The 144,179-nt window shown below is 32.1% G+C and overlaps 3 protein-coding genes, 1 long non-coding RNA gene, 1 other non-coding gene and 5 pseudogenes across 9 annotated transcripts; 8 read left to right on the top strand and 2 right to left on the bottom strand.

The window, feature by feature from the left end:
* Positions 1–24,969: 24,969 nt before the first annotated feature.
* Positions 24,970–26,835, bottom strand: LOC148761684 (uncharacterized). The gene is made up of 3 exons (XR_016027599.1): positions 26,686–26,835; positions 25,955–26,034; positions 24,970–25,082 (listed from the first exon to the last, which is right to left on the bottom strand). It is a non-coding gene; the product is annotated as an uncharacterized LOC148761684 (long non-coding RNA).
* A 13,470-nt stretch (positions 26,836–40,305) lies between these two features.
* LOC148761683 (receptor-like protein 6) lies at positions 40,306–42,957 on the top strand. 2 transcript variants are annotated; one of them, XM_088808239.1, is made up of 2 exons: positions 40,306–41,863; positions 42,684–42,900. In XM_088808239.1, the coding sequence occupies exons 1-2, from the start codon at positions 40,397–40,399 to the stop codon at positions 42,753–42,755; spliced, it is 1,539 nt and encodes a 512-aa protein (XP_088664365.1). In that variant the 5' UTR covers positions 40,306–40,396; the 3' UTR covers positions 42,756–42,900. The 2 variants fall into 2 exon arrangements, with proteins under 2 accessions (XP_088664365.1, XP_088664366.1); XM_088808240.1 differs by having other exon boundaries at positions 40,307–41,863; positions 42,805–42,957.
* Positions 42,911–43,771, top strand: LOC148761682 (receptor-like protein 9DC3 pseudogene; annotated as a pseudogene).
* A 2,024-nt stretch (positions 43,772–45,795) lies between these two features.
* On the top strand, positions 45,796–49,033 carry LOC18594635 (kinesin-like protein KIN-14Q; annotated as a pseudogene). The gene is made up of 9 exons (XR_016027646.1): positions 45,796–46,435; positions 46,531–46,581; positions 46,668–46,905; positions 47,011–47,295; positions 47,711–47,871; positions 47,968–48,181; positions 48,281–48,311; positions 48,489–48,657; positions 48,746–49,033. The product of XR_016027646.1 is annotated as a kinesin-like protein KIN-14Q (transcript).
* A 29,865-nt stretch (positions 49,034–78,898) lies between these two features.
* LOC148761681 (receptor-like protein 6) lies at positions 78,899–82,801 on the top strand. The gene has a single exon (XM_088808237.1). It carries the CDS (start codon positions 78,995–78,997, stop codon positions 82,799–82,801), a length of 3,807 nt encoding a protein of 1,268 aa, XP_088664363.1. The 5' UTR covers positions 78,899–78,994.
* Positions 82,802–83,344: 543 nt separating this feature from the next.
* On the top strand, positions 83,345–87,788 carry LOC148761680 (kinesin-like protein KIN-14Q; annotated as a pseudogene). The gene is made up of 14 exons (XR_016027485.1): positions 83,345–83,492; positions 83,640–83,705; positions 83,793–84,371; positions 84,461–84,633; positions 84,721–84,950; positions 85,046–85,122; positions 85,210–85,309; positions 85,420–85,518; positions 85,577–85,753; positions 85,859–86,144; positions 86,601–86,762; positions 86,859–87,074; positions 87,170–87,207; positions 87,394–87,788. The product of XR_016027485.1 is annotated as a kinesin-like protein KIN-14Q (transcript).
* Positions 87,789–94,202: 6,414 nt separating this feature from the next.
* On the bottom strand, positions 94,203–94,308 carry LOC148761679 (small nucleolar RNA R71). Its single transcript, XR_016027661.1, has one exon. It is a non-coding gene; the product is annotated as a small nucleolar RNA R71 (small nucleolar RNA).
* A 21,888-nt stretch (positions 94,309–116,196) lies between these two features.
* On the top strand, positions 116,197–119,442 carry LOC108663954 (receptor-like protein 7). The gene has a single exon (XM_088808238.1). The coding sequence runs from the start codon at positions 116,197–116,199 to the stop codon at positions 119,440–119,442; it is 3,246 nt and encodes a 1,081-aa protein (XP_088664364.1).
* On the top strand, positions 119,327–126,484 carry LOC148761678 (kinesin-like protein KIN-14Q; annotated as a pseudogene). The gene is made up of 17 exons (XR_016027486.1): positions 119,327–119,463; positions 119,843–119,894; positions 120,742–120,819; positions 120,968–121,033; positions 121,120–121,715; positions 121,805–121,958; positions 122,214–122,281; positions 122,380–122,590; positions 122,686–122,762; positions 123,956–124,055; positions 124,166–124,264; positions 124,344–124,520; positions 124,626–124,872; positions 125,289–125,450; positions 125,547–125,762; positions 125,862–125,899; positions 126,077–126,484. The product of XR_016027486.1 is annotated as a kinesin-like protein KIN-14Q (transcript).
* Positions 126,485–136,240: 9,756 nt separating this feature from the next.
* Positions 136,241–137,800, top strand: LOC148761677 (putative carotenoid cleavage dioxygenase 4, chloroplastic pseudogene; annotated as a pseudogene).
* The last annotated feature ends 6,379 nt before the right edge of the window (positions 137,801–144,179 follow it).

The following is a 144,179-nucleotide window of genomic DNA, read 5'->3' as shown; positions in this document are numbered from 1 at the left end:
TTATTTTCTATAAAAATCAGCCCATATTTATCCCATTTTCTCTTCATGTGGCCGGCCATAGTAAGAACAAAGAGAGGAAAGGAAAAACACAAAACCTAGGTGGGAAAATTGAAGAAAAAGTGTGGGATTTCAAAGGATCAAGCAATCAAAGGTAAAATTTCTTGATTTTGACTTATGATCTACCTTTCTCATGCATTTCTCCTTGTTTTCCATGGTTAAATTTCATGTTTTCATGGTGAATTCATGGCTGACCAAATGGGTATGGAGAGAGAATGAAGTTAGATTGATTTGATTCTAAGTTATGTTAGTGTTTTTAGTTAGTTTATCATGTCTAGAAATAAAACAACAAGAAAAGAATTCATTTTTTCCACCACCCATCAATGGCCGAATTTTCTAGGGAGAATATTGTGGCTGAATTTGATGATATTTCATGATATTTTCGTGATATTTGATGTTTGGTGAGGCTAGAAAATTAAATGGGAAATTTTGGTGTGAAAATCTGAATTTTTGCTTAACATATAAACATGTGTGATTATTGACCCGGAACTGATAAATTGAACCTCATTCATAGTCACTGAGGTAATTTAGGTATAATTGGAGTGTAGAAAGTAAAAAGAATTGATTTGGAGTTAAATTGGAGATTTTAGCCGATTAGACCGAATATAGTGTGACTTAGGTCGAATATTACATTTAAGCGATTAATCGGACATTTTGCATTCCATATCTTGCATTAGTAGTCTAAATTAGTTTAATTTCAATTTAGTACCAATGTGGTGAATTTCTAGATTTTGTACTGTGTCAAGGTGGTGAGTCATCCGATAAAGGCAAGGAAATTGCATCCGAAGACCAGTAGACAGAGTACCTCAAAAGTCTACATTCTAGACATTGTGAGTAAACTTACTATCATTTTAATTATCTAGGGTGGTTTTTAGATGATTTCATGATTCTATGGAAAAATGTATTTAAAAAAAGTAAATTTTCATGTTTTATGAATAAATGTGTTTCAATGAAATTAATTTATAAATTGTTTTGAAATTAATAATGACTTTGAAAAATAGAGTACACGGAGATTGCTAATTGTGGCAATTTGATTGTTTAAATTGATGGCTTATGTTACATTGTTATTGTATTGGCATGACTGGCTGGGCTGTGTTTTATGAATTGTATGAATTGTTTTATTTTACCCTTGCAGGCTGGGTAGTATTACATTAGCCCTATCATGCTGTCAAAATTTTATTATATGGCAGATTATATATTAATTAATCACTGCAGTAGGGGGTTTCTGTGGACCAACCTTTTAGAGGGGCACGGTAAACCCTATTATATTCTTACCTCGAACGGAGAGGCGCGTAGGGTATCTCCTGGGGTAAAGTTTAGGGTTCACTTCACGCTAAACCACCACGTGAGGGAGAACTCAGCCAACGCCAAGGAACAGCTATAATTTCGAATGAAAAATGTGTTTTATGCGAAATGTGAATTTTTGACAACCTTGGCAGTCTCGGTAGGATGCCTAGGCTAAGGTGTCCCCGAAGATGGATTTTATGGCACAAGCTTAGTTTTTATGAGATTCATAAGCCTCTTTACGTATTTTGAATGAAATGTGTTCTAATGTTGTGACCCAGTTTACGATGATTTATTTTATTGTCTCCATGTACTCAACTCTAGATGTTTATGATGATGTCTGTTTACTCACTAGGATTTTATAATCTCACCACCCCCTTTCCATCCATTTCAGGCTCAGAATAGACTGTAGATAGCTGACCTCATCGAGGACTATCGTTGGGTTTGCATTCTTCAAATTGTAGGTTTATAGTCCTCTCTACTTTTGTTTATTTTGGGGCCCACTTATTATTGTAAATTAAATTAAATACTTTGACTTACTGTATTTGTCACGACCCGAAACTCCCCATCGAGCCTGTGACAACCGCCGCGAAGCCTCGACAAACATTCTTCACCCTGAATGTCGATCGAAACCTCGCAAGGCTCTAGTATCAGCTTTTGCACTTCCTCGGTGAGCAATAGTTATCAAATAATCAAAATACGAAGGATTACAAATCATTTCCAAATCATAACATAACATAACATTTTTTTGTCTCACAGGGGCATTTTCGTCATTTTTGTCGAAAACCTCGAAACTTGCTAAAAATATAGTAGGTAAGCCGAAAATATATATTTAATGATTTAAAAAAAATTAAGTGAAATACCCCATACTTTGATATGGTGATAAATAAAATTGATCGAATGCATATTGAGGTCAATTAAAATGTTTAGAAGTGATAAAAGACGAAAGGAGTAGTTTAGGATAAAATGTTTCGCAAGTGAGAAAATAATAATAATTTTATCAGAGGAGAATTTTTGAGATAAAAGGCGATTTGGAAGTCAAGTGAGGCATAATAAGGTATTTTGGGTACCAAGGAGAGAAGATAAAATTTTTAGAATAAAATAATATTTTATTAATAAAATATTATTAAAATATTAATATTTAGTCGGATGTCGAAGTCAATCAAGAAGAAAGATCATATGGTTGATCCAGGTGGGGGAGAAGATGACAAGCTCGACTCTATAAAAATATTTATCATGACATACATGTGATGGATAGCATGTTTGCATGCTAGGAGAGTTCCGAAAAATTTACAAAAGTCGGTATTGTACCTAGTGGTACAATAAAGTTGATTTAAGCCTCGACTAGATCAAATAGAGAATTTACGATGAAATTAAGAATTTTAAAGTCTCAGAATGGTTTAATATGGTGATTCGGAGTTCGAGGATCAATTTGGAGTCAAATCGGAATTTTCGCTATCTAGGGGCAAAATGGTCATTTGCCACTTGGGGACAAAATGGGAATTTTAGAAAAGATTTTTTTGGCCCCATTTGACTTATTGGAGTATAATTTGACTCATTGGAGAAAGATTTGAGGTTTAAAAGTGAAAAATTTTAATTACGGTATAATTTGGAGTAAAAGGGTAAAATGGTAATTTTTCCACCCTAGGGGCAAAATTGTAATTTTCCACCACCAGGACATTTTCCAGCACATGGTCTTCATTTATCCTCATTTTGACCATTGACTAATTGTGTGGTGGAGATAAAAAGGATTAAAATTTTAAAATTTTAAAAACGGGCCAATGACATGATGCCATGTGTCATACCTTTATTAATTTATTATTTTCCTTTTTAAAAGGCATAAAATCAGCCCATCTTCCACCCCATGGCCGGCCAAACCAGCAAGAAGAGAGAGAAAACAAAAACAAAACCCTAGAGAGAGAAAATCAAAGAAAAAGTGTGAATTTTCAAGGAAATTAAGTGAAAAAGGTGAGATTTTTTCTATTAAGCTTGAGTTTTCTTATTCCCAAGCATTTCTCTTTATTTTCCATGATTAAATTACATGTTTTCATGATGAATTCAATTCTGAAAAAATGGGTTAGGAGAGAGAAAGTTGTTGGATTTATTTGATTTTAATTTATGTTAGTGTTTTTAGTTAGTTTAGCATATTTAGAAACAAAACAACAAGAAAAGAATTTATTTTCTCCCCCAACCATTAATGGCTGAATTTACCATGTAGTGAGTGAGGATGAGTTTGATTTTATTCTAGGAGAATTGGTTAAGGAATAATGAATTATGAGCCTAGAAAAATAATGAGAATTTTCGGAGCAAAAATACGAATTTTTACCCACTAGGGGTATTTTCGTAATTTGCTGTTGGGACTGATAATTTGCATCACACTGAGGGACATTAAGTTAATTTGGGTGCAATTGAGGTATAGAAACTGAAAAGAATTAAATTGGAGTTTAAACGAACCCGTTAGGAATTTAATCGAGTGATAAGACGAATTAGGCTAATACCGGATTTAGATAGTTACCAGTGCATTTTTGCATTCCATATCATGCATTGGTAGTCCAAATTAGTTTAATTTTGATTTAGTACCAACTTAGTGGAATTCTCGATTTTGTACTGTGTCAAGGTGGTGAGTCCTCCAATAAAGGCAAGGAAATTGCATCCGAGGACCAGTAGACAAAGTGCTTCGAAAGTCTACATTCTAGACATTGTGAGTAAACTTATTATCGTCTTAATTATCTAGAGTAGTTTTATACAACTATGTGATTTTATGAAAAATGGGTTTAAATGGTAAATTGTTATGTTTTAAGGGAAATTGTGATTTTATAAAATGATTTTATAAATTTTCTAAAAAATTGAATATTGGTTTTGAAAATAGAGTAATTGGAGACTGCTAGTTTGTGTTGCAAATTTATGGTTTTGAATTGAATGGCTTATGACAATAAATGAGCATGAATGGCTAAACTGATTTTGGTGTTATAATTATTTATACTGTGTATTCAGCCTTGAGAGGCTAGGTTGTGATAAATTGCCATGACATGCTAGAATGAATTTTATTGATTGGTGGATTATATATTAATTATTTACTGCAGAGGGGGTTCCATGGACCAGCCTATTAGAGGGGCACGGTAAACTCCATTATATTATTACCTCGAACGGAGAGGCGTGTAAGGTATCTCCTGGGGTATAGCTTAGGGTTCACTTCACGCCAAACCACCACGTGAAGGGGAACTCAGCCAACGCCAAGGAACGACTGTATTTTTCTCAAACAAAAATATATTTTAAGTGTATACAAAATTTTAACAGCCTTGGCGGACTCGGTTAGATGCCCTGCGCAAGGTATCACCGAGTATGAGTTTTGGCACGAGCCAAAGTTTTAAGAAATTCATAAGCCAAGTTGATTACTTGATTTATATGGATTGATTTTATTTGGTTGAAATGAACTAAAAGGTAATGAAATTACAGTATGATGACTTGTTTTAATTGTCTCCATTTACTCGACTTTAGATACTTTAGATGGTATCTGTTTACTCACTGGGATTTTATAATCTCACCACCCTCATTTCCTCACATTTCAGGCTTAGGGAATTTCGTAGTTAGTTGACTTGAACAAGGACCTTCATTTGGACTCGAATCGGTAAAAGCTGTAGGTTTACAGCTTTCGATGCATTTTGGATAGATATGGGCCCACGTGTCACTGTAAAAGAAATTTTATGCTTTGGTTATTTGCTTTATAGTATATATGAATATAATTATCTTTTACGCTATAAGAATTATGTACCGATAGTTTTATGAAAATTATTTTACAAGAAAATAGTTTATTTTATTGAATATTTTTATCATATTCAAATGGTCAAAATTTCACTTCAAATGAACGTTTTAAATACTTAATTTTTTTTTAATCATTAATTATATATTTTCGGCTTACCTACTACATTTTTAGCAAGTTTTGAGGTTTTCGACGAAAAATTACGAAAATACCCCTGTGAGCCAAAAAATAATATTTTATTGTTCTTATTTGAAAATGACTTATGATTTTTTTGAAATGCGAGATTTAATAACTGTTGCTCACCGGGGAGATGAGGAAGTTGATGCTAAGCCTTGCGGGGTTTCAATCGGCATTCGAGGTGAAGAATGTCTGTCGAGGCCTCGCGGCGGTTGTCACGGACCCGATGGAGAGTTCTGGGTCGTGACATTAAGTATCTAAAACGTTCATTTGAAGTGAAAATTTAACCATTTGAATATAATAAAAGTATTCAATAAAATAAACTATTTTCTTGTAAAATAATTTTCATAAAACTATCGGTACATAATTCTTATAGCGTAAAAGTTAATTATATTCATATATATACTATAAAGCAAATAACCAAAGCATAAAATTTCTTTTACAGTGACACGTGGGCCCACCTTTAACCAAAATGCATCGGAAGCTGGAAACCTACAACTTTTACCGATTCGAGTCCAAATGAAAGTCCTTGTCAAAGTCAGCTAACTATGGAATTCCCTGAGCCTGAAGTGTGAGGAAATGAGGGTGGTGAGATTATAAAATCCCAGTGAGTAAACAAATACCATCTAAACTATCTAAAGTCGAGTAAATGGAGACAATTAAAATAAATCATCATACTGTAATTTCATTACCTTTCAACTCATTTCAACCAAATAAAATCAATCCATAAAATTCGAGTAATCAACTTGGCTTATGAATTTCTTAAAACTTTGGCTCGTGCCAAAACTCATACTCGGTGATACCTTGCGCAGGGCATCTAACCGAGTCCGCCAAGGCTGTTAAAATTTTGTATACACTTAAAATATATTTTAGTTTGAGAAAAATACAGCCGTTCCTTGGCGTTGGCTGAGTTCCCCTTCACGTGGTGGTTTATCGTGAAGTGAACCCTAAGCTTTACCCCAGGAGATACCCTACGCGCCTCTCCGTTGAAGGTAATAATATAATGGAGTTTACCGTGCTCCTCTAATAGGCTGGTCCACGGAACCCCCTCTGCAGTAAATAATTAATATATAATCCACCAATCAATAAAATTCATTCTAGCATGACATGGCAATTTATCGCAATCTAGCCTCTCAAGGCTGAATACACAGTATAAATAATTCTAACACCAAAATCAGTTTAGCCATTCATGCTCATTTATTGTCATAAGCCATTCAATTCAAAAGCATAAATTTGCAACACAAACTGGCAGTCTCCAATTACTCTATTTTCAAAACCAATATTCGATTTTTCAGAAAATTTATAAAATCATTTTATAAAATCACAATTTCTCTTAAAACATAGCAATTTACCATTTAAACCCATTTTCTATAAAATCACACAATTGTATAAAACTACTATAGATAATTAAGACGATAATAAGTTTACTCACAGTATTAGGAGTAGAAATACTCCTATCTTTCGCCCTCGGGTGCAGTCTCTTACCCGAAACAATTGACTCACCACCTATCCATAATCCATGACACAAAATTCAATAAATTGTGTCAATTTATCATAAATTATTTCAGGCTCTTATCCATGCGTATGCACTAGATAGGATTTGAAATGTCTAGACAATCGCTTAATTGCGGTGTCCGACCTAACTCGCCTATACACGGTGTAAATTCCTAAAATCCCCAATTCGACTCCAATTCCAACCATTTCAATTTCAATTATCCAATTATATCCACAATACCTCAATGACTGTGAATTTGGTCCAATTTATCAGTTCGGACTATAAATTACGCTTTTACCCCTAGTGGGTAAAAATTTCAATTTATTGCACCGAAAATTTCCATTTAATTTCCAACCTCATAACTCATCATTTTTCCACCCAATTCTCTTAAAATAAAGTCAACCTCATCCTCACATACCATTGGCCAAATTCGGCCTAGAGAAATTCATGGAGAAGATAAATATTTTTCTTGTTGTTTTGCTCATAAACATGCTAAACTAACACTAAACACTAACATAGCTCAAAATCAAATTTATCTAACAACTTTCTCTCTCTAAACCCATATGACCAGAATTGAAATCATCCTCAAATCACATGATTCAACCATGGAAAATGATGGGAAATGCATGGGAAAGGTAAAGCACAAGACAAATTTAAGAAATGTTACCTTTTTTTCACTTGATTTTTGAATTTTCACCTATTTTCCCTTTAAATTTCTTGGCTAGGGTTTTATTTTCTCCTTTCTCTCTCTTGTTTCTTGCTTGGCCGAATGTTGAAGAAGAAGAATGGGTGGGCTGATTTTTTTTATACTTTTTTAATTAGTTTAATGAAAAAATATTATTTTATTCATATTTTGAATATTTTATTAATTCATTTTTTTTCTAGCCATCCATTTGTCCTACTTTTTCCACCATGCATTCCCTTTGACTTATCCAAGTCTTAAGTGAAATTTCCAGAAATTTCCAAAGTTTTGGTGGAGTAATTTTTTCAAAATTACACTTTTGCCCCCGAACTTTTCAAAAATTACATTTTTGCCCCAAAAATTGAAAATTTGCCATAATGTATAATTTTCACTCCTCATACTCATTTTACACTCCAAATAATTAAATTTGATCAAAATTCTTTCAAAAATTAAATTTTTGATTTCGAGTGGTAAAATTACCATTTTACCCTTTTACTCCAAATTATACCGAAATTAAAATTTTTCACTTCTAAACCTCAAATCTTACTCCAATAAGTCAAATGGGGCCAAAAATCTTTTCTAAAAATTCTCATTTTGTCCTCAAGTGGCAAATGACCATTTTACCCCTAAATAGCGAAAATTTCGGTTTGACTCCAAATTGATCCTTGAACTCCGAATTACCATATTAAACCATTCTGGGACATTAAAATTCTTAATTTCATCGTAAATTCTCTATTTGATCTAGTTCGACGTTTAAATCAACTTTGTTGTACCTTTAGGTACAATACCGACTTTTGTAAATTTTTTTTTCAGGACTCTCTTAGCATGCAAACATGTTATTCATCACATGTATGTCATGACAAATATTTTTATAGAGTCGAGCTTGTCATCTTCTCCCCTACTTGGATCAACCATATGATCTTTCTTCATGACTGATTTCGACATCCGGCTAAATATTAATATTTTAAAATTTTTATCTTGTCTCCTTGGTACCTGAAATATCTTATTATGCCTCACTTGACTTCCGAATCGCGTTTTATCTCACCAATTCTCCTCTGATAAAATTATTATTATTTTATTGTTATTTTCTCACTTGCGAAATATTTTATCTTAAACTACTCATTTCGTCTCTTATCACTTTTAAACATTTTAATTGACCTCAATTTGCATTCGCTCAACTTTATTTATCACCATATCAAAGTATGGGGTATTTCAGTATTACAGTATGTATGAATTTATTTAACTTTTACGTTACAAAAAAATTATTTACGTATAACTCCAAAAATATTGTTTCATAAGAAAATAGAATATTTTACTTAATATTTCTTTTATTTTCTTATTATATCCAAATAAACGCAAATTCGTTTCAAATGAAGATTTTAGACTTTTAAACTCATTTTGATTATGAATTATGTGTTTTATACTCGTATATTACATTTTAGCCGGTTTCAAAATTTTTAGGAAAAAATGACTGAAATACTCCTGTGAGACGAAAATTATTATTTTATTTGTTTTGAGTTGGAAATAGCTTAAAATCTTCTAGAACATGATTTTCGGCAACGGTTACTCACAAGGGAAATGAGATACTGATATTAAGCCTTGCGGGGTCCCGGTTGACATTCCGAAAAATGAGTGTCTATCGGGATACCGCGTCGGTTGTCACGGGCTCGAGGGAAGTATCGGGTCGTGACATATTCTTCATTAGCCGAATTTTCTAGGGAGGATATTGTGGCTGAAATTGATGATATTTTGGTGATATTTGATGTTTGGTGAGGCTAAAAATTAAATGGGAAATTTTGGTGTGAAAATCCAAATTTTTGCTCAATGTATAGACATGTGTGATTATTGACTCGGGACTGATAAATTGAATCTCATTCATAGTCACTGAGGTAATTTAGGTATAATTTGAGTGTAGAAAGTGAGAAGAATTGATTTGGAGTTAAATTGGAGATTTTAGCCGATTAGACCGAGTATAGTGTGACTTAGGTCGAATATCACATTTAAGCAATTAATCGGACATTTCACATTCCATATCATGCATTAGTAGTCTAAATTAGTTTAAAATCAATTTAGTACCAATGAAGTAAATTTTTCGATTTTGTACTGTGTTAAGGTGGTGAGTCCTCCGATAAAGGCAAGGGAATTGCACCCGAGGACCAGTAATTTGAGTACTTTGAAAATCCCCACTCTAGACATTGTGAGTAACCTTATCATCATTTTAATTATCTAAAGTATGTTTTTATTTGGTTTTGGTGAAATTTTATGAAAATGAGTTAAATAGCTAATTTTAGGTTTTATAAACAAAAATGAGTTTAAATGAAAATATTTAATAAATTGTCTTAAAAGGAAATAACGATTTTGAAAATAGAGTAATTGGAGACCACTAATATGTTGTAAGTTTGAGATTGAATTGATGGCTTACGTTATTGTGTTGGCATGACTGGCTGGGCTGTGTTTTATGAATAGTATGAATTGTTTTATTTTACCCTTGCAGGTTGGGTAGTAATATATTAGCCCTGTCATGCTGTTAAAATTTTATTGTATGGTGGGTTTAACCTGCTACAGGGGGTGGGTTTTCTGTGGACCAGCCTATTAGAGGGGCACGGAATCCCGATATATTTTACCTCGGTTGGAGAGGCGAGTAGGGTAACTCCCGAGGTATAACTTTTAAAGTTCACTTCACTCCAAACCACCACGTGAGGGGGAACTCAGCCAACGCTAAGGAACCGCTATGTTTTTAAAATAAAAACATGATTTATGCATACATAACTTTTTAATAGCCTTGGCGGACTCAGTTGGGATAGCCCTCGGTCAAGGTATCCCTGATAACTGAGTATGATAATGATTTTGGCATCAGCCAAGTTTTAAGATACTCATAAGTCATGTTAATGTTTTTAAATGAAATGAATATTTATGTTATGAAAAACATATTTGGATGAAATGTTTTAATAGTCTATTTTTACTCGACTTTAGATATTTTGATTGATGTTTGTTTACTCACTGAGATTTTATAATCTCACCATCCTCTTTTCCATCCATCACAGGCTCAAAATAGATTATAGATAATTGATATCGTCGAGGACTACGGTTGGACGTGCCACATCCAAAAACTGTAGGTTCATTTCTTTTGATACTTTTAGTTATTCGTGGGCCCACGTGTCACTGTAAATTTGATTTTATACTTTGGGTTACCCGTACTACTGTATGTAGGAATTTATTTCGCGTTTACGCTGTAAAAAAAATTATTTACACAGTGTTCTAAAAATATTATTTTACAATAAAATAGAATATTTTGTTTAATATTTTTATTTTATTCTAACAGTTATAATTTCACTTTAACGAATATTTTAGATGTCTAAATTTATTTTTGATTATGAATTATGTGGTTTGTACTTACTTACTACATCTTTAGCTGATCTCGAAATTTTCAGTGAAAAATGATCCAAATACCCCTGTGAGATGAAAATTTTTATTTTAATTGTTTTAAGTTGAAAATAGCTTAAAATCTTTTAAAACATGATAATTGGCAACGGTTGCTCACAGGGGAGGTGCGAAAACTGATATTAAAGCCTTGAGAGGTTCCGGTTGGCTTTCCGAGCAATGAATGGAATGTCTATCGGGACGTCGCGGCGGTTGTCACGGGCTCGATGGAACTTTCGGGTCGTGACACCCTATATAACTTATAAGGACGTGTAAAAACCTTTTAATCTTATTCATAAAATTTAAAAATTTCATAAATAATTTGTATTATAATTCTCATATATCATATTATTATATTAAATGTACAATTAAAAATTATATTTAATTAACAATTTAAGTTTGGCTAATAGCTAAAGAACATTGTTTGAATCTTTCTTCTCATAATTGTACTTCTTTATTTTGAACCAAAAATAAATTGTTTTAAATTTCAATCCTGTCTACTCAGTTATTGAACTTGGAATGCCACATTTTGTAAATGGAGTCACGTTAAACAAAGACAGATTCATGGACCAAAATGAAAGATTAAGTCTTAGTCAAGATTCCTGTTATAATAGTGGGACAGTAATGTCACTTAAACTTGAATAGAGATCTTCTATAGCAATTTCCTATCCCCTTCTCTATCCCAACTTGTAAATAGCACCATCATGTTTCTTCTTATTAATAATGGTGTTAGGACTTATTTGGTTTCAACATAACAACCAAAAAGGAAATCTATTCTTTCTTATTCTATTAATTTCACTACTGAAACTTTTTTCTTAATTCAAGATTTTTGCCTTCTCTTCAACCATAAAAGGAAAAAAAAAGTCTTTTTCTTTTTAATGCTCTGGAAAAGATAAAAAGAAAAATGAGAAGTCCTCAATTGCTCTAGGATTAATGCTCTGCTCATTAAACCCCAAGGTTGTAGGAAAGATGGCAGAAAGTCTACTTTCATTTCTCTGAATAATTCTTGGTGGCTTTCCTCTTTCTCCTTTCAATTCTAATTTTTGAAAGAGACAGAATGTTATCATGCTCGTGACTCTCAACTAGTCTTCTATTCTTTGAGTAATTGATCTACCAAATTTTATTCTTAGACTAACTAGTATACTAAAAGTTCCTACATTATCAATTAATTATAGCACTACCAATAATAGGGGAAAGAGATATTGAAAGGACAGAGTAGTGACTATAATTCTAAGAATAATAGTTTTTATTTCTTCTATTTTTTTTAATTTGATAATTTTAGGGGTTTGGGTGGAAAATGTAAATCCATTGTTAGTTTTAATGCTTTTCTTTTTGAATAAATAATTTCAATGTCAAAAGTGTTGTATTAGTCCTCTCTGCATTTTTTTTATGAAGAAGGGAGACACATAATACATGGACTTCATCCAAGACCACAAAACATCAAAAAAGGAAAATCAAACTGCCCAGAACGGACTGCACTGTTCTTCACAGCCCCACAAATGGACTAAAATCAATACATAGAGATTTATAAATTAGCCTTTGAAAGACTTGATTGACTTATAGGAATACAAATTTCTATATATACCTTATCTGTTAAGTGTCTTGGTTTGTGCTAATGAATTGAGAGTTGGGACAGATTTCTGCTAATTAATTAAATGTTAATTCATTACCACGGCAGGTCCTTACGCTCTTTATATATTGCAAATGATGATTAAAGTTTCAACGCTAAACAAACACGCTACCATGACTTGACTGGAGCTGAGGGAGAAAAATCTCTGGATCCATGCTAACAAATCTCCATCAGCTTCAGAGTAAAACCTTCAAATTTATTAATCATCTCCAACCCCAATGTATGGAAAGTAAGTGATATATTAACACTGTAGCTGAGGGAGAAAACCCTGTGGACTATTTGGTTTAGGACTTCTTTGGTTTCAACATAAAACCCAAAAAGAGAATCTATTCTTTCTAATTCTATTTCACTACTGAAATATTTTTTTTAATTCAAGATTTTTCCAATTAATATATTTAAAATAAATTCAAAATGTTTCGGATAAAAAAATTAAAATTTTTATATTAGGAATGAAAATCAAACATCATGAAAGGTCAAAGATGCTAATGATGCAAATTACTCAAATTCTTATTTTTTAAAGAATTTCCAAGACTGAGGCCTCAAGTACTTCACAATAGGGAAACACAAAGTAGTAGCATCGAGCCATTAATTCATCAATTTCTTACCATTAGGGCCATAGTTTTCATTTAGAAAATTGGATTTTCAATTGTTTTCTAACATAACTTCACAATAGTTGAAAATTTTGAATAATTCATACTACTATAACAAAAGTGATCAAGTTGGGGTCGTGAATTAAGAGACATCAATTCAATCCGTAAAATTTCATAAAATATACGTAATGATGAAATATATATATATAAATAAATATGTTGTTTTTATTTTTTTTTTTACGAATGAAATTGTAAATTCTATATCTAATGTAAGTTATTTTTACCCTTTAAATTTTTTAAAATTCAAATGTATAGTTTAAAAAAATTTTGCTTCCATCCTAATAGTAGGTATGAGAAAGGCTAGATAATTAAGTATTCAATGTCGTGGAAAACAAGGTCATGAGTCAAGTCTCGGGTTTCATATTCTTATGTCTTAAACCTTGTTATATGTTAAACAAGCCACTAGCTTAAATTGGGTAGGCAATGGAGGCCCCAAAATAATTACAAAGAAGAAGGCACCATGCCCCCCTTGGAGACGTTAGAAGAAAAAAGAGCAACGTTTTCCCCAAGTCAACAAAGGAATTTCTACTTATATGAGACATGCAAGCAGAAATTTAATCATCATTTTCAGTTTAAGGCTTTCCAAATCTCTCATGGCTTTAGTCACCATCTTGACTCCGCCGGTGATGGTGGAGCTAAGAGATTGGTAGTAATAGTAAAGAAGAATGGAACTGCCATGGTGAGACGACCTGATTGCTAGGGATTTGGTGAGAAGATAAAATAATGATTAAGGACATTAAGTTAAAATTAGATATATTGAAAAATATTATAATATATTTGACATTTAAAATTCTAAAAAAATCAATGAAAATAATTACAAATTATTCAGATATTAAAATAATGGCAACAAATACATATTAATTATAATCATAACATAAATACACGTATTTCGAAGAAACAAATTATATACTTTTTGATAGATTACAATAAATAGTTATAAATAATAAAAAGAAAGAATATTTAATCATAAAAAAGAAACGGTTTTGAGCGTTTTTTGAATATGGCTTCTCTCCTATTTCCGTTATACATGTTTGAGTCCCTTTATTTTGATTTTAATGAATTTAATCATTATACCTGTATCAGATGTCAATTTAATAATTGTCACGACCCGGAACTCCCCATCGAGCCCATGACAACCGCTGCGAGGCTCGACAGACATTCTTCACCCCGAATGCCGATTGAAACCCCGCAAGGCTTAGCATCAACTTCCACATCTCCCCGGTGAGCAACAATTATTAAATCTCGCATTTAAAAAAATCATAAGTCATTTTCAAATAAGAACAATAAAATAATATTTTCTGGCTCATGGGGGCATTTTCGTAATTTTTCGTCAAAAATCTCAAAACTTGCTAAAAATGTAGTAGGTAAGCAGAAAATATATATTTAATGATTTAAAACAAAATAAGTATCTAAAATGTTCATTTGAAAGCAAATTGTTAACAACTAGTACTATTCAAAAATAATCAATAAAATATTCTATTTTCTCATAAAATAATTTTTTATAGAAATATTCGTAAATAATTTTTCGCACATGAAAGTAAAGTAAAGTTAAAATTGTATGAATAGAAATACAGATAACCAAAATATAAGTTTTGATCTGCAATGACACGTGGGCTCCAATTGACCAAGAGGATGTAAGACTGTGAACTCTTACTTTCTATAATGCAGTTCCGATCTTAGTTCTCGTCCTACTCGACTATCTACAAACTGTCATAAGCCTGAAAAATGTATAGGAAGAAGGGGTGAGATTTTATAATCTCAGTGAGTAAACAGATACCATCTAAAGCATCTAAAGCCGAGTAAATGTAGACAATTAAAATAAGTCATCATACTCTAATTTCATTACCTTTCAGTTCATTTCAACCAAATAAAATTAATCCATATAAATCGAGTAATCAACTTGGCTTATGAATTTCTTAAAACTTTGGCTCGTGCCAAAACTCATACTCGGTGATACCTTGCGCAGGGCATCCAACCGAGTCCGCCAAGGCTGTTAAAATTTTGTATACACTTAAAATATATTTTTAGTTTGAGAAAAATACAGTCGTTCCTTGGCGTTGGCTGAGTTCCCCTTCACGTGGTGGTTTGGCGTGAAGTGAACCCTAAGCTTTACCCTAGGAGATACCCTACGCGCCTCTCCGTTCGAGGTAATAATATAATGGAGTTTACCGTGCCCCTCTAATAGGTTGGTCCACGGAACTCCCTCTGCAGTAAATAATTAATATATACTCCACCAATTCAATAAAATTCATTCTAGCATGGCATGGCAATTTATCGCAATCTAGCCTTTCAAGGCTGAATACACAATACAAATAATTCTGACACCAAAATCAGTTTAGCCATTCATGCTCATATATTGTCATAAGCCATTCAATTTAAAAGCATAAATTTACAACACAAGCAGGCAGTCTCCAATTACTCTATTTTCAAAACCAATATTCGATTTTCCATAAAATTTATAAAATCATTTTATAAAATTACAATTTCTCCTAAAACATAGCAATTTACCATTTAAACCCATTTTTCATAAAATCACACAATTTTATAAAACTACTCTAGATAATTAAGACGATAATAAGTTCACTTACAGTATTAGGAGTAGAAATACTCCTATCTTCCGCCCTCGGGTGCAGTCTCTTACCCGAAACAATTGACTCACCACCTATCCATAATCTATGACACAAAATTCAATAAATTGTGTCAACTTATCATAAATTATTTCAGGCTCTTATCCATGCGTATGCACTAGATAGGATTTGAAATGTTTAAACAATCGCTTAATTGCGGTGTCCGACCTAACTCGCCTATACACGGTGTAAAATCCTAAAATCCCCAATTCGACTCCAATTCCATCCATTTCAATTTCAATTATCCAATGATATCCACAATACCTCAATGACTATGAATTTGGTCCAATTTATCAGTTCGGACTATAAATTACGCTTTTACCCCTAGTGGGTAAAAATTTCAATTTATTGCACCGAAAATTCCCATTTAATTTCCAACCTCATAATTCATCATTTTTCCACCCAATTCTCTTAAAATAAAGTCAACCTCATCCTCACATACCATTGGCTAGATTCGGCCTAGGGAAATTCATGGAGAAGATAAATATTTTTCTTGTTGTTTTACTCATAAACATGCTACACTAACACTAAACACTAACATAGCTCAAAATCAAATTTATCTAACAACTTTCTCTCTCTAAACCCATATGACCAGAATTGAAATCATCCTCAAATCACATGATTCAACCATGGAAAATGATGGGAAATGCATGGGAAAGGTAAAGCACAAGACAAATTTAAGAAATGTTACCTTTTTTCACTTGATTTTTGAATTTCCACCTATTTTCCCTTTAAATTTCTTGGCTAGGGTTTTATTTTCTCCTTTCTCTCTCTTGTTTCTTGCTTGGCCGAATGTTGAAGAAGAAGAATGGGTGGGCTGATTTTTTTTTATGCCTTTTTATTGTTTAATGAAATAATATTATTTTATTCATATTTTAAATATTTTATTAATTCATTTTTTTTCTAGCCATCCACTTGTCCTACTTTTTCCACCATGCATTCCCTTTGACTTATCCAAGTCTTAAGTGAAATTTCCAGATTTTTCCAAAGTTTTGATGGAGCAAATTTTTCAAAATTACACTTTTGCCCCCGAACTTTTCAAAAATTACATTTTTGCCCCAAAAATTGAAAATTTGCCATAATGCATAATTTGCACTCCTCATACTCATTTCACACTCCAAATAATTAAATTTGATCAAAATTCTTTCAAAAATTAAATTTTCGATTCCAGATGGTAAAATTACCATTTTACCCTTTTACTCCAAATTATACTGAAATTAAAATTTTTCACTTCTAAACTTCAAATCTTACTCCAATAAGTCAAATGGGGCCAAAAATCTTTTCTAAAAATTTTCATTGTGTCCCCAGATGGCAAATGACCATTTTGCCCCTGGATAGCGAAAATTCCGGTTTGACTCCAAATTGATCCTCAAACTCCGAATCACCATATTAAACCATTCTGGGACTTTAAAATTCTTAATTTCATCGTAAATTTTCTATTTGATCTAGTTCGAGGTTTAAATCAACTTTGTTGTACGTCTAGGTATAATACCGACTTTTGTAAATTTTTTTCGGGACTCTCTTAGCATGCAAACATGCTATCCATCACATGTATGTCATGACAATTATTTTTATAGAGTCGGGCTTGTCATCTTCTCCCCCACTTGAATCAGCCATATGATCTTTCTTCTTGACTGATTTCGACATCCGGCTAAATATTAATATTTTAAAAATTTTATCTTGTCTCCTTGGTACCTGAAACACCTTATTATGCCTCACTTAACTTCTGAATCGCCTTTTATCTCACAAATTCTCCTCTAATAAAATTATTATTTTCTCACTTGTGAAATATTTTTATCCTAAACTACTCCTTTCATCTTTTATCACTTTTAAACATTTTAATTGACCTTAATTTGCATTCGATCAACTTTATTTATCACTATATCAAAGTATGGGGTATTTCAATCTCCCCCACTTAAATAGAATTCGTCCTCGAATTCCCGTCGATGTTGCGTTATCAATCTCCTTCTATGATCCTACTCCTTGTTTTTTTTCTATAGGGACATTCAATTTATTCACCTCGTTCACCTTCAGTTCAATTAAATGCTTTATTTATGACACTTATCATCCTTTGGAACTGGATCAGTAATACTTTTCATAACCATGATCTCTTATATCGAGACACTAAGCATGCCTTTATCACCATTATTAAATTTGAACCATAACTTCACCTCAATTATACTGATTTCGATCACATATCATACTTACTTATGTATACTTAATCATCGTTTTATTAATTCGCTCTGTACCAAATTTCTCAACCTTGATTCATCCATCTTATACTGGTCCATACCCTTCCTTTATTAGAGTTCCATTAAGAACTTAAACAATCCAAGGTTTACCTTCAAAGTCATTCATAACTTTAATCGTTCATTACATGTTCGTTAACACTTTAGCTCACTGACCTCTCTGGACACTATTTCAAAATCTCTCAATTACTGATAACCATTCTTCACTTTAGTTAGTAAAATTATCAATTTCATATATACATAGATACATGCATTTTCAAATCTCAACATCTCTCTTTATATATAGGAATCCATGTGTTCACATGCCTTGGACTACATTCCCCCTTTATTCATCCATATCCTAATCCTAGTTTCAATATAATAATTCTTATAGTGCATGTCAACATTCTTATTATACTTGTATATAACTTCATATCATTCATATCATTTCCAACCACATGTTTGAGTTTCCTTATACTATATATCATTCATCACAATGTCATCTCCATTGAATTATGATCTATTATGCGTGTATGCTTTATAATCCTATTGATGCCTTAAAGATTTATCTCAACTTGATCATTGCATCTCATGCAATACCACAATTCCTAAGAGTCATCCTTTTGTCCTTAATCATCTTTCATGCCTCTATATTACCTTGTATCTTTCTTGCATTACGATATTGATTTGTCACTTAAGACTCGAACCCATTTGAATCATGTATGCCTTAAGCATTTTCGAATTCCAATTTCCATAATATATTAGGAAAGTTTCATTATCTGACTTCATTTTCAAGGTCAACTTCTATCATCCTTGTTCCACTCCTTCATATGAACATAACATCATTCTTCCTTAACCAATCTATAAATTGTACTTGAAATTGTAAAACTTAAAACTAGATTCTCCTCAAGTATTTTTCAATATTAATACTAATATCACTCTCAGCTTACAGCTTCTTTTTTTTTATAATTACATAACTTAGTGCTTGCTTTAACGAGATCCAGAGCAAAACTTCTCTTAAGTATTTCCTTGGGAATATCTATCTTAAACTTATGTCTCACAGCATGTGATTCCTTAACTTGTGATTTAGCCGTTAGGCTTCTCAGCAAGTTTTAAAAATTTTACGTTTCATACTTGCTGTGTATTATTACAATCTCTTCTCAAAGATGTTTATGTATTCCTAAAACACTTACTCTTAAAGATATATAAATACGTACTCATCCATTCAATCCCTAACTCATCTTCATAGGTTTCTAGGGTGTCACACAATTAGTCTCATGTTGTTCCTAACTCTTGTCATTTTACTGTATCAAAACAGATATTACAAATTCTCGTAATGATATTCTATATAAACTGATTTCCTATACCAGTCTCGTAATTCTTCCTTCACACTTTCATTATTTGGTATCTCATCTTAATATAGTCATCTCAAGAATCTTTCAATTTTTTTTTCTTTTAATTATATGCCTCTATACAAGGCAATAAAGAAGTTTTTCAATTCATTTGGGTAAACATTCTCCAGAATATTTAAGACTCCCAGATAACAAAACACAATGACCAACAACCAAAATTCAATTTGTAAGCTCATTATCGTGTCACTCCCATCTTACTCATGCATCATAAGCGTGAGGTATTCGGAGTAGTATAACGTTGAACAGTCAATGCTGAAGTACTGTAGCTATTAGAAATTTTCTCATCAAAGCTATTTGTCTGCATTCAAAGTCACCACATCAAGCATTCTCAACCAGTGGTTTCCCTTTTAGATATATATCATGAGTTCCATAAGTATAGATACCTTCTATTTACTTGTCATACACACTATGCCAGATTAATACTTTCATCTCATGTCATCTTTTGAATTTTATCAACGTTCATAAAATTCCACCTCATAACATCCTTTCCATACAATGTAATAAATTCATGATACATATACCACTCCACACATAAGTTGCTTACTATCTACAACTTTCCTCAAATTTATTATCATCCCTATCCAATTATCTTCTTTGTCGTATACTCCAATAATCTTATTGACTTTCGGTATAATTAACTACGAAAACAGCCCAGCTTCCTCCTCACTTTATTCTCGCAATCCTTATTAAATTAAAATTTTATATTCCCAATGTTCCATAATTTAACTTCATTGGGGTATATTTGTGCCCAATTATTACCTCATAGTATCATGGCATCACTGAGTAATCCCCTTCATGCTTAAATTACAATCATCAACTTAATCACGTTACCCATTTCGAATGTCATTTATAACTTTATTGCTTCCTTCTATAACCTTCCCCAATAATTATATTACCAATTTATCTCTATCATACTAAAGATTCCCATATACCTTCAGTTACTTAAACAACCATTTTATAATACATTCTAGTCTTATACTTTAAAAGCCAAACTATTTTTACTTCTTTGTATAGATAATTATTATCTCTTTTACACAACATCTACTTAGAGTTAAGGTAGTGTAAGATCCTACGAAAATATTACATGTCCTTGGGATCATCATCTTAATCTGATCTTATCAAAAGATTCTACTCCGAGTCCTCCTAAAGATCCTCTTCCGGGTTTTCCTCCTCCTGAGATTTTTTCCTTTGCTCCTCAATCCAGGCTTGTTGTATTCTCCTATATTCTTCATCACTCACAGTTGCAACATTTCTTCCACAACCGGGAGGAAAATGTCGTACACCTGACACTTTTCTAAGGGGTTTACTTGCCACTGTTACTTTCTCCTTATCTTTTTGTGGTTGTCCCCTTACATTTCTCCCACAGCCTGGTGGAAAGAGTCGGACTACTGTCACGCTCTTCCTAGAACGAATATATCCCCTTGCAATTTCTTCCCTCATCCATTCTCTAGGGCGCTCTTCGGATTATTTCAAAAGGAAATCTATTTCAGTTTTCAAAATATTAGAGCTACTCTCACTTTCAAAATTCTGGCTACTTTCAAAGCTTTCCTTATTATGAACCCATTCTGCTAAGTTCAGAGGAATTCTGTTATTAGGAATTCGGGATGGATCACCTTCCGAATCACCTATATCAGGGTGCCATTTGCTTATAGCCGTAGAATCTAGAGATCCCTCGCTATCACTATGAGAGGTATCGAGACTACCACCTCTTCTAGACATGGTGTGTATGTCACCAGTACCCCTCAAAACCTATATGCAATCAAATAGTAATTGTTTAATTATTTATGCATCTCAAAAGTAGGTAGATTTCTATATGTAGATGCATATATTCTATTCAATCTAACTTAACTTAACTTAACTTATTTTATCTTAATTGGACTTGGGGCCACGCAGTGTCAGTGTAGATTTCTTAAAACAACCTTAAAATCAAAAACTTTAAAATCCAAAGCTTTAAAATCAAAATATTTGATCTTTAAACCATGCTCTGATACCAATAAAATTGTCACGACCCGAAACTCCCCATCGAGCCCATGACAACCGCCGCGACGCTCAACAGACATTCTTCACCCCGAATGCCGATTGAAACCCCGCAAGGCTTAGCATCAACTTCCGCATCTCCCCGGTGAGCAACAATTATTAAATCTCGCATTTAAAAAAATCATAAGTCATTTTCAAATAAGAACAATAAAATAATATTTTCTGGCTCATGGGGGCATTTTCGTAATTTTTCGTCAAAAATCTCAAAACTTGCTAAAAATGTAGTAGGTAAGCAGAAAATATATATTTAATGATTTAAAAACAAAATAAGTATCTAAAATGTTCATTTGAAAGCAAATTGTTAACAACTAGTACTATTCAAAAATAATCAATAAAATATTCTATTTTCTCATAAAATAATTTTTTATAGAAATATTCGTAAATAATTTTTCGCACATGAAAGTAAAGTAAAAATTGTATGAATAGAAATACAGATAACCAAAATATAAGTTTTGATCTGCAATGACACGTGGGCTCCAATTGACCAAGAGGATGTAAGACTGTGAACTCTTACTTTCTATAATGCAGTTCCGATCTTAGTTCTCGTCCTACTCGACTATCTACAAACTGTCCTAAGCCTGAAAAATGTATAGGAAGAAAGGGTGAGATTTTATAATCTCAGTGAGTAAACAGATACCATCTAAAGCATCTAAAGCCGAGTAAATGTAGACAATTAAAATAAGTCATCATACTCTAATTTCATTACCTTTCAGTTCATTTCAACCAAATAAAATTAATCCATATAAATCGAGTAATCAACTTGGCTTATGAATTTCTTAAAACTTTGGCTCGTGCCAAAACTCATACTCGGTGATACCTTGCGTAGGGCATCCAACCGAGTCCGCCAAGGCTGTTAAAATTTTGTATACACTTAAAATATATTTTTAGTTTGAGAAAAATACAGCCGTTCCTTGGCGTTGGCTGAGTTCCCCTTCACGTGGTGGTTTGGCGTGAAGTGAACCCTAAGCTTTACCCCAAGAGATACCCTACGCGCCTCTCCGTTCGAGGTAATAATATAATGGAGTTTACCGTGCCCCTCTAATAGGTTGGTCCACGGAACTCCCTCTGCAGTAAATAATTAATATATACTCCACCAATTCAATAAAATTCATTCTAGCATGGCATGACAATTTATCGCAATCTAGCCTTTCAAGGCTGAATACACAACACAAATAATTCTGACACCAAAATCAGTTTAGCCATTCATGCTCATATATTGTCATAAGCCATTCAATTTAAAACCATAAATTTACAACACAAGCAGGCAGTCTCCAATTACTCTATTTTCAAAACCAATATTCTATTTTCCATAAAATTTATAAAATCATTTTATAAAATTACAATTTCTCCTAAAACATAGCAATTTACCATTTAAACCCATTTTTCATAAAATCACACAATTTTATAAAACTACTCTAGATAATTAAGACGATAATAAGTTCACTCATAGTATTAGGAGTAGAAATACTCCTATCTTCCGCCCTTGGGTGCAGTCTCTTACCCGAAACAATTGACTCACCACCTATCCATAATCTATGACACAAAATTCAATAAATTGTGTCAATTTATCATGAATTATTTCAGGCTCTTATCCATGCGTATGCACTAGACAGGATTTGAAATGTTTAAACAATCGCTTAATTGCGGTGTCCGACCTAACTCGCTTATACACGGTGTAAAATCCTAAAATCCCCAATTCGACTCCAATTCCATCCATTTCAATTTCAATTATCCAATTATATCCACAATACCTCAATGACTATGAATTTGGTCCAATTTATCAGTTTGGACTATAAATTATGCTTTTACCCCTAGTGGGTAAAAATTTCAATTTATTGCACCGAAAATTCCCATTTAATTTCCAACCTCATAATTCATCATTTTTCCACCCAATTCTCTTAAAATAAAGTCAACCTCATCCTCACATACCATTGGCTAGATTCGGCCTAGGGAAATTCATGGAGAAGATAAATATTTTTCTTGTTGTTTTACTCATAAACATGCTACACTAACACTAAACACTAACATAGCTCAAAATCAAATTTATCTAACAACTTTCTCTCTCTAAACCCATATGACCAGAATTGAAATCATCCTCAAATCACATGATTCAACCATGGAAAATGATGGGAAATGCATGGGAAAGGTAAAGCACAAGACAAATTTAAAAAATGTTACCTTTTTTCACTTGATTTTTGAATTTTCACCTATTTTCCCTTTAAATTTCTTGGCTAGGGTTTTATTTTCTCCTTTCTCTCTCTTGTTTCTTGCTTGGCCGAATGTTGAAGAAGAAGAATGGGTGGGCTGATTTTTTTTTTATGCCTTTTTATTGTTTAATGAAATAATATTATTTTATTCATATTTTAAATATTTTATTAATTCATTTTTTTTTCTAGCCATCCACTTGTCCTACTTTTTCCACCATGCATTCCCTTTGACTTATCCAAGTCTTAAGTGAAATTTCCAGATTTTTCCAAAGTTTTGGTGGAGTAAATTTTTCAAAATTACACTTTTGCCCCCGATCTTTTCAAAAATTATATTTTTGCCCCAAAAATTGAAAATTTGCCATAATGCATAATTTGCACTCCTCATACTCATTTCACACTCCAAATAATTAAATTTGATCAAAATCCTTTCAAAAATTAAATTTTCGATTCCAGATGGTAAAATTATCATTTTACCCTTTTACTCCAAATTATACTGAAATTAAAAATTTTCACTTCTAAACTTCAAATCTTACTCCAATAAGTCAAATGGGGCCAAAAATCTTTTCTAAAAATTTTCATTGTGTCCCTAGGTGGCAAATGACCATTTTGCCCTTGGATAGCGAAAATTCCAGTTTGACTCCAAATTGATCCTCAAACTCCGAATCACCATATTAAACCATTCTGGGACTTTAAAATTCTTAATTTCATCGTAAATTCTCTATTTTATCTAGTTCGAGGTTTAAATCAACTTTGTTGTACGTCTAGGTATAATACCGACTTTTGTAAATTTTTTTCGGGACTCTCTTAGCATGCACACATGCTATCCATCACATGTATGTCATGACAATTATTTTTATAGAGTCGGGCTTGTCATCTTCTCCCCCACTTGAATTGTAAAACCCGACCTTATAAATACATGTCATGACATACATGCATTGAGTAGCATGTTATTACGCTAGAAAAGCACCTATGTCACGACCCGGAACTCCCATCGAGCCCGTGACAACCGCCGCGACGTCCCGATAGGCACTGATTACCCCGAATGCCGATCGAAACCCCGCAAGGCTTAGCATCAGCTTCTGCATCTCCCCAGTGAGTTACAGTTATTAAATCTCACATTTCAAAAAAATCATAAGTCATTTCCAAATCAAAACAATAAAATATTACTTTCTGACTCACAGGGGCATTTTCATCATTTTTCTTCGAAAATACCGAAACTCGTCAAAAACATGGTGTAAAAGCTAAATATATTCATAAATACTTTAAATCAAATAACTGAAGAATAAAATTACTTTTACAGTGACACGTGGGCCCCCAACTGACTAAGAAGATGTAGGGCTACGAACCCTTACTTCCTATGATGCAACTCCGAGATTAATTCTCGTCTTAATCAACTATCAACAAACTGTCCTGAGCCTGAAAATGGATAGGAAGAGGGGTGAGATTATGATTACATAATCCCAGTGAGTAAACAATTACCATCAAAAGCATCTAAACCCGAGTAGATGGAGATAATATAAAAACGTTATATCTCAATAATGTTCATAACACAAATTTCGTTTCAATCTATACCAAACAATTTATTTTCATCAAAATTTCCCGGCTTATGAATTTCTTAAACTTGGCCCCTACCATAATCATTCTCGCGGGTACCTTCGTCAAGGTATCCCACTGAGACCGCCAAGGCTGTTCAATGACCCATACCCATAAACATGTTTCCACATTTGACACACAGCCGTTCCTTGGCGTTGGCTGAGTCTCACTCTCACGTGGTGGCCCGAAGGTGAGGTGCACTCAAATCATACCTCAGGAGATACTTCACCCAACATTTCCCCCCGGAGGTAATTATATAATTGAGTTACCGTGCCCCTCTCATAGGCAGTCCACGGAAACCCCCACCACTGCAGTGACTGTTTAATATACCACCAGACCCATAAAATTTCCAGTAGCTTAATATGGCGAATAAAATTTAATCCAGTCTACCGAGACCAATCCAACATTGTTCATATATTTCATGCCAACCCCAAAAATTTAGCCATCATGCTACCATAGTGTCATAAGCCACAATTTCAATAACATATAAAATCATAAATTTTAACACAGTCTCCATATACTCAATTTTCCCAAAACAATATTTGATTTCAAAACCAGTATAAATCTCATTTTTATTAAAAAAAAACATTTGAATTGGAAAATATAATATTTTATAATTTAAACTCACCATTCAATAAAAGCATCAAACAAGTATAATTACTCTAGATATTTAAGACGATAAATTATCCACTCACAGTTCTAGGAGTCGACGTACTCCTAATCCCAGTCTTCAAGCACAATTTCTGTACTTTTACCAGTGTAATTTGCTCACCACCTATCCACAATGTACAATACACAATTCACCACATCAATGCTTGACCATTATAAAATCAATTCAGGCTCGGTATATATGCATGATATGACATGCAACTTATCCGACTACCGCTTAAATGCGGTGCTAACCTAATTCGGCCTATTACCCGATTAAATTACTAACGCGTCCAATTTAATCTCAAATTAATTTTTTTCAGTTTCTATACCTCAATTGCATCCAAATTGACTTAATGTCCCTCAGTGTGGTGCAAATTATCAGTCTCGATAACAAATTACGAAAATACCCCTAATGGGTAAAAATTCGTATTTTTGCTCCGAAAATTTCCATTATTTTTCTAGACTCATAATTCATCATTATTCATCATAATTGCTCAAGTAAACATCAAGATCATCAGCCAATATTCCCCTAGAAAATTCAGCCAATAATGGTAATGGAGGAAAATAAATTCTTTTCTTGTTGTTTTGTTCCTAAATATGCTAAACTAACTTAAAACACTAACATAACTTAAAATCAAATTAATCTAACAAGTTTCTCTCTCCTAACCCATTTTTCCAGAATTGAATTCATCCTCAAATCACATGATTCAACCATGGAAAATGATGAGAAATGCATGAAAATGATAAATCTTAAGCTAAGCTTGAAAAATCATACCTTTAAACACTTGATTCCTTGAAAAATCACACTTTTTCTTTGAATTTTCTCACTCTAGGGTTTGTTCTTATTTCTCTCTCTCTCCTGCTGGTTTTGGCTGACCCTCCAAATGAAGAATTCTGGAATTTGCAAGCCTTTTAATAGGCTTAATAAAATATTATAATTTTATTTATTTTTTGAATATTTTATTATTTTATTTTTTTCTAGCCATCTTTTTGACTTTCTTTTTCCACCACTCAATCCTCTTCACTTATCCATGTCTTCCATGAAATTTCTAGACTTTTCCAAAGTTTTGGTGGAGCAAATTTTTAAAAATTACACTTTTACCCCCGTAAAGTGAAAAATTACATTTTTGCCCCAAAAATTGAAAAATTACCAAAATGCATAATTTTCACTCCTTATTCTCATATCATGCTCCATTTAATCAAATTTGATCTAAATTCTCTCGAAAAATTCAATTTCGTCCTCGGGTGGTAAAATTACGATTTTACCCCTAGATAGTGAAAATTCTGGTTTGACTCCGAATTGATCCTCGAACTCCGAATTACCATTTTGAGTCATCCCTGAACTGTGAAACTCTTAATTTCACCTTAAAATTCCTATTTGAACTAGTTCGAGGCTTAATCGACTCAATGATACCATTAGGGGCAATATCGTCTTTTAACGATTTCTCGAACTTCCTAAATATTCAAACATTCTATCAAGCATGTGAATGACATTATAATTATTTTACAAAGCAGGGTTTGACAACCTAAGAATAGACGAAACCTAATATTGTACCTAACGGTACACTTAAATTGATTTAACCTCGAACTAGTTCAAATAGGAATTGTAGGATGAAATTTAATATTTTATAGTCTAGGAATGACTAAAAATGATTGTTCGGAGTTCGAGGGTTCATTTGGGGTAAAATTAGAAATTTTGATATTTAAGGGCAAAATCGTCATTTTGCCACCTAAGATAATAAGTTGATCATGGAGTGAAATTTTTGACCAAGATTAACTATTTGGAGTATAATTTAATGATATGAAGTGAAAAAGTTTAATTCTGGTGATTTTTGGAGTGTAGAGGCAAAATCGTAATTTTGCCACCCACGGATAAAATTTGAGATTTTGAGAGAATTTAGATCAAATTTGACAAATTGGAGAATGGTATGAGTATAAGGGATGAAAAATATGTCTATGGGCAATTTTTCAATTTTTGGGGCAAAAATGTAATTTTTGACTTTTACGGAGGCAAAAGTGTAAATTTAAAAATTACTCCACCGAGACTTTGGATAAGTCTGAGAATTTTATCTAAGCTATGGATATGTGGGACAAGTGTATGGTGAAAATTTGGAAACAAATGGATGAAATTTTAAAAATGGGCCAATGGGAAAGTGACACGTGGCATTTTTTAATGAAATAATATTATTTTAATGAAAAGTCAGCCCATTTAAACCCAAATTTTGAGTGCTGGCCGGCCATAAGGAAGAACAAGAGAGGAAATAGAGAGGAAAGGAAGAAAAAAAGAAAAACCAAAGAGAAACAAGAAAATTCAAAGGGAAATTCACGGTTTTCGACCGTTTACGCGTCTAACGGTAAGATTTTTCGATTTTAGCTTGATTTCTACCTTTCCTATGCCTTTATTTCCATTTAGCATGCTTGAGGAGAGAGATCAAAAAGTGATATCAAGGTCTGGACGAAATTCTAGGGGAGAGAAATTGAAATTTTTAGGTTTTGATTTTTAGTTAAATTGATAGTTTTAGTTAGTTAAATGTGTTTAGAAATTAAATTGGGCAAGAAATCATTAAATTTTCACAATACCCACTCTTGGCTGGATGCTCAATGCTGTACAATGATGATGAATTGATTTTATTCTAAGGGAAATGAAGAGAAAATGATGAAAAACGATTAAACGTGATAGAAAAACAAAGTAAAAAATTAACCGAGTTAATGTCCCATTTTTGGCCGAATTTTTCAAGGAAGGGAGTGAGCTGATTTTGTTGTTTTTAGAAGTTTATTGGCTGATATTTAATGGTTAGAAATGTTGGAGAGAGAATGGGATGATTTAGAGCTAAAATGGAGCGCGTTAGCAATTTATCGGGCAAAGTGCCAAAAATAGGTTAATACCGCGTTTAAGCCGTTTTAGGCTATTGCATTTCATACCATGCATTAGTATAGGATTTAAGTTAATTATATAGTGATTTAGCATCAATGTGATGAATTGTGTAAATTTTTGTAATGTGTCTAGGAGGAGAGCCTTCCGGAAAAGGCAAAGAAGTCGTACCCGACGAGTAGTGATCGGGGCGCTTAGAAAGCTTTTAGTTTGTACAAACGGTGAGTAAACTTATTATTATTGTAAATTATCTAGAGTTTATTTTTAAATGCCCTTTATGTATTTTATGAAATGAGAACGAGATTAAAACGAGATTTTTGATGTTTTAGGAATAAATGTGACAAATAAAAATATATTGTATTGATTATGAAATTGAGTAATTGGAGGCTACAAATTGACTTGAAAAATATATATTTTCCTAGGAATGACTTATGAGAAATGAGTATATGTGGCTATATTTTGTGAATGCATTGGGAAATTTATGTAAGTTATTTTACTATGCAGGCTGGATAAATAAATAAAAGCCACGTTATACTGTCGAAATTTTATTAAAATTGGTGGGTTAGTCACTGCAGTGACGGGTTTCCGTGGACTGCCTATTAGAGGGGCACGGTAAACCCAGTTATATAGTTACTCCAGTTGTAGAGGCGAGGAGGGTAACTCCTGGGGTAGTATTAGAGCTCACTTCACGTCGAACCCCCACGTGAATGTGTAACTCGGCCAACGCCAAGGAACGGCTGGTTTTTAAAAATAAAAATGTGTTTCACGTGTGAATATTTTAACACCCTTGGCGGACTCAGTTAGATGCCTCGGCCAAGGTATCCCCGAGGATTAGTTTTGGCTTGAGCCTTGTTTTAATAAAAGACATAAGCCTTAACAATTGTTTTGGTAAATTACAAATATTTTATGGTTTAAGAAATAAATTGAAAACATTATGAAATGGGTTGAAATTTGTTGTTTAAACTTGCCTCCTTTTTACTCGCCTTTAGATATTTATGATAATGTCTGTTTACTCATTGGGATTGCAAAATCTCACCCAACTCCTTTCCACCCATTTCAGGTTCAGTATAGACTGTAGATAGCTGATCTCATCGAGGACTACCATTGGATCTGCATTTTCCAAATCGTAGGTTCACAGTCCTCTTTACTTTTGTTTATTCGGGGGCCCTCTTGTTATTGTAAATCAAATTAAATATTTTGGCTTACTGTATTTCAGTATGTATAGATTTATTTAGCTTTTACGCTATAAAAATTATTCACGTATAACTCTATAAATATTGTAAGAAAATAGAATATTTTCCTTAATATTTCTTTTATTTTCTTATTATATTCAAATAACCGTAATTTCGTTTTAAATGAAGATTTTAGACTTTTAAACTCATTTTGAATATGAATTATGTGTTTTGTACTTGTATATTACGTTTTAGCCAGTTTCAAAATTTTTGAGAAAAAAATGACCAAAATACCCTTGTGTGGCGAAAATTTTATTTTGATTGTTTTTGATCTAAAATAGTGTATATTCTCTAAAAACTAGATATTTAACAACGATTGCTCACAGGAAAGGAAAGAAACTGATATGTAAGCCTTGCGGGGTTCCGGTTGGCATTCCGGATAATGAGTGTCAATTAGGGACGTTGCGGCGATTGTCATGGGCCTGAGGGAGGTTCCGGGTCGTGACATGAATCAACCATATGATCTTTCTTCTTGACTGATTTCGACATCTGGCTAAATATTAATATTTTAAAAATTTTATCTTGTCTCCTTGGTACCTGAAATACCTTATTATGCCTCACTTAACTTCTGAATCGCCTTTTATCTCACAAATTCTCCTCTAATAAAATTATTATTTTCTCACTTGTGAAATATTTTTATCCTAAACTACTCCTTTCGTCTTTTATCACTTTTAAACATTTTAATTGACCTTAATTTGCATTCGATCAACTTTATTTATCACTATATCAAAGTATGGGGTATTTCAATAATAATGATTATCAGTGCTAAAATTTTGTCTTTAATTTATATGACCTAACATTTTGATGATAACACTACACGACGAGATGGATTAGGTTTTGATTAATATCACGTGTTAGTTTTTTTAAAAAATATATTTTATTTTTATTAATTAATAATTTAAATAATAAGAGGAAAAGCAGTATTGAAGAGCTTGGTAGTAAAAGTAGTGAAGAATGGAACTGTAACTGTGAGATAATATGTGTTTCGTAAAACATGACTAAAAATGTGGTGAGAAGATAAAAAAAAATGTACATTGAATTAAAACTAGATATATTGAAAAAAAATGATAATATATTTGATATTTGAAATTCTAAAAAATCAATGAAAATAATTACAAACTATTCAGATATTAAAATAATAGTAACAAATACATAATAATTATAATCATAATATAAGTACCACATATATTTATAAGTAACAAGTTTTGCTTCTTGATATATTACAATAGTTCTCTTTCTTTATAACTGACAAACCTGAATCTGATTAGAAAGACTTTACTTGACTTAAATATTATTTTAACTAAATTCTAAACTATCCCAAAGGCAATTAAAACCACTTGTCGACTTTTGAGAGTCTCGTTGGAACTTCCTAAAATATATAGTTATAGATTACAGAAAAGATGGCAGAACGTTTACTCTCATTTCACTAGACATTTCTTTCTAACTTTTCTTACAATCCACAACAACTAAAATCATAGTCAATTGAATGAAGAATCCCCTTTTAGCCACTTTATTTATTCTTTTTCTTTTTCTTTTATACAAAAATATAGTAGGAAAGATGGCGGAAGGTGTACTCTCATTTCTCTCAACAATCCTTTCAAGCTTTTCCACGTTCTTCTTTCAACTCAGATTTTTAAAAGAGGTAAAATGTGATCCTTTATTATTAATTAATTATAGCACTACCAATAATAGATGAAAGAGAGAGTACTGATTCTAAAAATATTAGTTTTTATTTTTTTAATTTGATAATTAGTTTTTATCAATAATCTATTCTTCATTATAAATAAATCATGATTTTCAAAAAAACAAAATTATTCGTTGATAGCAATAATATTGCTAACTTCAACATGCAATTCTCTAAATAAATTTCATATTAGTTTGTTATATTTTTACGATATTTCATTTTCATTTGCAGTAATTCTATTTTTTTCATTTATAATCTTTTAAAATTTTAAATAATTTATACTACTATAACAAGAGTGATCAAATTGATTATAATTACAAATTAGTCAGATATTAAAATAATGGTAACAAATACATATTAATTATAATTATAATATAAATACGCATATTTATAAATGATAAATTACACTTTTTGATGTATTACAATATGTCAACACTACAGGAATTTATGCTACTCATTCTATAAGCTTAAGAATACGCTTTCATGATGATAACATACTTCAAGGCTGGCTTTAAAGTTCATCATACAGAGTTGCCTGTTATTTCTTTCGTCTAATCTAATATTAAACTTATAAACCTATAAAAGAAGCACAAAGGGCAAGTATGTAGCAAAGCTTACAGATGATAACCTAAATTGTCTCTTATGCATTTCCAGCTATCCAGTTGCCAAAATGAAACTTATATTTCCAGCAAACTACATAAAGTTCTGCTTTGAAAAGGGTCCTCAGAAACGCAAAGAAATTATTATTGAAAGTCATAAAGAGTAAGAGAACTCCAAAGTTTGGACCGCCAATCTCTAGATTTCCATGTTCCAACCATCATTATTATTATCATAATAGAGATCTTCTATGGCAATTTCCTACCCCCTTCTCTATCCCAACTTCTAGAGAGCACAATGCTTCTTCTCATTAATTATGGTGTTAGGACTTATTTGGTTTCAACATAACACCCAAGAAGAGAGTCTATTCTTTCTTATTCTATTTCACTATTGAAACATTTTTTTCTTAATTCAAGATTTTTCTAATTGATATATTTCAAATAAAGTCAAAATGTTGCAGTTAAAAAACTTAAAATTTTTATATTAGAAATGAAAACCAAACATCATGAAAGGTCATAGATGCTAATGATACAAATTACTCCAATTCTTGTTTTTTTAAAAAATTTCCAAGACTAAGGCGTCAAGTACTTCACAATAGGGAAACGCACAGTAGTAGCATCGAGCCATTAATTCATCAATTTCTTACCATCAGGGCCATAGTTTCATCTGGAAAATTGGAGTTTCAATTGTTTTCTAACATAAATTCACAATAGTTGAAAATTTTGAATAATTTATACTACTATAAGGAGAGTGATCAAATTAGAGTCACAAATTTAAGAGACATCGATTCAATTAGTAAAATTTCATAAAATATACATAATGATCAAGTTGTTCTCAAATCTACATATATAGTGTGAAAGAGTGTGGATTTGGAAAATTTGGCTTTCCTTCATTCTAAAAACAATTAATCATTGCGACCATAGTTGTTGAATGAAGAGTCCCCTTTTATATTTATTCTCCTTTTAAAGGAAAAGATTGTATGAAAGATGGCGGAAGGCCTACCCTCATTCCACTGAACAATCGTTCCAACCTTGTCCTACAATCCACAACAACTAATCCTAGTCGTTGAATGAAGAATCCCCTTTTAGCCACTTCATTTATCCGTTTTCCTTTTGTTTTAATTTTAAGGAAAATAAAAATATATAATGATATAATTAATATACATACATATATATATATATATATATAAGTATGTTGTTTTTGCTTTTCTTACGAATTAGATTGCAAATTGTATATCCAAATTATTTTTATCCTTTAAATTTTTTTAAAATTCAAATGTACAGTTACAAAAACAAATTTACATCCAGGGACAGCTAAATAACCTCAAAAGCCAAAAATTAAATATTCAAACAAAAGCTTTTTTATTAAAATTAAGAAAATGAGTCTTTTCTATTGAAGTTAAAGAAGAAAGACCGACTGAGGAAAGAATCCATAAATGGATATTATAAATTGGAAAAAATAAATGATTTTATATATAGGAAAAAAAACTGTTGAAGATCATTAAATATATAGTATTGTTAGTTGATAAAGAATATAAGAAATAGTTGAGAATTAATAACATTGTAGACATGGAAAAGTGATAAAAAATTGTGATATATTAGACACATAATGAGGGAAGTGAAAGAATATGTCATCCTATTTATTATCTGTGAGAGAATGTTACACCTGGCAATTCTTCTCATACCAAACAAATATATTAACAAATATTAAATTTTTCTTGCAGGTAATTGTTTGGGAATTCTTCATTCAATGATTATGATTTTAATTGTTGTGGATTGTAAGAAAAGCTAGAAAGGAATGTCCAGTGAAATGAGAGTAGACAAGTGAAAGAAAAGAGCAGATGGTTCTCATCATTGAGGGACATGACCAGAAAATTGAAGGTATAAAATTGCAACGGAATGATGCATCTATAATTAATACAAAGCTAGAACTTTAATTTCAAAATTTTAAGAGGTTCCAATTTGCAGATAATGAAAATGGAACACATCAAGCTATCAGACCAAGGTAATGCCATTTCTTGTAGCTGTTTTGGGCTCACTGCAAAATTTTTCTAATGCTCCTTTCAGTGAATATTTTTAATAATTTACTTCTGTTGCTTGTTTCGTTTAGCTGATGTTTTCCAAGACACAGATCCATTGATATGGGATATCAGTCATTGATATGGGATATCAGATCCATTTTTAATAAAAAACTTTTACAATGGAGGGTACAAAAGAAGCCCGTGGAGTAAATTTTAGGACTCTCGGGGAATTGTTTCGCATAATTAATGAGCGGCAGAAGTTACATTGATATGGGATATCAGTCAGTGTCTTAGAAGTATACAATGAACAGATAAGAGATTTACTGGTTTTAGGCTCTCAGCAAGGCGCGGTGCCAAAAAGGTGGGGTAATTTTGTTTTAGCCTTTTTTCTTCGACATTTTTGTCTTTTCGAGAATGGTTATGCCAACTTTTGTTACATGAGTTTCATACATCATTTTGTTGCTTTTTTCCATCCTGATGAGGGATTAACTGTGCCAAATAGTATTAGTACTTTTTATTATCCTCATGCTAAAATGTTTCTAGAACAGAGTTTTCTTTTTGGATTTATTTCGGTTGTTAAAATGCTAAAATGCTAAAATTTTCCATTATCATAATAGAGATCTTCTGTGGCAATTTCCTACCCCGTTCTCTATCCCAACTTCTAAAGAGCACAATGTTTCTTCTTATTAGTAATGGTGTTAGGACTTGTTTGGTTTCAACATAACACCCAAAAGGAGAATCTATTCTTTCTTATTCTATTTCACTATTGAAACTTTTTTTTTTTAATTCAAGATTTTTCTCATTGATATATTTAAAATAAATTCAAAATGTTGCGGAAAAAAATTAAAATTTTTACTCCAATTCTCATTTTTTAAAGAATTTTCAAGACTAAGGCCTCAAGTATAGTACTTCACAATAGGGAAACACAAAGTACTAGCATCTAGCCATTAATTCATCAATTTCTTACCATCAGGACCATAGTTCTCATTTGAAAAATTGGATTTTCAATTGTTTTCTAACATAAATATTTAGTAGTGAAAAATTTTGAATAACTTATACTACTATAACAAGAGTGACTAAGTTGAGGTCACAAATTAAGAGACATTGATTCAATTGGTAAAATTTCATAAAATATATGCAATAATAAAATATATATAAATAAAAATAAATATGTTGTTTTTACTTTTTTTTAAGAATGAGATTGTAAATTCTACATCTAATATAGGTTATTTTTATCCTTTAAATTTTTTAAAATTCAAATGTATAGTTAAAAAAAATTGCTTCCATCCTAATAGTAGGTGTGAGAAAGGCTAGTTAATTAAGTATTCAATGTTGTGGAAAACAAGGGCGTGAGTCAAGTCTCGGTTTGACATTCTTATGTCTTAAAGCTTATATGTTAAAAGAGCCACTAACTTAAATTGGGCAGGCAATGGATGCCCCACAATAATTACAAAGAAGAAGGCACCATGCCCCCCTTGGACACGTTAGAAGCAAAAAGAGCAACGTTTTCCCCAAGTCAACAAAGGAATTTCTACCTAAATGAGAGAAATTTAATCATCATTTTCAGTTTAGCACTACCTGGATATAATTAAATTTACTTTATCATTATTATTGGACAAAACTATTTAGAGAAAGCTTTCATTCCTAAGACCACACAAAACTATTTAGAACATTAGATATTTAGGAGGAAGAGGGTATGACATTGATCCTCTGCCTGGTCTCACTTTCACCTTTGACTTTAAAATAATTGATCGTTATGAGTTTTATTAAGGTTAATCAAATAGCAAATAATATACGTATCAACTAAAAAAATCTAAATAAATTTTAAATTCAATAGCATATTGTGATGTGAAAAGGTATATATTGGAAACACCAAAATCTAATCACCACCATTACAATAATATATACTGAAAAATCCATAATTAAGAGATTGGTGTGAACGCCCCTAAAACAGTAGCTTAATTAGTAGCTTATTTGTTAATCTCTTAGTGTCTGTTTGGAGTTACAGTGCCGTTCAAGCAGTGACCTATATGTTTGTAATTAATTTAGTACAGATTTTTCAATCAACAAAATGACTTTACTGGTATATATTCAACATTCACCATTAAATACATATCACATTTTCGGCATATACATAAATTTTATTGACTTGCATATAAGGTCTAGTGATTAGACACGTGCTGAAAATCCACTTTTTCTCCAAAAAACAAGCTGTAAATTCATAAACATCTTTTTGTTCATCACATTTAAAAAAATTATAAAAAACAAAATCCTTTTGATATTCTGAAGAATTTTCAGTTACCTGTCATAACTCCTTTTTTTTCATGTATAAAATCGTAAATATTAAAATTAATTTCATACAAATTTATAATTTTAAAATTTGAGACATATAATTGAAAGAAACCATGCATACATGGACTATTGTTCTATACACAAGTGATGGGTTTTGTAAACTTTACAAGTGGAGTTAGACCATTGTCACATGTCTATTTAATTATTACATAACCTATATAACTTACAGGGACATGTAAAAACCATTTAATCTTATCCATAAAATTTAAAAATTTCATAAATAATTTATATGATAATTCTCATATATCACATTATTATATTAAATGTACAATTAAAAATTGTATTCAATTAACAATTTAAGCTTGCCTAATAGTTGAAGAACAAGGTTTGAATCTTTATTCTCTCAATTGTACTCCTTTATTTTGTACAAAAATAAATTATTTCAAATTTCAATCCTGTCTACTCAGCTATTGAACTTGGAATGCCACATTTTGTAAATGGAGAATGCCCCTTCTAATTGCATTGGAGTCACGTTAAACGAAGACTGATTCATGGACCAAAAACGAAAGATTAAGTCTTAGTCAAGATTCCTGCTATAGCAATTAAACCTGAATAGAGATCTTCTATAGCAATTTCCTACCCCCTTCTCTATCCCAACTTGTAAAGAGCACCATCATGTTTCTTCTTGTTAATAATGGTGCTAGGACTTATTCTCTCAATTGCACTTCTCAATGGTGTTAGGACTTATTTGGTTTCAACATAACCCAAAAAAGAAATCTATTCTTTCTTCTTCTATTAATTTCACTACTGAAACTTTTTTCTTAATTCAAGATTTGTTCCTTCTCTTCAACCGTAGAAGGAAAAAAAATAAAGTCTTTTTCTTTTTAATGCTCTAGCAAAGAAAAAAGAAAAATGAGAAGTCCTCAATTGCTCTAGGATTAATGCTCTGCTCATTAACCCCCAAGATTGTAGGAAAGATGGCAGAAGGTCTACTCCCATTTCTCTGAATAATTCTTTGTAGCTTTTCCCCTTTCTCCTTTCAATTCAAATTTTTGAAAGAGACAGAATGTTATCATTGCTATGACTTTTGAGGTCAACTAGTCTTGTATTCTTTGAGTAATTGATCTACCAAATTTTATTCTTAGACTGATTGGTAAACTAAAAGTTCCTACATTATCAATTAATCATAGCACTACCAATAATAGGGGAAAGAGATATCGCAAGGACAGAGTAGTGACTACAATTCGAAGAATACTAGTTTTTATTTCTTTCTTTTAATTTTTTTAATTTGATAACTTTAGGGGTTTGGGTGGAAAATGTAAATCCCTTGTTAGTTTTAATGCTTTCCTTTTTGAATAAATAATTTCAATTGCAAAAGTGTTGTATTGGTCACTCCCAAAAAAAAAATTTCTTGCAAAAGTGTTCTAATTAATATATTTAAAATAAATTCAAGACGTTCCGGATAAATAAATTAAAATTTTATATTAAGAATGAAAATCAAACATCATGAAAGGTCAAAGATGCTAATGATGCACATTACTCCAATTCTCATTTTTCAAAGAATTTCCAAGACTAAGGCCTCAAGTCCAGTACGTGACAATAGGGAAACACAAAGTAGTAGCATCGAGCCATTAATTCATCAATTTCTTACCATCACGGCCATATATAGTTTTCATTTGGAAAATTGGATTTTCAATTGTTTTCTAACATAAATTTACAGTAGTTGAAATTTTTAAATAATTTATACTGTTATAACAAGAGTGATCAAGTTGAGGCCACGTATTAAAAGGCATCAATTCAGTTAATAAATTTTCATAAAATATATGTAATGATAATATATATAAATAAAAATAAATATATATTTTTTTCTTTTCTTAAGAATGAGATTGTAAATTCTATGTCTAGTATAAGTTATTTTTAGCCTTTAAATTTTTAAAATTCAAATGTATAGTAAAAAAAAAAATTTGCTTCCATCCTAATAGTAGGTGTGAGAAAGGCTAGTTAATTAAGTATTCAATGTTGTGGAAAACAAGGGCATGAGTCAAGTCTCGGGTTCACATTCTTATGTCTTAAACCTTATTTGTTAAAAGAGCCACTAGCTTAAATTGGGTAGGCAATGGAGGCCCCAAAATAATTACAAAGAAGAAGGCACCATGCCCCCGTTGGACACGCTAGAAGCAAAAAGAGCAACGTTTTCCCCAAGTCAACAAAGGAATTTCTACTTATATGAGAGAAATTTAATCATCATTTTCAGTTTAAAGCTGAAAAAAGTTGTAGTTGGTTTGGTTCGCTTTCCAAGTCTCTCAACGGTTTTAGCTCAACCACTCCAATTAATTTCAGTCATTATAGGTAAAAATAATTTATTATAAAAGAAAACTAAAAAATTACCGATTAATAATAAAAATTCAAAAAAAAAAGAATATTTACTTTGATTTTAATGAATTTAATCATTATACTTGCATCAAATGTCAATTTAATGATCATGATTATCGGTGTTAAAATTTTATCTTTAACTTATATGACTTAATATTTTGGTGATGACATAACACAATGAGATGAATTAATTTTTATTTAAAAAATCATATTTAATTTTTATTAATTAATAATTTAAATAATAAGAGGAAAAGAAGTATTGAAGGGTTTGGTAGTAATACTAGTGAAGAATGGAACTGCAACGGTGAGACAATATGTGTTTGGTAAAACATGACAAAAGATGTGGTAAGAAGAAAAAAATAATGATTCAGGACATTAAAATAAAACTAGATATATTGAAAATAAATATAATATATGTGATATTTGAAATTCTAAAAAATCAATGACAATAATTACAAATTATTCAGACATTAAAATAATGGTAACAAATATATATTAATTATAATCAAAATATAAATACACATATTTATAATGAATTCATATTTTATTCCAAAAAAAAAATTATGCTTTTTGATATATTACAATAGTTCTCTTTTTCTATAATTGACGAACTTGAATCTGATTGGAAAGACTTTGCTTGACTTAAATATTATTTTAACCAAATTCTAAATCATACCAAGGGTAACTAAACCACTTGTCAACTTTTGAGAGTCTTATTGGGACTTCTTTAATATATAATTATAAATTAGAAAAGATGGTGGAAGGTCTATCCCCATTTCACTAGACATTCCTTTCTAACTTTTCTTACAATCCACAACAATTAAAATCATAATCGTTGAATGAAGAATCCCCTTTTAGCCACTTTATTTATTCTTTTTCCTTTTTTTTTTTTTAAGGAAAAGAGGGCGGAAGGTGCACTCTCATTTCTCTAGCTTTTCCAGTTTCATTTTTCAATTCAAAGGCAAAATGTGATCCTTGCTCAAGACTTTTGAGGTCAACAAGTCTTCTATTCTGTTGCATAACAAGTCTCTGAGTAATTGATGTTCAACCGCATATTTGAAATTAAAATAGAATGCTACAGTTTCAACTAAAATTTCCTTCATTATCAATTAATTATAGCACTACCAATAACGGAGAAAAGAGAGAGTAGTGATTCTAAGAATATTAATGTTTGTTTCTTCTATTTTTTTTAATTTGATAATTTTAGGGGTTTGGGTGGAAAATGTAACCCCCTTGTTAGTTTTAATGATTTTCTATTTGAATAAATAATTTCAATGCCAAATGTGTTGTATTAGTCCCCTCCTCTGCATTATTTTTCCCTGCCCCACATATATAGAATAAAAGCAATACACGAGATTCATAAAGTAACAATGACAACATATATATGTCCATACAGCTTTTCATCTTTGGCAATGGATGGACCCCTCTCTTTATGTCTTGCTCAACAACCGTTTTGGCATCCTTATTGCATTGCGAGACTCTGGTTTGACTTGGCAGCCTATAAGTATACTGCATGTTTCTCTTCTCATAACTATAATCACAAACATGGGCTGCTTACTAATCTTCTATCAGCTTCTCTGCCTTCTATTCTTTTGCTTGAGTTCTCAGCCTACTCTTTCATCCACTTCATTTGCCCCTTCAACAACACCCCTTTGCTCTCACAATGAGGCTTCAGCTTTGATGAAATTTAAAAGCTCCTTTTCCATCGACGAAACTGCTTCTGGGGAATGCGAAGATACTGGCACCCCATCTTATCCCAAGACTGATTCGTGGAAGGAAGGGACTGATTGCTGCTCATGGCATGGAGTCACTTGCGACAATATAACAGGCCATGTGATTGGCCTTGACTTGAGTTGCAGTTGGTTATATGGTGTCATTCCTTCCAACAGCAGTCTTTTCCGTCTTCCACACCTGCAGAACCTTAACCTCGCACATAACCATTTTAACGATTCCAAGATGTCATCTGAGTTTGCTCAGTTTACAAGTCTAATGCAACTCAACCTCACGGGGTCAGTCTTTGCAGGACAAATTCCACTGCAAATCTCCCACTTGTCAAAGTTGGTTTCACTTGATCTCTCTTGGAATGAGTATCGAACACTTGATGAACGTACTTTGGGAGGACTTGTTCAGAACCTAACGGAGGTGAGACAACTGTTTCTTGATGGAATCAACATGTCTTCTATTAATCCTAATGTCTTGATGAATATATCCTCTTCTTTAAGCTCTCTTAGTCTTAGAGATTGTGGTTTGCAAGGAAAATTCCCAAAAAGCATTTTTTGCCTGCCAAACCTCAAGTTGCTCAATTTAGGACACAACTGGGAACTCAATATCTATCTTCCAAAGTTCAACCAGAGCAACCATCTCGAGCTATTAGATCTAAGTCATGCAAATCTCTCTGGATCATTGCCTAATTTCATTGGCAATTTAGTTTCATTGAAACATTTGGATCTAAGTTTTATGAATCTCTCTGGAGCATTGCCTAATTCCATTGGCAATTTAGTTTCATTGGAAAATTTGGATCTAAGTTACACATCCCTCTCTGGAGCATTGCCTAATTCCATTGGCAATTTAGTTTCATTGGAAAATTTGGATCTAAGTTTTACGAATCTCTCTGGAGCATTGCGTAATCCCATCCGCAATCTACGATCTTTGAAGTATTTGTCTTTATCAGGGGCTCCTCTATGTCCTTGTTCACTTAACTTAATTCGTAACCTAGTTTCCTTGGAGGAATTGCATCTCGAAGCATGTAACATTTCAAGAATAATGCTGAGATCATTGGGGAATTATTTTAGTGGACAGATTCCATCCTCACTCACAAACCTATCTCAACTTAAATTGTTGGACATCTCTGACAATCAACTAGAAGGTTCCATTCCAAATGAGGTAACTGCTTTTCCTAATCTAATCCATCTAGACTTATCTTTTAATTTTCTCAACGGTGCACTTCCTTCATGGTTGTACACCGCTTCCTCATTAAAGTCCATAAATCTCCAACATAACCAGCTCAGTGGTCATATCAAGCAATTTCAACACAAATCACTAGAAGAGATACTTTTACGGAATAATAAACTCCAAGGTCTGATTCCATCTTCAATATCTCAACTTGTGAACCTTACTAGGCTTGATTTATCATCAAATAATCTTAGTGGAATTGTAGAATCTGACCTGTTTTCAAAACTCCAAAATCTCCAATACCTTGATCTTTCATATAACAATCTATACTTCAACTCTAACCATACCAGTACTGATTATACATTGCCTAATCTTTATCTTTTGTATCTGTCATCTTGCAATGTCAATCAATTCCCCCAATTTCTAAGAGGCTCAAAAGTTTTGGAAAGGTTAGACCTTTCCAATAATAGAATCTACAGCAAGATTCCCAAATGGATGTGGGATGTTGGGAAAGACTCTTTGTTTTACTTAAATCTATCTCACAACTCTATGACAGAATTAGAGCAACTTCCATGGAAAAATATTCAAATTCTTGATTTAAGTTCGAATTTGATTCAAGGAGATCCTCCAATTCCACCTTTGACAACATCTACTTTTTTGATCTCAAATAACAATTTGAATGGAGAGATGTCTGATCTCATATGCAATGTGAGTTATCTTGAAATTTTAGACATGTCCCACAACCATTTGAGTGGAATTATTCCGCAATGCTTTGGAAAATTAAGCAAAAGCCTTCGTATGTTGAATCTAGGGACGAACAAACTTCATGGAACCATTCCTGCAACATTTGCAAAGGGATGTCAATTGGAGAATCTTAATTTGAATGCTAATCAATTGGAAGGGCCTTTGACACGATCCATCCTTAATTGCAGAAGTCTACAAGTACTAGATCTTGGCAACAATAAGATCAATGCTACATTCCCTCATTGGCTAGGAAATCTTCAAGAGCTAAAAGTTCTTGAAATGAAATCAAATCAAATGCACGGTTCCATAAATGGCAAAAAGCGTACGCATTATTTTCGTAAGTTGCAAATTTTGGATCTCTCCAACAACAGTTTTACAGGACAGTTGCCAACTGGGTACATAGAAAATTTCAAGGCTATGATGAATGTCGAAGAAAATAGAAATGTCATGTCGTATATCGGGCGTTCTGATGATACAATGGGTAACTTTTACAGTTATTCTGTTCATTTGATTGAAAAAGGGCTAGTGGTTGAATTAATGAAAATATTTGCCACATTAACAATCATTGATCTATCAAATAACAAGTTTGAAGGAGAGATTCCAAGAGCTATTGGAAAGCTTAGTTCAATCATTGGGCTTAACCTTTCTCATAATTACCTTGTTGGTCATATTCCACCATCATTTGGAAAATTGATCAATCTTGAATGGTTAGATCTATCCTCAAACAAGCTGGATGGAAAGATTCCTGAGCAATTGCTGAATCTGACAATGCTTTCTTCCCTAAACCTTTCCAAGAATGAACTTGTTGGGCACATACCTGAAGGCAAACAATTCAACACGTTTGAGAACAGTTCCTATGAAGGGAATGATGGATTATGCGGTTTTCCACTCTCTAGAGATTGCAGCAGTAATGAAGCACAACAGCCACCACCTTCAAATTTACAAGAAGAAGATGGCTCAAAATCTGAAATTAGATTTGGGTGGAAAGTTGTGCTAATTGGATACATGTCCGGATTTATGTTTGGAGTGGGTATGGGATATGCTGTTTTTCGGACCGGTAAACCCAAATGGATTGTGAGCTTGGTTGAAGCCAAACATCATCGAAGGCCAAAAAAGTCAAACAGGAATGCTTGCACTAGTCGGACAAGGAGTTAGTAATCATCAATGAGACTGCAGGTATGTTAATTGTTGTTCATCAAATGCGCTTTTTATTTAGCTGTTGCTAGTTTCTTTTGGTTAAGGAAAAACAAAGGTTAGTAACAATATATGTGTTAACTTTGGCCTATATATATTATTTCAAGACAAATATATACGACAACTTCAAAGTTTTTACTAATTAATCTGGTCTTTGCATGTTCATTAATTAAATACTTAGTCTATGTTAATTATTATAATACTTAGTCCTATATTTTTTACTATGATTTGTATTATCCTTTTCATTGCAATTATTTTGCAACCTTTGTGGGGAATTGATGAATACGATCAAAATACAGGTTTTGTTGAAATTAATGAAGAAGAAGATGAAGAAATCACAAAAGCTGCTGGAATTATTGATAACCCCACAATATGTGTGCTTTTCTTTTCTTTTTTCTTTTTTTTTTTTTTACAAAGCATGGTGTGCAATTTTCAAGAATAAAAGATGTTTTTCTTTTCGTTTGGTCAAAAACAACAGATGTTTAGGGTGGCTGTAATCTTCTTCTTTCAGTCTTTAGATTAGTTAGCTGCAATATAAATCGCTTCTCAATAAATTAAATTTATTTTAAACCTAAGGATCTTGTACTTTATATTAAAAATCTTAATAAATTATTTCAAAAAATATTATATCAAAGGTTTCTAAGAAATAAAGTTAAGTGTGGACTAAGCCAAGTCAGTAAAATAATATTTTCTAATTTTAGGGTCAAGTATTGAAAACTCATTAAAACTTACATTTATTGAATTTAAATGAAATTAACGTGAATTAAGCCAACGTAAGTGTGTTTGTTTATCCATTTTCTATTGATTAATATTATTTGCTTTTAATAAATGAGGTTTTATCTTAATAAAAAAAGAAAGTCTTGAAATCTTTACGTCACAAGTTCAAGTCTTATTCTATGCTATTTATTTATTAATTTATTATATGAATGTAATATGTGATACATATGAAAATAATTTTAATTGAGATTAAATTTTTTACTTATAATTGTAATTATTTCATAAGAAAATCTTACTTAGCTTTCCTAAAGACAGTTTAAAGATGTTAAGTTATAAAATATTAAAGATGCTAAGTTGACATTGAGTATATTATAAAAAATTATAACATATTTGATAATAGAAATTCTAAGAAGTCAATGAAAATAATTATAAATTATTTAAATAATAAAATAATTGTAAGAAATATATTTTAATTAATGATACTGTAGTATAAGTAAGAAATAATATATTAAGAATGGAGGGAGGGTGTTGTGGGTTACTGGTTGCAGATACAAAAATTGATGAGAAAGAAGAAAGGAAGCCCCGGCACGTGAGAAAGGCATGAGGCCTAAGTCCGCTGCCCAAATTCGAATTTGAAAACATCCAACGGTAACGCAAACTTCAAACTCTTACCTTAAACCAGAAATCAAACGCCCGAATCCAATAAAGCTTTCATTTCTCTTTTCTCTTTCTCTAATTGATTCATTCAAAAAGCATTTCCCTTTTTCTCTTTATTCTCAAAACTCTTTGATTACTTGTCATTTCAAATCACAGAGTTCCTCTCTTTTGTTTGGCCATTACCAGAAAGTGCAGACTATCTACACAAGGAGCATGAACACCTTCCTGTTATAAGCATCAATGCAGGGTGCATAAATGGAGCAGTGGAATTAGATGGTGTCGTTTATTCGGAAGATGATTGTTATGTGGGTGGTGATGTTATAAGGACTGATACCATGGTTGGAGATGGAGTGGGAAATTCATTGTACAACACAGCACAATTTGGTGACTTCTCATACGAGTTTTCATCATTGGAGCCTGGTTTTTACAACATTGATCTGCATTTTGCAGAAATAGTTTTCACTAGCGGTCCACCTGGAATTAGAGTATTTGATGTATTTATACAACAAGAGAAGGTGAGAAAACCAGATTTTATGCTTCTGATCTACATTACACTAAATGATTAATATTGTTTTTTGATCAAGTTTGATTAAGTAGCTTGGATACTTATCTTTGTTCTCTCTGCTTATTGATATTGTCTAAAACTTAAAATGTAGGCATACTTATTTAAGGTTCTACGGGACAAACCTCATATTAAAAGCCAGAAGTGTTTGCAACATTCTTGATAGAAAATAGTTCCCTGCAAACCATTTATTTATTGTTTTTCAGAAAAAATAGTTGCCCTCGGCTTGAAGTCAAGAACTCAAACTTTTACTGAACAAATTTGTGCAACAGGTTTTAAAGAAGCTGAATCACAGGAAGTCATGGGAATAGCTGAATTGAGAGATCATGAGTCACTAAGAGTAATGGAACTCTCTATAACTTTTTCAAGGTTTGAAAGGAGAGCTGAAAATAGGAAGTAAAGAAAATTTGAGATCATTTAAAATTGATTGCTTGCAGGATATGAGTGATTGTGAGGTGGAAGTAAGGAATTAGCAGAAATTAGCAGAAATGAGGAATTATGAGCAAAGAGTATGAGTGATCAAAGAGATTATGAGCGCCAAAGTAAGGAATTAGCAGAAATGAGGAGAGCCTTTGAAGGGCTTAAGAGGGAGAACTAACTTAAGAGCAAAGAGTGTCAAGAAGCGTGCAAATCTTTACAGGAGCTTCAAAATGAGCTTATGCGCAAATCAATGCATGTTGGCTCATTAGGTATGAACCTTTTTTTTTTCTTTTTCCCTTTTGTTAACCTGTAACTGCCTACACTTGCTTGCATAGGGAACAAATGCTGTTATATCCATTTATAGCCTTTGCAATTGAGGGACAAGTGAAAGCGCAGATGGCTCTCATCATTGAGGGTATAAAATTGGAACTCAATGATGCATCATTGAGGGTACAAAGCTAGAACTTTAATTTCAAAATTTTAAGAAGTTCCAATTTGCAGATAATGAAAATGGAACACATCAAGCTATCAGAGGAGGTATCCATGTCTAATAATTGCTTCAAGGATATCAATGAAATTGGCTCTTCAATTCTGTCCAGAAGCAAGTTAGCACTTAGCCTGCACAGTTAATCATACTTTATAATAATTGCGAAAGATGTTGAACGCACTGTACTATCAAATGGTGCTCCCAGGGAAACCTTTAAGTTTGATGCTGTTTTTGGCCCTCAAGCAGACCAAGGTAAGGCCATTTCTAATAGCCGGTTTAGGCTCACTGCAAAATATTTCTAATACTCGTTTCAGTCAATATTTTTAATAATTTACTTCTGTTGCTTGTTTTGTTTAGCTGATGCTTTCCAAGACATAGCCCCATTTGCTACCTCAGTTCTAGATGCCTACAATGTCTGCATTTTGCTTATGGACAGACAGGGACAGGAAAAACTTTTACAATGGAGGGTACAAAAGAAGCCCGTGGAGTAAATTTTAGGACTCTTGAGGAATTGTTTCGCATAATTAATGTGCGGCAGAAGTTATATCAATATGAGATATCAGTCGGTGTCTTAGAAGTACACAATGAACAAATAAAAGATTAACTGGTTTCAGGCTCTCAGCAAGGCACAGTGCCCAAAAGGTTGGGTAATTTTGTTTTAGCCTTTTTTCTTTGACATTTTTTTACTTTTCCGGATTGGTTATGCCAACTTTTGTTAGATGAGTTTCATACATTGTTTTGTTGCTATTTCATCCTGATGAGGAATTAACTGTGTCAAATGGTATCAATACTTTTTATTATCCTCATGCTAAAATGTTTTTAGAACAGAATTTTCTTTTTGGTTTTATTTCAGGTGTTAGAGAAAGAATTTTCCTTGAACACTCAATCATAAACTAATAAAATTTTGTGCTTGTCCCTAGCAAAATTCATTGTGTAATATTGGTGATCTAAACTTTGCAACTTTTGCTGACTGAGACTTCAGCATTGATAAATGATTATTCATTCTTATGAAATTTCAAATAGCTAACTCTTTTCACATTGGTGTGGCTACTTGTAGGCTTGAAATAAGGCAAGTGGGTGAAGGAATGCATGATGTCCCAGGGCTCGTTGAAGCGCATGTAAGCAACATGAACGAGGTCTGGGAAGTCCTACAGACTGGCAGTAATGCAAGGGCTGTTGGCTCAACCAATGCCAATTAGCATAGCAGTAGATCCCACTGATCTGTCTGTCACAGTTGATTTTAAATTCAGTACTTGTCGCACAAAATGTGTTTAAACACAGCTAAATGCCAGCTTATGGGTCACTCTTTATGCAGCATACATTGTGTGATGGTTCAGGGAGAGAATTTGTTGAATGGGGAATGCACCAAGAGCAAGCTATGGTTGGTGGACCTAGCTGGAAGTGAACGAGTAGCAAAAACTGAAGTGCATGGAGAAAGACTCCAGGAAACTCAAAATATTAACAGATCCTTGACTGCACTTGATGTCATGTCTGCTCTTGCTACTAAAAGCCCTCATATTCCTTTCAGGTTATAAAAATACGGAGATGAGTACTTCTAAATTACTAAGAACATAGAAATCAGTAGTGTTTCATAGGTTTAAAACTTAACTGTACTTTAATCATGCAGGAATTCGAAGCTTACACTTGCTTCAAGACTCTAGGTGCATTTTTATCTTTATACCCCCTACAAGGAAATTACTCTGACATATATGATAAAAACAAGTCAAGTTTAAAATTTCCTTTATTTTTTACTTTCATGGCCAAACGTCTGTTATTTCTTTCATAGAATTTCTACAGAGATAGAAGTAAAAAGCCTGATAATTAGGTTTATGTCTGTTAGGAGGAGATTCAAAGACACTCATGTTTGTACAAATCAGTCCTCACGAGAATGACCTTGGTGAGGCCCTATGCTCTCTGAACTTTGGAAGTAGAGTGAGAGGGATAGACTTGGGTCCGGCAAAGAAGCAAATGGACTACTCAGAACTTCTAAGATGCAAACAGATGGTACAACCGGCAACTTATTGGCAACATTTCTTAAGCGTAATTTATCATTTTGACGTTACCAATGACAATTCTTTTCTGAACCTAAAAGGTTGAGAAATCAAAGCAAGAAATGAAGGTCAACGATTTGCAAATCAGGAAGATGGAGGAAACAATTCATGGTTTAGACTCGAAGATGAAGGATAAAGACCTAAAAAACAAGAACCTGCAAGACAAGGTTTGCACAGTGTAAACTTATCAAACAATCTTGAAAATATTCAATATCTTTTTGCTCGTGGAGCTGCAAGTTTGCAATTGATTTGTAATTCCAAATTCCCTCTCATGTGACATTATACAATTTATCTGATGACGATAATCTAGAATTAGTCTTCTCCTTCAATGATGAACAGAGTCCATAAACTTTGCTTGTTATCAAAACTCAAGATTTAGGCTCAAACTCAGATGAATCAATCGATTCAAGCTATTATGATGATGACTCAATAGATACATCCATGGATTGCATGACGATCCAGGAATATCTCACAGCACAACAGCTGATCTCTCCAGTAGCCCCTATTCGAATATACATCGATGATGAATCGCCTCCAATTCAAGTTACAACTTTCTTCGACACAAGCGTAGCACAGGCGATTGCTAACCCAATTGTCTTACCCTCATCACTGTGGAAAAACCAAAAGACTTATTTCAGAATAGTAGATGAAAGCACATTTGCAACGGACTTCATTAGCCAGCTAGTTACCATTGAGTTTTTCCCAAGAATCTCAATAACTCAGAGGATACTAGATTCCTCCCTACCGCACAAGGACTTAGTAGTTGGATTTGATATTGTCTCCGACGAGCTAGGTTTCAAGCTAAACGGTAACGCTCTTAAATGTAGACAATTCTTCCAGCCATGGAGACTCCTACCGAACCTATTCACCATGACCCTGCACCCGTCCCAATTTGAATGTCCAAATCCACTATGGAAAAACCCAAAGTTTTTCATCACTCTGGCATTCAAAAAGATGAATTGGCCAACCTAATAAAGGCCAGCCACTTAGGCATGAACCCAGACCATCTCAAGCTAGCAATTGAAAAATGTGCCCAACTCCAAACCTGAGGACTAATTGAGCCCACAACCTTTTTATGGTCATGCGAAGTGTTCTATGTTAACAAACGCTTAGAGCAAGTACGTGGCAAGTTACGATTGGTCATCAATTACAAGCCATTAAACTTGTTCCTAGCAGACGACAAGTTCCCACTACCAACAAGAAAACATTATTCACGAATTTGTCTAATGCCAAGGTTTTCTCCAAGTTCGACCTCAAAGCAGGATTTTGGCAACTTGAAATCAACCAGTCAAAGTGATACAAAACAATGTTTTGCATCCCACAACACCATTTTCAATGAACAATAATACCCTTCGGATTGAAGATAGCACTGTCTCTATTTCAGAAAGTAATGACAAAGATATTCATCCTAATATTAGAGAATGCGCTTATCTATGTTGGCAATATCTTACTGTTTTCTCCTGAAGAGACAAGTCACAGATACCTATTGGAAGGATTCCGAAACGTTTTCCACAGGGACGGCCCAATAAGCTTAAAGGCCTAAAACAAGTATCATATATTTTTTAAATGATTAATATAAATCAACAATCAAAATTTTTAATTCAAATAAATCAACTATCACATAAAATAAAGACAATATAATAATATAATATAAGCTCTAAATTAAAGTAAAAAATTTGTAAAAATTAGAACAATAGTACTTAATTGTTGAATACTTATTACTAACCGTAAATAAGGCTCACGACTTTATGAAGATAATAACATAGCAGACTTCTTGTTTATTCTTTGGAGGAAAATTAAAGTTAAAAGGAAGAAAGAAGAAAGAACAAATGAGAAAATAAGAATTCAAAACTAGATATTATACATTAAAAAAAATAATTGGTTTTATATATAGGAAAAAATAGCTGTTAAAAATTATTAAATATGTTGATTGAAAATAGAAGAAATAAGTGAGAAAAAAATAACTATTAGAGATGATTAAATACAAATGACAGTTAGTAGATTGGAAATAAGAGAAATGATGAGAATTAATAGCATTTTCGAAATTAAGAAGCGATAGAAAATTGAGATTTATTAAGCACATAATTAAGGAAATGAGAAAATAGATAATTTTATTAATTATTTTTATTTTTATATATTTTTAATATAATTAATTATATTATAAAATTATAGAGCCTTTCCAAATTTGAGGCCTCTCCAAATTGGGGGCCTAAAGCCCTTGCTTGGGTGGCTTCACCCAAGGGCCGACCTTGGTTGTCTAGTACTATGGGATAATGTTATTTGAGAAAAAGATGACATTAGGCGCTACGAAAATTGACTTCCTTAGTATGCACTCAAAAAATGGACAATATATTATGTAACCACACATTGGCTAAGAACTTCAATTCTTTCTAGATGAAAAACTCACAAAAAAGTAAGTTCAACAGTTCCTCGAAATTGTTAACTACATGAGTGAATTCATCCTTAATCTTTCAAAGATTACAAGTCCACTAAGATCACTATTAAAGAAAGACTCTCCCGAACAGTGGACAAGGAAGCAAATGAAAACCATACAGATCCTCAAATCTTTGGCTAAGTCACTTCCAGCACTGCAAATTCCCTCCCAAAGGAAAAGAATACTCCAAACTTATGCAAGCAATCACTATTGGTTCGCAATCCTACTCAAAGAATCCAATGGATAAAGAAAGGTATGCAGATATAAAAGTGAAAATTTCAAAGACTCAAAGATACACTACCACTCCAGTTTTAAAGAGATTCTTGTTGTCAAGTATGGCATACAGAAGTTCGAGTTCCATCTGATAGGACATCAATTTACTGTGGAATCAGACATGTCAACCTTTGAGAACATGCTGAGTTTCAAAAAGAAAGCTCTCCCTAACGCATAGTTATTGCAATGGGCATGGTGGTTTTCACAATACTCTTTCTCCTTCAAACATATGAAAGGCAAAGACAATGTCCTCCTGGATATGCTATCTTGACCAAGCCCCTTTATCCAAAATCCCTCTTTATCCAAAATACTCCCAATCATCGTAATGGTGAAACCCCTTTACCAACCATTTGGAGATGTTCCCTCCTCTTCAAACTCTCCCCAACCTAACATCCCATACCCCTTAATCCAAAAGATCTTCCAGTTATAGAAGAAAATCTTCCACTAGACAAGCTCCCATCAGAGCTCCTCACTCTCATTACAACACATTCCTTTCACACCCATGCCTACCCACTCCTGATGAAATATCTGAGTCAAATAATTAGACGTTTTGGTGATAGGTTAATCCAGCCCATAGGAATCCATCCCATATATCCCTTCATCCACCCACTACGTTTTCCTATGAGGCATTGGATAACTTTCCCCAAAGAAACCCTTCGTTTCCTTTGGTATTTCTGTCACTTATATTATGTTTCCATAGAATTTCCATTTGACCTCCTCATAGGTACTTTCAACAAATTTCATGACAACATATTTTGATCTAATAAACACATCTTTGACCTACACCATGATCACCTTAAATATTTTCTTAATTGGTTCAAGCCCATCTCAACCCGAAAGAAATGGCTTATGACGTATCAGAAGTTCCATAGGGATCATAAATATATTATCACCATATTCCATAGGCCTTGCAATTATACAAATGCTATCCAATACTTCTCTTATACGACCATCCTCTCTAGCCAGCCTTATTCCCTCCATAATGAGATCCATACCCATCTCTAGGAATATGTTAAGATACAAAGACAACTCTATGAAATGAACAGAGCAATTCCAGTGGAAATCTGGCCCCAACTTAATGACAAACCTTGCAAGTAATATCTTGAAAGCTACATCACTCAGCTACGAGTTGACAAACAAATCTACAAAGACAAACACAAAAATCCAACCATGAAACCATTAGACCTTGACTTTAAGTTTAATTTATCCAAGTTTAATCTAGTCCAATGGAACCCATATTGGCAAGTACTTGTGATTCAAGAAGCCAAGCCGAAAGCCCAAGTTGACTTTCGACAAACTTAAGACCCCTATGCCTATGACTTTAAGAATGATCCATATGACCTAGGTCATGACTTCAATCCAGAAGACTTCTCTGTCAATGAACTATGCCTAAAATCAAGAATAACTGAGGTGTCCACTAGCAAAGGTGAAGAAGTATCTCTTGAAGATGAAATGAAAACAACAAATAGATCCCTTGAACAAATATTTGACTACAACTTCTCCCCTAGAGCGGACAATAGCCATCTTAACTTTCCATTTGACAGCCCATAAAAAGCCCATGAAAACCCAAAAATTCACAGTCCAAAAAATCCAAATTTTAGTTCTTATTCGAGTGTGCCAAGTCATCAACAAATAATTGCATCAAGATAGAGAAAAAAGAATCCGATGCTTCCTCAAAAATAATGTTGCCTCAAAAGGAGTGAAAAAGAATCAATTCCCTTATTTTTGTCTCTATGTTTTATCTTAATACTTTTTAGAAAGGTGTGCACCAATAATGTAAGATATAATGTAACTTTAGTCTTATCAAGTCACTATCACAAATAATGGCTAGTTTGTTGTTGTGTAGTCTTGTAATGCTTATATAAGGCAAGTCCGTCACTGATAAGGATCAAGTGTTAGTTACCAAAGTTCTATATTGTAAAATATTGAGCGAAATAGAAAGTATGTTTTTCTAAAGTTTCTTTATTTGGCTGCTCTCTCCTCTCAGTTTGTTTTTGAGTTTGAATCCACTGCTCACACCTAGTAAGCAATGACATGAGTCATATGCTTTGCAATTGCCACTCAAGTGGATACTCTGCATCAGAAATCTCATGGATTTCTTTTATTGACCACTGCTTAGTGCCATTGCGTAGAATTAATGCCAAAAGTCGGTACTTTGTGGGTCGGTTACTATAACACTATTGTGTGATTTTCATGGCCCTGTTACCCTAACCACATCATAAGGTCCACATAGGTTCGAGGCCTTAATTGAGCCCGTGTTAAGCCAAAAGGGTGTGTGAAAGAGCATGAGTCAACTACGATCGCATCTGAGACAATGTTTAGTGGTCAGTATTACAACATTGAGATATATAAAGAAATTTCAATCTTGTCTATTCAGTTATTGAACTTGGAACACCACATTTTCTAAATGGAGAATGCCCGTTCCAATTGCATTCAAGCCACATTAAACTTTGAATGATTCATGGACCAAAATAAAAGATCAAGTCTTAGTCAAGATTCCTACTATAATAGTGGGACAGATAATGTCACTTAAACTTGAATAGAGATCTTCTATAGCAATTTCCTACCCTTTTCTCTATCTCAATTTCTAAAGAGCACCATCATGTTTCTTCTCATTAATAATGGTGTTAGGAAATATTTGGTTTCAGCATAACACTGAAAAAGAAAATCAATTCTTTTTTATTCTATTTCACTATTGAAACATTTTTTCTAATTCAAGATTTTTGCCTTCTCTTCAACTTTAAACGGTAAAAAATAAAGTCTTTTTCTTTTTATTGCATGGTCAAGGGAAATTTTATTAGTCTCTAACCATATATCACTAACAAACATAATTATTGATGATTATAAAATTAAATTACTGAGGAAATTCCATTGGTAATTTCAACAGAAATTCGCATATAATGATTAAATTATCAACAAAATTTTGTTGGTAATTTCCATTGGAAATCCATAGATAATGAATAAATCCCTGACAAAATTTCGTTAGGAATTTTTAATAGAAATATATAAGTAATGACTACAGTACTGACAGAATTCCGTAGGTTTTGATGAAATTACTAATTATTGATCATGACTAAATTAAATTACTGACAAAATTCTGAGGAAAAATACTAACGAAATTTCATTGGAACAAAACTATCGATGGAAAATTATGCATTGTAGCTATTTATTTCACTAAATTAGGTTGGTTCGAAAACTATGACTGTTGAATTTGATTCCAATTGGACAATTTCCTAGATGTGCAATGAGAAATTTAGACTATGGGACAATTGATACTTTTTTAATGAAATTGACAACTTAAGGAAAATTATCGGTGGCATTGTTTTTCTGCATAACTTTAGAGAAGCTAACGTTTTGGTGGACTCTTTTGTTAAATTTGGTGTTGATCGAGATGAAATGCTTTATGTCTGGTGGTAACTTTGTGTTGAGATGGTTTTTTGAGTGGTTTGTCATTATTTTGGACTTTGGTTTTTTTTTTTAATGTATTTTGTTTGTATTTCTATGATTAATTTCATTATGAAGATTTTAATAATGTTTTAGCTTTCACTATTAATAAATTTTAATTTTGACCAAGCGAAAAAATAAATCTTTGCACAGACGAGAAAAAAATAGGAAGAATCAAAGTCTTGGTTACAAAGTTGAATCAGATTCCAACTTTTACTTCTTTGTTTAATGCCTTTAATTAACCTTGTAAAACACTATAAAAATGTAATATAAAGGCACGGAAAGTGTGATTGGGAAAGGGTTTAGCCCTTATCACAGTTCAACACTACCTAGATATACTTAAAATTACTTTATTATTATTATTGGACAAAACTATTTAGAGAAAGCTTTCATTCATAAGGCCACACAAAACTATTTAGAACATTAGATATTTAGGAGGAAGAGGGTATGACATTGATCCTCTGCCTGGTCTCACTTTCACCTTTGACTTTAAAATAATTGATCGTTATGAGTTTTATTAAGGTTAAGCAAATAGCAAATAATATAAGTATCAACTAAAAAAATCTAAATAAATTTTAAATTCAATAGCATATTGTGATGTGAAAAGGTATATATTGGAAACACCAAAATCTAATCACCACCATTACAATCAAATATACTGAAAAATTCACAATTAAGTGATTGGTGTGAACGCCCCTAAAACAGTAGCTTAATTACTAGCTTATTTGTTAATCTCTTAGTATCCATTTGGAGTTACAGTGCTGTTCAAGCAGTGACCTATATGTTTGTAATTAATTTAGTACAGATTTTTCAATCAACAAAATGAATTTATTGGTATATATTCAATATTCACCATTAAATATACGTCACATTTTCGACATATACATAAATTTTATTGACATGCATATAAGGTCTAGTGATTAGACACGTGCTAAAAATCCACATTTTCTTCAAAAAAACAAGCTGTAAATTCAAAAATGTCTTTTTGTTCATCACATTTACTAAAAGGAAATTACAAAAACCAAAATCCCTTTGATATTTTAGGAATTTTCAGTTAACGTGTCATAACTCTTTTCTTTTTCATGTATAAAATTGTAAATATTAAAATTAATTTATGTCGTAACATGCTGGGTCCGGGAACCCGACCGCGAGACGTGGGCGAAAATAAAATATTTAGGAGTCACCACCAATCTTTTGTTTATTTAGGTGTGATTGGTCACCTATTAAATTAGTTCTATTCGATGAAATCTTAAATTGGTTTTAGGTCCATCGAAAGAACAATAAACTGGTCTACGTATTATATTTAGAGTTGGGTTCGGGAGTACGGTTACGCACAAGGAAGATTAGCACCTCTATGACGCCCGTTCCACGAACAGTACCATGTAATCATATATTATCTTAACCCCTTTAATCTTATTCTTGCATTTCCTTAATTATTATTTATTTATTATATTCCTTATTCTATTAATCAAGTCAAAATATTTTACAAGTTTGGCATACACGTGATGCAATTGTGAAATGCATGACACAAAATCGGGATGATGTCGAACAAAAATCTTTTTATTGAGCGTACTTTCCAAATTCGCCCATCATACTAGTGAGATCCGGGAGTATTCTCTCACCTAGAGAAATACCTTAGAAACTCGCCTTCGCAAGTTTACTAAGTAGATCCCATCATTGGGATAGTCATTTGCAAGTAAAAATGTTTTCATGAATGCATATCCTAATACGGGTAAAAGCCTTTTTATTAAAGATATTTCTCCGAACCCTCCCATCATACTGGTGGGATCCGGAGGTATCTTCTCACCTAGGGAGTTTACCGGAGAAATTCACCTTCACAAGCTTCCTCGGAAAGTCCCATCATCGGAGTTTATACCCATATATAGAATATATCTATATGCCATAACATTTAACAATGCAACCATGATACGCAACATACTCATAAATTCAATGTTCATTCCTTATTTAATACTTTTCTTTGAGCTTACTTATCATGAACAAAATATTTTACATTTATTTGTTGTTTTTGTATAACTATTTCCATTTCATCATATACTTTATTTATTTATATTTTAGATCACGTATTTTTTACTATACGTAGTTATTATAATTTGTATATGTATTTTATACATTTTTTTTATTATTATGATTAACAAATATATTGTTATCATTGGTTTCTCATTTCTTTATATATTTTTTTTGATTAATTGGTGATTGAGTATATATAATTTTTTATTTATTTAAAATTGAAAACGTTAGAATTCCGAATTAGGACCCTCCCATCATACTGGTAGAGTCTTAATCGAAATTCTCAACCTAAGGAAATTCTTTCAGAATTGTGACTTCTCGCGTTCCGTACGAATATTTCATCATCGGTATATTATACTTGTAGTTAATATCATGATATATTTTTAGAGTTAATTTTCTAAGATTAATTTTCTTGCCTATTTTATTATAATTACTTAATCTAATAATTTCTAATTTCTTAATTTAATCTATATATAAATCTTTAGCCTACCATTTATTTCATTTATTATTATTATTATTTATTTTTTTTACATTTGTTCTCTAAATCTATCACTATAAACTTATTTTATTTAGCAATCTACTTTGTTTTGCATATATGCTTCATTTACTTAATTTTAAATATTCTTTTCACTCTTAAACACTTTTATTACTATGTGTACATATATATTTTTTTATATTTTTCCATTGGTAATTTATTTTAATATTTATGAAGTTTAAAACATTAAGTTAAAACTACTAAATCCTAATCATACCCATAATCCTAAGAACCAGCATAATAAACCAGCCCAAATCACTCAACAAATTTGAGAAGAGTATAAAAGGGTTTACCTTTGCGGGTCAAATGGACCCAAATAGTCAGCCCGACCTACGGTCCGTTCCGAAGCACCATCTGGCCCCTTTGTCTAGCAGCCCTTAGCGTGCCAAAACGACGCCGTTTGAAGGAGCAAAAATGAACCCTTTGTGGGTCAAAAATGGCGTCGTTTCAAAGCTATCAAACCCTAGCTATAAAACTCTCTTTTTCTCCTTTCTTTTTCATTTCCCTCTTCTGTTTCTCTCTCTAACTGCTGGTTCTCTCTCTACCCCAAAAACCCCTTATCGATGACAACCTTTAGAAACTACAGGCCGCCTTTCGTCGGATCTGGTGCCGCAGCGATCGGCTCTTTCTCTCTCTCTCTCTCGCTATGCCCGTCGATTTCTATTCTCTCTCCCTTCGGTGGCCTTCGCCCCCTCTGTCGACCTCTCTCTTCCTTCTCCCCTCTTGTTCCGCCGACCATATCTCACTCTCTCACCCTTCGACGTCGCTCGAATCTAACAACCAAATCTGGGTTTGGCCGAATCGGGGCCTTTAACCCAAACCTCTCTTTTTTTTTTTTGGTTGATTTCTATTGTGGTTAGGGTAGCTGGCTGATAGAATTTAGGATTTTTCTTTGATTTGTGGTTGTTTCTTTTTGGTTGGAATCTGGTTGTTTTTTTTTTATTTTCAAAATCTTTTTTTTTTTTTAGCTCTAGAGTTTTTTTAGGGTTCTTATAGAACCTAGTTGTCCAAATTTTTGGACAATCAGAGAGGGCAATCATACTCTGTTCAGCATGATTTTTGGGTGGCCTTTAAGTTAAAAACAAATCTGCTAGAAGGATCTTCAAATCTCGACCGTCGAAGGAGCATTTAATGCTCCGTATTTGTTGACTGTGGAGGCCATGCGGATCTCTAGACTCTTCTTTATTTTTTTAAATTTTTTATTTTTTTAATTTTTTATTTTATTATAAAAAAGGGTGTCTACAATTTCATACATATTTATAATTTTAAAATTTGAGACATATATAATTTAAAGAAACCAATACATACATGGACTATTGTTCTATACACAAGTGATGGGCTTTGTCAACTTTACAAGTGGAGTTCAACCATTGTCATATGTCTATTTAATTATTACATACCCTATGTAAAGCCTGACCTTATAAAATACTTATTATGACATACATGTGATGATAGCATGATTGCATGCTAGAAGAGTCCCGAAAAATTTACAAAAATAAGTATTGTACCAAGAGGTACAACAAAGTTGATTTAAGCCTCGAACTAGATCAAATAGAGATTTTAGAGTGAAATTAAAAATTTTACAGTCTAGGAATGATTTAAATGGTGATTTGGAGTTCGAGGACCAATTTGGAGTCAAATTGGAATTTTCATGACTTAGGGGCAAAATGGTCATTTTGCCACCCGAGGTTAAGATGTGAGTGTTGGATGAAATTTTTGACTAAGATTGATCAAGATTGACTATTTAGAACATAATTTGAGGTTGAGAAGTGGAAAATTGTAATCTTGGTATTTTTAGGAGCATAAGGGTAAAATGGTAATTTTGCCACGCCAGTGGCAAAACAGTAATTTTCCAGCACCAGGACACTTGTCCAGCACATGGTCTTCCCTTAGTCTCATTTTGACCTTTGACTAATCATGTGGTGGAGAATGGAAGCATAATTATTAAAGCATAAAAAGAAAAATGGACTAATAAGCATGTGACATGTGTCAAGCAAGGATATTTTATTATTTTCTATAAAAATCAGCCCATATTTATCCCATTCTTTTTCTCCATATTCGATCAAGACAAAAGAAAAGAAAGGAAAAACTAGAACAAACCCTAGATAAGAGAATTTCAAGAAAAAATTGTGAAAATTTTAAGGAATCAAGCAAGATAAGGTATGATTTTTCAATTTTTGCTTGAGATCTAGCATACCCATGCTTTATTTTCTTATTTCCATTGCTGAAAATTTAGTTGGCATGATGAAACCCATGAAGGCCGAATTCTAGAGAGAGAGAGAGTTTGGTGATGGTTTGGTTGGATTTTAAGTTATATGGATGTTTTCAATGATTTATGGTGTTTAGTGTAAGAATCAAGCTTGAAAATCACCCATTCCTTATGTATTCTATGAAGCCTGACCTTATAAAATACTTGTCATGACATGCATGTGACGGATAACATGTTTGCATGCTAGGAAAGCCCCGAAAATAGTTAAAAGCCGGTAGTGTACTTAATAGTATAACTAAGTTGAACTAAGCCTCGAACTAGATCAAATAGAGAATTTAAGGTGAAATTGAGAATTTTAAAGCCCTAGAATGACTTAAAATGGTGATTCGGAGTTCGAGGATCAATTTGGAGTCAAACCGAAAATTTCACTATCTAGGGGTAAAATGGTAATTTTGCCACTCGAGGACAAAATGGAAATTTCTTTTTGAAAGATTTTGATCATATTTGACTTATTGGAGTATAATTTGAGGTTGAGAAGTGAAAAATTGTAATCTCGGTATTTTTCGGAGCATAGGGGTAAAATGGTAATTTTGCCAACCTAGGGGCAAAATCGTAATTTTCCACCACCAGGACACTTGTCCAGCACATGGTCTTCCCTTATCCTCATTTTGACCTTTGACTAATCATGTGTTGGAGAATGGAAGCATAATTATTAAGTATAAAAAGAAAAAAAAAGAAAAATGGACTAATAAGCATGTGACATGTGTCAAGTAAGGATATTTTATTATTTTCTATAAAAATAAGCCCATATTTATCCCATTTTCTCTTCATGTGGCCGGCCATAGTAAGAACAAAGAGAGGAAAGGAAAAACACAAAACCTAGGTGGGAAAATTGAAGAAAAAGTGTGGGATTTCAAAGGATCAAGCAATCAAAGGTAAAATTTCTTAATTTTGACTTGTGATCTACCTTTCTCATGCATTTCTCCTTATTTTCCATGGTTAAATTTCATGTTTTCATGGTGAATTCATGGCTGACCAAATGGGTATGGAGAAAGAATGAAGTTAGATTGATTTGATTCTAAGTTATGTTAGTGTTTTTAGTTAGTTTATCATATCTAGAAATAAAACAACAAGAAAAGAATTCGTTTTCCCCATCACCCATCAATGGCCGAATTTTCTAGGGAGAATATTGTGGCTGAATTTGATGATATTTCATGATATTTTGGTGATATTTGATGTTTGGTGAGGCTAGAAAATTAAATGGGAAATTTTGGTGTGAAAATATGAATTTTTGCTCAACGTATAAACATGTGTGATTATTGACCCGGGACTGATAAATTGAACCTCATTCACAGTCACTGAGGTAATTTAGGTATAATTGGAGTGTAGAAAGTAAAAAGAATTGATTTGGAGTTAAATTGGAAATTTTAGCCGATTAGACCCAGTATAGTGTGACTTAGGTCGAATATTACATTTAAGCGATTAATCGGACATTTTGCATTCCATATCTTGCATTAGTAGTCTAAATTAGTTTAATTTCAATTTAGTACCAATGTGGTGAATTTCTAGATTTTGTACTGTGTCAAGGTGGTGAGTCATCCGATAAAGGCAAGGAAATTGTATCCGAAGACCAGTAGATAGAGTACCTCAAAAGTCTACATTCTAGACATTGTGAGTAAACTTACTATCATTTTAATTATCTAGTGTGGTTTTTAGATGATTTCATAATTCTATGGAAAAATGGATTTAAAAAAAGTAAATTTTCATGTTTTATGAATAAATATGTTTCAATGAAATTAATTTATAAATTGTTTTGAAATTAATAATGACTTTGAAAAATAGAGTACACGGAGACTGCTAATTGTGGCAATTTGATTGTCTAAATTGATGGCTTATGTTACATTGTTATTGTATTGGCATGACTGGCTGGGCTGTGTTTTATGAATTGTATGAGTTGTTTTATTTTACCCTTGCAGGCTGGGTAGTATTACATTAACCCTGTCATGCTGTCAAAATTTTATTATATGGCAGATTATATATTAATTAATCACTGCAGTAGGGGGTTTCTGTGGACCAGCCTTTTAGAGGGGCACGGTAAACCCTATTATATTCTTACCTCGAACGGAGAGGCGCGTATGGTATCTCCTGAGGTAAAGTTTAGGGTTCACTTCACGTTAAACTACCACGTGAGGGAGAACTCAGGCAACGCCAAGGAACGACTGTAATTTCCAATGAAAAATGTGTTTTATGCGAAATGTGAATTTTTGACATCTTTGGCAGTCTCGGTAGGATGCCTCGGTCAAGGTGTCCCCGAAGATGGATTTATGGCACAAGCCTAGTTTTTATGAGATTCATAAGCCTCTTTACGTATTTTGAATGAAATGTGTTCTAATGTTGTGACCCAATTTATGATGATTTATTTTATTGTCTCTATGTACTCAACTCTAGATGTTTATGATGATGTCTGTTTACTCACTGAGATTTTATAATCTCACCACCCCTTTCCATCCATTTCAGGCTCAGAATAAACTGTAGATAGCTGACCTCATCGAGGACTACCGTTGGGTTTGCATTCTTCAAATTGTAGGTTTATAGTCCTCTCTACTTTTGTTTATTCGGGGGCCCACTTATTATTGTAAATTAAATTAAATACTTTGACTTACTATATTACAGTATGTATGAATTTATTTAACTTTTACGCTATAAAAAAATTATTTACGTATAACTCCAAAAATATTGTTTTATAAGAAAACATAATATTTTACTTAATATTTCTTTTATTTTCTTATTATATCCAAATAATCGCAAATTCGTTTTAAGTGAAGATTTTAGACTTTTAAACTCATTTTGATTATGAATTATGTGTTTTATACTCGTATATTACATTTTAGCCGATTTCGAAATTTTTAGGAAAAAATGGCTAAAATACTCCTGTGAGATGGAAATTATTATTTTATTTGTTTTGAGTTGGAAATAGCTTAAAATCTTCTAGAACATGATTTTCGGTAACGGTTACTCACAAGGGAAATGAGATACTGATATTAAGCCTTGCGGGGTCTCGGTTGGCATTCCGAAAAATGAGTGTCTATCGGGATACCGCGACGATTGTCACGGGCTCCAAGGGAGTACCGGGTCGTGACATATTCTTCATTGGCCGAATTTTCCAGGGAGGATATTGTGGCTGAAATTGATGATATTTCATGATATTTTGGTGATATTTGATGTTTGGTGAGGCTAGAAATTAAATGGGAAATTTTGGTGTGAAAATCCAAATTTTTGCTCAATGTATAGACATGTGTGATTATTGACCCGAGACTGATAAATTGAATCTCATTCATAGTCACTGAGGTAATTTAGGTATAATTGGAGTGTAAAAAGTGAGAAGAATTGATTTGGAGTTAAATTGGAGATTTTAGCCGATTAGATCGAGTATAGTGTGACTTAGGTCGAATATCACATTTAAGCGATTAATCGGACATTTCACATTCCATATCATGCATTTGTAGTCTAAATTTGTTTAAATTCAATTTAGTACCAATGAAGTAAATTTCTCGATTTTGTACTGTGTCAAGGTGGTGAGTCCTTCGATAAAGGCAAGGGAATTGCACCCGAGGACCAATAATTTGAGTACTTTGAAAATCCCTACTCTAGACATTGTGAGTAACCTTATCATCATTTTAATTATCTAAAGTATGTTTTGTTTGGTTTTGGTGAAATTTTATGAAATTGAGTTAAATAGCTAATTTTAGGTTTTATAAACAAAAATGAGTTTAAATGAAAATATTTAATAAATTGTCTGAAAAGGAAATAACGATTTTGAAAATAGAGTAATTAGAGACCACTGAGACGTTGTAAGTTTGAGATTGAATTGATGGCTTACGTTATTGTGTTAGCATGACTGGCTGGGCTGTGTTTTATGAATTGTATGAATTATTTTATTTTACCCTTGCAGGCTGGGTAGTAATATATTAGCCCCGTCATGCTGTCAAAATTTTATTATATGGTGGGTTTAACCTGCTACAGGGGGCAGGTTTTCTGTGGATCAGCCTATTAGAGGGGCACGAAATTCCGATATATTTTACCTCGGTTGGAGAGGCGAGTAGGGTAACTCCCGAGGTATAACTTTTAGAGTTCACTTCACGCCAAACCACCATGTGAGGGGGAACTCAGTCAACCCTAAGGAACCGCTATGTTTTTAAAATAAAAACATGATTTATACATACATAACTTTTTAATAGCCTTGGCGGACTCAGTTGGGATAGCCCTCGGTCAAGGTATCCCTGATAACTGAGTATGATAATGATTTTGGCATCAGCCAAGTTTTAAGATACTCATAAGTCATGTTAATGTTTTTAAATGAAATGAATATTTATGTTATGAAAAACATATTTGGATGAAATGTTTTAATAGTCTCCTTTTACTCGACTTTAGATATTTTGAGTGATGTTTGTTTATTCACTGAGATTTTATAATCTCACCATCCTCTTTTCCATCCATCACAGGCTCAGAATAGATTATAGATAATTGATATCGTCGAGGACTTCGGTTGGACGTGCCACATCCAAAAATTGTAGGTTCATTTATTTTGATACTTTTAGTTATTCGTGGGCCCACGTGTCACTGTAAATTTGATTTTATACTTTGGGTTACCCGTACTACTGTATGTAGGAATTTATTTCGCGTTTACGCTGTAAAAAAATTATTTACGCAGTGTTCTAAAAATATTGTTTTACAATAAAATAGAATATTTTGTTTAATATTTTTATTTTATTCTAACTGTTATAATTTCACTTTAACGAATATTTTAGATGTCTAAATTTATTTTTGATTATGAATTATGTGGTTTGTACTTACTTACTACATCTTTAGCTGATCTCAAAATTTTCAGTGAAAAATGACCCAAAGACCCCTGTGAGATGAAAATTTTTATTTTAATTGTTTTAAGTTGGAAATAGCTTAAAATCTTTTAGAACATGATAATTGGCAACGGTTGCTCACAGGGGAGGTGCGAAAACTGATATTAAAGCCTTGAGAGGTTCCGATTGGCTTTTCAGGCAATGAATGGAATGTCTATCGGGACGTCGCGGTGGTTGTCACAAGCTCGATGAAACTTTCGGGTCGTGACACCCTATATAACTTACAGGGATGTGTAAAAACCTTTTAATCTTATTCATAAAATTTAAAATTTTCATAAATAATTTGTATTATAATTCTCATATATCATATTATTATATTAAATGTACAATTAAAAATTATAGTTAATTAACAATTTAAGTTTGGCTAATAGCTAAAGAACAGTGTTTGAATCCTTCTTCTCATAATTGTACTTCTTTATTTTGAACCAAAAATAAATTGTTTTAAACTTGAATAGAGATCTTCTAGAGCAATTTCCTATCCCCTTCTCTATCCCAACTTGTATTTAGCACCATCATGTTTCTTCTTATTAATAATGGTGTTAGGACTTATTTGGTTTCAACATAACAACCAAAAAGGAAATCTATTCTTTCTTATTCTATTAATTTCACTACTGAAACTTTTTTCTTAATTCAAGATTTTTGCCTTCTCTTCAACCATAAAAGGAAAAAAAAACAAAGTCTTTTTCTTTTTAATGCTCTGGAAAAGATAAAAAGAAAAATGAGAAGTCCTCAATTGCTCTAGGATTAATGCTCTGCTCATTAAACCCCAAGGTTGTAGGAAAGATGGCAGAATGTCTACTTTCATTTCTATTCTTGGTGGCTTTCCTCTTTCTCCTTTCAATTCAAATTTTTGAAAGAGACAGAATGTTATCATGCTCGTGACTCTCAACTAGTCTTCTATTCTTTGAGTAATTGATCTACCAAATTTTATTCTTAGACTAACTAGTAAACTAAAAGTTCCTACATTATCAATTAATTGTAGCACTACCAATAATAGGGGAAAGAGATATTGAAAGGACAGAGTAGTGACTATAATTCTAAGAATAATAGTTTTTATTTCTTCTATTTTTTTTAATTTGATAATTTTAGGGGTTTGGGTGGAAAATGTAAATCCATTGTTAGTTTTAATGCTTTTCTTTTTGAATAAATTATTTCAATGTCAAAAGTGTTGTATTAGTCCTCTTTGCATTTTTTTTATGAAGAAGGGAGACACATAATACATGGACTTCATCCAAGACCACAAAACATCAAAAAAGGAAAATCAAACTGCCCAGAACGGACTGCACTGTTCTTCACAGCCCCACAAATGGACTAAAACCAATACATAGAGATTTATAAATTAGCCTTTGAAAGACTTGATTGACTTATAGGAATACAAATTTTTGGAGTTGGGACAATGACGACATATATATATATGTCCTACACCTTATCTGTTAAGTGTCTTGGTTTGTGCTAATGAATTGAGAGTTGGGACAGATTTCTGCTAATTAATTAAATGTCAATTAATTACCACGGCAGGTCCTTACGCTCTTTATATATTGCAAATGATGATTAAAGTTTCAACCCTAAACAAACACGCTACCATGACTTGACTGGAGCTGAGGGAGAAAAATCTCTGGATCCATCAGCTTCAGAGTAAAACCTTCAAATTTATTAATCATCTCCAACCCCAAAGTATGGAAAGTAAGTGATATATTAACACTGTAGCTGAGGGAGAAAACCTTGTGGACTATTTGGTTTAGGACTTATTTGGTTTCAACATAAAACCCGAAAAGAGAATCTATTCTTTCTAATTCTATTTCACTACTGAAATATTTTTTTTAATTCAAGATTTTTCCAATTAATATATTTAAAATAAATTCAAAATGTTTCGGATAAAAAAATTAAAATTTTTATATTAGGAATGAAAATCAAATATCATGAAAGGTCAAAGATGCTAATGATGCAAATTACTCCAATTCTCATTTTTTAAAGAATTTCCAAGACTGAGGCCTCAAGTACTTCACAATAGGGGAACACAAAGCAGTAGCATCGAGCCATTAATTCATTAATTTCTTACCATCAGGGCCATAGTTTTCATTTAGAAAATTGGATTTTCAATTGTTTTCTAACATAACTTCACAATAGTTGAAAATTTTGAATAATTTATACTACTATAACAAAAGTGATCAAGTTGGGGTCGTGAATTAAGAGACATCGATTCAATCCGTAAAATTTCATAAAATATACGTAATGATGAAATATATATATATATATAAATAAATATGTTGTTTTTATTTTTTTTTACGAATGAGATGGTAAATTCTATATCTAATATAAGTTATTTTTACCCTTTAAATTTTTTAAAATTCAAATGTATAGTTAAAAAAAAATTTGCTTCCATCTTAATAGTAGGTATGAGAAAGGCTAGATAATTAAGTATTCAATGTCGTGGAAAACAAGGTCATGAGTCAAGTCTCGGGTTTCATATTCTTATGTCTTAAACCTTATTATACGTTAAACAAGCCACTAGCTTAAATTGGGTAGGCAATGGAGGCCCCAAAATAATTACAAAGAAGAAGGCACCATGCCCCCCTTGGAGACGTTAGAAGAAAAATGAGCAACGTTTTCCCCAAGTCAACAAAGGAATTTCTACTTATATGAGACATGCAAGCAGAAATTTAATCATCATTTTCAGTTTAAGGCTTTCCAAATCTCTCATGGCTTTAGTCACCATCTTGACTCCGCCGGTGATGGTGGAGCTAAGAGATTGGTAGTAATAGTAAAGAAGAATGGAACTGCCATGGTGAGACGACCTGATTGCTAGGGATTTGGTGAGAAGATAAAATAATGATTAAGGACATTAAGTTAAAATTAGATATATTGAACAATATTATAATATATTTGACATTTAAAATTCTAAAAAAATCAATGAAAATAATTACAAATTATTCAGATATTAAAATAATGGCAACAAATACATATTAATTATAATCATAACATAAATACACGTATTTAGAAGAAACAAATTATATACTTTTTGATATATTACAATAAATAGTTATAAATAATAAAAAGAAAGAATATTTAATCATAAAAAAGAAACGGTTTTGAGCGTTTTTTGAATTTGGCTTCTCTCCTATTTCCGTTATACATGTTTGAGTCCCTTTATTTTGATTTTAATGAATTTAATCATTATACTTGTATCAGATGTCAATTTAATAATAATGATTATCAGTGCTAAAATTTTGTCTTTAATTTATATGACCTAACATTTTGATGATAACACTACACGACGAGATGGATTAGGTTTTGATTAATATCACATGTTAGTTTTTTTAAAAAATATATTTTATTTTTTTTAATTAATAATTTAAATAATAAGAGGAAAAGCAGTATTGAAGAGCTTGGTAGTAAAAGTAGTGAAGCATGGAACTGTAACTGTGAGATAATATGTGTTTCGTAAAACATGACCAAAGATGCAGTGAGAAGATAAAAAAAATGTTCATTGAATTAAAACTAGATATATTGAAAAAAAATTATAATATATTTGAAATTTGAAATTCTAAAAAATCAATGAAAATAATTACAAACTATTCAGATATTAAAATAATAGTAACAAATACATAATAATTATAATCATAATATAATTACTACATATATTTATAAGTAACAAGTTTTGCTTCTTGATATATTACAATAGTTCTCTTTCTCTATAACTGACAAACCTGAATCTGATTAGAAAGACTTTACTTGACTTAAATATTATTTTAACTAAATTCTAAACTATCCCAAAGGCAATTAAAACCACTTGTCGACTTTTGAGAGTCTCGTTGGAACTTCCTAAAATATATAGTTATAGATTACAGAAAAGATGGCAGAACGTTTACTCTCATTTCACTAGACATTTCTTTCTAACTTTTCTTACAATCCACAACAACTAAAATCATAGTCAATTGAATGAAGAATCCCCTTTTAGCCACTTTATTTATTCTTTTTCTTTTTCATTTATACAAAAATATAGTAGGAAAGATGGCGGAAGGTGTACTCTCATTTCTCTCAACAATCCTTTCAAGCTTTTCCACGTTCTTCTTTCAACTCAGATTTTTAAAAGAGGTAAAATGTGATCCTTTATTATTAATTAATTATAGCACTACCAATAATAGATGAAAGAGAGAGTACTGATTCTAAAAATATTAGTTTTTATTTCTTTTATTTTTTTAATTTGATAATTAGTTTTTATCAATAATCTATTCTTCATTATAAATAAATCATGATTTTCAAAAAAACAAAATTATTCGTTGATAGCAAAAATATTGCTAACTTCAACATGCAATTCTCTAAATAAATTTCATATTAGTTTGTTATATTTTTACGATATTCCATTTTCATTTGCAGTAATTCTATTTTTTTCATTTATAATCTTTTAAAATTTTAAATAATTTATACTACTATAACAAGAGTGATCAAATTGATGTCATGAATTAAGAGACATCGACTTAGTCTATAAAATTTCATAATATATATATAATGATAAAGTAAATAAATAAAAATATATATGTTGTTTTCACTTTTCTTACTAATGAGATCATAAGTTATATATCTGAATTAATTTAATCCTTTAAATTTTTAAAAAATTCAAATGCATAGTTACAAAAAATTTTTCTTCCATCCTAATAGTAGGTGTGAGAATACTCAATCTTGTGGATAACAAGGGCATGAGTCAAGTCTTGGTGGCATGATTGCGGGCATTAATTATTCTTATTTTTTAAACCTTATATGTTAGAAGGGCCACTAACTTAAATTGGGTAGGCGATGGAGGGTCCAAAATAATTACAAAGAGAAAGCACCATGCCCCCCTTGGACACGTTGGAAGCAAAAAGAGCAACGTGTTTCCCAAGTCAACAAAGGATTTTCTACTTATATGAGGTATGCAAGCAGAATATAATCACCATATTCAGTTTGAAGCTGAAAAAAGTTGTAGTTGGTGTGATTGGCATTCCAAGTCTCTCATGGCCTTAGCCACCACCTAAGACTCCGCCGGTGAGAAGCAGTAGTGATGGTGGAGCTAAGAGATTGGCAGTCATAGTTCAGAAGAATGGAACTGCAATGGTGAGACGATGTGTTTGGTAAAACACTGCTAAAGATGTGCTGAGACGATAAAATAGTGATTAAGGACATTAAATTAAAATTAGATATATTGAAAAATATTATAATATATTTGACATTTGAAATTCTAAAAAATCAATGAAAATAATTACAAATTAGTCAGATATTAAAATAATGGTAATAAATACATATTAATTATAATTATAATATAAATACGCATATTTATAAATGATAAATTACACTTTTAGATGTATTACAATATGTCAACACTACAGGAATTTATGCTACTCATTCTATAAGCTTAAGAATATGCTTTCATGATGATAACATACTTCAAGGCTGGCTTTAAAGTTCATCATACAGAGTTGCCTGTTATTTCTTTCGTCTAATCTAATATTAAACTTATAAACCTATGTAAGAAGCACAAAGGGCAAGTGTGTAGCAAAGCTTACAGATGATAACCTAAATTGTCTCTTATGCATTTCCAGCTATCCAGTTGCCAAAATGAAACTTATATTTCCAGCAAACTACATAAAGTTCTGCTTTGAAAAGGGTCCTCAGAAACGCAAAGAAATTATTATTGAAAGTCATAAAGAGTAAGAGAACTCCAAAGTTTGGACCCCCAATCTCTAGATTTCCATGTTCCAACCATCATTATTATTATCATAATAGAGATCTTCTATGGCAATTTCCTACCCCCTTCTCTATCCCAACTTCTAGAGAGCACAATGTTTCTTCTCATTAATAATGGCGTTAGGACTTATTTGGTTTCAACATAACACCCAAGAAGAGAGTCTATTCTTTCTTATTCTATTTCACTATTGAAACATTTTTTTCTTAATTCAAGATTTTTCTAATTGATATATTTCAAATAAATTCAAAATGTTGCAGTTAAAAAACTTAAAATTTTTATATTAGAAATGAAAACCAAACAGCAGGAAAGGTCATAGATGCTAATGATGCAAATTACTCCAATTCTTGTTTTTTTTTTTTAAATTTCCAGGACTAAGGCGTCAAGTACTTCACAATAGGGAAACGCACAGTAGTAGCATCGAGCCATTAATTCATCAATTTCTTACCATCAGGGCCATAGTTTTCATCTGGAAAATTGGAGTTTCAATTGTTTTCTAACATAAATTCACAATAGTTGAAAATTTTGAATAATTTATACTACTATAAGGAGAGTGATCAAATTAGAGTCACAAATTTAAGAGACATCGATTCAATTAGTAAAATTTCATAAAATATACATAATGATCAAGTTGTTCTCAAATCTACATATATAGTGTGAAAGAGTGTGGATTTGGAAAATTTGCCTTTCCTTCATTCTAAAAACAATTAATCATTGCAACCATAGTTGTTGAATGAAGAGTCCCCTTTTATATTTATTCTCCTTTTAAAGGAAAAGATTGTATGAAAGATGGCGGAAGGCCTACCCTCATTTCACTGAACAATCGTTCCAACCTTGTCCTACAATCCACAACAACTAATCCTAGTCGTTGAATGAAGAATCCCCTTCTAGCCACTTCATTTATTCGTTTTCCTTTTGTTTTAATTTTAAGGAAAATAAAAATATATAATGATATAATTAATATACATACATATATATATATACATAAGTATGTTGTTTTTGCTTTTCTTACGAATTAGATTGCAAATTGTATATCCAAATTATTTTTATCCTTTAAATTTTTTTAAAATTCAAATGTACAGTTACAAAAACAAATTTACATCCAGGGACAGCTAAATAACCTCAAAAGCCAAAAATTAAATATTCAAACAAAAGCTTTTTTATTAAAATTAAGAAAATGAGTCTTTTCTATTAAAGTTAAAGAAGAAAGACCAACTGAGGAAAGAATCCATAAATGGATATTATAAATTGGAAAAAATAAATGATTTTATATATAGAAAAAAAAAACTGTTGAAGATCATTAAATATATAGTATTGTTAGTTGATAAAGAATATAAGAAATAGTTGAGAATTAATAACATTATAGACATGGAAAAGTGATAAAAAATTGTGATATATTAGACACATAATGAGGGAAGTGAAAGAATATGTCATCCTATTTATTATCTGTGAGAGAATGTTACACCTGGCAATTCTTCTCATACCAAACAAATATATTAACAAATATTAAATTTTTCTTGCAGGTAATTGTTTGGGAATTCTTCATTCAATGATTATGATTTCAATTGTCGTGGATTGTAAGAAAAGCTAGAAAGGAATGTCCAGTGAAATGAGAGTAGACCTTCCACCTTATGCTGTTATATCCATTTATAGCCTTTGCAATTGAGGGACAAGTGAAAGAAAAGAGCAGATGGTTCTCATCATTGACGGACATGACCAGAAAATTGAAGGTATAAAATTGCAACGGAATGATGCATCTATAATTAATACAAAGCTAGAACTTTAATTTCAAAATTTTAAGAGGTTCCAATTTTCAGATAATGAAAATGGAACACATCAAGCTATCTGAGGAGGTATCCATGTATAAGAATTGCTTCAAGGATATCAATGAAATTGGCTCTTCAATTCTGTCCAGAAGTAAGTTAGCATCTAGCCTACACAGTTAATCATAATTTATAGTTTTTAATCACCTCATGAACCCATTTTCTTTAGTCTCTTTTAATATGGTTCTAGAATTGTAATCATAAAAGAAAGGAAAGAACTCTACAACAAGGTTCTAGAATTGAAAGGTTAGCCACATTCGATATTCCATATTAAAATCTGAAATAGGTTGAAAATTTTGAGACTCAAAATTTTCATTTGTTGCAGGAAACATAAGAGTCTTTTGCCGGTGTAGGCCTCTAAATTCTGAAGAAATAGCAGCAGGAGCTTCAATGGCTGTTGATTTCGAATCCGCGAAAGATGGTGAACTCACTGTACTATCAAATGGTGCTCCTAGGCAAACCTTTAAGTTTGATGCTGTTTTTGGCCCTCAAGCAGACCAAGGTAATGCCATTTCTTGTAGCTGTTTTGGGCTCACTGCAAAATTTTTCTAATGCTCCTTTCAGTGAATATTTTTAATAATTTACTTCTGTTGCTTGTTTCGTTTAGCTGATGTTTTCCAAGACACAGATCCATTTGCTACCTCAGTTCTAGATGGCTACAATGTCTGCATTTTGCTTATGGACAGACGGGGACAGGAAAAACTTTTACAATGGAGGGTACAAAAGAAGCCCGTGGAGTAAATTTTAGGACTCTCGGGGAATTGTTTCGCATAATTAATGAGCGGCAGAAGTTACATTGATATGGGATATCAGTCAGTGTCTTAGAAGTATACAATCAACAGATAAGAGATTTACTGGTTTTAGGCTCTCAGCAAGGCGCGGTGCCAAAAAGGTGGGGTAATTTTGTTTTAGCCTTTTTTCTTCGACATTTTTTATTTTTCGAGAATGGTTATGCCAACTTTTGTTACATGAGTTTCATACATCATTTTGTTGCTTTTTTCCATCCTGATGAGGGATTAACTGTGCTAAAATGTTTCCAGAACAGAGTTTTCTTTTTGGATTTATTTCGGTTGTTAAAATGCTAAAATGCTAAAATTTTCCACCAACACTCAATCATAAACTAACAAAATTTTGTGCTTGCCCCTAGCAAAATTCAGTGTGTAATATTGGTGATATAAACTTCGCAACTTTTGTGGACTGAGACTTCAGCATTGATAAATGATTATCCTTTCTTATGAAATTTCAAATAGCTTTTCACATCGATGTGGCTACTTGTAGGCTTGAAATAAGGCAAGTGGGTGAAGAAATTAAAATAGAATGCTACAGTTTCAACTAAATTTTATTCTTAGACTGATTGGTAAACTAAAATTTCCTGCATTATCTACCAATAATTGAGGAAAGAGAGAATTGAAAGGAGAGATATTTATTTCTATTATTTTCATATAATTAATATGTAACCTTAACATAAAAATTAAAAAAAACAATTATCTATTTTCATCCTATTTTTTAGTGGCGATTATTACAAGATTGAGATATATGAAGAAATTTCAATCCTTTCTACTCAGTTATTGAACTTAGAATCCCACATTTTCTAAATGGAGAATGCCCCTTCCAATTGCATTCGAGCTACGTTAAACGAAGACTGATTCATGGACCAAAATAAAAAGATTAAGTCTTAGTCAAGATTCCTGCATAATAGTGGGACAGATAATGTCACTTAAACCTGAATAGAATAATCTTCAGATTACTCTATAGCAATTTCCTACCCCCATCTCTATCCCAACTTCTAAAGATCATCATGTTCCTTCCCATTAATGATGGTGCTAGTACTTATTTGATTTCAACATAACACCCAAAAAGAAAATCTATTCTTTCTTATTCTATTAATTCCACTGTTGAAACTTTTTTTTTAATTCAAGATTTTTGCCTTCTCTTCAAGCGTAAAAGGAAAAAAAATATTAAGTTCTTTTCTTTTTAATGCTCTAGAAAAGAAAAAAGAAAAATGAGAAAGAATGTTATCCTTGCTCAAGACTTTTGAGGTCAACAAGTCTTCTATTCTAGGAGTAATTGATCTTCAACGCCACATTTGAAATTGAAATATAAAATGCTACATTTTCAACTAAATTTTAGTCTTAAATTAACTGGTAAACTAAAAGTTCCTGCATTATCAATTAATTATAACACTACCAATAATAAAGGAAAGAGATATTGAAAGGAGAGAGTAGTGACTATAATTCTAAGAATACTAGTTTTTATTTCTTTTATTTTTTTAATTTAATAATTTTAGGGGTTTGGGTGGAAAATGTAAATCCATTGTTAGTTTTAATGCTTTTCTTCTTGAATAAATAATTTCACTGCCAACAGTGTTGTATTAGTCTTCTCCTCTGCATTTTTCTTTTTATGAAGAATGGAGACATATAATACATGGACTCCATCCAGGACCACAAGACAACAGAAAATGAAAATCAAACTGCCCAGAACGTACTGCGTTATTTTTCAGAGCCCCACAAATGGACTAAAACATATATGTCCATAGACCTTATCTGTTAAATGTCAATGAATTGGGAGTTGGGACAGATCATGTCAATTGACCCAGTCCTTACGCTCTTTATATATGACAAATGATGATTCAAAGCTGAATAGTGGGTGAACAGACACCAATTATTAAGTTAGAAAAACTTTAGCTGACTTAAGAATCATTTAATCAAAATTCTAAACAAAATCCAGCCCAAGAATCAAGTTAAAGTTGCAATCTTGTCAATCGTATATTAAATAGAGCAACTGGTACAGGATATATAGCTTATTTGTTAATCTCTTAGTGTCTGTTTGGAGTTACAGTGCCGTTCAAGCAGTGACCTATATGTTTGTAATTAATTTAGTACAGATTTTTCAATCAACAAAATGACTTTACTGGTATATATTCAACATTCACCATTAAATACATATCACATTTTCGACATATACATAAATTTTATTGACTTGCATATAAGGTCTAGTGATTAGACACGTGCTGAAAATCCACTTTTTCTCTAAAAAACAAGCTGTAAATTCATAAACATCTTTTTGTTCATCACATTTAAAAAAATTATAAAAAACAAAATCCTTTTGATATTCTGAAGAATTTTCAGTTACGTGTCATAACTCCTTTTTTTTCATGTATAAAATCGTAAATATTAAAATTAATTTCATACAAATTTATAATTTTAAAATTTGAGACATATAATTGAAAGAAACCATGCATACATGGACTATTGTTTATACACAAGTGATGGGTTTTGTAAACTTTACAAGTGGAGTTAGACCATTGTCACATGTCTATTTAATTATTACATAACCTATATAACTTACAGGGACATGTAAAAACCATTTAATCTTATCCATAAAATTTAAAAATTTCATAAATAATTTATATGATAATTCTCATATATCACATTATTATATTAAATGTACAATTAAAAATTGTATTCAATTAACAATTTAAGCTTGCCTAATAGTTGAAGAACAAGGTTTGAATCTTTATTCTCTCAATTGTACTCCTTTATTTTGTACAAAAATAAATTATTTCAAATTTCAATCCTGTCTACTCAGCTATTGAACTTGGAATGCCACATTTTGTAAATGGAGAATGCCCCTTCTAATTGCATTGGAGTCACGTTAAACGAAGACTGATTCATGGACCAAAAACGAAAGATTAAGTCTTAGTCAAGATTCCTGCTATAGCAATTAAACCTGAATAGAGATCTTCTATAGCAATTTCCTACCCCCTTCTCTATCCCAACTTGTAAAGAGCACCATCATGTTTCTTCTCGTTAATAATGGTGCTAGGACTTATTCTCTCAATTGTACTTCTCAATGGTGTTAGGACTTATTTGGTTTCAACATAACCCAAAAAAGAAATCTATTCTTTCTTATTCTATTAATTTCACTACTGAAACTTTTTTCTTAATTCAAGATTTGTGCCTTCTCTTCAACCGTAGAAGGAAAAAAAATAAAGTCTTTTTCTTTTTAATGCTCTAGCAAAGAAAAAAGAAAAATGAGAAGTCCTCAATTGCTCTAGGATTAATGCTCTGCTCATTAACCCCCAAGATTGTAGGAAAGATGGCAGAAGGTCTACTCCCATTTCTCTGAATAATTCTTTGTAGCTTTTCCTCTTTCTCCTTTCAATTCAAATTTTTGAAAGAGACAGAATGTTATCATTGCTATGACTTTTGAGGTCAACTAGTCTTGTATTCTTTGAGTAATTGATCTACCAAATTTTATTCTTAGACTGATTGGTAAACTAAAAGTTCCTACATTATCAATTAATCATAGCACTACCAATAATAGGGGAAAGAGATATCGCAAGGACAGAGTAGTGACTACAATTCGAAGAATACTAGTTTTTATTTCTTTCTTTTAATTTTTTTAATTTGATAACTTTAGGGGTTTGGGTGGAAAATGTAAATCCCTTGTTAGTTTTAATGCTTTCCTTTTTGAATAAATAATTTCTATTGCAAAAGTGTTGTATTGGTCACTCCCAAAAAAAAAATTTCTTGCAAAAGTGTTCTAATTGATATATTTAAAATAAATTCAAGACGTTCCGGATAAATAAATTAAAATTTTATATTAAGAATGAAAATCAAACATCATGAAAGGTCAAAGATGCTAATGATACACATTACTCCAATTCTCATTTTTCAAAGAATTTCCAAGACTAAGGCCTCAAGTCCAGTACGTGACAATAGGGAAACACAAAGTAGTAGCATCGAGCCATTAATTCATCAATTTCTTACCATCACGGCCATATATAGTTTTCATTTGGAAAATTGGATTTTCAATTGTTTTCTAACATAAATTTACAGTAGTTGAAATTTTTAAATAATTTATACTGTTATAACAAGAGTGATCAAGTTGAGGCCACGTATTAAAAGGCATCAATTCAGTTAATAAATTTTCATAAAATATATGTAATGATAATATATATAAATAAAAATAAATATATATTTTTTTCTTTTCTTAAGAATGAGATTGTAAATTCTATGTCTAGTATAAGTTATTTTTAGCCTTTAAATTTTTAAAATTCAAATGTATAGTCAAAAAAAAAATTTGCTTCCATCCTAATAGTAGGTGTGAGAAAGGCTAGTTAATTAAGTATTCAATGCTGTGGAAAACAAGGGCATGAGTCAAGTCTCGGGTTCACATTCTTATGTCTTAAACCTTATTTGTTAAAAGAGCCACTAGCTTAAATTGGGTAGGCAATGGAGGCCCCAAAATAATTACAAAGAAGAAGGCACCATGCCCCCGTTGGACACGCTAGAAGCAAAAAGAGCAACGTTTTCCCCAAGTCAACAAAGGAATTTCTACTTATATGAGAGAAATTTAATCATCATTTTCAGTTTAAAGCTGAAAAAAGTTGTAGTTGGTTTGGTTCGCTTTCCAAGTCTCTCAACGGTTTTAGCTCAACCACTCCAATTAATTTCAGTCATTATAGGTAAAAATAATTTATTATAAAAGAAAACTAAAAAATTACCGATTAATAATAAAAATTCAAAAAAAAAAGAATATTTAGTTTGATTTTAATGAATTTAATCATTATACTTGCATCAAATGTCAATTTAATGATCATGATTATCGGTGTTAAAATTTTATCTTTAACTTATATGACCTAATATTTTGGTGATGACATAACACAATGAGATGAATTAATTTTTATTTAAAAAAATCATATTTAATTTTTATTAATTAATAATTTAAATAATAAGAGGAAAAGAAGTATTGAAGGGTTTGGTAGTAATACTAGTGAAGAATGGAACTGCAACGGTGAGACAATATGTGTTTGGTAAAACATGACAAAAGATGTGGTAAGAAGAAAAAAATAATGATTCAGGACATTAAAATAAAACTAGATATATTGAAAATAAATATAATATATGTGATATTTGAAATTCTAAAAAATCAACGAAAATAATTACAAATTATTCAGATATTAAAATAATGGTAACAAATATATATTAATTATAATCAAAATATAAATACACATATTTATAATGAATTCATATTTTATTCCAAAAAAAAAATTATGCTTTTTGATATATTACAATAGTTCTCTTTTTCTATAATTGACGAACTTGAATATGATTGGAAAGACTTTGCTTGACTTAAATATTATTTTAACCAAATTCTAAATCATATCAAGGGTAACTAAACCACTTGTCAACTTTTGAGAGTCTTATTGGGACTTCCTTTAATATATAATTATAAATTAGAAAAGATGGTGGAAGGTCTATCCGCATTTCACTAGACATTCCTCTATAACTTTTCTTACAATCCACAACAATTAAAATCATAATCGTTGAATGAAGAATCCCCTTTTAGCCACTTTATTTATTCTTTTTCCTTTTTTTTTTTTAAGGAAAAGAGGGCGGAAGGTGCACTCTCATTTCTCTAGCTTTTCCAGTTTCATTTTTCAATTAAAGGCAAAATGTGATCCTTGCTCAAGACTTTTGAGGTCAACAAGTCTTCTATTCTGTTGCATAACAAGTCTCTGAGTAATTGATGTTCAACCGCATATTTGAAATTAAAATAGAATGCTACAGTTTCAACTAAAATTTCCTTCATTATCAATTAATTATAGCACTACCAATAACGGAGAAAAGAGAGAGTAGTGATTCTAAGAATATTAATGTTTGTTTCTTCTATTTTTTTTAATTTGATAATTTTAGGGGTTTGGGTGGAAAATGTAACTCCCTTGTTAGTTTTAATGATTTTCTATTTGAATAAATAATTTCAATGCCAAATGTGTTGTATTAGTCCCCTCCTCTGCATTATTTTCACTGCCCCACATATATAGAATAAAAGCAATACACGAGATTCATAAAGTAACAATGACAACATATATATGTCCATACAGCTTTTTATCTTTGGCAATGGATGGACCCCTCTGTTTATGTCTTGCTCAACAAACACTTTGGCATCCTTATAGCTTTGCAAGACTCGGGTTTGACTCGGCAGCTTATAAGTATACTGCATGTTTCTCTTCTCATAACCATAATCACAAACATGGGCTGCTTACTAATCTTCTATCAGCTTCTCTGTCTTCTGTTGTTTTGCTTGAGTTCTCAGCCTACTCTTTCATCCTCTTCATTTGCCCCTTCAACAACACCCCTATGCTCTCACAACGAGGCTTCCGCTTTGATGAAATTTAAAAGCTCCTTTTCCATCAAACAAACTGCTTCTGGGGAATGCAAAGATACTAGCACCCCATCTTATCCCAAGACTGATTCGTGGAAGGAAGGGACTGATTGCTGCTCATGGGATGGAGTCACTTGTGACAATATAACAGGCCATGTGATTGGCCTTGACTTGAGTTGCAGTTGGTTATATGGTGTCATTCCTTCCAACAGCAGTCTTTTCCATCTTCCACACCTGCAGAACCTTAACCTCGCATATAATGATTTTAACGGTTCCAAGATGTCATCTGAGTTTGCTCAGTTTACAAGTCTAATGCAACTCAACCTCACGGGGTCAGTCTTTGCAGGACAAATTCCACTGCAAATCTCCCACTTGTCAAAGTTGGTTTCACTTGATCTCTCTTGGAATTATCCTCAAGCACTAGACGAACGTACTTTGGCAGGGCTTGTTCAGAACCTAACAGAGGTGAGACAACTGTTTCTTGATAGAATCAACATGTCTTCTATTAATCCTAATGTCTTGATGGATATATCTTCTTCTTTAAGCTCTCTTAGTCTTGAAGATTGTGATTTGCAAGGAAAATTCCCAGAAAACATTTTTCTCCTGCCAAACCTCAAGTTGCTCAATTTAGGATACAACCAGGAACTCAAAATCTATCTTCCAAACTTCAACCAGAGCAACCATTTTGAGCTATTAGATCTAAGTCTTACAAATCTCTCTGGAGCATTGCCTAATTCCATTGGCAATTTAGTTTCATTGAAAGATTTGGATCTAAGTGACACATCCCTCTCTGGAGCATTGCCTAATTCCTTTGGCAATTTAGTTTCATTGAAAGATTTGGATCTAAGTGGCACGTCCCTCTCTGGAGCATTGCCTAATTCCATTGGCAACTTCGTTTCATTGGAATATTTGGATCTACGTTACATGTCGCTCTCTGGAGCATTGCCTAATTCCATTGGCAATTTAGTTTCATTGAAAGATTTGGATCTAAGTGAAACGTCCCTCTCTGGAGCATTGCCTAATTCCATTGGCAACTTAGTTTCATTGGAATATTTGGATCTAAGTTACATGTCGCTCTCTGGAGCATTGCCTAATTCCATTGGCAACTTAGTTTCATTGGAATATTTGGATCTACGTTACATGTCGCTCTCTGGAGCATTGCCTAATTCCATTGGCAATTTAGTTTCATTGAAACATTTGGATCTAAGTGACACGTCCCTCTCTGGAGCATTGCCTAATTCCATTGGCAACTTAGTTTCATTGGAATATTTGGATCTACATCAGACGTCCCTCTCTGGAGCATTGCCTAATTCCATTGGCAATTTAGTTTCATTAGAACATTTGGATCTAAGGTTTACAAATCTCTCTGGAGCATTGCCTAATCCCATCTGCAATCTACGATCTTTGAAGTATTTGTCTTTATCAGGGGCTCCTCTATGTCCAGGTTCACTTAACTTAATTCGTAACCTAGTTTCCTTGGAGGAATTGCATCTCGAAGCATGTAACATTTCAAGAATAATGCTGAGATCATTGGGGAATTATGTTGGAGGACAGATTCCATCCTTACTCACAAACCTATCTCAACTTAAATTGTTGGACATCTCTCACAATCAACTAGAAGGTTCCATTCCAAATGAGGTAACTGCTTTTCCTAATCTAATCCATCTAGACTTATCTTTTAATTTTCTCAACGGTACACTTCCTTCATGGTTGTATACCACTTCCTCATTAAAGTCCATAAATCTCCAACATAACCAGCTCAGTGGTTATATCAAGCAATTTCAACACATATCACTAGAAGAGATATTTTTACAGAATAATAAACTCCAAGGTTTGGATCCATCTTCAATGTCTCAACTTGTGAACCTTACTTCGCTTGATTTATCATCAAATAATCTTAGTCGAATTGAAGAATCTGACCTGTTTTCGAAAGTCCAAAATCTCCAATACCTTGATCTTTCAAATAACAATCTATACTTCAACTCTAATCATGCCAGTGCTGATTATACATTGCCTAATCTTCAATCTTTGTATATGTCATCTTGCAATGTCAATCAATTCCCCCAATTTTTAAGAGGCTCAAAAGCTTTGGAGTGGTTAGACCTTTCCAATAATAGAATTTACGGCAAGATTCCTAGATGGATGTGGGATGTTGGGAAAGACTCTTTGTTGTACTTAAATCTATCTCACAACTCTATGACAGAAGTAGGCCAACTTCCATGGAAGAATATCATAATCCTTGATCTAAGTTCGAATTTGATTCAAGGAGATCTTCCAATTCCACCTTTGACAACATCTGCTTTTTTGATCTCAAATAACAATTTAAATGGAGAGATGTCTGATCTCATATGCAATGTGAGTTATCTTGAAATTTTAGACATGTCTCACAACAATTTGAGTGGAATTATTCCACAATGTTTTGGAAAATTAAGCAAAAGCCTTTGGATTTTGAATTTAGGGATGAACAAACTTCATGGAACCATTCCTTCAACATTTGCAAAGGGATGTCAATTGGGGAATCTTAATTTGAATGCTAATCAATTGGAAGGGCCTTTAACACGATCCATCATTAATTGTAGAAGTTTACAAGTACTAGATTTGGGTAACAACAAGTTCAATGATACATTCCCTCATTGGTTGGGAGCTCTCAAAGAGCTAAAAGTTCTTGTATTGCAATCAAATCAAATGCACGGTTCCATAAATGGCAAAAGGCATACCCATTATTTTCCTAAGTTGCAAATTTTTGACCTCTCCAGCAACAATTTTACTGGAGTGTTGCCAACCAGGTACATAGAAAATTTCAATGCTATGAGGAATGTCAAAGAAAATAAAGATGACATGCTGTATATTGGGGGTTCTGGTAAGAGAATGGGTGGCTTCTATAGTTATTCTGTTCATTTGATTGAAAAAGGGCAAGAGGTTGAGTTAATGAAAATTTTTACAACATTAACGATCATTGATCTATCAAATAACAAGTTTCAAGGAGAGATTCCAAGAGTTATTGGGAAGCTTAGTTCGGTCATTGGGCTTAACCTTTCTCATAATTACCTTATTGGTCATATTCCACCATCATTTGGAAATTTGATCAATCTTGAATGGTTAGACCTATCTTCAAACAAGCTGGATGGAAAGATTCCAGAGCAATTGCTGAATTTGACAATGCTTTCTTCTCTAAACCTTTCCAAGAATGAACTTATTGGACGCATACCTGAAGGCAAACAATTCAATACGTTTGAGAACAGTTCCTATGAAGGGAATGACGGATTATGCGGTTTTCCACTCTCTAGAGATTGCAACAGTAATGAAGCACAACAGCCACCATCTTTTAACTTAGACAAAGAAGATGGCTCACAATCTGAAATTAGATTTGGGTGGAAAGTTGTGTTAATCGGATACATGTCTGGATTTATGCTGGGAGTGGCTATCGGATATGCTGTTTTCCACACCGGTAAACCCCAATGGATTGTGAGCTTGGTTGAAGCCAGACATAATCGAAAGCCAAAAAAGTCAAACAAGAATGCTCGCACTAGTCGGACAAGGAGATAGTAATCATCAATGACACTGCAGGTACGTTAATTCTTGTTCATCAACTGCTCTTTTTATCTAGCTATTGATAGCTTCTTTTGATTAAATCAAGCTCAGCTGTTTGACTTCACAGTTAAAGAATATGTTAATTTTGGTTAGGAACAATATATATGTTAATTTTGGCTTATATATATTATTTAAAGACAAATATATATCACAGCTTCAAAATTTTTACAAATTAATCTGATCTTTGCATGGTCACTAATTAAATACTTAGTTCATGTTAATTATTATAATATTTAGTCCTGTATCTTTTACTATATATGATTAGTATTAGTCTTTTCATAGCAATTATTTAGCACCATTTGCAGTGAATGGCCACTCCTTGATTTGCTTATCTTTTGCTAAATTTCTCTATTTTTAGGTAATCCCGTAAGATGTGCATTTCTCTTTTCTCTTTTCCTAATTGATTCATTCAAAAAGCATTTCTCTTTTTCTCTTATTCTCAAAGCTCTTTGATTACTTGTCATTTGAAATCACAGAGTTCCTTTCTTTTCTTTGGCCATGGGAGATATCAATTTGCCGCTGTGGACTGACCCACTTCTCCTCACTCACGTTTCTTGCCAACGACCCATCAGTACTTTCCCCTCTTCATTTATTTCACTAAACCCGTCTATGCTGGATTCAGATTCTTCCCCTCAACCAAATTCTGGTAATTTCTTTTCTTTTTGAAGAATTTTGTTTTTCTTCTAATTCGATATTAGCTGCATGTATCTCTCAATTAAAACAAAATTGGGTTGGAATTTTCCTTCCTTATATGTATCTCTCAATTGAATTTGGTTCGTTTTTGTTGATTTAGATATAGATGATCCCTGGCAAACTCAAAGCTCAAAAGAAATTAGTACGCCAATTAGAGAAATTGATGGTAAACACCCTTTGCTTATTGATGATTTGTTTGTGCTTTTGCATCCAAGTGTTGTAAGGATGTAAATGAATTTATGTTCGGTTTCAGGCCGGTCCATGTTGGGATTTTCTCTATCATCGTCAGACCTTGATATATGCACTGGATCACCTGATATTCCAGTAAAAAACTATGGAGATTCCCCTGAATTCTTGAAGAAAAATAGGTGTTCAATTCAGCTTTCTTTAGAGAATGGCATTGATGGATCTGACACTAAAGTGAAGCACAAAACTCGCACTGTAAAGTTCTCCACCATGTGCCAAACCTTCAACAAAGAAATGTCCCTGGACTCCTCCTTTGAGCTGCTTCCCTTACCAGAAACTGCAGACTATCTACACAAGGAGCATGAACACCTTCCTGTTATAAGCATCAATGCAGGGTGCATAAATGGAGCAGTGGAATTAGATGGTGTCTTTTTATGTGGGTGGTGATGTTATAAGGACTGATACTATGGTTGGAGATGGAGTGGGAAATTCATTGTACAACACAGCACGATTTGGCGACTTCTCATACAAGTTTTCATCATTGGAGCCTGGTTTTTACAACATTGATCTGCATTTTGCAGAAATCGTTTTCACTACCAGTCCACCTGGAAGTAGAGTATTCTATGTATTTATACAATCAGAGAAGGTGAGAAAACCAGATTTTATGCTTCTGATTTACATTACACTAAATGATTAGTATTGTTATTTGATCAAGTTTGATTGAATGTATTGTAGGTTGTGTCCAGCCTAGACATATATGGCCAGGTAGGTGCAAACAAGCCTCTGGTTATATCTAACATTAAAACTTTTGTTGATAGCGGTGGGGGCTTACTCATTAGATTTGAAGGATTAATGAGGAGTCCAATTGTATGTGGCATTACTGTAAGGAAAGATTCTCCTGCAAGTAAGTTTATAGGTTGGATACTTATCTCTGTTCTGTTTTCTCTGCTTATTGATATTGTCTAAAACTTAAAATGTAGGCATACTTATTTAAGGTTCTATGGGAAAAACCTCATGTTAAAAGCCAGAAGTGTTTGCGACATTCTTAATAGGAAATAGTTCCCTGCAAACCATTTATTTATTGTTTTTCAGAAAAAATAGTTGCCCTTTGAAGGGCTTAAGAGGGAGAACCAACTTAAGAGTAAAAAGTGTCAAGAAGCGTGCAAATCTTTACAGGAGCTCCAAAATGAGCTTATGCGCAAATCAATGCATGTTGGCTCATTACGTATGAACTTTTTTTTTTCTTTTTCCCTTTTGTTAACCTGTAACTGCCTAACACTTGTTTGCATATGGAATAAATGCTGTTATATCCATTTATAGCCTTTGCAATTTAGGGACAAGTGAAAGAAAAGAGCAGATGGTTCTCATCATTGAGGGACATGACCAGAAAATTGAAGGTATAAAATTGGAACTGAATGATGCATCTACAATTAATACAAAGCTAGAACTTTAATTTCAAAATTTTAAGAAGTTCCAATTTGCAGATAATGAAAATGGAACACATCAAGCTGTCAGAGGAGTTATCCATGTATGATAATTGCTTCAATGATATCAGTGAAATTGGCTCTTCAATTCTGTCCAGAAGTAAGTTAGCATTTAGCCTGCACAGTTAATCATATTTTATAGTTTTTAATCACCTCATGAATCCATTTTCTTTATTCTATTTTATAATCCTATTATCATATTTCCAAAAGTAAACCAGCAAGCAGATTTGCATGAAGATCTCAAGATTAAATTTCTCAAAGGGGCCAAAGAAAGGAAAGAACTCTACAACAAGGTTCTAGAGATATTCCGTATTAAAATCTGAAATAGGTTGAAAATTTTGAGACTTAAAATTTTCATTTCTTGCAGGAAACATAAGAGTCTTTTGCTGGTGTAGGCCCTTAAATTCTGAAGAAGTAGCAGCAGGAGCTTCAGAGGCTGTTGATTTTGAATATGCAAAAGATGCTGAACTCACTGTACTATCAAATGGTGCTCCTAGGAAAACCTTTAAGTTTGATGCTGTTTTGGGCCCTCAAGCAGACCAAGGTAATGCCATTTCTAGTAGCTGTTTTGGTCTCACTGCAAAATATTTCTAACGCTCCTTTCAGTGAATATTTTTAATAATTTACTTCTGTTGCTTGTTTTGTTTAGCTGATGTTTTCCAAGACAGGGCTCCATTTGCTACCTCATTTCTAGATGGCTACAATGTCTGCATTTTTGCTTATGGACAGACAGGGACAGGAAAAACTTTTACTATGGAGGGTACAAAAGAAGCCCGTGGAGTAAATTTTAGGACTCTTGAGGAATTGTTTTGCATAATTAATGAGCCGCAGAAGTTATATCGATATGAGATATCAGTCAGTGTCCTAGAAGTATACAATGAACAGATAAGAGATTTACTGGTTTCAGGTTCTCAGCAAGGCTCGGTGCCAAAAGGGTGGGGTAATTTTGTTTTGGCCTTTTTTCTTTGACATTTTTTTCTTTTCCAGAATGGTTATGCCAACTTTTGTTAGATGAGTTTCATTCGTCATTTTGTTGCTAATTCATCCTGATAAGAGATTAACTGTGTCCAAATAGTATCAATCCATTTTAGTTATCCTCATGCTAAAGTGTTTTGAGTGCAGAATTTTCTTTTTGGATTTATTTCAGGTGTTAGAGGAAGAATTTTCGATGAACACTCAATCATAAACTAATAAAATTATGTGCTTGTCCCTAGCTAAATTCAGTGGCTTTGCAACTTTTGCTGACTGAGACTTCAGCATTGATAAATGATTGTCCCAACATTTTTCCTTTTACTCTCTGATGACTATGATATAATGACTGCTACCAAGGACAGCTGTTCTTATAAATTTTCAAATAGCTAAATCTTTCACATTGATGTGGCTACTTGTAGGCTTGAAATAAGGCAAGTGGGTGAAGGAATGCATCATGTCCCAGGGCTCGCTGAAGCACATGTAAACAACATGAATGAGGTCTCGGAAGTCCTACAGACTGGCAGCAATGCAAGGGCTGTTGGCTCAACCAATGCCAATGAGCATAGCAGTAGATCCCACTGGTCTGTCTGTCACAGTTGATTTTAAATTCAGTACTCATCACTCAAAATGTGTTTAAACACTGCTAAATGCCAGCTTATGGATCACTCTTGATGCAGCATACATTGTGTGATGGTTAAGGGAGAGAATTTGTTGAATGGGGAATGCACAAAGAGCAAGCTATGGTTGGTGGACCTACCTGGAAGTGAACGAGTAGCAAAAACAGAAGTGCATGGGGAAAGACTCAAGGAAACTCAAAATATTAACAGATCCTTGTCTGCACTCGGTGATGTCATATCTGCTCTTGCAACTAAAAGCCCTCATATTCCTTTCAGGTTATAAAAATACAGAGAAGTAATCAGTAGTTTAAGGATGTAGAAATTAGTAGTGTTTCATATGTTTTCAACTCAACTGTACTTTAATCATGCAGGAATTCAAAGCTCACACACCTGCTTCAAGACTCTTTAGGTACATTTTTATCTTTATACCCCCTTATAGGGAAATTACTGACATTAAAAGATATAAAAACAAGTCAGTTTAAAATTTCCTTTATTTTATTGTTTACTTTTGTGGTCAAACTTCTGTTATTTCTTTCATAGGATTTCTACAGAGATAGAAGTAAAAAAGCCTGATAATTAGGTTTATGTTTGTTAGGAGGAGATTCAAAGACACTCATGTTTGTAGAAATCAGTCCTCAGGAGAATGACCTTGGTGAGACCCTATGCTCTCTGAATTTTGCAAGTGGAGTGACAGGGATAGAGTTGGGTCCGGTAAAGAAGCAAATGGACTGCTCAAAACTTCTGAGATGCAAACAGATGGTACAACCAGCAACTTATTGGCAACATTTCTTAAGCCTAATTTATCAATTTGATGTCACCAATGACAATTCTCTTCTGGTCCTAAAAGGTGGAGAAATCAAAGTCCTAGTTGAATCAGACTCCAACTTTTACTTCTTTGTTTAACGCCTTTAATTAACCTTGTAAAACACTATAAAAAGGTAATACAAAGGCAGGGAAAGTGTGATTGAGAAAGGGTTTAGCCCTTATCACAGTTCAGCACCACCTGGATATAATTAAAACGACTTTATCATTGTTAAGACCATGCAAAACTATTTAGAGATTTGGAAGGAACATATATTTAGACGTTAACCTCTGCCTTGGTCTCCCTTTCACCCTTGACTTTAAATTCATTGTTCCTTATAAGTTTTATTAAGTTAAGCAAATAGTAAATAATAAAAGTATCAACCGAACGAAATCCAAATAAATTCTAAATTCAAGCTCGGTCTTTCCATCCAAGTAAGGGCTTTCAGTCTCAAATTTTAAAAGGTTCCATAATTTTATAATAATTATAATATAATTAATTATATTAAAAATATATAAAAATTAAGATAATTAATAAAACATTTATCAATTCTCTCATAGCTAAAAAATACTTATTTTCTCTCACTTCCACATTCTTATTAATTTCTCATTAAAAATATGTAAAAGTAAAAAATAATTAATAAAATGACACATTCTTTCACTCCTCTAATTATATGCTTAATAAATCTCAATTTTTTATCACTTCTCAATTCGTAAATGTTATTAATTCTCAACTATTTCTCCTATTTAAAAGTTTTTTTTTTTTTGAAAAATATAAAGAAGATGGATTTACATCCGCTATGATTTCTTCTAAAGAAATTATATTTAAAATGAACATAGAACCTAAATTTCGTAATACACGTATCATTTGTAAAAAAAAGCAATTTGATGACAATGTTGATAATGAAATAGCAAGATGTCTTAAAGAATCATTTAGAATTGATTACTTCTTATATATATTAGATCAAGTAATTTTTTCACTTTAAAGTAAATTTGATCAATTTAAGCTATATGAAGGTATTTTGGATTTTCTATTTAATGGTAAAAGGTTGAAGTCATTAGACGATAATAGTTTGAAAGAATATTGTCTTAATCTTGAATTAATCTTAAAGGTTCTTTAAAATATAACAATTATTCTGATACTGATAGTTTAAATTTATTTTTAGAAATTTTAAAAGAAATTATACTAATGGAACAATCCAATCGACATACATATAAGAAGACTTAATTTTTTTCCAAATGCATATATTACTTTTAGGATAATGTTAACAATTCCAGTAACTGTTGCTCCAAGAGAAATTTTTTTTAAATTAAAATTAATAAAAGTTTATTTAAGATCACCAATGTATTAAATGGATTGACTATATTATCAATTGAAAAAGATTTGTTAGAAGAACTTGATTATAAAAATATAATTAGAAATTTTGTATCTAGAAAAACCAGAAGAATAAAATTTTTTTCTTAATTTCAATAAAAAAGCCTTCATTTAAATATTTCACTTTACACCTTAAGGTTATTGAGCCACCTTGCTTAAATGCAAAAGTATATTATGATGTGAAAAGCTATGAAAATCAGAATTTCTAATTAAAACAAAGCTAAATTGGCAGCAACCTAAATGTTTGGTACTCAACTTTTCCACATTGTTAAATATGTCACATAATTGAAGTATATTATTAAGTATATCACATAACTTTTCCACGTTAATAAAGTACTCAACTTTTTCACGTAATTAATTTAGTATAGATTTCTCAATCAACAAAATGACTTTAATGGCATTTGATATATATTTAACATTCATCATTTAATACACGTCACATTTTTTGTATATATATAAACTTTCATGGCAAGTAAGGTTCAGAGGCTAACTGTTTGATATATATTCAACATTCACCATTAAATACACATCACATTTTTGACATATACATAGACTTTATCAGCAGTTCAGAGACTAACTGTTTGATATATATTCAACATTCACCATTAAATACACGTCAAATTTTTAGCATATACATATACTTTATTGGTGTGTAAGGTCTAGAGGCTAACTACTTGATATATATTCAACATTCACCCTTCAATACACATCACATTTTCGGCATATACATAGACTTTATTGTCATGTAAGGTCCAGAGGCTAAGTGTTTGATATATATTCAACATTCACCGTTCAATACACGTCATATTTTCGACATATACATAGACTTTATTGTCATGTAAGGTCCAGAAACTAACTGTGTGATATATATTCAACATTCACCATTTTAATACACGTCACATTTTCGGCATATACATATACTTTCTTGGCATGTAAGGTCCAAAGTCTAACTATTTGATATATATTCAACATTCACTATTAAATACAAGTCACGTTTTCTGCATATACATAGACTTTATTGGCATGTAATGTCCAGAGCCTAACCGTTTGATATATATTCAACATTCACCATTAAATACACGTCTCATTTTCGGCATATACATAGACTTTATTGGCATGTAAAGTCCTAAGGCTAACTATTTTATATTTATTCAACATTCACCATTAAATACACATCACATATTCGGCATGGACATAGACTTTATTGGCATATATAGCACCTAGATATTCCCAAACTCTGGATTAAGTGCATAGGTGGGGTTATTTTGTTGTTATTTTCATTTTATTGTAATTACAAAATCTAAAGTTAATTTACTTTGATAATGAGCAATAAAATTGCATAATTTTCAGAAAAAAAATATTAATCTAAGATCTATTATAACTGGAATTTAAAATTAAAAAATGTACTTGATATTTAATATATGATTTGATAGCAGAAACAATATTAATCAGATTAATTATTGAGATTCAATCTACTAGGATCTCTCTCTTCCTTGATAAATTAAAATGGGTGAAAAACCTTAACTCTATACAAGTATAGATTGATTGTCTAGATTTGTGAATCATACAAAAAAAAATTGCAAAGAACAAAAGACTTTTGATATTCTTAGGAATTTTCGGTGAACGTGTTATAACTCTTTTTTTTTTTTTCATGTATAAAATCATAAATATTAAAATTAATTTCATAGTTAATGACAAATTTATAATTTTAAAATTTGAGATATAAAATTTAAAGAGATCAATACATACATGGACTATTGTTCTATGCACAAGTGATGGGCTTTGTAAACATTACAAGTTGAAGAACAAGGTTTGAATCCTTATTCTCGCAATTGTAATTCTTTATTTTGTACCAAAAATAAATTGTTTCAAATGTTTTCCTTTTTTGTTTTTCCCTCTGCTTATTATCTTTCCCTCCCTTTCTAACAAAAAATAAAGTCTTTTTGCTTTTGTTGGATGTTCAAGGGAAATTTTATTGGTCTCTAACCATATATCACTAACAGACATAATTATTGATCAACTTGTGGCTCAGAAAATCTTGGCATTCATAATGGAAATTCTTAACATTAATTTAAGTCCCAAAAGCAAGCTAAATTTGTTGCTGTAAGGTATAAGGCAGAGGTAAGTGGTTCAAGTGCTGCGTTATAGGATGCCTGATGAACACTCAAGTGCTGCGTTAAAGTTTGCAAAGAAAAAGGAAAAATTTAAAGTCCTCAATTGCTGATAAACACTCAAGGAATGCTCTGCTCATTCAACCCCAAGATTGTAGGAAAGATGGCGGAAGTTCTACTCTCATTTCTCTAACTTTTCCTCTTTCTTCCTTCAATTCAGATTTCTGAAAGCAACAAAATGTGATCCTTGCTCAAGACTTTTGAGTCCAACAAGTGTCTTATTCTATACCGTAACAAGTCTTTGAGTAATTGAATCTTCAACGCCCACTACAACATTTTTTATCTTTTAGTGCAAAATTTTAACTGCAATTATTTTAATACAACTAATTCCTCACATAACATTTATATATTTTCATTTGGCTGCACTATTTAATATGTAATCACTTGAACTAAATTAAAATATATTTGTCTTAAAAGCAAATTAAAACAGATTTGTGAGAAAAAAAAAAAAAACAAGAAGAAGCCCACGAAATAAAGAAAGACCATTTTGTCAAGATAACCTAAGCCCTTTGTCAAAAATTAAAATAGATTTATTAAAAGTGCCTGAAAAATAGTTTACAGTTCTGCTCTCTCTTTTTCACTCTTGTAACTCTTTGCTCTTACTTCAACTTTTTTCTCCTACTTAACTTCTCACCAATTTTTTTTCGACTTTTTTACTCAAATTTTTTCTTAGACAAGTAAATCTCTTTTTATTTTTTTTTTGTTTTTTCTCAATTCTTCGATTCTCTTCTTCTCTCTTTGTTCATTTTTTGAGACAAGTAAGTTTTTACGAATTTGAATTTTGAGAGTTTTAAACAAATATTCAATAGAGTTTTTATTGTGTAAGCTTCAGCGGTTCATATAATCCTGATTTAGGTATTTGCTCTTTGTCCTCTCAATTTCTTTTTATTTTGAGCATGATTTATTTAGTTCAAGTTTAGATTAGGGCTTCTTATAATACTAATTAGGGATTTTATAAAGTTGTGGTTTATATTTTTCTCTTCAATTGTTTAACTTTCGTTTTTGTTCTCTTAAATGCATTCTTAGTAGTTCACTGTTAGGTTTAAAGAGAAAAACAAGCAGAAACTTTGAACTTTTTTGGCTTATATCTTTTTACTAGTTAATGCTTATGGACTTTGAGTTTTTCCGTGCTTGAAAAATCTTTATAAATTAATAACGAAAAGTGATCATAAATCTATGGCTGTCATTTGCTTGAAATTTTGTCTCAGCGTGTTTTGTAGACTGCTCATTTTAGTATGGCTGTCATAAATCTTAGACCATTGGAAAGATTAAAGAAAAAGCTATACTTTTATGTTTACCACTTTACCCAATTCAGCTTGTAAGGTAGTCAAAAATTTTGTTGAAGTTGACGCACTGTAGCAGTCTTAGAGCAATTATGATTTTTGTTAATTAATTAGGCAAGGCTGTGACTTACATAATTTGATGAGGAAATCTCAGCTGAAATTGACTTCTTTCTTTACCCAACTTGGCGTAACTTCAAAGCCCATAAAAACAATTTTTCGAAGGACTTAAAGCAGAACGAACGAAACACCAGATTGACATCTGAGAGTCAAGCTACTAAGTGATTGAATCTAAGAAGAATTTGCAAGATTCAAGGAGATTTGGAGATCAAGAACACAATTTTTGAGTTTTTCTATATTTTCTTTTATTCTCTTGTTTTCTTGATTTTGTTTTTAATGTTTAGATTTTATTTGATGATAATATGTGACTTGATGGGGAACTAAACATTTTATCTATGATTATGATTAAACTCGATATATAATCTGAATTATTTATTTCTCTTTTATGTGTGTTTGAAAGATTTTGTTTATTTTATTCTGTTCTTAATGCTTCTAATTTCCTGATCACCAATTAGATTAAATTGTAAACCTAAGTTAAACTTTGACGAAAGAGATTTAGATAGACCTTGAATAGAATAGCGTATGATCGAATGCACTTAGTTGATTAGATGATTTGATTTGCATATAGGGTAGACATACACCTATAAGCCATACGTAGCCAAAATTAGAGCACAAACTTAATGAATCTTTCTTCAATATAATTTCCATAGAGATATAATAAATTAATTGGGAAAGGTATTTTTATGAGAAACTCGACAGAGACTTATAAATAATTTAGGACTCTAGGTTAGTAACTTAATCCATTAAACTAAGTTAAGAAAGAGAGGCAATAATCAGATAAAGTAATGAGTGATATCATAATCTTAGGTCTATTAATCACTAAAAGTAAAATTTGTTGATATATTAGTTTTAGTTTTTAGTGTATTAATTTAAATTTTCCTTTTTAATTTTAATTGTTTAGATAAAATTAAGGTGTATTAATTTTAGTAGTTAACAATAAGGATTAATTCAATTCTCTATGAGATCGACACTCTACTCATCTCTATATTATCTTTGCGATACGTACATTTGCATGAATAGAAAATTGAACAACAAGTTTTTTGGCGCCGTTGCCGGGGAATTGATTTTTAATTCTTATTGTTAATATTAACACTAAGCATTCTTAATTTTAATTTAGACTTTTCTTTTCTTTAATTTTTCATGTACTTTTGGTTGTTGCATGCGAAGAGTCTGAAATTTGAAAATTATTCCTTTTGATAAAGAACTCAAAAAAACTTTTCAAATACTTCAGAGGAAAAATAAAAAAGTTTCTACTCCAAGTAAAACCATGGCTGAGCAACAAAAGGAAGAGACCAAGCCTTTGAGGGATTATGCAGTCCCACAACTACAATCTCCACACTAATATCTGAAGACCTCCTATTCAAGCCAACAATTTTGAAATGAAACCATCAATCATTTAGATGATTCAGACTGCTATTCAGTTTGGGGGTTTGCCTAATGATGATCCGAATGCTCATATTGTAAATTTCTTGAAAATCTACGATTCATTCAAGACCAATGGTGTTACTGATGACGCCATAAGATTAAGACTTTTCCCTTTTTCATTGAGAGATAAAGCAAAGAGTTGGTTAATTTTGCTTCTACTGGTTTCATTAATACTTGGGATGATTTGGCTAAAAATTCTTACCAAAATTCTTCCCACTTGTAAAGTCAGCAAAGATGCAAAATGATATTACTTCTTTCATGCAACTTGATTCTGAATCATAATATGAGGTTTGGGAGAGGAATAAAGAGTTGATGAGAAGATGTCCTCACCATGGATTACCTAAGTGGTTGAAAGTTCAAACTTTTTATAATGGTTTGTTGGGACCTTTTAGAACTACCATTGATGTTGCTGCTGGAGGTGCACTTATGAGTAGATCCATTGATGAGGCTTATGATTTGCTTGAAGATATAGCTTCTAATAATTATTAATGGCCATCTAAAAGATTGGGTACAAGAAAAATTGTTGGAATTCATGAATTCGATGTGATAAATACTATTTCTACACAATTGGCCTCTTTCGTAAATAAAATAGATAAATTGAGTGTTAATGTTGTTTATAACTCCTTTATGACATGTGAATTTTGTGGGGAAGGACATTCCAATGATAATTGTCCTACATATTTTAAGTCTCGTCAATTTATTGAAAATAGGCAACAGAACAATCCCTATTCCAACACTTATAATCCTGGTTGGAGGAATCATCCTAATTTTTCACGAAATAACAACCAAAAGTCTTCATCAATGGCCAAGTCAAACTTTCCCCCTGGATTTCCATCTAAAGCCCCTATGCTAGAGAAAAAGCCTTCAATGGAGGATATGTTCATGCAATTCATGACAAAGACTGATGCATTCATGACAAAGACTAATGCATTCATAACAAAGACTGATGCATTTATGATAATGACTAATGCCTCCATTCAAAATCAAGCAGCTTCAATTAGAAATCTTGAGATACAAGTAGGCCAACTTGCTAGTGCTTTAAATACTAGACCTCATGGTGCCTTACCAAGTGATATTGAACCCAACCCAAGAAGAGAAGGTAAGGAACATTGTATGGCAATCACTCTCCGCAATGGAAAAAAGGTACGTAAAGAAGTAAGTAATCAAGCATTAAATCCTAAGATTTCAATTCAATCTGATGAGAAAAGAAATTGAAAAAGATGCTGAAAAAGATATTATGATTGAAAAATCTACTGAAAATTCAAAAGAAAAATTACAATCTACTCCCACACCTCCACCACCTTTTCCTCATCATTTTCAAAAGCAAAAACTTGACAACAATTCTAGAGATTTCTTAAAGTATTTAAAAAATTGCACATTAATATTCCTTTTGCTAAAACTTTAGAACAAATGCCAAGTTATCTTAAATTCTTGAAAGACATCCTGACCAAAAAAAGGAAATTGGAAGAGTTTGAGACAGTTGCACTTACTGAAGAGTGCAGTGCTATAATCTAAAATAAGCTTCCACCAAAGCTTAAAGATCCAGGGAGTTTTTCTATTCCTTGTACTATTAGTAGTTTTAAAATTTTCTAAAACTTTGTGTGATTTAGGTGCTAGTGTTTCAATAATGCCTTTGTTTATTGCTAGAAAACTTGGATTTCAAGAGATACAACCTACTACAGTTACCTTGTAATTAGCAAATAGAACAATTAGGCACCCAATTGGGATTATAGAGGATCTTTTACTTAAAGTTGGGCATTTACACATTCCGATAGACTTCATTGTGCTCGAGATTGAAGATGATGTTGAAATTCCTCTTATTTTGGGAAGACCATTCTTAGCTACAATTAGAGCAATTATTGATGTGAATAATGACAAAATAACTTTTAGAGTTAGAGATGAGGAAGCGGTATTTAATTTGTTCAATGTAACTCAGTGTGCAACTTAGTATCCCAATATAGATAATTGTTATAAAGTGAATTTAGTCAATAAGGGTAAAGGTAAGCCTATTCCACCACCTTCAACGGAGCAGGCGCCAATTCTTGAGACAAAACCACCACCACTTTCTAGTAATCTTGATTTTGTGGTTGAACAACGAGAAGTACTTTCTGATTCATAACTCCATCTTTTGCCATGGAATCTTAGACCATATTAGGGGAACAAGTTTAAGGTGGTAAAGATTCATCCTTATGATGTTATCGAGATTTATAATGGACTTACCGGAGCAGTCAAGGTCAACAAAGAAAATCTCGAGCCATATAAAGTAGTGCAAAGGAGGTACCATAGTCGAGCTAGTGACTATAAAAAAACGCTTCTTAGGGGGCAACCCAAGCACTCTAACTTATTTTCTTTTATTTTCTTCATTTTTAATTTTTATTTATTTAATTATTAAATTATTAGCACTCTCTTTTATTTGGGCAAGTTCATGTAAAAAAATTCAAAAAAATTGTTTTAAAAAAAATTCAAAAAAATTTTCAAGAAAAGAATATATTTCAAAAAAGTTTTTCAAAAAAAAATTTTCATGTCAAAAATATATTTCAAAAAATTTTCAAAAAAATGAAAAAATGAAATTAAAAAAAAGGTGGTAAGCTGTGGCTTTACGAGCTTCAAACAACGTGAGCCGTGGCTCACCAAGCTTGAAGCCGCTACTCCTTTAAAAAAAAAAAAAAAAAGGGTCATTTGGATGTGGGCTGCAGCTCCTACATGGTATAGGCCACAGTCCCCCCCTCTGAAATGGGCTGCCAATTACCCACCACCCTCCATTGGGCTGCCAACACTGGGCAGCCCAGTAACCGAACCCAATTCCTTTTTCTTATTTGTACTAGCCCACCTACCCATCTACCCATTACCCATTTACCAACTACCTCATCATCCCCCTCAAATTGTTGCCAACCCATTACCCAAAAAAAAAAAAACCCTTTTTTATTTATTTTATTTTTAGTTATTTTTATTTATTTATTTCTACATTAATCTTTATTTATTTTCTTTTTGTAGTAAAAAAATTCCTCCTAAAAAGTGAGAATGAAGATGATAACAATAAGGAGGAGGATTAAAGCTTCTCAAAAATTCATCCAATCATCAAATGAGTATTCTCTACCTTTCTTTTATTTTTTCTAACATTGAGGACAATGTTTAGTTTAAGTTTGGGGGGGTGAATTTATTTTTCTGGAGGTCAATATTCTGTGAAAGTTTGAGATCTAATTTTATTTGCATGCGTATTTATAAATAATTTAGGATTAGTTGGTAAAGGAATTTATTTTTTGTTTAAATTTTAGGAATCTAGAGTAAAGTTGTGCCAATTTTTTTTCAATGATTTTTTTTATCCAATGATGATAACTAGTTGTCTTGAATTTTTAGCCTTTGGTAAATAAGGTTTTTGTTTGGATTCATGCTAAATTTTGTTATTAAGTATCATTGTTAGGATGTAATTTTCACAATTTTGAGCACTATATCTTTTACTTTGAATTATTGTGAATATCTAGAAAAGGTTTATGTTGATGTAGATTTTAGATTATATCATGAATTCTAGAATTGGCTTAATTTTCTCTCAAGGTGAAATCTTAAGGCAGTGCTTAGTTAGGGAGATGATTTAGGCCATCTTTAGACCGTTTGAGCCTGAAAAGCCAACCTTGTTAAATTTTTATCCCTAGTATACCCCATTTGAGCCTAATTTCCCTTTTCTTTGTTTAACTACATAATATTGAGCCTAGCTTTAAAATTAATTTTTCAATTTTGCAATCCTCACCCCTAAGCATGTTTATTGTTTTAGTAAATATAGATCGAGCTAAATGTTTAAAAAGGTGGAAAAGTGATATTGATGTGAAAAAAAAAAGAAAAAGAAAAAGAGTTCAAAATATGAAATATAACCCCACTACCTACAATACAAAGAAAATAAGTTTGGGGGTGTGAAATTGTGAAAAAAAAAATTGTGTTGAATGAAAGAAAAGTTCAAATGTGGAAGAAAAGGTGTACTTGGAGAAAGAAAATAGAGCTCTATATATAGGTCCTAGAACAATTATGTGCGTAGGGTGATTTGAGCCACATTAATATCCTTTATCATATCTTGACCCTAACCGTATATTACAAACTTTATAAAGTCCTATTGATCCCTAGCTTTGTATTGGTCAACATTAGTGGAGAGAGAGATGAAAAGTAAACATATGGAGTTCTAATACTAATTTGAAATTTATGTTGGCATAAACTCTTTCGGATATCATGATATTCTTGGTACAAGATTATACACACCACACAGAAATCCATTCGAGAATGTGCTTGCATTATAATTGAAACATGAATTTGAATGAGGCCTATATTTTTCCTCATAATAATGATTAATAGACATACTTTTGAGGAAATTAAGGAGAATCATTGAAATACCCCATACTTTGATATAGTGATAAATAAAGTTGATCAAATGCAAATTGAGGTCAATTAAAATGTTTAAAAGTGATAAAAGACGAAAAGAGTAGTTTAGGATAAAATATTTCGTAAGTGAGAAAATAACAATAAAATAATAATAATTTTATCAAAGGAGAATTTGTGAGATAAAAGCTAATTCAGAAGTCAAGTGAGGCATAATAAGGTATTTCAGGTACCAAGGAGACAAGATAAAATTTTTAAAATATTAATATTTAGCCGGATGTCGAAATCAGTCAAGAAGAAGGATCATATGGTTGATCCAAGTGGGGGAGAAGATGACAAGCTCGACTCTATAAAAATAATTGTCATGACATACATGTGATGGATAGCATGTTTGCATGCTAAGAGAGTCCCAAAAACAAAAAAAATTTACAAAAGTCGGTATTATACCTAGACGTACAACAAAGTTGATTTAAGCCTCGAACTAGATCAAATAGAGAATTCACGATGAAATTAAGAATTTTAAAGTCCCAAAATGGTTTAATATGGTAATTCGGAGTTCGAGGATTAATTTGGAGCCAAATCGAAATTTTCGCTATCTAGGGGTAAAATGGTCATTTGCCACCTGAGGACAAAATGGGAATTTTTAGAAAAGATTTTTGGCTCCATTTGACTTATTGGAGTAAGATTTGAGGTTTAGAAGTGAAAATTTTTAATTTCGGTATAATTTGGAGTAAAAGGGTAAAATGGTAATTTTGCCACCCAAAATCAAAAATTTAATATTTGAAAGGATTTTGATCAAATTTAATTATTTGGAGTGTGAAATGAGTATGAGGAGTGAAAATTATGCATTATGGCAAATTTTCAATTTTTGAGGTAAAAATGTAATTTTTGAAAAGTTCGGGGGCAAAAGTGTAATTTTGAAAAATTTACTCCACCAAAACTTTGGAAAATTCTGGAAATTTCACTTAAGACTTGGATAAGTCAAAGGGAATGCATGGTGGAAAAAGTAGGACAAGTGGATGGCTAGAAAAAAAAATGAATTAATAAAATATTTAAAATATGAATAAAATAATATTATTTCATTAAACAATAAAAAGGCATAAAAAAAATCAGCCCACCCATTCTTCTTCTTCAACATTCGGCCAAGCAAGAAACAAGAGAGAGAAAGGAGAAAATAAAACCCTAGCTAAGAAATTTAAAGGAAAAATAGGTGGAAATTCAAAAATCAAGTGAAAAAAAGGTAACATTTCTTAAATTTGTCTTGTGCTTTACCTTTCCCATGCATTTCCCATCATTTTTCATGGTTGAATCATGTGATTTGAGGATGATTTCAATTCTGGTCATATGGGTTTAGAGAGAGAAAGTTGTTAGATAAATTTGATTTTGAGCTATGTTAGTGTTTAGTGTTAGTTTAGCATGTTTATGAGTAAAACAACAAGAAAAATATTTATCTTCTCCATGAATTTCTCTAGGCCGAATCTAGCCAATGGTATGTGAGGATGAGGTTTACTTTATTTTAAGAGAATTGGGTGGAAAAATAATGAATTATGAGGTTGGAAATTAAATGGGAATTTTCGGTGCAATAAATTGAAATTTTTACCCACTAGGGGTAAATGCGTAATTTATAGTCTGGACTGATAAATTGGACTAAATTCACAGTCATTAAGGTATTGTGGATATAATTGGATAATTGAAATTGAAATGGATGGAATTGGAGTCGAATTGGGGATTTTAGGAATTTACACCGTGTATAGGCGAGTTAGGTCGGACATCGCAATTAAGCGATTGTCTAGACATTTCAAATCCTATCTAGTGCATACGCATGGATAAGAGCCTAAAATAATTTATGATAAATTGACACAATTTATTGAATTTTGTATCATGGATTATGGATAGGTGGTGAGTCAATTGTTTCGGGTAAGAGACTGCACCCGAGGGTGGAAGATAGGAGTATTTCTACTCCTAATACTGTGAGTGAACTTATTATCGTCTTAGTTATCTAGAGTAGTTTTATACAACTGTGTAATTTTATGAAAAATGGGTTTAAATGGTAAATTGTTATGTTTTAAGAGAAATTGTGATTTTATAAAATGATTTTATAAATTTTTTGAAAACTTGAATATTGGTTTTGAAAATAGAGTAATTGGAGATTGCCAGTTTGTGTTGCAAATTTATGGTTTTGAATTGAATGGCTTATGAAAATAAATGAGCATGAATGGCTAAACTGATTTTGGTGTTAGAATTATTTATATTGTGTATTCAGCCTTGAGAGGCTACATTACGATAAATTGCCATGTCATGCTAGAATGAATTTTATTGATTGGTGGATTATATATTAATTATTTACTGCAGAGGGGGTTCCGTGGACCAGCCTATTAGAGGGGCAGGTAAACTCCATTATATTATTACCTCGAACGGAGAGGCGCGTAGGGTATCTCCTGGGGTAAAGCTTAGGGTTCACTTCACGGTAAACCACCACGTGAAGAGGAACTCAGCCAACGTCAAGGAACGGCTGTATTTTTCTCAAACTAAAATATATTTTAAGTGTATACAAAATTTTAACAGCCTTGGCGGACTCGGTTAGATGCCCTGCGCAAGGTATCACCGAGTATGAGTTTTGGCACGAGCCAAAGTTTTAAGAAATTCATAAGCCAAGTTGATTACTCGATTTATATGGATTGATTTTATTTGGTTGAAATGAACTGAAAAGTAATGAAATTACAGTATGATGACTTATTTTAATTGTCTCCATTTACTCGGCTTTAGATCCTTTAGATGGTATCTGTTTACTCACTGGGATTATAAAATCTCACCCCTTCTTCCTATACAATTTTCAGGCTCAGGACAATTTGTAGATAGTCGAGTAAGACGAAAATTAAGCTCGAAACTGCATTATAGAAAGTAAGAGTTCACAGTCTTACATCCTCTTGGTCAATTGGAGCCCACGTGTCATTGCAGATCAAAACTTATATTTTGGTTATCTGTATTTCTATTCATACAATTTTTACTTTACTTTCATGTGCGAAAAATTATTTACGAATATTTCTATAAAAATTTATTTTATGAGAAAATTGAATATTTTATTTATTATTTTTGAATAGTACTAGTTGTCAACAATTTGCTTTCAAATGAACGTTTTAGATACTTAATTGTTTTTAAATCATTAAATATATATTTTATGCTTACCTACTACATTTTTAATAAGTTTTGAGATTTTTGACGATAAATTATGAAAATACCCCTGTGAGCCAGAAAATAATATTTTATTGTTCTTATTTAAAAATGACTTATGATTTTTTTGAAATGCGAGATTTAATAACTGTTGCTCACCGGGGAGATGCGGAAGTTGATGCTAAGCCTTGCGGGGTTTCAATCGACATTCGGGGTGAAGAATGTCTGTCGAGGCCTCGCGGCGGTTGTCACGGGTCCGATGGGGAGTTCCGGGTCATGACAATCATTGAGTTGGTGTACTTTATCTTTAGTAGTAATAGTAATAGTAGTAGTAGTGACTATTTATTTTAGTTTTCATTAATTGAATTTGATTTTCGAAAGTTAGGTTCATTAATATGTTTTGCTCGAAGACTAACAAAATCTTAAGTTTAGGGGTGTGATAACTTTATGATATAGAGTTATTTGGGCTTAATTTTGATAATAATTTGTTTTAGTTTTCATAGTAATGCATAGAAATTAGTAAGTTTTATTTAATTATTTTAAATTAATTATTTTAGGTGAGTCAATCTAATTTTGATTAATTTTATAATTAATTTGATATTAATGTGGTTAAGATTAGGTTGTTATTGATTTATTTGTGCTTTTATAGGTGTTTGAAAGAAGAATTTTAGTAAAAGAAGGAGAGCAATTTCAAGGTGCAGACTTTTAATGCAGATGTTTTGGTATTTTGGCTATAACTTTCTCTATAGGGCTTTAAATGAATCGATTCTTAGACCATTGGAAAGATAAGAGAAAAGGTTACAACTTTGATGTTTACCATTTTGCCCAGTTCGGCCTGTAAGGTATTCAAAAGTCTTATCAAAATTGACATACTATAGTAGTCTTAGAGCAATTATGATTTTTGTTAATTAATTAGGCAAGACTGCAACTTACATAGTCTGATGAGGAAATCCCAGCTGAAATTGACTTCTTTCTTCACCCAACTTGACCTAACTTCAAAGCCTATAAAAATAACCTTTCGGAGGACTTAAAGCAGACACCAGATTAACATCTAAGAGTCAAGCTACTGAGTCATTGAAGTTAAGAAGAATTTGTAGGATTCAAGGAGATTTAGAGATCAAGAACACAATTCTTGAGTTTTTCTATATTTTCTTTTATTATCTTATTTTTCTGGTTTTGTTTTTAATGTTTAGATTTTATGTGATGATAATATGTGACTTGATGGGGAAGTAAACATTTTATCGAAGATTATGATTAAACTCAATATATAGTTTAAATTATTTATCTTTCTTTTACGTATGTTTGATAGATTTAAGTTATTTATTTTATTCTATTTTTAATGCTTTTAATTGCCTGATCACCAATTAGATTGAATTGGAAACCTAAGTTAAATCTTGACGAAGGAGATTTAGGTAGACCTTGAATACAATAGTGTATGATCAAATGCACTTAGTTGATTAGGTGATTTGATTTGCATATAGGGTAGACATACACTTATAAGCTATACGTAGCCAAAATTAGAGCACAAACTTAATGAATTTTTTTTCAATATAATTTCCATAGAGATATAATAAATTAATTGGGAAAAGTATTTTTATGAGAAACTTGACAGAGACTTGTAAATAATTTAGGACTCTAGGTTAGCAATTTAATCCATTAAGCTAAGTTAAGAGAGAGAGGCAATAATCAGATAAAGTATTGAGTGATATCATAATCTTAGGTCTGTTAATCACTAGAAGTAAAATTTGCTGATATATTAGTTTTAGTTTTTAGTGTATTAATTTAAATTTTCCTTTTTAATTTTAATTGTTTAGATAAAATTAGGTGTATTAATTTTAATAGTTAACAATAAGGATTAATTCAATTCTCTGTGCGATCGACACTCTACTCATCTCTATATTATTTTTGCGATATGTACACTTGCGTGATTAGAAAATTGAACAACACCATACGAAGCTATTTAGAGAAGCTTTTATTGCTAAGACTATACAAAACTATTTAGAGATTTGGAAGGAACACTAGATATTTAGGAGGAAGCAGGTATGACATTAACCTCTGCCTTAGTCTCACTTTCACCCATGACTTTAAAATGATTGTTCATTATGTGTTTTATCAAGGTTAAGCAAGTAGCAGATAAAAAAAGTATTAATCAAGCTATATTTAAATAAATTCTAAATCCAAAAGTATATTATGATGTGAAAGATATATATCCGAGACACCAAAGTTTAATCACCACCATTACAAACATATATATATTGAAAAGTCCATAATTAAGTCATCGGTGTGAATATCTATAAAACAATGTAGCTTAATTACTAGCTAATTTGTTAATCTCTTAGTGTACGTTTGGAGTTACAGTGCCGTTCGAGAAGTGCAGTGTTTGGTACTTAAGTTTCCACATTAATAAGGATGTCACATAATTGAAATGTAGCAGGTCCTCCTTGTAATTAATTTACTACAAATTTCTCAATCAACAAAATGACTTTAGTGGCATCTATGATGAGGTCTGGAGACTAACTGTCTGATATATATTTCATTCACCATTTGGCATATACATAGACTTTATTGGCATATAAGCAGGGGCAAAGCTAATCAACTTTTGTTGAGGGGGCTAAAAATAAAAAAATCAAGGTTAAAAATTTAAAAAACTAATATGTTGAATTTAACCAACAATCAAAAGATTGATAATAAAAATTAATTTTATATAATATGTAAATCAAGAAAAAAAACGTACAATAGTCTGAAAGTTGTGATCGACCATATTTCTTAGATTCAAATTCATCAATTATTAATTATGTATTGAAAAATATCCATTCCTTTAAGATTGAGTCTTTGATGTTTTGATTCATAATGCTCTTGTTCATGAGTTGAAGCATTGAGGTTTTGTGGCTCAAGTGTAAGAGAATCATTTGGACAATTTGTATCCTTTCCTTTAAAGAATTTGTTAATTGTTTTCAACTTACTCAATACTTTAATCAAAGTTGGAAAAAAAATTAATGTAGTCAACTTCCAATATTCTTATTTAATTTTATAATACTAAATATAAAACTATAATACATAAAATATAATAGTTAAATATAATATACAAGATTGATAATTTCCTCTTATATGATCAAGATTATTTAAAAGCTATATATTCAAGATAATTTCCTTTCAACTAAATATAAAATGTAAAACATATAAAAAAGATATATTCAAGATAATTTCCTTTTATATAATCAGGATTAATAAAAAAATAATACATTGATGAAATTTTAAGTAACAGTGCAACATTACAACTTATATTTAAAAATTACATAATAATTTATTAATTTTTAAAAATTAAAATCATAAAAAATAAAATCCATAAAACAAAAAACAAAACATGGCAAGTAGAAGATAGAATCCACATATAACATAACAAAAGAGAAAAAAATACGGTTGATGGTTCGTAAAAATTTAAAGAAGAAAATTTATAGAAATTTAAAACATGAGTAAATATAATAGAAATGAAAAAAAATATATAAATTGAGAAAAAAACTTTAAAATTGAGGCATGTGAAATCAATTTGTTATTCTTTATTTGTATTAATTATTAAATAAAAAATTATTTTAAAGGGGCCGTTAAAGAAATATATAAAAAAATTTTAAAATTTCCAAAAGTAAAGGAGGCTTCGCCCCTGCATGTAAGATCTAGTGACGTCTAACAAAAACCCAGCTGTAAATTTACAATCATCTTTTTGTTTATGACATTACAATTATAATCCAATATTAAAAACCAATGAATAAAACTAACTAGCTTAACATGTCATAAATTGATTGTCTCGATTTGTAAATCATACAAAAATAAAACTTTTAATTTTGTTAGGAATTTTCAGTTAACATGTCATAACTTTTTTTTTCTTCAGGTATAAGATCATAATATTAAATTTAATTTCATGTACAAGTGGAGGTAGACTATTGTCACATGTCTATTTAATTATCACACAACCTATATAACCTTGCTATAATACTTGGAATTCCACTTGTCACATGCTATACTCAGTTAATGTTTTAACCACATTAGAACATTAAGTTTTAGTCAATATTCTTACCATAATAATGGGACAGATAATGTCACTTAAACACCTATAGTGATCTTCTATAGCAATTTCCTACACCCTTCCTTATTCCGACTTCTAAAGAGCACCATCATGTTTCTTCTCATTAATAATGGTGATAGGACTTAATTGGGTTCAACATAAAATGGAAAAAGAAAATTTATTCCTTCTTATTCTATTAATTTCGCTACTGAAACATTTTTCTTAATCTAAGGTTTTTGCTTCTCTTCAACCGTAAAAGGAAAAAAAAAAATAAAGTCTTCCTTTAATTGCACGATCAAGGGAAATTTTTTAAAACCTTATTTTCTTTTATTTTTTAAAATTTGATAATTTTAGGGGTTTGGGTAGAAATTGTAAATCCCTTGCTAGTTTTAATGTGTCTTTTTTGAATAAATAATTTTTTTTTGAGTAGAAGGAACTTATTGATGAAAAATGGAGACACATAGTACATGGACTTCATCGAAGAAAACAAAACATCAGAAAAAGGAAATCAAACTGCCCAGAACGGACTGCATATTCTTCACAGCCCCACAAATGGAGTAAAACCAATACACACAGATTTATAAATTAACCTTTGAAAGACTTGATTGACTTATAGGAATACTAATTTTGGGAGTTGTGACAATGAGGACGTATATGTCCATAGAGCTGATCGTCTTTGGCAATGGATGGACCAAGATAAGCTCTGTTCAATGTCTTGGTCAAGATTTCTGCTAATGAATTGGGAGTTGGGACAGATCACGTCAATTGGCCCCGGTCCTTACGCACTTTATATATTACATATGCTGATTAAAGTTTCAACCCCAAACTAACACGCTAACATGACTTGACAGGAGTTGACGTGTTTACTTGGTCTTGAGGGAGAGAAATCTCTGGATCAATCGTAACAAATCTCCATCAGTTTCAGAGTAAAACCTTCAAAATTATTAATCAAGATTTCCAACCCCAAAGTATAGCAAGTAAGTGATATATCAACACTGTAGGAATATGCAACTCATTCTATAAGCTTAGGACTACGCTATAATTGTTACCACATGACTCCTAAACGCAACTTCTTTGCCCTGTCTGAAGTTTCCCTTCTGTGCCAGCATGTTTTCTGCCACCCAACAAGTCCGTTTTCTTAATCATCACAGCTACACTACGAATTAGAACAGGACGCTATAATCTCAACTAAATTATTTCTTAAAATTTTGAAAAATTTTTATATTAAAAAAAGGGTACGGACAAAATATGCCGATACAATCGTCCATAAATCTTTTGACATCCTTATTGCATTGCAAGACTTGAGTTTGACTTGACAGCCTATAAGTATACATGTTTCGAGTATCATAATTATATTTGCAGTTCCTTTGAATCAGAAAGATGGGATACTTACTAATGTTCCATCAGCTTCTCTGCCTTCTATTGTTTTTACTTGAATTCTGCTTTTTTTTTTTAAGCGCAGTCTTAAGTTAAGACAGCAGATTTTTCACCAATGATTATAATTTTTTCTACAACAATAAGTAAAAAATGTTGCAGTATAGCTTTTTTGTTAATATCTTAATGTCCCTTTGGAGTTACGGTGCCATTCAAGCAGCAACCTAAATGTTTGGTACTTAATTTTCCACGTTAATGAGCATGTCACATAATTGAAGTGTCGCAAGTCATCTTTGTAATTAATTTAGTATAGATTTCTCAATCAACAAAATGATTTTATTGGCATCTAAGATGAGGTCCAGAGACTAATTGTTTGATATATATTCAACATTCATCATTATATACATGTCACATTTTCAGCATATGCATAGACTTCATAGGCGTGTAATGAGCAGAGACTAATTATTTCATATATATTCAACATTCATCATTAAATACACGTTACATTTTCAGTATATACATATACTTCATAGGCATGTAAGGTGCAGAGACTAATTGTTTGATATATATTCAACATTCATCATTAAATACATGTCACATTTTTGGCATATGCATAGACTTTATTGACATGCATGTAAGGTCTAGCAACTAGACATGTACTGTAAATCCTCTCTTTCCTAAAAAACATAAACTATAAATTTACAACCATCCTTTTGTTGATGACATTTGCCAGTTAATATTACAATTATATCCAATATAAAAACCCAATGAACAAAATTAAATAGATTAACAAATTAATACCATGTTGAACTAGACTTACATAAGATGAGGCTCGTACCTAAATTTAAAAGTTTAAAAAGTTATTTGTTAAATTTATGTAGAATTAATTGAACTAATTTAGTATCAACCATAACAAAAATTTAAAACTAAAAATGTAATTGATTCTTGATACATGATTTGACAACAGAAACAATATTAATCAAATTAATTGTTGGGATTCAATCTACTAGGATCTTCCTCTTTGCTGATCAATTAACTTTTCAACGGGTGAAAAACCTCAACTCTATACATTCACAGATTGATCGTCTGATATTCTTAGGAATTTTCACTTAACATGTCATAACTCTTTTTTTCTTTATCTTCATGTATAAGATCATAATATTAAAATAAATTTCTTAGTTAATGACAAATTTAGAATTTTAGAACTTGGGACATAAAATTTAAAGGGACCAATCCATACATGGACTATTGTTTTATATACTATTGATGGACTTGATTTGTAAACTTTACAAGTGGAGTTAGACTATCGTCACATGTCTATTTAATTATTATCTAACTTATATAACTTATAGGGACATGTAAAAACCTTTTAATTTTATTCATAAAATTTGAAATTTTCAAAGATAGTTTATGTGATAATTCTTGTATATTATATTATAATACTGAGTGTATAATTAAAAATTATATTTAATATTACTATGGGGGATCATGTAATAACATTGGAGCAAAGGGAAATGTTTCATACGCATTCAACAGTTACTATCAGCTGCAAATGCAGAATGAACAAAGTTGTAATTTTGATGGACTTCGGTTGGTGATTGTAGGTTTCTTGTTGGTGTCACTGATACCAGTTCAAGTTTTAGACCATATGAAAGGTGGGTAATCAGCTGGATTTTAATTTTATGGCGAATTTGGGCCTTCAGAATATGGAAAAGAAAAAGCAGTTTCTAGGCGGACTATTCAGGGTCCCCTCTTATGAAGCTGATAATGTCAACATAGGATATAGAGTGCTAGAGTCATTTATATATTCAAATGATCGCAGATTATTGTAGTATATCATTGTATGATGTAAGAAAAAGTAGTATAGAAATCTTCTATAGCAATTTCCTACCCCCTTCCTATCCCCACTTCTAAAGAGCACCATCATGTTTCTTCCCATTAATAAGGGTGTTAGGACTTATTTGATTTCCGCATAAAACAGAAAGAGAAAATCTATTCTTTCTTATTCTATTAATTTCTCTACTGAAACACTTTTCTTAATTCAAGATTTTTGCCTTCTCTTCAACCGTAAAAGGAATAAAAATTAAGTCTTTTTCTTTTTATTGCATGGTCATGGAAATTTTTTTTTAAAAAAAGGCTTCCGCCATTTAGTTTTGCTAAAAATTTCAATGCAATTGCGCGTTTTTGTTATGAGTTTTTATTTGCATTTGTAACGAGATCTATGATTTTGAATTTTTATTTAATTACTTTTAATAAAAAAACTTCACAAACTTGTCCTCTAGCCTCGTCATCAACTGCCATCGCTACACTCACATAGCAAATCAATGGTTCTTAGTCTCTAACCATAACAGACATAATTATTGATCAACTTGTAGCTCAGACATTCTTAGCATTCATAATGGAAATTCTTAACATTAATTCCAGTCCCTAAAGCAAGCTAAAATTGTTGCTGCAAGATATAAGACAGAGGTAAGAGTTTAACTATATCCACAGCCGTTGATCTCTCTGGAAACAACTTTGAAGGAGAGATTCCAAAAGTTATTGGAGAGCTTAGTTCACTCCGAGGACTTAACCTATCCCGTAACAATCTCGTTGATCATGTCCCACCGTCCCTTGGAAATTTGACTCAACTTTATGGTTAGATCTTTCTTCCAATAAGTTGGATGGGCAAATTCCAAGAGAGTTGATAGATTTGACATTACTTTCCTTCTTCAATGTTTCTAACAATCAACTTATTGGACCTATACCACAAGGCAACCAGCTCAACACTTCTGAAAATGTTTCGTATGAAGGAAATAATTAAGGAATTGTCTATAGCTTGCAGCTGTAATGAGCCACGACAACCACCACCATCGACGAACTCGCACAATGACGATGGCTCAAAGTTCGCATTTGGCTGGGAAGTGGTTTTGATTGGTTATGGATTGGGATTCTTAACTGGAGTGGCTATGGTATCCCCTGCCTAAAGAGTAGAGTTTGAATCCCCCTTCCTCCCTTCCCCAATTATTAAAAAAATAAAAAACAAAGTCCACAAACTTTGATAGATGGTCAACATTCACCATTAAATACACATCACATTTTCGACATATACATAGACTTTGTAGGCATGTAAGGTCCAGAGGCTAACTGTTTGATATATATTCAACATTAATCACCATTAAATATACGTCACATTTTCAGCATATACAAAGACTTCATAGGCATGTAAAGTCCAAAGACTAACTGTTTGATATATATTCAACCTTCACCATTAAATACATGTCACATTTTCGGCATATACATAGACTTTATTGGCATGTAAGGTCTAGAGACTAACTGATTGATATATATTCAACATTCACCATTAAATACATGGCACATTTTTGGCATATACATAGATTTTATTGGTATGTAAGGTCAAAGGACTAACTATTTGATATATATTCAACACTCACCATTAAATATACGTCACATTTTCGGCATATACATAGATTTTGTAGGCATGTAAGGTCCAGAGGCTAACTGTTTGATATATATTCAACATTAATCACCATTAAATACACGTCACATTTTCAGCATATACAAAGACTTCATAGGCATGTAAAGTCCAAAGACTAACTGTTTGATATATATTCAACCTTCACCATTAAATACATGTCACATTTTCGGCATATACATAGACTTTATTGGCATGTAAGGTCTAGAGACTAACTGATTGATATATATTCAACATTCACCATTAAATACATGGCACATTTTTGGCATATACATAGATTTTATTGGTATGTAAGGTCAAAGGACTAACTATTTGATATATATTCAACACTCACCATTAAATATACGTCACATTTTCGGCATATACATAGATTTTGTAGGCATGTAAGGTCCAGAGGCTAACTGTTTGATATATATTCAACATTAATCACCATTAAATACACGTCACATTTTCAGCATATACAAAGACTTCATAGGCATGTAAAGTCCAAAGACTAACTGTTTGATATATATTCAACCTTCACCATTAAATACATGTCACATTTTCGGCATATACATAGACTTTATTGGCATGTAAGGTCTAGAGACTAACTGATTGATATATATTCAACATTCACCATTAAATACATGGCACATTTTTGGCATATACATAGATTTTATTGGTATGTAAGGTCAAAGGACTAACTATTTGATATATATTCAACACTCACCATTAAATATACGTCACATTTTCGGCATATACATAGATTTTGTAGGCATGTAAGGTCCAGAGGCTAACTGTTTGATATATATTCAACATTAATCACCATTAAATACACGTCACATTTTCAGCATATACAAAGACTTCATAGGCATGTAAAGTCCAAAGACTAACTGTTTGATATATATTCAACCTTCACCATTAAATACATGTCACATTTTCGGCATATACATAGACTTTATTGGCATGTAAGGGCTAGAGACTAACTGATTGATATATATTCAACATTCACCATTAAATACATGGCACATTTTTGGCATATACATAGATTTTATTGGTATGTAAGGTCAAAGGACTAACTATTTGATATATATTCAACACTCACCATTAAATATACGTCACATTTTCGGCATATACATAGATTTTATTGGCATGTAAGGTCCAGAAACTAACTATTTGATATATATTCAACATTCACTTAAACACATGTCACATTTTCGGTATATAACATAGACTTTATCGGCATGCATGTAAGGCCTAGCGACTAGATACGAGCTGAAAATCCTCTTTTTCTTCACAAGACAAGCTGTAAATTCCAAATTATCGTTTTGTTCATCACATTTACAAAAAAAATTTACAATTATAATCTAATATAAAAAACCCTTGAACAAAACTAAATGCATTAACAAATTAATACCATGTTGAACTAGACCCATGTAAGATGAGACTCAAAACTAAATTTTAATGTTTGAAGAGTTATTTGTTAAATTTATGTAGAATTAATTTATACTAATTTAGGATCAACCATAACTGAAATTTAAAATTAAAGACGTAGTTTATATATATATACATATATATATATATATATATATATATATATATATATATATATATAATTGGGGAAAGGGGGATTGGAATTCTATCATTTAAGTAAGGGGATCATACACCAACCAATGAGTCAAATGCTCAGGTATAAAATTAAAAACGTAGTTGATTCTTAATACATGATTTGATAACGGAGACAATATTAACTAAATTAAATGTTGTTATCCAATGTATTACGATCTTCCTCTTCCTTGATCAATTAACTCTCTGACATGTGAAAAACCTTAACTCTATACAAGTCTAAATTGATTGTCTAGATTTGTGAATCATACAAGAAAAGAATTAAAAAAAATCCTTTTGATATTTTTAGGAATTTTCAGTTAATGTGTCATAACTCTTTTTTTCCTTCATGTATAAGATCATATTATTAAAATTAATTTCATAGTTAAAGACAAATCTAGAATTTTAAAATTTGAGATATAAAATTTAAAGGGGCAAATACATACATGGACTATTGTTCTATATACTATTAATGGACTTTGTAAACATTACAAGTAGAGACCATAGTCACATGTCTATTTAATTATTACATAACCTATAGGTTTCAACATATATCCCAACTTCTAAAGAGCACCATCATGTTTCTTCTCATTAATAATGATTCTAAGTCTCTAACCATATATCACTAACAGACATAATTATTGATCAGAAATTCTTAGCATTCATAATGTAAATTCTTAACATTAATTCCAGTCCCAAAAGCAAGATAAAATTGTTGCTGTAAGATATAAGACAGAGGTAAGTGATTAAAGTGCTGTGTATAATGTCTTTCTGACTTTCTAACAACGTAGGAATACTTGAGCATTTTCCAATTACAGGTTAGAAAAGAAAAAGGAAAAATGACTAGTCCCCAATTGCTGATAAACACTCTAGGAATGCTCTGCTCATTCACCCCCAAGGTTGTAGGAAAGATCGGGGAAGGTCTACTCTCATTTTTCTGAACAATCCTTTCTACCTTTTCCTCTTTCTTCTTTCAATTCAGATTTCTGAAAGAGACAAAATGTAATCCTTGCTTAAGACTTTTGAGGCCAACAAGTCTTGTATTCTATGGCATAACAAATCTTTAAGTAATTGATGTTCGACCCCAGATTTGAAATTAAAATAGAATGCTACAGTTTCAACTAAATTTTATTCTTAGACTGATTGGTAAACTAAAAGTTCCTGCATTATCAATTAATTATAGCACTCCCAATAATAGAGGAAAGACATATTGAAAGGAGAGAGTAGTGACTATAATTCTAAGAATACCTGTTTTTATTTCTTTTAATTTTTTTTAATTTGATAATTTTAGGGGTTGGGTGGAAAATGTAAATCCCTTGTTAGCTTTAATGCTTTTCCTTTTAAATAAATAAATTCAATGCCAAAAGTGTTGTATTAGTCCTCTGCATTTTTCTGTTTTTTTTTAATAGCAGGAATTTATTGATGAAGAATGGAGACACATAATACATGGACTCCATCCAGGACCACAAAACATTATTAAAAAGGAAATCAAACTGCCCAGAACGGACTGCATTATTCTTCACAGCCCCACAAATGGACTAAAACCAATACACAGATTTATACATTAACCTTTGAAAGACTTGATTGACTTATAGGAATACCAATTTTGATAGTTGTGACAATGGGGCATATATATATCCATAGACCTTATCTGTTAAATGTCGTGGTTCAGATTTCTGCTAATGAATTGGGAGTTGGGACAGATCATGTCAATTGACCCTACCAATGTCCTTACGCTCTTTATATATTACAAATGATGATTTAATGCTTCAACCCCAAACTAACCTGACTTGACAGGAGCTGACATGTTTACTTGGTAACAAATCTCCATCCGTTTCAGAGTAAAACCTTCAAAATTATTAATCATCATTTCCAACCCCAAAATATAGAAAGTAAGTGACATATCAACACTGTCGGAATACGCAACTCATTTATAAGCTTAAGAATACGCTATAATTGTTACCACATGACTCCAAAAGGCAACTTCTTTGCCCTGTCTAGTTGTCAACTTCCATTTGAATTCACTGCTAGAGATGTGGGGAGAAGATAAAATAATAATTAAGGACATTAAGTTAAAATCAGATATATTGAAAAACATTATAATACATTTGACATTTGAAATTTTAAAAAATCAATGAAAATAATTACAAATTATTCGGATATTCAAATAATGGTAACAAAATACATATTAATTATAATCATAATATAAATACACGTATTTATAAGTAACAAATTATACTTTTTGATGTATTACAATATATAGTTTTGTCTCTCTATAATTGACAAACTTTAATATTCTGATTAAAAAGAATTTTTTTAGACTTAAATATTATTTCAACCAAATTATAAACTATCCCGAAGGCAACTAAAAGTCAGGATGTATAGTTTTCATACTGGCATTCAATCGGTAAGAATCACTTAAGGTTATTCCAATTAAGGATCATAAATTTTGTTCTCAACTCTACATAGTTTGTTCTCAATTAAGAGTATGGATTTGGAAATTTGCCTTTCCTTCAATCTAAAAACAATTAATGATTGTAACCATAGTCGATGAATGAAGAGTCCCCTTCTATATTTATTCTCTTTTTTGAAAAAAAAGATTGTAGGAAAGAGGGCGGAAGGTCTACTCTCATTTCACTAGACAATCCTTTCTCCCTCTTTTATCATAAATGGGTGGAGATCTGGTGAATGAGAGTTCATGGTATGTGAAAATAGAGTTACAATTGAAATTGAAATGGTCTAAAAGGATAAGGATCATGTTGAGCCCCTTGAACAAATGTGGATTCGAAGAGATTGAACTCAAGGGTCCCATATATTTCTAATCATGCCACTCCCTCTTTTATTTTTGGTTATAATTTTAAAGAAAGCCTCTCTCTCTATCTTTTCATTACTTTCGTTTTTGTACAATTAGATAGAGTTAATTATAAAATTAAAATAATTATATTTTATATTAAATATAGAAAAAGAAGGAAAGAAATTGCTTATGCTTAAGTTTAAATCCAAATGAAAAGATGGAGCATAACGGTATATACCAAATCACAAACATTATCCAAATAGATCTGGACCATTACTTTTGCAAATGCTGCATGATCCAAGGTGCAGTAATATTTTGTTTGCGGGTCTTAATTCACGTATCGTTGCACAATAGATAAATGAAACATATGCACAAAGAACATTACTTCATCGGTGTTTTCTTTGAGTTGAAACGGTACTGTTGTTTTATAGTTACAAAAAAAAAAAAGAGGTGAATCGGATTCACCCAAATCTAAACCAGTTCAGCTTTAGGCTTACCCAATTTATTTGTTTATGTAATTTCTTTTTTTATGCATGAATTAAATTTATGAAATTACTTTAAAAAAGAGATAAGAATAAAAAATTGAAACTATTTTTTTGATAAGTAATAAAAATAAAATAATTAATTGAACAAAGTTAATAATGACTCACTAAAATTATTGGGGGATCCCAAAATTATTTTCACAAAGTAGATTAATTCTAAATAATTATGAAGACATAAGATGAAAAAGTAGTAATTAAAATTGAAGATAATTTACAAAATTTCATCATGAAAATTAAAATTATTGGGGGATCCCAAAATTATTTTCACAAAGTAGATTAATTCTAAATAATTATGAAGACATAAGATGAAAAAGTAGTAATTAAAATTGAAGATAATTTACAAAATTTCATCATGAAAATTACTAAAATTTTAATATGCGTAAGTAATATTCATTTTATTTCAACTTTCAAAAAAATATTTGTTTTATTTTAATAACTTTATTATATAAATTATGTAGCTTTTTTTTTATTTGGCTACCCATATAAATTATGTAGCTTATGAATAATGACTTTCAATATATTAAATTTTCTTAATTTTAATTTAATTTAACTATTAGAATCATGGTAATTTACAAAATATGATTATATTAATATTAACATATATTAAGGTATAAAAAATCAAATGTTTTTAAAAATTAAAAATTAAAAAGTATAGAATAAAAGCAATACACGAGATTCATAAAGTAACAATGACAACATATATATGTCCATACAGCTTTTCATCTTTGGCAATGGATGGACCCCTCTCTTTATGTCTTGCTCAACAACCATGTTGGCATCCTTATTGCATTGCGAGACTCTGGATTGACTTGGCAGCCTATAAGTATACTGCATGTTTCTCTTCTCATAACTATAATCACAAACATGGGCTGCTTACTAATCTTCTATCAGCTTCTCTGCCTTCTGTTCTTTTGCTTGAGTTCTCAGCCTACTCTTTCATCCACTTCATTTGCCCCTTCAACAACACCCCTTTGCTCTCACAACGAGGCTTCAGCTTTGATGAAATTTAAAAGCTCCTTTTCCATCAAGCAATTTGCTTCTGCGGAATGCAAATATACTAGCACCCCATCTTATCCTAAGACTGATTCGTGGAAGGAAGGGACTGATTGCTGCTCATGGGATGGAGTCACTTGCGACAATAAAACAGGCCAAGTGATTGGCCTTGACTTGAGTTGCAGTTGGTTATATGGTGTCATTCCTTCCAACAGCAGTCTATTCCATCTTCCACAACTACAGAAGCTTAACCTCGCACATAACCATTTTAACGGTTCCAAGATGTCATCTGAGTTTGCTCGGTTCACAAGTCTAACGCAACTCAACCTCACGGACTCAGTCTTCGCAGGACAAATTCCACTCCAAATCTCCCACTTGTCAAAGTTGGTTTCACTTGATCTCTCTTGGAATGATTATCAAACACTTGACGAACGTACGTTGGGAGGACTTGTTCAGAACCTAACAGAGGTGAGACAACTGTTTCTTGATAGAATCAACATGTCTTCTATTAATCCTAATGTCTTGATGAATATATCCTCTTCTTTAAGCTCTCTTAGTCTTGGAGATTGTGGTTTGCAAGGGAAATTCCCAGAAAACATTTTTCACCTGCCAAACCTCAAGTTGCTCAATTTAGGATACAACCAGGAACTCAATATCTATCTTCCAAAGTTCAACCAGAGCAACCATCTTGAGCTATTAGATCTAAGTAATGCAAATCTCTTTGGATCATTGCCTAATTTCATTGGCAATTTAGTTTCATTGAAACATTTGGATCTAAGTTTTATGAATCTCTCTGGAGCATTGCCTAATTCCATTGGCAATTTAGTTTCTTTGGAATATTTGGATCTAAGTTTTACGAATCTCTCTGGAGCATTGCTTAATTCCGTTAGCAATTTAGTTTCTTTGGAATATTTGGATCTAAGTTTTATGAATCTTTCTGGAGCATGGCATAATCCCATCAGCAATCTACGATCTTTGAAGTATTTGTCTTTATCAGGGGCTCCTATATGTCCAGGTTCACTTAACTTAATTGGTAACCTAGTTTCCTTGGAGGAGTTGCATCTCAGAGCATGTAACATTTCAAGAATAATGCTAAGATCATTGGGGAATTATTTTAGTGGACAGATTCCATCCTCACTCACAAACCTATCTCAACTTAAATTGTTGGACATCTCTCACAATCAACTAGAAGGTTCCATTCCAAATGAGGTAATTGCTTTTCCTAATCTAATCAATCTAGACTTATCTTTTAATTTTCTCAATGGTACACTTCCTTCATGTTTGTATACCACTTCCTCATTAAAGTCCATAAATCTCCAACATAACCAACTCAATGGTCATATTAAGCAATTTCAACACAAATCACTGGAAGAGATAAGTTTAAGTAATAATAAACTCCAAGGTCTGATTCCCTCTTCAATATCTCAACTAGTGAACCTTACTTCACTTGATTTATCATCAAATAATCTTAGTGGAATTGTAGAGTCTGACTTGTTCTCAAAACTCCAAAATCTCCAATACCTTGATCTTTCATATAACAATCTATACTTCAACTCTAATCATACCAGTGCTGATTATACATTGCCTAATCTTTATTATTTGCATTTGTCATCTTGCAATGTCAATCAATTCCCTCAATTTTTAAGAGGCTCAAAAGATTTGGATTATTTAGACCTTTCCAATAATAGAATTTCTGGCAAGATTCCCAAATGGATGTGGGATGTTGGGAAAGACTCCTTGATTTACTTAAATCTATCTCACAACTTTATGACAGAATTAGAGCAACTTCCATGGAGGAGTATCATAATCCTTGACCTAAGCTCCAATTTAGTTCAAGGAAATCTTCCAATTCCACCGTTGAGCACATCTATTTTTTTAATCTCAAATAACAATCTGAGTGGAGAGATATCTGATCTCATATGCAATGTGAGTTATCTTGAAGTTTTAGACATGTCTCACAACAATTTGAGTGGAATTCTTCCGCAATGTTTCGGAGAATTAAGCAAAAGCCTTTGGATTTTGAATCTAGGGATGAACAAACTTCACGAAACCATTCCTTCAATGTTTGCAAAAGGATGTCAATTGAAGAATTTGAATTTGAATGCTAATCAATTGGAAGGGCCATTAACACGATCCATCCTTAATTGTAGAAGTCTACAAGTACTAGATCTTGGTAACAACAAGATCAATGATACATTTCCTCATTGGCTGGGAACTCTTCAAGAGCTAAAAGTTCTTGTAATGAAATCAAATCAAATGCACGGTTCCATAAATGGCAAAAGGCATACCCATTATTTTCCAAAGTTGCAAATTTTTGACCTTTCCGACAACAGTTTTACAGGGCAGTTGCCAACTGGGTACATAGAAAATTTCAAGGCTATGATGAATGTCGAAGAAAAGAGAGATGTCATGCTGTATATTGGGGGTTCTGGTAATAGAACGAGTCGCTTCTATTGTTATTCTGTTCATTTGATTGAAAAAGGGCAAGAGGTTGAGTTAATGAAAATTTTTGCTGCATTAACGATCATTGATTTATCAAATAACAAGTTTCAAGGAGAGATTCCAAGAGTTATTGGGAAGCTTAGTTCAGTCATTGGGCTTAACCTTTCTCATAATTACCTTATTGGTCATATTCCACCATCATTTAGAAATTTGATGAATCTGGAATGGTTAGATCTATCCTCAAACAAGCTGGATGGAAAGATTCCAGAGCAATTGCTGAATCTGACAATGCTGTCTTCGCTAAACCTTTCCAAGAATGAACTTGTTGGGCACATACCTGAAGGCAAACAATTCAACACATTTGAGAACAGTTCCTATGAAGGGAATGATGGATTATGCGGTTTTCCACTCTCTAGAGATTGCAGCAGTAATGAAGCACAACAGCCACCACCTTCAAAGTTACAAGAAGAAGATGGCTCAAAATCTGAAATTAGATTTGTGTGGAAAGTTGTGCTAATCGGATACATGTCCGGATTTATGTATGGAGTGGGTATGGGATATGCTGTTTTTTGGACCGGTAAACCCAAATGGATTGTGAGCTTGGTTGAAGCCAAACATCATCAAAGGCCAAAAAAGTCAAACAGGAATGCTTGTACTAGTCGGACAAGGAGTTAGTAATCATCAATGAGACTGCAGGTATGTTAATTGTTGTTCATCAAATGCGCTTTTTATTTAGCTGTTGCTAGTTTCTTTTCATTAAATAAAGGTCAATGGTTTGAGTTCAGAGTTAAAGAAAAACAAAGGTTAGTAACAATATATGTGTTAACTTTGGCCTATATATATATATTATTTAAAGACAAATATATATATGGCAGCTTCAAAGTTTTTACAAATTAATCTAGTTTTTGCATGTTCATTTATTAAATACTTAGTCCATGTTAATCATTATAATACTTGGTCCTATATTTTTTACTTCGATTAGTATTATGCTTTTCATTGCATTTATTTTGCAACAGTTGTGGGTAATGGTTACTCATTGATTTGCTCATCTTCTGCTAAATTTCTCTATTTTTAGGTGATTGATGAAGAAGAAGATGAAGAAATCGCAAAAGCTGCTAGAATTATTGGTAACCCCACAATATGTGCGGCTTTGTATTTTACAAAGCATGATGTGCAATTTTCAAGAATAAAAGATGTTTTTCTTTTGGTCTGGTAAAGAATAAAAGATGTTTAGGGTGGCTATAATCTTCTTCTCTCATTGTTTAGATTAATTAGCTGCAATATAAATCACATCTCAATAAACTAAATTTATTTTAAACCTATGGATCTTGTACTTCAAGTTAAAAATCCTAATAAATTATTTCAAAAAAATATTATATTAAAGGTTTTTAAAAAATAAAGTTAAGTGTGGATTAAGCCAAAGTCAGTAAAATATTGTTTTCTGATTTTAGGGTCAAGTATAGAAAACTCCTTAAAAATTACATTTATTGAATTTAAATGAAATTAACGTGAATTAAGCTAATGTAAGTGTGTTTGTTTATCCATTTTCTATTAATTAATATTATTTGCTTTTAATAAATGTGGTTTTATCTCAATAAAAAAAGAAAGCCTTGAAATCTTTAAGTTTCAAGTTCAAGTCTAGTTGTATGCTGATTTATTTATTAATTTATTATATGAGTGTAATATGTGATATATATGAAAATAATTTTAATTGAAATTAAAACTTTTACTTATAATTGTAGTTATTTCATAAGAAAATCTTACCAAGCTTTACTAAAGGCCAGTTAAAGATGTAAAATTATAAAATATTAAAGATATTTGATAATAGAAATTCTAAGAAGTCAATGAAAATAACTAAAAGAGAAATTAAAGCCTCATTGCTGCCAACAACTGTAAGATTTCACTGAATCCAACGCATCAGTACTTTCCCCTCTTCATTTTATTTCATTCTTTCTTTCTTCTCCACCTTGCCAGATACTGATGCAGCCATGTCACGGCTCTCAAATAATCCGTCTATGCTGGATTCAGATTCTTCCCGTAAACCGAATTCTGGTAATTTCTTTTCTTTTTGAAGAATTTCGGTTTCTCGGTTTTTGAAATTCTGGTAATTTTGGTATCTCCCAATTAAAACAAAATCGGGTTGGAATTTTCCTTCCTCGTATTGATCTAAATTAAATTTGGTTTGTTTTTGTTGATGTAGATGTCGATGATCCTTTGCAAACTCAAAGCTCAAATGAAATTAGTGCGCCAATTAGAGAAATTGATGGTAAACACCCTTTGCTTTGAAATGATTTGTTTGTTCTTTGCATCCAAGTGTTGTAAGGATGTAAATGAATTTATGTTCGGTTTCAGGCGGGTCCATGTTGGGATTTTCTCTATCATCGCCAGACCTTGTTGTATACACTGGATCACCCCATATTCCAACAAAAAACTATGGAGATTCCCTTGAATTCTTGGAGAAAAATAGGTGTTCAATTGAGCTTTCTTTAGAGAATGGCATTGATGGATCTGATACTAAAGTAAAGCACAAAACTCCCATCGTAAAGTTCTCCACAGTCTGCCAAACTTTACACCAAGAAATGTCCCCGGACTTTTCCTTTGAGCTGCTTCCATTACCAGAGACTGCAGACTATCTACACAAGGAGCATGAACACCTTCCTGTTATACGCATCAATGCAGGGTGCATAAATGGAGCAGTGGAATTAGATAGTGTCATTTATTCGGACGATGGTTGTTATGTGGGTGGTGATGCTATAAGGACTCATACTATGGTTGGAGATGGAGTGGGAAATTCATTGTACAACACAGCACGATTTGGTGACTTCTCATACAAGTTTTCTTCATTGGAGTCTGGTTTTTACAACATTGATCTGCATTTTGCAGAAATAGTTTTCACTACTGGTTCACCTGGAATTAGAGTATTTGATGTATTTATACAAGAAGAGAAGGTGAGAAAACCAGATTTTATACTTCTGATCTACATTACACTAAATGATTAGTATTGTTATTTGATCAAGTTTGATTGAACGTATTGTAGGTTGTATCCAGCCTAGACATATATGGCCAGGTAGGTGCAAATAAGCCTCTGGTTATATCTAACATTAAAACCTTTGTTGATAGCTGTGGGGGCTTACTCACTAGATTTGAAGGATTAATGAGGAGTTCAATTGTATGCGGCATTACTGTAAGAAGTTTATAGTTTGGATACTTATCTCTGTTCTGTTCTCTCTACTTATTCATATTGTCTAAAACTTAAAATGTAGGCATACTTATTCAAGGCTCTATGGGACAAACCTCATGTTAAAAGCGAGAAATGTTTGCGGCATTCTTGATAGGAAATGGTTCCCTGCAAACCATTTATTTATTGTTTTTTCGGAAAAAATATTTGCCCTTGGCTTGAAGTCAAGAAGAACTCAAAACTTTTACTGGACAAATTTGTGCAACAGGTTTTAAAGAAGCTGAATCACAGGAAGTCATGAGAATGGCTGATTTGAGAGATCATGAGTCACTAAGAGTAATGGAACTCTCTATAACTTTTTCAAGGTTCGAAAGGAATAGCTGAAAATAGGACGTAAAGAAAATATGAGATCATTTAAAATTGATTGCTTGCAGGATATGAGTGACTGTGGGGTGGAAGTAAAATACAAAAAGCTGGAAAGAGATTATGAGCACCAAAGTAAGGAATTAGCAGGGATGAGGAGAGCCTTTGAAGGGCTTAAGAGGGAGAACCAACTTAAGAGTAAAGAGTGTCAAGAGGCCTGCAAATCTTTACAGGAGCTTCAAAATGAGCTTATGCGCAAATCAATGCATGTTGGCTCATTAGGTATGAACTTTTTTTTTTCTTTTTCCCTTTTGTTAACCTGTAACTGCCTAACACTTGCTTGCATATGGAACAAATGCTGTTATATCCATTTATAGCCTTTGCAATTGAGGGACAAGTGAAAGAAAAGAGCAGATGGTTCTCATCATTGAGGGACATGACCAGAAAATTGAAGGTATAAAATTGGAACTGAATGACGTATCTATAATTAATACAAAGCTAGATAAGAGAAAAAAGAAGAAGAAAAAAAAAAAACAAAAGATATGAAGATGAAAAAAAAAAAATTTTCTGCTCTGGTCTATGATTTTGAGAATTTGGATCCTTTGCTCCTGCTGCCATCTTTTTCGTGGGCTCTTGGATGTGCGCCTTGGTATTCATTTTTTCGTTTCTCTTGATTGTAGGTGACTTGTACCCCTTTCGTTCTGGATGGAGAGTGTGTTCATTGCTTTCTTTGTGATTAAGGGGTCTCTGGGTTTTGGAGTTGACTGACTGATGTGGTGGAGGAGTTTGGGGAATGGGCTGTTAGTTGATTGCAGTGACAGGTGTTTTTGGTCTTTGGATGCTTGCCATCTTTGTTCTTTTCCTTCGATTCCTGATTGGATCTGATACTAAGTCAAGATTTGGGAGGGGCTCTGTGTTGGCACGAATGATGGTCCTGGAGGTTGCTGTTGTGGTCGTTCGCTGCATTTTCTGTTTCTTTGATGTTGTTGCTGCTGAGGGCTTTCGGTGGAGGGAGTTATTCCTTGCTCCCCTGCGGCTGCTTCTGTCAGCTTGGTGATGTTCTTCAAGCAGTGCTGGTTCAAAGGTTGATCTGGGAGGCTTTTTGCTGCTGAAAATTCCTGCTTCACGTTAGGAGGATCCCATTTTGCTCCTTCACCATCCGAATTGCTTGTTTGCTAAGCAGATCTGTTGGCACATCCATTGATTGTTGGCTTTCGACTTCAATGATGGCTCCTTTGCAGGAAGCAATTTTTGCTTTAGGATCTCGATGGTTTCCCTTGGGATCTGGTGATTGGATATTGGTTGTTTTGTGTTACGACTGCCAAGCTTTCTTGTGTTTTGGGCTAGAGAGGCTTGCTTGATGTTCTAGGCAGGATTTTAGGAAAGGGTGAGAGCTTCATTTTGATTGTTCAGCTCAGGTTAGGGAAAGAATCTTCTTTTGTTTTGGGGGAAGCAGTCTCCTCATGTAATTTTTATTTTCTCCTCTCAGCACAAGCTTGAATCCTTATGCCAGCAGGAGTCTTCACAAGGTTAAAGACTTTATAGGGCATAGCAGCTTAGTGCCAATAAAATCACTTTTCAAAAAAAAAAGTAATAATTCAAAGCTAGAACTTTAATTTCAAAATTTTAAGAAGTTCCAGTTTGCAGATAATGAAAATGGAACACATCAAGCTATCAGAGGAGGTATCAATGTGCAAGAATTGCTTCAAGGATATCGATGAAATTGGCTCTTCAATTCTGTCCAGAAGTAAGTTAGCACTTAGCCTGCACAGTTAATCATACTTTATAGTTTTTAATCACCTCATGAATCCATTTTCTTTTGTCTCTTTTATAATCCTATTATCATATTTCCAAAAGGAAACCAGTAATCAGATTTGCATGAAGATCTCCAGATTAAATTTCTCGGAGGGGCCAAAGAAAGGAAAGAACTCTACAACAAGGTTCTAGAATTGATAGGTTAGCCACATTCGATATTCCATATTAAAATCTGAAATAGGTTGAAAATTTTGAGACTCAAAATTTCCATTTCTTGCAGGAAACATAAGAGTCTTTTGCCAGTGTAGGCCTCTAAATTCTGTAGAAATAGCAGCAGGAACTTCAATGGCTGTTGATTTTGAATCTGCGAAAGATGGTGAACTCACTGTACTATCAAATGGTGCTCCTAGGAAAACCTTTAAGTTTGATGCTGTTTTTGGCCCTCAAGCAGACCAAGGTAATGCCATTTCTTGTAGCTGTTTTGGGCTCACTGCAAAATATTTCTGACTCTCCTTTCAGTGAATATTTTTAATAATTTACTTCTGTTGCTTGTTTATTTTAGCTGATGTTTTCCAAGACACAGCTCCATTCGCTACCTCAGTTCTAGATGGCTACAATATCTGCATTTTTGCATATGGACAGACAGGCACAGGAAAAACTTTTAGGACTCTTGAGGAATTGTTTTGCATAATTAATGAGCGGCAGAAGTTACATTGATATGAGATATCAGTCAGTGTCTTAGAAGTATACAATGAACAAATAAGAGATTTACTGGTTTCTGGCTCTCAGCAAGGTTCGGAGCCAAAAAGGTGGGGTAATTTTGTTTTAGCCTTCTTGCTTTGACATTATTTTCTTTTCCAGAGTGGTTATGCCAACTTTTGTTAGATGAGTTTCATACATCATTTTGTTGCTAATTCATCCCTATGAGAGATTAACTGTGTCCAAATAGTATCAATACATTTTAGTTATCCTCATGCTAAAGTGTTTTGAGTGCAGAATTTTCTTTTTCGATTTCTTTCAGGTGTTAGAGGAAGAATTTTCCATGAACGCTCAATCATAAACTAATAAAATTATGTGCTTGTCCATAGCTAAATTCAGTGTGTAGTATTGGTGATCTAAACTTTGCAACTTTTGCTGACTGAGACTTCAGCTTTGATAAATGATTATCCATTTTTATGAAATTTCAAATAGCTAACTCTTTTCACATCAATGTGGCTACTTGTAGGCTTGAATTAGGGCAAGTGGGTGAAGGAATGCATCATATCCGAGGGCTTCTTGAAGCACATGTAAACAACATGAATGAGGTCTGGGAAGTCCTACAGACTGGCAGTAATGCAAGGGCTGTTGGCTGAACCAATGCCAATGAGCATAGCAGTAGATCCCACTGGTCTGTCTGTCACAGTTGATTTTAATTTCAGTACTTGTCACACAAAATGTGTTTAAACACAGCTAAATGCCAGCTTATGGGTCACTCTTGATGCAGCATGCATTGTGTGATGGTTATGGGAGAGAATTTGTTGAATGGGGAATGCACAAAGAGCAAGCTATGGTTGGTGGACGTAGCTGGAAGTGAACGAGTAGCAAAAACAGAAGTGCATGGAGAAGGACTCAAGGAAACTCAAAATATTAACAGATCCTTGCCTACACTCGGCGATGTCATATCTGCTCTACCTACTAAAAGCCCTCACATTCCTTTCAGGTTATAAAAATACAGAGACGAGTACTTATAAATTATTAAGAACATAGAAATCAGTAGTATTTCATAGGTTTTAAACTTAACTGTACTTTAATCATGCAGGAATTCAAAGCTTACACACTTGCTTCAAGACTCTCTACGTACATTTTTATCTTTATACCCCCTAACAAGGAAATTACTCTGACCTAAATGATAAAAACAAGTCAATTTTAAATTTCCTTTATTTTTAACTTTCATGGTCAAACTTTTGTTATTTCTGTCATCGATTTCCACAGAGAGAGAAGTAAAAGCCTGATAATTAGGTTTATGTTTGTTAGGAGGAGATTCAAAGACACTCATACTCATGTTTGCACAAATCAGTCCTCAGGAGAATGACCTTGGTGAGACCCTATGCTCTCTGAACTTTGCAAGTGGAGTGGGAGGGATAGAGTTGGGTCCGGCAAAGAAGCAAATGGACTGCCCAGAACTTTTGAGATGTAAACAGATGGTACAACCAGCAACTTATTGGCAACATTTCTTAAGCCTAATTTATCGTTTTGCTGTTACCAATGACAATTCTTTTCTGGACCTAAAAGGTGGAGAAATCGAAGTGTTAGTTGAATGCCTTTAATTAATCTTGTAAAACACCATAAAATTGTAATACAAAGGCAGGGAATGTGTGATTGAGAGAGGGTTTAGCCCTTATCACGGTACAGCACCACCTAGATATATTTAGACGTGCAAAACTATTTAGAGATTTGGAAGGAACATATATTTAAACGTGAACCTCTGCCTTGGTCTCACTTTCACCCTTAATTTTAAAATCATTTTTCCTTACAAGTTTTATTAAGCTTAGGCAAATAGTAAATAATAAAAGTATCAACAAAATGAAATCTAAATAAATTTTAAATTCAGGTCCGGTCTTTCTATCTAAGTAAAACTCAATGAAAAAAACCTTAATAAAGAAAAAGAGTATAGTACGCATTTTACTCCACTTGATGACTGCATTATTTATCACAGTTCAGCACCACTTGAATATAATTAAAACTACTTTATCATTATTATTAGATAAAAAATTTAGAGAAAGCTTTCATTCCTAAGACCAAACGAAACTATTTAGAGAAGCTTTTATTGCTAAGACTATACAAAATTATTTAAAGATTTGGAAGGAACACTAGATATTTAGAAGGAAGAGGGTATGACATTAACCTCTGCTTTGGTCCCACTTTCACCCATGACTTTAAAATGATTGTTCTTTATGTGTTTTATCAAGGTTAAGCAAATAGCAAATAATAAAAGTATTAATCAAACGATATTTAAATAAATTATAAATCCAAAATATATTATGATGTGAAAAGATATATATCCGAGACACCAAAGTTTAATCACCACCATTACAAACATATATATATTGAAAAGTTCATAATTAAGTTACCGGTGTGAATATCTATAAAGAAGTGTAGCTTAATTACTAGCTTATTGGTTAATCTCTTAGTGTAAGTTTGGAGTTATAGTGCCGTTGAAGAAGTGCATTGTTTGGTACTCTAAGTATCCACGTTCATAAAGATGTCACATAATTGAAGTGTAGCAAGTGCTCCTTGTGATTAATTTACTACAGATTTCTCAATCAACAAAATGACTTTAGTGGTATCTAAGATAAGTTCTAGAGATTAAGTGTATGATATATATTCCATTCACCATTCAGCATGTACCTAGACTTTATTGACATGTAAGCATGGGCAGAGCTAGTCAATTTTTGTTGACGGGGTCAAAAATAAAAATATAAGGGTAAAATCTTTAAAAACTAATATGTTGAACTTAATTAACAATCAAAAGATTGATAATAAAAAAATAATTTTATATAACATGTAAATTAAGAAAAAATAGGCTTACAATAGTCCAAAAGTTGCGATGGACCATATTTCTTAGATTCAAATTTATCAATTATTAATTACGTACTGAAACTGTCGTAACGTGCGGGTCCGGGAACCGGACCGCCAAACGTGAGGAAAACTCTAAAAAACTATTAGGAGTCGCCACCAATCTTTTTTACTAGGTGCGATTGGCCACCTATTGACTCGATTCTAATCGATGAAGCCTTAAATTAATTTTAAGCCCACCAAAAAGAACCTTAAACTGGTCTACATTTTTCGAGATCTAGGTTCGGGAGTACGGTTACGCCTGGAGAAAGATTAGCACCCCCGGAACGCCCGTTCCATGAATAGTACCATTTCTAGATTATCCTATTAGGCTTTATTTTTTAAGTGGTATTTTTTCTTAGTCATTATTCTCTTATTTTATCTTCTATTTAACCTAAAATGGAATGGAAATGTGAGGCAAAATGAAATGCATGGCGTGGGATAAAAATATATCGGACGAGTAATCTTTTATCGAGGATATTTTTCCGGATTCGCCCATCATACTGGTGGGATCTAAGGTATTCTCTCACCTAGAAAATTATTCGAGAAATTCACCTTCGTAAATTTAACAAATGATTCTCGTCATCGGGGTTATCATACGTTTTTCTTTAAAAATAATGTTTTTGTGCATAATGAACCTAATACGAGTCAAAGCCTTTTATTAAAGATATTTCTTGAGCCCTCCCATCATATTGGTTGGACCCGAGGACACCTTTTCACCTAAGAAACTTTTCGAGGAATACCCGCCTTCGCAAGATCCTCGGAAGATTCCATCATCGAGGCTTAAACTCGAAAACAGAAATATTTATATGCAATGATATGCATGATGCAACATATATATGCTAGGCTAATGCAATTATCTATTTTATTATTTTTTTTGTCATTTTTTATTTAATTATTATTTTTATTTTATTTTATTCTTTATTATCATATTTTCTATTTTATTTCTAATTATTATTTTTTATACTTTACATTTTTTTTATTCTAAGTTACTCCTATATATTCCTTGATATTTCTTATCTTATCATTTTTACATAATATTTATTAATTTATACCTTATACCATTAGATATTTAATACTTGATTTTAAATCATTTAGTGTTTTGGGTTTTCTTTATTAATAGTCTTTATTATTTGTCTATTTTATGTCATGGATATTATGTTTACACAAATTTATTATATACATATTTGAATTATCATTATCATTATTTTTATTTTATTTATTTATTTATTTTATTATTTATTTATTATTTTTTGAATGATGTTGTTAATTTTTCAAAAAAAAAATTTATTTATAAAAAATTTCAGGATCTCGAAATCGAGGCTCTCCCATAGTACTGGTGGAGCCTTAATTCGAATTCCGAACCTAGGAAAAGTGAGCCCGGGATCGAGACTTCTCGCGTCCCGACCGACCATCCCATCATCGGCACATTGTATTTGTAATTAATATCATGGTATTTTTTTAAGAGTTAAATTTTCTAAGATTGATTCTCATAACTATTTTATTGTAATTATTTTAATAATTAATCTAATATTTTCTAATTTTTTAATTTAATCTATATATATTTTTAGCCTATCATTTATTTGTTTCATTCATATTTATATTCATTATTTATCTCCATCTACATTTCTCTAGAAACACATCCCAATTTGCAATTCATTTTTTTATATATATATACTTCACTTACCTTAGCTAAAATTCTTTTAATAAATATTATCTTACATTTAAATTTCCTTGCTTATATTTTTTATTAATATTTATATATATTTATAATCCTCTATTTTTATCATCTTCTTAATCCTAAAAATAATATATAAAAATTTTAAAAAATATATTATACTAAAATAATATAATCCTAATCCTACATAATTATTAATCAACAATCGTAAGGATCAACAAGATGGACTATCCCAAATCACAACAGAAGAAAATAATAAGGAATATACCTTTATGGCCCAAATTGACCCAACTACCCAGCCTGCTCTAGTCCAATCTGCTATTCTAAAGCTGGCAGATCTTTTCCAAAATGCACCGTTTCGTTGATTGTTCTTGCCTCTGCCAGGTGCATGAAATCACACCTGGCAGTGTGCGCTCTTGCGTTCTACAATTTTTAGTCCTTTCGCTAGCTGTATTCTTTTCATTCCGTTTTCTTGTATTCTCTAGAAAGTTTTTCAATTTATTTTGCCTTAATATCATTTTATCCATTTTAATCATGTTTAATCCATTTTCTTCTAATCTTACCTTATGGATCTGTTTTTGGACCACAGACTCAAGTACTAAGCCCAACTTTAAAGCCGGTTGTCATGTTGCATGCAACTTCACATTGGGTCTAAGATTACCAACGGCCCTGAAACTTGATGAGCCCAGGAAAAGCCCCAAAGAAATTTTATTTGGACTTAGACTAATAATCAAAATGAAATAATAAAAATAAGAAGAGATAAATAAAATAAAAATGAGAAATGAAATAAAATAAGCAAAAAAAAAATTGACTTACTCCCAAAATGATGTCTACAATCATGATCACTTTTCCCTTAAAAAAATTTAATTCTGGCTAAATCTTTTACATTTTAATTTGCATGATTTTGGCTAATGTGGTTTTTATTGTACTCACATCCTATGAATAAAATTTTCTTTTTTTTTTAATTTTACGAACATTTTTTCATTTCAAATCACTTCATAGCATTTATTTAATAAAGTAGTATTATAGTTTAGAAATAATTGTATTATATATATAATTATTATTTAAAATAAAAAACACATATTCATGTATAATTTTTATATGCAGTTGTTGGGGAACAAAAACTTTGCTTTTGTCTGCTGATAAAAATGTAATGAATAGAAATCCAAAAGTATTTCCAAGCTTCAAATTTCTTAATTTCTTATGTCCAATTGTTGGACAGCGTTTTGATTGTTTAATTGTTTTTTATATTAGTTAGGGCTTTTCTTTTTTCTCCACCAAAGTGATTAAAAAAATCTCTCCAAGGCCCAAAACAACCGGTTTTAAATCATTTATTAATTTCATGATGGTCAAACTAACCCATAAGTCCTTGTATTATGAAATTTACCTTAACTTAGTCCCTTTATCTCAAAATTAGTCAATTCAGTACCTCTATTTTGAGATTTTGTACAATCGAGTTCCTTCCCCTAATGCCTTTCAATGTTATTGTTACTTTACTGACATCTCATACTTTGCTAATATGGTGATGACATGAGTCTAAAATGTTGACGTGGCATGTTCAAAAAAAAAATTTTAAAATTTTTTTGTGCCACATCATAGAGACGTAATTAAACAAAATTGTATAGTACATGAACTAAATTGAATAAAATTTAATAATATAGAAACTAAATTGAGCAAACACCTATCGTAAAAGAACTAACTGGGGTTTTTTTTTGTTTAGTATTACATTTGTATAAAAAATGTAATTTTACACATCATAGGTCATCTAAAAAGTTAAGGAAGAGGTTAGTCATCAACATATATGTTCATGAATCCTCCATTGTTGTAAGCTTTTGCTAGCCAGACTTAACTGTACATCTTTCTTAGAATTTGAAGTGCATTCGGCACAACAACTGAGCTTGTCATGCTCTTCCTACTTAGCAAATGGTTTCATTTACAGCCCTTGAGATGGGTTTAGAGTGAAGGTCATCCTCGAATCATGGGCACTGCATAATTACAATATAAAAATTAATCTATTATAAAAATTTGCACCAAGATATAGTACACACAAGTAGGCAACTACATATATACATTCCATTATGAAATATTCTCTTGTAAATTCCAAGGAAGGTTTTCAATAATTTGAGAATTTGGATTTCATTTGAAGATTCATTGCAAGATAAAAATAAAATCAAGAAACAACAATTTTGATTATTCCAACTTTGTAAGTCAGTTATGTCATTCTCTTTTTTCGTGCAAATTTATATTAGGGTGCTCTTATTCTCGTTATATTCCAAAGTTGTTCTACTAGTTTATAAGTTTTTATTTTTTTTCTCTTTGAAATCAAGTTTGTATAAGTAGCAAGTGGTAAGCTAAAGACCAAATTGCTAGGGGATTCTTGGGTTGAAAATTCTTCTTTACAAGACAATAATCACAGATTTAGGGGAAAATAATGCCATAAAAAGAGCCGAGAATAAAGAGGGACGAGAAAGAAATAGTATACAATTAAAGGCCAAGATCAAAGGTTCAAAAGAGAAAAAGGTTTTGAAATATGAAGGCAACCAATATCAAGTATTTGAGAATTAGAAATTTGAAGTGTATAAAAAAAATATAATACTAATAATGAAGATTGTTCTTTACCTATAACTCAAATAAAAGTCATTTATGTCTTTAATCTCTTTAAAAGAAGATAAAGATGAAGATATATTGTTCTTTGAAATGAATTAATCTAATTATGAGAGCAAAAAAGGAAAAAGAAAAATTGAACACATCAAAACAAGGGAAAAGAAACTCCAGGAAGAAAACAAAAAAATCAAAAGCAACCTTTAAAACTTTCTTCTTTTTTCCCTTTTTTTTTTATTTTTGCCAATAGAAAATTCGTAATTATGCAACATCTATATCTTGACAAAGCATGGTAAAAAATGCAAGGAAAGTACCGAGCGATTCTTATATGTCGTGTCAAGCATACTTTTGCAGAATGATTTTGTCGTCATTCAAGGCCATGAATTGCTTACGAAAGCAAAGCTCCAAGGAATAATCACATTAATGGAGGATTCATGAACATATATAATAAAGAAAATGAATCCTTACATATATGTTCAACCTCTTCACTAATCTTTTAGATGACTTTTGATGTGTGAAACTACATTTTTTAAACACATGTAATGCTAAATAAAAAAAAAATCCAATTTAGTTCTTGTATGATAAACATTTGTTCAATTTAATCCTTATGACGTGACAAAAAAAAAATTTTAAAATTTTTTTTGAGGTTTGCCATGTCAACTTTCAACACCATGCCATCATTGCCACATCAGCATTTCGAACCCACATCATTGCCACTTCAACAAAGTATGACATGTCCGTAAGGTGTCAACAAAGTAACAGTGAAACTAGATAGCATTAGGGGAAGAACTCAAATGAACAAAATCTCAGAGTAGAGGGATAAATTGACCAGTATTCGAGTAGAGGGACTAAATGGACAAAAATCTCATAATACAAGGACCTATGGACAATATTTTGACCATTTCATTATTTAAGTTTTCAAAGCTGTTTTGTAGGCGGTGAAAGTTAAACTTTTTAACCTCGAATCATTTTATTAATATCCATGTCTTTACGTTAAATGCATGCTTTTGATAATTATTTGCCGTATCTAATACTTAATTAATACCAATATAATTATATTTTCAATAAAACACCATCCTCTAATTGGACGGGCTAGTTGAATAAAAAATAAAGACCTTCACTTTAAAATATAATCCCTCACTTTAAAATCAAGAGTGCTTGTGCAAAAACATAATTCCTCTATCCCCGTGTCTTTGTCCATCTTCCATTTTAAAATAAGGATGATTTTTTTTTCAACCCTCAAAGATAAGTTGTTCTTGAAAATAACTTTTTTTTAATTCTAATTATTTTTTGTCGAGAGAAAAGATTTCTTTGACAAAATTGCCTTCAATGAACCTCTTCATATTCAAGTGTAGGTGTTGAAAAAAATGTTGTTATACGCCATGTTGAAAAAAAGTTTTGTTACACGCTATGGCTTTTTGTTATGATTACAGGAAATGTAACAAATAAAATAACTTAAAAACTAATTATCTAAATTTGAAGATTTTGGATAATATCTTTTTGTCTAAATCCATTTCATTCCAATCATTTCAATGTTGAATAATTTTTCACTACATCTTCCTTTCTACGTCAAATTCCTTTTTGATTTTAAACTTTATCTTTATCATGAAGGTGTTTAACTTTAAAAGGTTATATCCTAATGAAATATAAAGATAGATAGCAAGTTACATTTAAAAAATGTTATTATTACACGTCATATTAAAAAAATATTGTTATAATTAAAAAAAAGGTTGTTACACACTTTAACTTTAAAAGTTTATGTTGTAATAAAATATAAAGGAGCAAGTTACAAGCCATGTTTAAAAAATGTTGTTATTACACGTCATGTTCAAAAAAATTAAATAAATGTTACACACCAAAACTTTAGCACTAGATGCTACATGTCAAGGTCAAAACTTCAACACTAGATGTTACATGCCTAAGTCAAAGCTTCAGCACTAGATATCACATGCCAAAGCTTCCTTCTTGCTATTGATGTTACATGCCACAGCATGTTCTATCAACTTGAATCATTGAAAAACTCAACTCCAATAAACTCAATAACATGTTGTTACTTGTCATATCATACTTTTTTATCTGTAGATCAACGATGATGTGGCGATATAGCAAGAGATAGATAGAGAGAGATAGAAAAAAAAGGTTAATTAATTAATGCAATCAAAGTTAGATGATGACTGCACACGAGAGCAGCTCCAAATCCAAAGTTTAAGGCCTCGAAAACGTTCTTTGAGTGTAGAGAAGTTGAATTCTTGTACCACTTGGTTTGGCCTCCGCCAATAGAAATATGCTCCAGTTTTTCTAGTTGTTTTAGTATGCATTTTTGTGTCTAACACCGAAACATTTTAATTTAATTGTGATGATAAATAAGAAAGATGTGTACATGCATTTCCACGTTTCACACACATACATTAGCATTGCACTTGTTGAAAACCAATTGCCATCAGCTCAAGAGGCACAGAAAAGCAAGGCATTCCCAAAGGAGGCAAAATTTTGATCGAACAAGTTGAAACGCATACAATTGATGGGTATAAGCACAAGACATGTTAGGATAAAGTGTGAAGAATTGAAGCCCAATTCTTCTTAAGGTAAAATAAAAAGAATAGCAAGGCAAGTAATACCCATTCGCTTAGCTCTAATGTCCTAAAGATGTTAGAAGAAGTTTGAACCCCAAGCTTATCTAATTGCATGCAGTCAAACGGCATGAAAAAGCTAATCAATTGGATGATCTTAATTTATTGAAAATTTCATTGGTGGATTAGTCACTTAGTGAAAGCATGCAGTCAAACGGCATGAAAAAGCTAATCAATTGGATGATCTTAATTTATTGAAAATTTCATTGGTGGATTAGTCACTTAGTGAAAGCATGCTTTTTTCATTTTGAAAGACAAGATTATACGCAGATGAAAAAATTGAGTTTGAAAAAGAAGTGACGACATTGAATTTCTTTGGCTCCAACTTCAATCATAAAGTTTGGATATTTAAATTCTATAAAAATAAAAATCAAGTCAACTTTTTTAAAAAATTAAGCGTACAAAAAGAGACGTTTGATAAGTCAAAAATCTTGTGAACGATGACTTAAACAAAAATTAAAAGTACAAAAAAAAATGATATGACTTTATCATTCATATTTGAAGATATGTAAGTAATTTGATTTAATTGTCAAATTTAGACAAAGTATAACAAAAAATTTCAAACTAAATTTTGATTCATTTCTTCCAAAATCTCAAGTTTAGTAAAGTTGAAACTTGCATGATATCCTAAGCAGATTAGGAAAGAGTTTTTAGTAATAAAATCTTCTCAAGTTGGTGCAAACAAATTTTGGTGCCAAAATTGTCAACTTGCTACACTCAAAAAGTGTGAATATAAACTAGCACCTATAATTATAAATATAAACAGAAAAGAAAGAGTGTTGTTGGTTGATAATTAGATTTGAGATAGATTATTGCTCGGTTTAGAAGGCTTCTTTTGGGAATGTCATAGAGAAATGGGAAGAAAATAATAATAATAAAATATATATATATATATATATATATATATATATATATATATATATATAAAACTAAATTCAAGAAAAAAAATGGGGAAAGAAAGTGGGAGGTGAAGTGCGGGTCAAGCTTTGTGAGCTTTGGTAGCTATTGCTAACAACCAAGACGGCACGTCCTCTGTAAAAGAAGGTGCTTTGGATTAAGAGGTTTTTGCTTGCTTTCTCCCACCACATCTCAATCCCCCATATTTATCTTCTTCTTTTAAATATTATTTTCTTTGACATGACATAATAAGAGTTAATTATAAAAAATTTTTGTCCCTCCTTAAACAATTATTGCATCACCGTTCATTCAACATGTCTTAACGTGAAAATTACGATAATCCTTAACAAGTGGACAGCTGTAGTTGGGATGAATAGCTGCCACAAATATGACTTATGCAAAAACAAAAAAAAATGTGAAACATGTAAAAAGCTTGTTAAAGGTTTAGGTTTTTGTCTTCTCATAGGATGATTTCTTAGTCTCTTAGGCCTTCTCTGCCTTTAACTCTTCTGTTATCTTCTTTGGCTTGCTTATTTATTACTAAACATCTTCAGCTGCCTAACTCATCCCTTATCTACTTTGCCTAGCTTCTTTATTGCCAAACATCTTCAGTAGTCTAGGCTTTTCTTATTTCTCCTCCAAATTCATTAGCGACCAACAAAATTAGCCAAACGCCGAAATGAAATCATCAGCAACATGTTCACAAATTTCCAGTTTCCCTTTCGAGGTTGTCATTCAACGACAACCACCAAAACCCAAAGCAATGGTGCGGATATCTTTTTCTTCAAAAAACAAATTGATCCATGGCAAATGAACAAATCCAATTGCAAAACCATTTTTAAAATCATGAAAAATTCCATATTCCACTCCTTTTCCAGCATCATTGATCCGCTTCTTTACCCATCAATCAATCCAATGCATGTCTTCAAGGGAAACTTTGCTCCGGTGGAGGAAATGGAACCTACGAATTGCCAAGTAATTGAGGGTGAGCTCCCACTCTCTTTAAATGGTGTTTACAGCCGAAACGGTCCAAACCCGCAACTTCAAGCTCGTCGTGCTCTACATTTGCTTGAAGGGGATGGCATGCTTCACTCATTGAGACCATCGAATGGCCTTGCAACATACTGTAACCGCTATGTCAAGACTCACAAATATATGCTTGAGCGAGATGCTGGTTTTCCTATCATTCCAAATATGTTATCTGGCTTTTACGGCCTATGCGATATTCTTCGTTTTCTTTTGGTAATAAAGAGAATCATAACAGGTCATCTAGATATCATGAAAGGGATTGGTGTAGCCAACACTAGCCTTGCCTTTGTTTCAGGCAAACTTTTGGCTCTATGCGAATCTGACTTACCGTATATAGTTAATTTAACTCAACAGGGAGACATTGAAACATTAGGACGTTGGGATTTCGATAAAAAGTTACTCTCCAACATGACTGCACATCCCAAAGTTGACATGGAAACGAAGGAGACTTTTGCTTTTTCTTGGAGCTTCACAGTCCCTCACCTTACCTTCTTCCGGATCGATGAAAAGGGCGTTAAACACAATGAAGTACCCATTTTTTCCATGCATAAACCAAGTTTAATTCATGATTTCGCTATAACCAAGAGGTTTGCAATTTTTCACGAGACACAATTAATCTTTTCACTAGCAAAAGTGTTGACAGGGAGAGGTGCCCCTTTGGTTTATGATCTAAACAAAAGACCAAAAATTGGGGTCATACCACGGTATGCTAAATGTGAGTCAGAGATGAAGTGGTTAGAGGTTCCAGGATTTAATGCAGCTCATATCATAAATGCTTGGGAAAATGGTATGGAAGAGATTGTGTTCGTGGCATCAAATGTGAAGTCTGTAAACGATTTTTTATATAATAGGAAATTGGATGTTGTTTTGGAGAAGGTAAAAATTAATATCGAGATAGGAAATGTTTGTAGAAATATTCTTTCCACAAGAAATTTGGAACTCGGGTCCATAAATACTGCTTATATAGGAAAAAAGACTCGTTACGCTTATCTAGGAGTGCTTGAAGAGACCCCTAAAACATCAGGTTTAGTGAAGATTGACTTGGAAACGGGGAATGAAGTTGGAAGAAGGTTTTATGGACTTGGTTGTTTTGGAGGAGAGCCATATTTTGTGAGAAGAAACAGTGATGAAGATGTCGAATGCGAAGAAGATGATGGATTTGTGATGACGTATGTTCACAATGAGCATACCGATGAAACTATATTCCTTTTGATGGATGCCCAATCACCCGAGTTTACTACCATTGCAGCAGTTAAGTTGCCTAGACGAGTACCATATGGCTTCCATGGTCTATTTTTGACCAATTGAGAAATCCATATCTAATTTAAGCCTAATAATTAATTTATCGGAGAGGTCACAGCTTGATTCCCTTACTCGCATTGTAAAGTGTAATTCTTTGTACTTTGATACTGTAAGAGTAAGCACTTATAAATTTATTTAAATATTATTTTAACGGTACAAATATCTTTGTAGACAGGACTCATATAAAGTCTTGTATAAACCTTATTATTTACTAATTAAAGGGGATACCTTTGAGTTATATTTGGCATCAGAGCCAACACAACTTCTTTTATTAATTTCTTTGTGATAGGCTTGTTATGTTTATATGCAATGTCTAAACCTTATGATTGATTCATTTAAGGAGGGCTATTAAAGAGATGGTGCCCTTTTGTTTATTTCCATGGGTTTTGGATGCACATTTTAGTGCTACTGCCATGATCTATAACTCTAATGATGCCAGTTTTGGCTTGAGCTTTCCATTTGAGGAGCATGTTTGATTTCTTAAGGCTGTATTTCATGGCAAAGGAAGGTTTCCTTGTTGGGGGTTATTGAATTTCGGGTTATATGTGGTGCCAGCCTAATTTATTGAGTTTTATGGTGTTTAGATTTGATTTTTTGGTTGCCAAACTACTTCTGCTAATCAATTTTTGAAAGAGCACATTCTTAATCAGCATGCTCCACCCAAGGGGCTCAAAATCTGATCTTGCAGCATGAAAATGGTCCCTTGGCAATGGATCTACCATATTCTTTTGGCTTGATGTTTGGCTTTACAGTGATTTCTTTGACCAATGATAAAGAAGCAAATATCGATGTGTGGAATCAAGGAATTCGGCTAATAGCACTTCGACAACCTTTATACTCATTGAAGAATGACGAGTATGAACAACTTTATTTTTAAAGGCATACCTGATATATTGATTGATGAACATTTGGACTTCCAAGGGTGGCACAAGATGAAGCCACCAAGCAACAAAAATCTACCCAATACTGGCAACATGTGCACTATACAAAAAGCACACCTTTTTGCATTCCCCGCCAACAACCAGACACAAGAACAGAGGATGCATTCCCCAATGTCAATAGATTTTGAAAAAGTAACCAAAGGATTCCTATCGTGATCTTCCAAGTCCTACTTCACTTGGGCATCTGGAGGCAATCCCATCCACATTGAATTTGAGCCATCTTTTCTAAGGCTGAATCCAATCCACTACTTTACTGCTCTTATTCCCCTCTCTTGGCAAGCAAGAATTGAGGGTTGTTCTGAAAATGCTAGTGATAGCACCATTTTCCTCAAGGCAATTGGTCTTAGTACACAGGGCAATCTTAGGCTTTATAAGATCATAATGTTGGTTATGATCCCATGAATATCCCTTAAAGACCATTTCGTTATGAAAAAGCCATAGAGACCAATCAATAACGAAAAAAGACATAATCCAAACCTGCTTCTCACCTACCCCAAGCTTGGCTACTTTCCATGAGAGATGTTGAACTGTTTCCAGATTTGTTTTACATATCAAGCATGTGGTTGATTAATTTCTTAGTAACCCTCTTCTTGTAAGTTCACATTTTACAATGATTTTTTCAAGTAAAAGCTGCTAGCAGAATAGTTCCACTTTATATGGAGCTAAGCCAACCGAAACTAGTTTCCAAAGTCCATTGCGCTCCTCCATATCTTCCATGTTGATTTTGCAGATTGATTTGGCAATGTAAGTGTCACTAGGTGTACCTTTCCAGACAAGGTCATTATGTAAGTTTTCGCCAAGTGTGTGATCTTTAAGGAGGCACCATAGTTGTTCTGTTGAGTTTTAGGTTGACTAGAATTGTAGATCTTATTTGATTAGGATTCTTGTTTGTGTACAACATTGAGTAGTTGTATGATTTTAAACTTCTTATTCCACATCGAATCCTAATCACATTTTACTTTGGACTTTTATACTATAAAAGTGGATCTCTAGACTTTAGAATTATAAGTAGTGCTTTGAGAGCTCTAGAGAGAGAACACCTTGTAACTTTGTCTTTTACTTTAGGTGAAGCTAGAGTGGTTTGGGTGAGTGTTCTTAGGAGGTTGTTGAGAAAGAGTGTGTAAGGGATCTTGTGTTGGTTTGGGGAACTATAAAGGTCAATTTATTATATTTTAAATTCTCAATAATAGAATAACAGTTTTACTCCCGTGGATGTAGGCAAGAGGCGGAATCACGTAAATTCTTGTGTTTTTCTGTTTGCTTGATTTCTCTAAGTTTTATCTTTGTTGATTTTTGGGCAATTTCCACAACATGTTCCCATTGGTCAACTTCCAAGCCAAGGCTAGCTTATCGACTCTTTTTTTAACATTGCCTCAGTTCCAAATAGAGAAGACAAGCTTGCTTGGAAACATGACCCAAAACGTATTCAAAACTTGTTATTGAACTTGATTCTATAGCTTCCATTATTTGGGTGAGAAATGTTCAAGAGAGGCCTAGAAACTTATGGCACACTTCAATGAGATTGACTATCTCATGCATTCTCTTGCAAACTCTACGAGAAGTCAATTCTTTTGCTGATTCATTTGCCAAGTACGACGTTGGTAAAGAATCTATGTTTTATCATGGTGGAAGCTTACCTTTGTTTCCTCTTTATTCACTTGATTTTGTCTTGTTCAATCATTATGCTTATATGTATCCTAGCTTTGTCATGTGATGTGGGTTCGGTTTACACTGACCAATCCTGAGCAATAATGTTGCTCTCTATTTGCTGGTGACATTGTGATTCTAGGCGTTTGTACCTTTTAGGAATAGCTATTTGGCCAATTCCTTCCTGCTCTAAGTAGTATATTATGTAATCTACATTATTGGTTAAGTCAAAAACAAAAAAGTTTAAAGTATCTTAGTTCTATAAACATAACAAGTATTACTTCATCCATTTTCAATTAGTTTTACATTGAATGTTGAAGAGTATGTTTATTGTAAACAATGATGTGCATTCTCAAAACTCCTATAAGAAAAAAAAAAAGGAAAAAACAGCTAGTTGACTGTCAACATGTCACAATGATGTCCATTCTCGGAACTCCCATTAAAAAAAAAAAAAGTTAGTAAGCTGAGTGTCATCAAGGCTCATGGGGAATGGCACCTCTAAAAGGGCATCTACCATATACATCATGAAATCTTAATTGCTAAAAAGACAAGAAGGACGACATGGGCAAAGTACTATATTGTGATCATCATTCTACGATATTCCACTCCTCATGCATGCACCTAACTAATAATTCAAGTTGTCTAAATTAGCCTGATCCATCACTTAAATTTGTTGGTTCAATAATAAAGGGTTTACCCTTTATTGCTTACATTTTACAAAGTAACTTTTGACTTTATTGGTAACATTGTCATTTTAGCTTTGATCCTTTCTGATTTTGCAGTGAGTGATTTATTGGAATCAATCTAATTAAAAATTATTTGCAAAAAAGACTTTTGGGATTCATTTTGTTTCTAAATGACAACCTTTTAAACTAACTAATTCGTTCATAATAAAATCTCATTAAAATTTAGAAAAGCAAAACGTTCTATTACCAATATATATGCCAATTGAACAAAATCTCTCTTTGCAAAATGTATGGAGATTTCTTACCAGACTTGTTCATTCAAGAACTTATAAATCTGTGCCAAAACATGCTTATGAGCATACGCAGCACTGAAGCAAAGCATACACATGTGAAGATAGCAAAAGAAGAAATCATGACGAAGTCAATTGCCTTCCCCATGCTTAATTTGCCTTGTTCTTTTGGTTTACTCTATAAGAGAAAACACATTGAATAAAATTTGTTTCTCATGCCCTTAATGGTTAAAATTTAGTTTTCAAATTTTTAAAGTGTAATTTGTGTGCACCAGGATCAGATAGAGAGAGTAAAATACATATTCCATAATAAGACAAATTAATTAAGATTTTGTTTGATTTGTACCAGTGAGCTAGAAAGGAAAAACTTTATTGAAGAATGAAGAGAGTCTTAGAAAAGGAAGCCAAGTGAAAACTGAATTCTCATTCTGGTTAAGAAACAATTACACGTATTTATACAAGGCTTCAGCCAACTGTCTAAAAGGAAAAAAGAAAAATAAACGAAAGCTTATTACAATTGAATAAATACCTGCCTATTTACAAACTAAACACATGTAAATTGATACACGTGTAACTATCATATTCAACACTCCCCCTCAAGATGAGAATTATGAGCATGAATGTTCAAAATACTCATCTTGCTAAGTAAGAATTGAAATTGTCCTAGTAAGAGTGGTTTAGTAAACAAGTCTGCTAATTGATGGGAAGTTTGTATATAGCTTGGTTTGATAAGTCCTAAAAGCACCTTTTCTCTTAAAAAATGGCAATCAACTTCCATAGGCTTTGTTCTCTCATGAAAAATAGGATTTCTACATATACTCAAAGCAGACTGATTGTCACAGTATAACTTTACTGCTTCTAAATGAGCAACTCCAAAATCTGTCAATAAGAACAACAGCCAAATAATTTCACTACACGTTATAGACATTGATTTATACTCTGCTTCAGTAGAGCTTTTAGCTTCAACACACTGTTTCTTTGACTTCCAACTAATCAAAGAGTCACCAATGAAGATAACATAACTAGTCACTGATTTTCTTGTAAGTAAACAACCAGCCCAATCACTATCACAATAGGCCCTCAATTTTAGCTGTGAATAAGCAGACATCAGAATTCCCTGACCAGGAGAACTTTTCAATTATCTAAGAATTCTGAAAGTAGCCTGTAAGTGTACATTCCCTAGTTTATCCATAAACTGTGCTAGAACTTGTACCCCATATACAATATCTGGCCTAGTAAAGGTCATATAGATTAATTTCCTAATAAGTTGCCTATACACAGTACCATCAGCCAACAAATCATCTTCATTAGTAGCAGCTATCTTATGATTATATTCCATTGGGGTTGAAGTTGGTTTAAAACCTAACAAACCATGCTCATTAATAAGATCCAATGTATATTTTCTCTAACAAAACAAAATTCCTTTAGGAGATCTAGTTATCTCAATACCTAAGAAATACTTAGGTGAACCAAGAACCTTCAACTTGAATTTTGACTTCAAATATTGTTTCACTTCAGATTCAACTTGTGTTACAGAACTAGCTTCTAAAATATCATCTACATATACAAGTAAAGCTACAAATTCACCAGTATCATACTTCTTTGTAAACAAAGAATAATCAGTTTTCTATTGCACAAATTCATACTGAATTAGAGTCTCTGTAAATTTGGCATTCCACTGTCTTGATGCTTGTTTAAGACCATATAATGATTTTTGGAGTTACAAACAAATTTGGTCCTTGGTGGACACTTTCCCTGAATGACAAATCCCTGAGGCAGCTCCACATACACATCCTTAACAAGGTCGCCATTAAGAAAAGTGTTATTGATATCTAATTGGCATAAAGACCAATTATGAATAGCAGCTACTGCAAGAAAGACCCTTACAGTTGTTTGCTTAGCAACAGGGCTAAAAGTGTCTTGATAATCAAAACCTTCTCGCTGGTTGTAGCCTTTGGCTACCAACCTAGCCTTCAATTTGTCTACACTACTATCAGCAAGAAATTTAATCTTGTACACCCACTTGAAACCAATGACTGGAAAATTAGAAGGAACAGCAACCACTTCCCAAGTTTTTTTTCTCAACTAAAGCATTCAATTCATCTTGCATAGCATTTCTCTACTAAACATGATGTAAAGCTTGTACATATGTAGTAGGCTCAGAAACAAAAGGCAAACTAGTAGTGAAAGCCTTGTGTGTAGGAGAAAGTTGACTAGTGGACAAGTAATTATTAATAGGATATGTTGTAACATTAGATGTCAATGAGGGTAAATCACAATGGTAAAACTCTAGGTATTGAGGTAATGATTTGATGCGATTGCTTTTCCTAGGAATGAAAGAAGTTTCTATTTGTGATGAAATAGAATTTGGCTGAGCATCAAATAGGGATAAAGGATCTGAAGGAATAGGAGAAGAAAGTTTTAATGGTGAAGTAATATTTGAAAGTGAAACAAGAGAGTTTGGTTGAACATCAGAATGATTAGATGTAGAAAGAAGAACTAGATCATCAACAATACCTGGTGAAGGTAAATGAGTAGAGGAAGATGAATCCTTGTTGCCTGAATGTTTGAAAGGAAAAATAGACTCATGAAATACAAAATTCCTGGAAATTAAACACTCATGAGTTTCTAGATCATATAGTTTGTAACCTTTGACACCAAATGAATAACCAATGAAGATGCATGGTTTAGCTCTAGGATCGAATTTAGTTCTGTTTCTTTGTAGAGTATTGGCAAAACACAAAGAACCAAAGGATTAGGTGATGAAATTATACTTGCCAGTGTAGAGTTTATAAGAGAAGGCTTGTCTGAATGATTTTCC

Source organism: Theobroma cacao, chromosome 7, assembly GCF_053813885.1.
Source record: "Theobroma cacao isolate CCN51 chromosome 7, ASM5381388v1, whole genome shotgun sequence".
Classification (NCBI taxonomy): Eukaryota; Viridiplantae; Streptophyta; class Magnoliopsida; order Malvales; family Malvaceae; genus Theobroma; species Theobroma cacao.
Note: the sequence above shows the minus strand (reverse complement) of the source record. Positions and strands in the feature narration are given on the sequence as shown.

Excerpts from the sequence above, each read along its gene's own strand:
- LOC108663954 (XM_088808238.1), top strand. The coding sequence starts at position 116,197 with ATGGGCTGCTTACTAATCTTCTATCAGCTTCTCTGCCTTCTGTTCTTT.
- LOC148761683 (XM_088808239.1), top strand. The coding sequence starts at position 40,397 with ATGGACCCCTCTCTTTATGTCTTGCTCAACAACCGTTTTGGCATCCTT. Across the intron at positions 41,864-42,683 it reads AAGGTTCCATTCCAAATGAG|GGACGAACAAACTTCATGGA; the intron begins GTAACTGCTTTT and ends TGTTGAATCTAG.
- LOC148761681 (XM_088808237.1), top strand. The coding sequence starts at position 78,995 with ATGGACCCCTCTGTTTATGTCTTGCTCAACAAACACTTTGGCATCCTT.